Source organism: Muscardinus avellanarius (assembly GCF_963383645.1).
Source record: "Muscardinus avellanarius genome assembly, chromosome: 5".
NCBI classification, from domain to species: Eukaryota; Metazoa; Chordata; class Mammalia; order Rodentia; family Gliridae; genus Muscardinus; species Muscardinus avellanarius.
The window spans coordinates 57,422,756-57,566,934 of NC_137790.1; the positions used below are offsets into that span (position 1 = coordinate 57,422,756).

General features: G+C 41.2%; 1 protein-coding gene across 1 annotated transcript; it reads right to left on the bottom strand.

The window, feature by feature from the left end:
* Window positions 1–55,399: 55,399 nt before the first annotated feature.
* On the bottom strand, window positions 55,400–116,213 carry CD47 (CD47 molecule; the record flags this gene model as incomplete). The annotated part of the gene is made up of 9 exons (XM_080695579.1): window positions 55,400–55,520; window positions 60,190–60,221; window positions 65,448–65,540; window positions 66,738–66,830; window positions 67,853–67,945; window positions 68,951–69,058; window positions 77,374–77,463; window positions 103,000–103,347; window positions 116,168–116,213. The coding sequence occupies 9 exons, from the start codon at window positions 116,211–116,213 to the stop codon at window positions 55,512–55,514; spliced, it is 912 nt and encodes a 303-aa protein (XP_080551705.1). The 3' UTR covers window positions 55,400–55,511.
* Window positions 116,214–144,179: the final 27,966 nt, after the last annotated feature.

A 144,179-nucleotide genomic window follows, 5' to 3' on the forward strand; every position in this document is an offset into this window, starting at 1 on the left:
GCACAGGCTTGTAATCCCAGTACTTGGGAGGCTGAGACAGGAGGATTGCAGGTTCTCAGCCAGCCAAAGCTACTTAGTGATGCCTTCCACAACTTAGTGAAACCCTGTTTCAAAATAAAGAATAAAAAAATAAGGCTAGGGCCAGGCATGGTGGCGCACGCTTGTAATCTCCGCGCTTGGGAGGCTGAGACAGGAGGATTGCACAGGTTCGAAGCCAGCCTCAGCTATTGAGTGAGGCTCTCAGCAACGTAGTGAGATCCTGTTTTTAAATAAAATATTAAAAAATAGGTCTGGGAGTGTAGCCCGGAGGTAGAAAGACTCTGGGTTCCACACCCAGTACCACCAGAAAAAAAAAATAGGGATGAGGGTGTAGCTCAGAGGTAGAATGCTCCTGTGTTCAATCTCATCTCTGGAGAGAGAGAGAGAGAGAGAGAGAGAGAGAGAGAGAGAGAGAGAGAGAGAGAGAGAGAGAAGGGAAGGGAAGGGAAGGGAAGGGAAGGGAAGGGAAGGGAAGGGAAGGGAAGGGAAGGGAAGGGAAGGGAAGGGAAGGGAAGGGAAGGGGAGAGGAGAGGAGAGGAGAGGAGAGGAGAGGAGAGGAGAGGAGAGGAGAGGAGAGGAGAGGAGAGAGGAGAGGAGAGGGCGCCCAATACTGGAAAGTAGACTGAAAAATGAAATGACAGAAGACTTAGTAATGCCAGCTGCCTTCTTCCAGTTGCTCGTGACCCAACCCTTGGCATAGCCAGCAAGTCCTGGGGGCTCCACCTTCAAACACACCCAGGGTCTGTCCATGTCTTAACACTTCCACTGCTTCCATCCTGGCCCATCCTCTCATAACAGTACCTAGCATCTCCCTCCTTGCTCCATCTCTTTCTGCTCCATTTCTAATCAATGCAGCAAAATGATGCTGCCAAAGGCAAATCAGATCCCATCACTTCTGTGCTAGCCACCTTCCTACCAAGGACGTTCCGACTTTCACAGAACGACTTGGAGGTCCAAGTCTTTCCGTGGCTGCGAGGCCTCTACACGATCTGGCCCTCTGGGGCCTCTCTGACTTTCTCTCCTACTCCTCTTTGTAGCTCATTCTCCTGTAGCCACAGGGCCATTGCACTTATTTTCTCTGCCAGCAATATTCTTCCTCAAAGTGTAAGCATGACTCACTGGACTTTGCTCAAGTAACTACTCCATTGTTTTGCACTGGATTCTAAATCCAGTTATTTGACTTTAAACCTTTGCGCCTCATTAATCAGTTAAGCCTCTGTGAAAAGTAGATAGAATCTGGCTAAAATAATCACCGGCAACTCCCCCTTTCCTCCCTCCCTTCTTAAAAGTAGGTTTTGTATTTTGGCCGCACATGGGTTATATATTATGGCACGTTGAAGAAATCTGTCTACTCGTTAATAAGAATATCTCAAAGGATATCCAGATGAACCCTGGGCAAGATCTGACAACCATTTATGACCACTAAGGACCAACTGAAGTGTGAATTTACTTTGAAAAATGGCTATTAGTAATGAAAATGTCAGGCAAACCCTGCCTTTCTATAACCAGAGTAGAGGGATTCACCCTTTCACAAAGCTTCAGCATGCAAAACAGATTCTAATCTTTCACTAGGATTAAAACCTATTCAAGGCTGTGACCGGAAGCCCTGAGAGCACCACCCCAGAAAGAAATTTAAATGGTTTTTAAATTATGGTTTTGGATGTCTCTAAATTATTCTCAGAATCTGGGTAGAGCTGCCTGACCACTAGAATGTATTCATTTTCAAGTGGGAATATATCAAAGATTGGCTGTAACGTGGAAATACAAAATTCAATGACATATGTGAAGTATCCATTTCTGTGCCATCTCAGTTCATATCTGTCTGTATAATATGCGGTTTATCTATGATGAAGCAAGAAGATATTTAGAAAATGCTGGCTCTGTGCCAGCTTGAATTACAGACTCCCAGTTAAGACAGAGTTTAAAACTCAGAATATGTTGAACTCATCCTACTTTTTCTCATTAGTCAAGTATTCCTGCATATTTCCTTAATTACTTATATTCTCTCAAAATCTACATTCAGGCGAGACTTCAGAATTTGGTGCCAGAATTTAAATCTATGATGGTTTACTTTTAGGTAACAGCTGAAATAAAAAGTTCTATATTATTATAGTCCAAGGCAATGAATACACACTTGCCTTAGCTTATCTTTACATAAGGGTATCCTACAGTTACTTGTGTATTTAATCAGTCTTACAAAACTGCATATTCAAAAGGGAGAAAATGTAAAAGCTTTCCACATTTGCTGCATACCCTACCTACCACATATACGATGCTGTTCTTTGATATACAGGCATGCTGCCAGCAGAGATTTCTTTGAGAAGGAAGACATACTGTCCTCTTTGGGATAAACTATGTCAAATGAAAGGGCCGGCAGCTTGCCTCCGGCTGAGCTGCGGATAGAGGGAGTTTTGGTTGTAGCTACTTTTCTATCCTCGCCCATCTCTCGTTCTTCTTTTTGTTCTTTATTTTTTGCCTTTTTCCTGTCTCTTCCAAATGGGGATGAAAATTGAAAAGACCTGAAATAAGGTGGGAAATCAAAGATACTAAAAAATTGAGACTTGAAAGGAGAGTCTACATGTAGATACTGCCTTTTAGGCTATTTCTAAATCACCTCTATGTACATCTGCTTGCTTGCTTTCAAATCCAATTAGCATCATCGTTGCTGTCACCTCCCATGTGGTAGGCCCCATGCCAGCCACTGGAGATGCTCCAAAGTGAAGCAGGACGTCTTCCACGGAACTCATTATGATGTGGGAACATACCTGTAAGCAATCATTTCATCACGGAAAATCACCGAGGACCCACACAGTTAAAAATCAGTCATGTTCCTCTAGCTTCAAAAATATCACACAGGAAGAGCTAAGGTGACAGTTCCAACCCACTACTAAGAATTAAACATCTTCAGTGGTTCCAGACTTTTTTATGATGTACATATATAAAGATAGCCATAAATTCATGTTGGGGTCCTCAAGGCCACCCCGAGTTTCCATGATTTGATAGAAAGACCCAAGGACTCAGCATCTGCTTATACTCATGGGTATAATTTAGTATAGTGATAGAGCAAGGTTAGCAAAGGCAGCTGGGTGTGGTGGTACACGCACACCTGTAATCCCAGTACTTGGGAGGCTGAGACAGGAGGATCTCAGGTTGGAAAACAGCTTCAGCAAAATAGTGAGACTCTGCAAACTAGTAAGATCCTGTTTTAAAATTAAAGTATAGGGCTGGGGTGTAACTCAGAGGTAGAATGTCTCTGGGTTCAGTATCCAACACACACACACACACACACACACACACACACACACACACACACACACGCTTAACTCCCTGAGCAGTGAGTTGTGACACTTGTGAACTACTGCACCAGAAAAACTCTTCAAAGACTCAGTGTCCGACATATGTGGCGAGGACTGATGCCGGGAGCAGCCTCTAACTGGTACGTATCAAAATTTCAGGCTCCTTGAAGGACTGCAGACACTTAGCGTACACCACACTATACATACACACAGGCATTCTTACCAGTTGTGAGTGATCGGAACTCTCTTGCATTTCAAGTACCCTGATACCAGCCATGTTTGAGCTTTGTAAGCAGGATTTTCAAAGTTTAGCAGTAGGACCTGCCACATTAACCCTTTTCTGCACAATTCATCTCTATACTTTATTCAAAATTCATTGTCTGAATGCACCTTTCTTTTAAAGACAACACTTCTCTTGGACCTCTTTCCTGGTCAGTTCATGCAGGTCAGTCTAATTCTTTGCTGTAGTTCCCAAACATTCCATTTTATAGGCAAACAGGTTATTGAAGCATAGGGAGATATTTGTTTCGTTTCCAATTTGTCTTATAAATTAGGATGCAACGAACATCCTCGTACCTACATTCTGGAAGTATTCTTGTCTGTGTTAGTTGGCTTTCCTTCACTGCGACAACAAATCTTGAGAAAATCAATTTAAAGTAGGAAGGACTTATGTTGGCTCATGGTTTCAGAGGCTCCAGTCTACTGGTGTTTGGCTCCATTGTTTCTGGGCCGGTATAAAGCAGAACATTTTGTCAGGCATCATGGAGTAGGGGAAAGCAGCTCACCTTAGAATGGCCAGGAAGCAGAGAAAAAGAGAAGAAAGGGCTGAAGGCAAAATATACACTTTCAGGGCACACCTCTGATCAGCTCTACCTCCTTAATGTTCGTCACTGCCCAACAGGCCATTAAGGCAGGAATTCAGAAATGGATTAGTTCACCAACGAGGTCAGAAGCCTAGTGATCCAGTCGCCTCCCAAAGACCCACCTCTGAACCCTGCTGCTTTGAGGACCAAGACCAAGCCTTCAAACACAGCAGCCTTTGGAGGCAGTAGAGATCTAATCTAGAACTCGAATGCCTCTGTTATGAAGGCTTCTAGAAATAGTATTTGTCATCTGATTTGGCAAGGCAGTCAGGCCACTGTGTTGGAATTTGAGGGATGAACTAGTGTCTACAGAAATTTCCTGAAAAGGAGGCTATTTGAACCATCAAGTGTCAGCTGATCAGGACCGGAGCTAAGCTATGGCAAAGAATGTGGTAAGGATCAGGAATGGGACAGACCTAGCTGAAGAATGGGCATGGAGAGTGAGCCAGGAGGAGGAAAAGGTGACTCCTACTCACACGGTCTGGAGGATGGCACCGGGGTGAAAAGCAAGGAGAGCAACTGCCAAGGATGTGAGGATTCAGGGAAGATGTGGCGGTGGTAGGGTTCCCATCTTCAGGGTTTCAGTCATTCATCCCTTCATTCCTCCAGACCCAGTGTTTGCTGTGTGGCATCCACTCCATTAGTGGTTGTCATTTGGTGTGATTTTTGTCCTTTTTCTGTTTGTTTTGCCAAAAACACGGAGATAGAAATGTATGCAGTATAGATTACAAGTAACTTGGCCATTGGTCCACTTCATTGCTATTCTTTTGTGAATGGCACAAAGCTTAATAAATGCTGTAGAAAGGGATGGTGAGTCAGGCCCCAGATGCTCGAATAATTCCCTCACACTTTAGAGTAAGAATGTGGGAAGGGAGGGAAAAAGGATTATGAAAGCAAAGATCTCTCTTGTGTCTGGGTTTGAAGACAGACTCCCTCCCACGTTCCCATTTCAGACAAATGCCCTTAGCAGATGTGAACAGGTAATCCTCCTTCTTCCCCACAGAGCGCAGTCTCTCCTGCACAGTTTCCAGTACCACTGACCACCACCCTCAGCACATGTGATGTGGAAGCCCAAAGCCGGAAAGCAGGTTTCTCTATTCTTTGCAGTGATTTGTGGTCTCCACATGTGTCCCTCCTCCCTCCCCAGAAGCCTAAAATGTAGCTTCCCTTTTTCTGAAGCCCAGACACATATAAATTGCAATTTGAATGATAAAGAAAGTTTTATTTTTATAGGATTTTATGCATCCTTCAATAGAAGTTGAAGTGCTTTTATGCATTTTATTTCACAACTTGTTTGAATTTTTATTGGAATCTGCTTCCTGATTAAGTTTACTTGACTCCACAGAGAACTCCCATTCTGAATTTATTTGCACCCAGTATATATAAGGAATCCGATCTTGCACATTCTTTATGAAAAAAAAAAAGAGTTTTCCATAGTTTCTGAAGCCCATATGGGGGTCACACTTTTTTTTTCTTTCTACCAGTGTGTCTCTATTCTCCTTGTAATTCATGTAGTCAAGTTACATTTTCCAAAGAAAGTATGTGAATGGCTAATACAAAAAAGGATGGTCAGTGTTGCTAATTATTAGAAAAATGCAAATCAGACCCCTAATGAGATATCAGCTTCCATCCATTAGGATGACTACTATCAAGAAAAGCAGAAAATAGCAAATGTTGAGGAGGAGATGGAGAAATTGGAACCCTGTGCATGGCTGGTGAGAACAGAATATTTTGCTGCTCCAGTGAAAAGCAGTATGGCAGACAATTCCTCACAAATTAAACTTTCAATTACCTGTGATTCAGCAATTCTATGTCTATATAGAATTTGTTCTACCCCATAAAATTAAAAGCAGAGACTTGAGCAAATATGCATACACTGATGTTTATAGCAACATTATTCACAGTAGCCAAAACGTGAAAGCAACCCAAGGATCCACTAATGGGAGAATGGATAAACAAGGTGTAGTTTTATCCATTGAGTGGAATATTATTCACACTTAAAAAGGAATGAGATTCTAACATATGCTATATCGTGGGTGAATATTATGCTAAGTGAAATACTCCTGACCACAGGACAAATAGTGTATGGCTTTATTTATATGAGTTTCCCAGACTAGTCAAATTCATAGAAACAGGAAGTAGAGTGGTGGTTGCCAGGGTGTAGGTCGGCAGAACCGGTTAGTTATTGTATAACTGGAAGGAGTTTTAATATGGGGAGATGTAAAAGTGTTAGAGATGGATGGCAGTGATGGCTGCACAACAATGTAAGTATACCTAACGTCACTGAACTGTACATTTAAAAATGGTTAAAATGGCAATTCCTGTGTTTCATATACTGTACCACAGTTTCAAAAATAAAGTCAAGTTATAGTTAGGACTACCTGGGCGAACCTGCATATTTCCCCATTGATATTTTTCCTCTTTCTAAGGAATTATCTGTATGTTTTCTCTCTCCTATTCCACATTGTCTCTCCACCTTAGTGCTTTTTGTACTCTTTTCCCTCTTCCCCACTTACTAAACTTTCTCTAAGGACGGACTCTGATGCCATGAAGAAGCCTCCATAGGTGTTTGAACCACTATGACAGCTTTTCACGTTGTATTGTCATTTTAAGACTTATCTCTAATTGAAAATGTAAAGTTGTATTTTCTGGTAGAGATGGCCTTCTAGGGCCCCTAAAATTTCTATGCCCCTAAAATTCCCCGTGCCTCCAAAGAGAATTGCTGTTCATTATAGATTCATTCAGGAGAACAAGAAGTTACTGCAGGTTGAGGTTGAAGCAAATGAATTTAATGAAAGGACTGAATTCTTCAAGTTGTCCACAGAGAAGGAGGAACAAAAATAGAGGTGGAGGAGGTATTTCTGCCCAGTGACTGAGTACTGAAGGCTACCCTTCCGACCCCAGAGGAACCCACCTGGGCCTTTTCAGCAGTTTCCAAAGCCAGAGCCACTGCCCTATAGGCCTCTTTGCTGTCACTGACACCTCTGTAGGAGTTATCATTAGGCTGCTGCCCAGGCTGCAGCCAGAAAGAAATCCCTCTGCCCTGGTGATTAGAGGAGACACAGAATCTTAGGTGGTGCAGCAGCAGGAGGTTTCCCAGGCCAATCCAGTATCCTGTAGAAGCTGAAATGCATCCTTTGGAGGACAATCTGATCTTCTGGGAGAGGCAATGAGCTTAGGATCCAGAAGATGACAGCTCCCACCTAAGACAGGTATGTCAACAAGCGCAAGAGCCATTTACCAAGCCCCTCCAGGAAGCCGTATGCTCTGCGATGTGCTTTAAATCTTTTAAACACAAGAATGTGAGGGAAGTTTTGTAATTTCTACTTTACAGGTAGGGAAAAAGATAGGTCACACAGCCCTTAAATGAGATAGAGATAGGATCAAAAGCCAAGTCTAACCAACTGTGTGTGTGTGTGTGTGTGTGTGTGTGTGTGTGTGTGTGTGTGTGTCTGTGTGTGTCTGTGTGTGTCTGTGTGTGTGTATGTGTGTCACTGGGGACTGAACCCAGAGGCATTCTACTTCCAGGCTACATGCTCAGCCCTTGTATTTTTTGTTTTGAAATAAGGTGTAGCCGGGCATGGTGGCACGAGCTTATGATCCCAGCACTTGGGAGGTTTAGACAGGAGGATAGCACAGGTTCAAAGCCAGCATCAGCTACTTAATGAGGCTCTCAGCAACTTAGTGAGACCCTGTTTCCAAATAAAGTGTAAAACAGATCTAAGAGTATAGCCTGGAGGTAGAAAAGCCCCTGGGTTCCACCCCCAATAACCCCCCCACACACACACACATACAAAGAAATAAGGTGTAAGTTGTGAAGATTGGCCATGAACCTACAATCCTCTTGTCTCAGCCTCCCAAGAACTGGGATGACAGGTGTGCACCATCACACCTGACTCCTGTCATATTTATTTCTTCTGAGCTTCAACTTCCGACTCACAGTAGTTGATGACATTCTTTATGCACATCCACAGCTTTATGTTTCTATACGCTTTTTCTCAGGAGTGCTGCGTTCATCTCTCTCAATTGGCTTCTATTCTCATGGAGCCTCTGTCAAGAGTGAGCACCACAGGTCTCCTTCCCCCTCGCTACCATCCTAGGCAGGGTAGGTGTGGGTTCATGCCACTGCCCGCCTGGTTCTGATTAATAGTCCTAGTCCTGAACCTAAAAAGTCAGAAGGCTCAGAGGTGTTTCTGCTGCTTGGCAACGTCATCCCCTTACACCTGTATTAATGTCTAGATGTTAGATGGTGATAATCTCTCCTAGAAATAAGCATAGTAGGGCAGCCATCTCCTTTTCTAGGTTCTGAGAAAAATATTCCAATGGAAAGCACAAATAGGGGAACATAAGAGATTTACTTAGTGTTATGGTCAGGTGTGAAGTATCCCCTGAAGAGCTCATGTATTAATGTTTAGGGTTGATATGGTTTTGTCCTGTCCTTGTAATCTCATCATCATGATTAGATTTATCTAGGTGGTGGCCAGGCCCAGCACGGTGTGGCTGGAGAAGTCCTTGGGAGTGCAGCCATGGGGATTATGAATGGATCCTCTTCCCCTTGCTTGCTCTCCACAATGTGAGAGCGGAGTCTTAGGCTCATCCTCCTTTCACTTCCCACCACTGCTGCCAGGCCCTGAGGATCTGAGGTCCCTGCCTCACTTGGACTAAAAGGAAACCATGAGCAAATAAATCTTTTTTCCTGTGAGTTGTATGGTCAATGTGGGCACTGTGAGATCTGAATGTAGGGCCTGGCCAAAGGAGGCCAAGAATAAAGGACTTCAAGAAAGGCAGGAAAATACCTCTAGTCATCCCCTTGCTCCAAGCCCCATAAATTTACCTGCTCTGGTCCAGTGTCAAGCCCGCAAATCAGAGAAATACATGACTGCATTGCTCTCCCACATAAGAAGCCCCTAGTCTGTAAGGCCAGGGGCTCCTGACTCTCGTGGACTCTCTCTCCGGGTCACCTGCCTCCTCCCAGATTTTATTCCAGAATAAAATCTGTTCCTGTTGTTGAGCTGTGCTCTTTGACTCCATATTTCCCAACAGTTGGGCCTTTTACATTATGGCTTTGAGAATGTTGACTAAGACACTTAAGAAGATGGGGATTAGGTTAAAGACAAGGCTGGAAATATGTCCCCCCCCTCCCCAGAGAGAGGGTCTGGAAGAGGGTGCTTTCTGGAGTAGGGAATGGTAGCGAGCCCGCCACATGGCGAGCTTCATTCCATCTGGAAACCTTCTCCGTGGTGCACTTGCATCTGGGCCAGTCACTGTCTCTCGTTCCACATCTCATGCGTCTGTGGTGTTTTCTCCCCTTGTTGGAAACCTTCCCCTTGGTGTCTATGTGAAATGGAGGTGTGGGGGACAGATTACTCAAGCAGGAAGCTTAGCCTCCAGATCCTCAGTTCTCTAATGCAGCAAGGTAAGAGATTCCCCTATTTCCATTCAGGAAGCTTGCTCAACTTCCCTTCAGATCTGTCCCAATCTCGCCCTGGCCTGCTCTTTCCTATCTAGCTGCTTTATACACAATGGCCACTGTAGCAATACACCATACACTTGGTGGCTTTAAAACAACAGAGATCTCTTCTTTCCTGAAGCTAGATGTTTGGCACCTAGGTGTCAGTAGGTGAATCTCTGGGTGTGAGGATCTTTCTTTGTCTCTTCCAGTTTCCTGTGGCTCCGGGCATCTCTGGGAAGCTAGGTAGCTTTCCCTGTAGGGGCATCTCTCCTGTTCTGAGTGTCTAATCTCCTGCTTTTTTTTTTTTTTAGGATACTTGTGATGGCATTTTGTGTGTACCTGGATAATCCAGGATGATCTCCTCTTCTCAAGATCCTTAACATAATCATGTCTGAAAGACCCTTTTCCTAAATAAAGCAACTTTCAGAGATCCTGAGGATTCAGGCATAGTTGTATCTTGGGGAATACTCTTTGGTCCAATACAACATCCTTGTTGTGAATTGGAAGGAAAGAAAGCCTCTGTGTTTCCTCCTCCCGGGAACATATCTTTGGGTCTGGTCCTTTTTTATTTGATTCTATAACATCTTTTCTCCAGTATTTCCTGGTCAGTGCCACTGGAAAAAAAAATCAGAAACCTTGAGGAACATGCTCAAAAGGCGAATACTTACAAATGCAGCTTTGTAGTCCTCAGTTGGGCAAAGTTAAACTCAGTCTAGCCTGGAGACCAGGCGGTAAAGCCAGAAGCTTCCGAATCTCCAGGGTCACAATCCCACGTAGTCCTCACCTCAAAGAAGCCACCAAGTCAGTCTCTTCTTGCTGGCCCTCTGCCCTGGACAAAAATGTAAATTAAGTTTCTCCAACTAGCATTTCTTTCTGGTTTCTTCTTTCTCGACTTTATCTTACAAAAGCGCTTCCTCAGTTTTCCTTCTCGTTTCTAAATGAGTTAGTCCCTCCCTCTCATGGATCCTACTCTCACTCTTTCTGCTTTTCTTCTTTCCAACCTCCTGTGCTAGGAAGTATTTACTATATATTTAACTTCTCACTCTTCCCAGGCTGTCCTTAATAAACAGATAAGCACAGTGTTCACTAACCTCATTTTATGGATTAAAATACTGTGGTGAAGTCAGGCATGGTGGTGCCACACCCAGAAATCCCAGTACTCGGGAGGCTGAGACAGGAGAATCACAGGTTCAGGGACAGCCTCAGCAACTTAGCAAAACCCTCAGCAACTTAGAGAAGCCTTGTTTAAAAATAAAAAATAAAAAAGGCTTGAGGAGTAGCTCAGAGGTAGAATACCCCTGGGTTCGATCCCCAGCCTGTGGATACACACGCATGCACACACGTGCACACTCACATACACTCTAAAACCAACCACCACCAAGAGTGAGCAGTGAGATGACTGATATCAAGTCACCAGCCTGTACTTGGCAGAGCTGAAATCCCAGTGCAGGAATTCTTAGCTCTGAAGGAAGCTAGCTTTCTGCTTTTGGATTTTTCCTCATTTCTTTTTTATTGCTCCTTGTCTTTTTTTTTTTCTCTTTTCATCTTCTCTTTAGCAGCACCGCCGACTCAGTTCCCTGCCATGTATCTTCCTTTCTATTCTAATTCTTTCTATGAGTATCTTAGACCTGAGACCCCTACTGGCTTGACTATTTACTGTGTACTCTTGGGACCTTCTCTTAACCTTTCTGAGCTTGTCTCTTCATCTGAAAAGAGGGCTAGCACTAACTCCCACACAGGGCTATGGTGGAGGTTTGATACTCAGATATAGAGATGGGGATAGAGCCAGAGGTGTAGATATGAGAGTGTGTGGGTGCATAATTAATGGCCCCTGCCCCTGGCTGGTAGTCAGACATTTCCATGCTCTGCCTTTTAAATGGCAAGAGCTTGTGGTGAAGGCTGCACGTTCGTCCCCATTCACCTGTGTCATCCTTACCATAGAACGGTTGGGTTTGATTTATTGAGGACCCTGGCTGTGCCTCTGTGACCATGCGCTGTAGCTGAGCGGGAGAAGTCCGATAGATGCAGTGGGAATGATTAATGGCAGCCTGTCTCCAGCGCTGGGAGAGTGGTGAGTGAGACACAGCGTCCTGGCTCAGCTTCTAATTCTGTACTGTCACACGAGGCTGTTTAGCCACGCAGAAGCCCTGCAACTAGAGCACGGAGTCTGGCTGCAAGCCCTGGATTTCCTGGGTCACCCAGACAGATTCTCCAGGTGGGAAGGAAGATGATCCAGGGCAGTGGTATTCACCCAGAGCAGGCTGTGAGCATGGGTACACGTGCAGCTATACTTCTGCTCTCCACTGATTCCATCACTGGACTAACTGTGAGCCAGAGAAGTCACAGCAGAGGCAGGCCCGGGCAGGCCTCACCCCATTTCTGCAGTGCCATTATCTGGTGCTTTCTCTGTGAAAAATGCATCATGCCTGGGAGCCCAGAGAAGAGATGTGTCTGGTTTTCAGACTGTAGTTGCTGACCTTCACCCATCCTCTGAAAATGAAATAGCATTATTTTCCAAAGCCAGGTACTTACGGACTCTATTCTGCAAATGCTCTAGCCTACGGAGGATTAAACAGAAGGAAATTTTGGATGTATCCCTGTGACCTACTAATGTTAGGATTTTCTTCCCCGACCTTCACATTTGAACATTGCTGCTAAAAGTGATCACTGATTCCTTCCAAGAGAAGTGATGGTGAATATGGGTTATTCTCTCCAAGCCAGTTATCAACTTCTTCCACAGTGCTTCCGGGTCTGAAATCTGTCAGGAATGTGGAAGTCGAGGTCCTGTCCTGCTGGGCCAGCATCCCTGACCTCAGCCTACCAGTAGAGTTGGGATAAAACACCACAGTTCCTATCTGAAATTACACAGTTGGATGATGTTTATCTTGGCTTCAAGTATAAAGGCTGGTGCCCAGAGCCAATTTTTGGCAAAACTGAGAAGCGTGCAGTTTTTCTTCTTTTCTAACATTCCCAGCATCCCTCTTAATCACTTTTTCTTTTGATTTCTGTCCAAATTCCCCAAGCCTGCTTTCTTCCTTTGCCTTCTCCACTTGTGAACTCTCAGGGCTGAAACATATTTTCTACATCCTTAAGTAGTTGGTTAAATCAAGAGCAATGCTTCACAACTGTAAAGTGTGTATGAATCTCCTACGCTATTTTTATTAGTCCACTTCTGTCGCCATAACAAAATACCAGAGGCTGCGTAATTTGTAGAGAAAAGAGGTTCGTTTAACTCCCAGTTTAAGAGGTGAATAGTTCAAGCCACATGGTGCTGGTTCTGGTGAGGGCGATCTCTGGCCACATCACATCCTGGTGAAGCACATGTGGGAGGGAGCGATCACTTGGCCAGAGAACAGGGAGGAGCATCATTTTGAAGCCCTATACAAATCAGAGCATTATTGACATGCCGATTCAAGTTCAGTAGTTCTGGAGTACTATTTGAGATTCTCAATTTCTAACAAATTCCTGGTGATGCTAATGTTGGTCTGTGGACCACACTTGGAGTAGCAGACTCTAAAACCAATCCCAAGGGGAGAAAATGGGAATCAGGAAAGGTCTCTCTTCTTTTCTGTTTTAGTGAGGTGTGTTTGTGTTTATATGTTTGTGTGTGTGTGTGTGTGCTTGTATGTGTGTGTGTCTGTGTGTACACACATGTGTGCACACACACTCCTCTGCATATGTGTGCATGGGTGTATATATGTGCCCATGTCTGTGTCTCTTATTTTCTACTGACTTTTTAAAATCTTGTACTCTCATGAGATCAAGCAACAAGACTGGTTTGGTTCATAAAAATTTTAAATTAATTGCTTCGGTTTCTGTTTTCATTGTCTGATGTATAGGCAAAATGTATTTTGCACTTATAGAAATTCGTCTTCTCTCAAAATATCTTGATCTCTTATTTTGGCATTTAAGTTTCTTATAACATTTTTCGTCTACTTTATGTTCAGAGCAGAAGTGTCTGAAGAGATGTCCCTACATAGGGGCCAAAAGGGAAGTCCTGATTTCTGCTCAAGTCTTACCTACCACCACCAATCAGGGAGAGTATCTAGTGAACTGCAGGAGAAAACAATTTGCCTGAGAAATGGAAGGGCCTGAAGATGGAACTCACTGTACAAGGCGGAGTCTGGACCACAAGGAGACTGGGACCAAAGCCTTGGTTCTCAGTGATACTGATCGATTTGCATGCCAGCCTTCTACAGACTCAGGGACAAAGTCCTAGGGAGGGAGAAAGCTGAGATCAATACAAAACTGCTATTTTCATGAATGATTCTTGCTTTGGCATTGTTTTAACAGGATGGAATATATAAAAGAGAGGGGTCAAGCTCAGGGCCACCCCACCTCCACAACCCCAGCAAGGATACTCACCAAATCCAAGTACCCACAGAGGGTACAGCAGAGGCATCCAGCAAAGGCAGTCGCCATTGCTGTTAGATTAAGGAGTGACTTGCATGAGGTCAGGAGGAGGACAAGGGCAGGGAGGTGGGCATGATGATGTTAGGTAGGAGCCAACCAATTTCATTCATGATCATAGGTGAGAAACTGCAGAGTTTTCCAAGACTAAGAGAAGTGTCAGGAAAGTGGGATTTGGCAGGGGCTAAGGCTCTGCATTAACCAATAGGACTAGGGTTATGAACCTAATTTATTCAAAATTCCATGTTTATGCCTCCATTCTGTAGTCTCTAAAGGCAGCACATAAGCTGAGACAAGTGGTTGGGGTCTACGCACATGCTTTAGTCAGAGCAGCCCAGCCTGCCTTGACCCTGCCTTTTTCCTTTCCTTTATCCATCCTTCCTTCCTTCCTTCCTTCCTTCCCTTCCCTTCCCTTCCCTTCCTTCCCTTTTGAGGGGGGTTACTGGGGATTTAATCCAGAGGCATTCCACCTTATAGATACACCTCCAGCTGTAATCTGAGTACTGGGATTATGGGTGTGTGCCACTACACCAGGCTTCTCCATTTTTCCTTTGGCGCTTCAATTCACGGTTTTATTTGAGGAAAGGATTCCTAATAGGTATGATCAAAAAGGGCCCAACAGACTTGTCAGAGCCCGGGCCAGGCCAGGGGAAGTTGTGACTAAAGAGATTCCTGGAGTCTGAGCCCTTTATAGTAGAAAGGTTCAATGTACAGTGCTGATAAGTGTACGAGCTCATAGCACAAATGTTGATTAAAATCCAATTCCCAGGGAACAGTGAAGCCACCCAGAAAGATGATCTTTGAGACAGGTGCTGAAATCCCTGGAAAAATGATTCCGGACGAGGAGGCCCTAGACCTTGCGAGCTATTTTAATCTAGGAACCGAGGAGCTGTTGCTCACGCTCCTGACTTCCCAGTGTTGAATGAAACTCAGGCTTCATCACCAGCAGGACTCTGCAGTTCTGAATGTCCCCAGGGAGGAAGGACATTTCTACTTTAACCAGGACCCAACTCAGAGACCTGGTTCTACTATGATTGAAATGTTCCAAGTAATGGAATTTTGAATAAATTAGTTCTTCATTATGAAAGAGATATTATAGATAAATACCATAGTTCATTGCTATTCTAAGCTGTCCACCAGTCATCTCTTTTAAGGAGAAAAATAGAAGAATTAATGTGATTCTGAACAGTGATCTGCTTAATGATTTCAAGGTTTTTATCTGGAGAGGATTTCAATAAACTACTTTAAAAGAAGTGGAAGGCAAGAAAAAAAAAGTGTGAAGGGCTTGTATAATTGCTGAAAGGTTGGTTCTCTAGGGCGAGAAATCAACAAAAAGGGTGAATGTTATGGGAAGATTTTTAAGTACTTATTCAGGAAAACTAAATAGAAAATCAATCAGGAAAATAAAAAATTCATAAATCCAATTGCTTCTAATTGGCTTAGAACATAGTACAGAATTCAAAATGTTTGCCTGTGAGAAGCTCAGTCTCTTGAAATTATAACTCTTATCACAGGAGAGAGTATTTGGGTTAGATTATTTTTTTCTTTTTCTCTCAAAGAAAACTCATCAAGGCTGAAGCAATCCTTCACAAGGCTCAAGCTGACAAACTTCTCATCTTGGCTATTTATGGAAAAATTCTTACTCAAGATTTTTTTCAACCCAGGGGAGAACATATTTTCATTTTAAATTTCTAAGCATTTATTAAGCCCCTACTATGTACATAGTGCTAGGCAGGGCCCTGTGGGAGAGACACGGATTAGTGAGCTCTAAATCCTGAGAATGCACAATATTGAAGGGGAAACAGGTGACTACTTAATTAACTTGAGGACCTGACCAAATATCCCAGTCAATTAGTGATAGAGACACCATCCTACCGCATGGAAAGACCAAGGGTACTGGTGACTTTTGACTGAGGGATCCACAGAGTTTTCTTGGAGGAAGTGAAATCTATTTCAAAGGCTAATAAAATATTCTATACAAAAAAAAGCCATGTTGAGCAAATGTCCAGTGGCAACCCAAGCTGGGCTCTGGGGATGAGAACTGTTTTATAATAAACAGTTGGAGAACAGTGAATGCCTGAAGAACCTAACATTTTTTTGTGTGTGTGTGGTACTGGGAATGGAAGCCAGGGGCAGTCTACCTCTAAGCTACACCCCAGCCCTATTTTTAATTCTTTATTTTGAAACAGGATCTCACTGAGTTGCAAAGGGCCTCATTAAGTGGCTGAGGCTGTCCGCAAGCCAAGATCCTCTGGTTTCAGCCTCCTGAACGCTGGGATTACAAGCGTGCGCCACCACGCCCGGCCTAACATTTCTGTTTAGCACCCTTATCCCTGCCTCTCCAGCTCTAACTTTTATGGACTTTCAGACTTTGTGTGCCGCTCTCACTTCTCTCATTAAAATGAAAATATCCCAGTCAACATATAGTATCCCCGTCAAGTATTACTGACTCAATCAATAGGTTTTTCCCCCAAGAAGCATTGGCTTTTAAAGTATTTTTTAATTACTATGTGTTTGTCTAAGGAATAGAAGAAATCAAGATATGGGAATATTCATAATTAGATAGTAAGGACATCTCTAAAAAGTCACTGGTCCCTTTTTCTTTGTTGTGAGAATTTTCAGCATTCCAAAGCTTGTTCAGCACTTGTTTTTATAACGGGGACATGATAAATAATCTCACTGTTTTCTAAAGTATAAACTCTGTCTGGTGGAGGGATTTTAGGCTCCAGCATGAAGACGGAATTGGCAGACGGAAAGATTTACCTAAGGGAGTCTTGCAGGGAGAGCACACATTTTAGAGACAGAAGGGCCTGGGCTTTATTTCCAATTCTGCCTCTTGGAGCACTGATTCTGCAACAGTCTGCTCTGCTGCTTAGAGGCAAGATGTCCAGGTGTGCAAACAGGAAGTGGGTGCTGACCCCCAACCCAGAGCCTGTCACTTACAGTCACCAGGGGAGGGGGCAGCTGATAGGGAGGGATGATCTCTAGGCAAGGCGGTCCCCAGTGCAGGTGCAGCAGAGGTGACTTCCAGAAGCACCTGGGGCTGTGGGAGTTCCCCAGAGCACTGCAGGTTAAGGCCTGGGGACTTTCAGCCCTGGGACTCAGAAGAGCTCCTAAGCCCTTCTCCCACTACTATTTCTAGCCATTTCTTCATGCTGAACTGGTTATTACTCAGGGCTCAAAGGAAAATGGTTTATTCTACATCTTACCCTTTAGACCAGATAGGGTCTGATCTCTTTCCACTCCCATGGAAACTTTTTCTCTTGGGGGGGTGGGGCAGAGGGGTACTGGGGATTAAATCCAGGAGTGTTCTCTGAGTTACACCCCCAGCACTTTTTATTATTTTATTTTGAAACAGAGTCTTGCTAAGTTGCTGAGGGCCTCTCTCAGCTGTCAAGGCTAGCCTTGAACCCGTGATCCTCCTGACTGAACCTCTCAAGTACTGAGATTACAAGTGTGCACCACAGCAGCTGGCTTCCCATGGCAACTTCTAATTTACCAACATTCAGCAGATATACTCCTTGCAAGACTATGCAATTCACAAAGATAAATACCGAGTGAATATGGTTTACTGCCTGGCCTGTGGTGGATGGCCTCGAGTATCCTTGAGTGAATTAATAAAGGAAAAGGGAAAGTAAGAGAGAGAGGGAGAAGAGGAGGGAGGGAGAGCGGGAAGATGCTATTAAAATTCATCACATTACAACCAAATAGACCATCCAGAGACTGAAGGATGGCGTGTTCAGACGGATGTGGCAGCCGCTGAGGAAGAATCAGAGGTAGCTCCCATTAATATGCTATGATCTTTCTGAAAGAAAAGGCAGAGCTGGGGCTCTCTTGTTCTTACACACGTCAGCTCTGCTCTCAGTCCTATTCTTGCTAACGTTTAAAAGCCAACAACACGACTCTGGGGCCCCGTGAACCACACACAATAAATCCTTGCAAACTGACACCCTTCTACTGCTCGAGAGCCTCATATATCGTTCACCTGCTCCGCAAACTGGACATCTTTTACTAAGTAGGGCAGATGAACGGTTTAAAATAGTCTTTCAAGAGAATACAGTAGAATATTCCATCGTGAAAGATCTGTTTGCAGTTCAAGATATTTGGAAATGGAAATATCCATTTCCAAAAGGAAAGCCTGGGTTTTCTTTTTCCATTTTGATCTTGGGTACACGTAGCACGTTCTGGCCAGGGAGTGAGTGAGCTTAGATAGAGGTGAGGTCGCTTTTGGGATCTTAGCACTGGGATTTAGCCTTCAATTCAATGCCAGGAATGCCTATTAAACACTTATTGGGCTGTGAGCAGTTCAAAATAATACCAATTGTCAGATACTATGTTAACAACTAAAATGTTTTCTGCCATTTTGGTGCTAGGTAATGAGCTATCTCATTCAATCTTATCAACTCTGTGGTCTATATGATATTCTGCTATCACCATTTATAGACAGGGAATCAGGCACAGAGATTAACTTAATTAATCCAGCAAAGAGATGAACTATCACATCTGCCCAAGTATCTGTAAAAACAAACACACAAAAATATCCTATGCAGGGAGTCCTCATCCTTAAGAGGAACTGGAGCAAAGTTCATTGTGCCCTGTGCCTGCCGTTCCTGGTTCCTGGAACTCTCTCCTGTCCATCTGATCCTCCCATCGTGGCCACCACCGAATGGACCTTAAGCATAGTGGAAGGAGAGCGCTTTCTAGGCAGAGGAAATAGCCTTTGACAGGTAGTGACTCCCAGGAACTGAGAACAGAAGACATAAAAGGAAGGAGACAGAGGGACAGAGAGGGAGGCAGGGAGTGAGCCAGGCCAGACAGAAACATGCCGTCTTGCCTTGCGGCCCAATAGTGTGCTACCCTTTAAAACTTTGTTCTTTAAATATTTATTCAACATTTGTTTAAATGAGAGGCTGCGCTCTGCCTGGGAAAAGGGCAGAGCAAAGGCTGTGCTCACTTGTTCAGCTCTCCTAATTTAGCTCTGACCTCAAACATCGCATACAGCTCAGCAAAGCAGAGAGTCTCTGGCAAGAGACCTACTACACACACACACACACACACACACACACACACACACACACACACGGAGTCCATAAATGTATATATACCTGTAGGTGCTGGAGATTAAATTAGGGGCATTCTAATTCCAAGATATACCCCTCAGGCCTTTTTATTTATGTTTATTTTGAAGCAGTCTTTCTGGGTTGCTGAGGGTTTTGCTAAATTGATGAGGTTAGCCTTACACCTGTGACCCTCCGGTCTCAGCCTCCCACGTACTGGGATTACAGGTGTGCGCCACTGTGCGCCACACCCTACTCCATGCTATCCCTCCGCACTTACCTCGCATCTCATTGTAGACATTATCTATTATTATTCCAGGTAATTTCTAAAAGGAGCTAATTCTCTGGTGACGATGTGGTACCTAGTTACATCTTGGTATAATTTACAGAAGATACTCTCTTAGTGAAGTAGCGCCACACTTTTTCTTAATCTATTTCTGAGACAAGGAGAAATGCATTGGTAGAGATCAAGTTCATGGTCACATAGGGCACTGGCCTAGGGGCACTGGAAACCGTTGGAGCTTTTACATGAAAGAGAGGTTTTTAGTGTGTGTGTGTGTATGGTGTTGGGGATTAAACCCAAGAGCATTCTACCACTGAGCAATATTCCCAACTCGATTTTTTTATTCTTTATTTTTGAAACAGGGTCTCACCAAGTTGGCGAGTGCGTAATTAAGTATCTGAGGCTAGCTGCGAACCCGGATCTTCCTGTCTAAGCCTCCCAAGTACTGGGATTACAAGTGCACGACACCAAGCCCGGCTGAGATAAGGTTTTCATTGTAAAACAACTACCTACACTGGAAGCCGTGAAGAGACCCCGGCGTAGGTCACAAATGGTGAGTCTGTAGTACCGTGGAGATAGGAGATCTCCATTTTGTATCTGCCCAAGGGCTTGATTCTTTTATTTTTATTTATTTTTTGTTAATAGTAATTATAATCATTGGGGTCACATCATCATTGTAATTTATAGGGTGCGGTACAAAATAAAAATGCAGGGTCTCTTCAGAATTTCAAGATGAAACTTGCAAGCGGGGGTCCTTCCTAAGATCAGGGTACCAAGTACCCTCACAGCTCTCATGCCCACGAAGCTAGTCCTGAAGTTTGTCATACCTTGCTTGTCCCAGAATTCCTAGGCGGACCAGCCCCTGCCTGCTCCAGCCTGTCCCTGCTTTACTCTCCTTGGCTCTGCTCTGCTCTTATTCTGCTCTATCATGTCAGCTTACTGTCTTCTCTCTGCCTGTCATATGGCTTCCTTCCTTTCTACTGACTGACGACTGTCTCTCAGTAGCTCATTTTCAGAGTCCACGTAAGATGGGGGCTGAAAATGGAAGTAGAGTCTCCAGTGGAGACCGTTTTTATTAGGCAAAGTGCCAGCAATAATTAATCTCAAAGTCATAGGCTGACCTTGACGAAGCATCCACTCCTAGCCAGGCTGGCAGAGGCTCATGTACAGATGGAGAGCCTGGGCGGGACGGTCGCAGTTGTATGGCCGACTTCTCCCCAATAAAAACATAGGGCTGAGTCCTTCTCCAGGCTCTAGAACTACAGAGAATTTTAAGAACTATGTGAGTGTCTTTCTCCTTGCACTCAAAGGGCTTTATAAATTTACTGGGGGAGTGTCTTGGGTCTGTTTTCTGCTGCTATAACAGATTATTTGAGACTGAGTAATTTATAAAGAAAATTAATGCAGTTGGCTCATAGTTCTGGAGCCTGGGAAGCCCAAGCGCATGATGCCAGTATCTGGCGGGGGGCCTTTGTGTTGTATCATTCCATGGTAGACGGCGCCAGGGGGCTGGGTGTGGTGGTGCACGCTTGTAATCCCAGTATTTGGGAGGTTGAGATGAGGCCAGCCTCAGCCACTTAGCAAGGTCCCCCAGTAATTGAGCAAGACCTTGTTTCAAAATAAAAAATAAAAGAGGGCTAGGGGTATAGCTCAGAGGTAGACTACCTCTTGGTTCATCCTCCAGTACCAAAATAATAATAACAGTAACAAAATAATAATAATAATAATAATAATAATAATAATAATAATCAGAAGGCGGGAGGACAAGTGAGGATTCAATGTAGAGCTGAAGGGTAAGGACCCCGACTTCTCCTTTTCTGTAAGATCACATTTCTGTCACAATTAAAACACTTCTGCAGTAGCTTCAGCAGGACATGACAGGGCACGCAGGCACTAGAGGTCTAATCACCTCTTAAAGGTTCTACCTCTTATTACCATTCCAATGGCAATTAAAATTCATCGTGAATTGAAGAGGGTACATTTAAACTGCAGCTGGGAGAAAGGATATAAAACCCCAGATCACTCTAAGGCAGGAATGGAGCTCACCACTGCCCCACACCGTCTCCTCCCCTCTGGTAGTGGCCAGCACGCGAGCTTGCTGGTGTCTTGTTCCTGGCCCCGGCACTGGCTGTACTGCGTCTTGGCCGTGCTCTTTTACTTCTCTGAGCCTCAATGTTCTCGTTAATGAAATTAGGACAATTACTGTCCAGTCACAATTTCACAGAGTTTTGTGAGAAAAAAAATGAGATCATCTGTGCCTGATTCAGCAAATGATTTGACTATATATATATATATATATATATATATATATATATCCATTAATTATTCTCTTGTCCTTTATTTTTATATTTCCCTGCCCTTCGTGAGCAGACAAATCTGATCTCTTTCCACCCAGAAAGTCCGCAGCACATTCCCTCCTGTAATTTTGCCCAGCATATCACTACCACATAGTGCCCTCCCTTCTCTGAAATCACCCCTCCACCCCGTGCAAGCACAATCGATCTTTACTACTTAACCTAAGTCCCAAGACATTCATGAAAGCTCCTTTGATCGTTCAACCCCACAGACAGAGACCCATGGAGACGGGAAGAGTGGAGGTACACAGAGCTCAGCGCGCAGGACACTGAGGCTGCCAACGCCTCTCGATCCCTGTCTTCCACCTCCATCACTTACCTGCATCCACACGAGGACATGCAGGAAGCCCTGCACTCTGCTCCTCCCACCTCCTGCCTTCAGAGCGACTCACCTTTCAGATCACAGTTCAAATAATGCTTCTCCAACGGAGCCTTCCTCTCCCTAGAACAGACCCGTTCTCCTTTCTATTAGCTACCTGTTCTCCCCCTTGGCAGGCTGCGTCAAAAAGCAAGTGGGAATTACTGCTGCACTCAGAGATCAAAACCCATCTTCCTCACCCACTGGAATAAAAGCTGTTGTTCTTGTTTAAGAATCAAATATGTAGTGAGGCACCTTGACTCATGCCTTTAATCCCAGCTATTGGGAAGGCTGAGGCAAGAGGATTGCAAGTTCAAGGCCAACCAGGGCAACTTAGTGAGATCCCATTTCAAAATGAAATAAAACAGAGTGTAGTTATGCAAGTCCGTAATCCCAGTACTTGGGAGGCTGAGACAGGAGGATTGCAGGTTTGAGGCCAGGCTCACCAATTTAGTGAGGCCCTGTTACCAAAAAAAAAAAAAAAAAAAAAAAAAAAAAAGTGTAAAAGGCTGAGGGGTGTAGCTGAGAGGTAGAATGCCCCCGGGTTCAATCCCAAGTAACTAACTAACTAACTAACTAACTAACTAAATAAATAAATAAATAAATATTAAGGACAGCTAGGTATTCTCCCCTCCTCCATAGACCTCTTTTGAAATTAAAAGCTTCAAACTGTTTTAGCTTCTGAACTGCCTCATACTGTGAATAAAACTTCCTCATGCTGAGGACAGATGTCCAGGAAGCTGGCTGAGAGTACAAGTTGTCAGGTTAACATAGTTTAGCTAAATCTATATATGTATAGTACCTGGCTTTTGTTTCTGTAAATTGTAGCTGCTTCTCTTCGGTTTGATTCAACACATACAATTCATTTTTCCTTTTTCATGATTGCTTATTTCTTTTCTTCTTTTCTTTTTCCCCTGATACTAGGGATTGAACCCAGGGGAATGCTACTCCAAGCTCCACCCCTAACCCTTCTTATTTTTAAGCAGGGTCTCCCTAGGTTGCCGAGAGAGTCGCCCTTTGTTGCTGAGGCTGGTCTCGAATCTGATTCTCCTGGTGTGCGCCACCACGCTGGGCTCCTTTGCTTTTATCTTATGTGGCCATACAAGCGGAATCTGGCCGGCTGAAATCCAGGCAGGGTCTCTGGGCTCGGCTGCCAGTGACACCCCCACTATGCTGAAGGGAAATAATGATGTAATTCTTGCAGTCCAACATGAGCTGATAGAAATATCTTTATTCCAGGATGCATAACAAAGAAAAGTGGTTTTGAAAATGAAATACCGCTTTCTTTAGGCGAGGTTCCTCTTTCAAAGTGCGGAGTCAACATTTGCTTTAGTCTTAGTTGTCTAAACGGAGCTAATGCTTTGTTTGTCTTCTAAGGAAGAACCTAGTTCTTTGTTAGGAAAGTGGCAAGACCCCCGAGTACCTGAGCAGTTCTCTTCCCTTGTTAAATAATCTGAGTGTATACAACGCCCTTCATTGGAAGGCGAGTCCCTTATAAAAGGAATAACCCTAACTTAAAGGGTTCTAGCGAAGTGGTACTAAGTTATAAGCAACCAATCCACTTAGATTAGACTCATTCTAGGCTTCAGACTGTCCACTTACGGGCATCTCCTCCTTCTGCTGGGCTCATCTGTTTGAAAATTCTCTCTTCAAAGATCCGAAGGTTCACAGCATCCTTGGAGGTCACTAGGTTCCAGTTGCCTAGTGGGCATTTCTGCTTACCTCTCTTTGTAGGCAAGTACATTTCCATAGATCTCAAATGGGATTTTTCGTTTACTCTCTTCATATTCTTAATATCTGTTAATGACACTTGTGAATTAGAAATCTGAGATGTGCTCTTGATTTCTTACCCAAATGGAAAATCCTGCTGTTTTTACCCAAACACCTCTTGAATCAGCGTCCACGTCTCTCCCTCCACAGTTCTTTCTTCCCCTGTCATCCCTTCTTTCCCTGCCCTGGGCCAAGTCTTTGTAACCGTTATTGCCCCTGAAAGTACTTGTGCTTTGGCCTTCCTAATTTCCCTCCAGCCTCTGTGCTTGCCTTTCCAATTCCCATAAGACCCGTTGCCCCACAATGATCTGTTTGCATTTCCTGTTTTGTGGCTTCCTTCTTCTAACCCCTTCAGTGGTTTCTAATGATCTATCACCCAGTTCTTCTCAAGGGGATGGGGCTGTTTTGAAACTTTGTGAGGCACAAGAACTTTCCTTGTTCTTGACTGTTTGTTGCACTGAGGCACATGACACATCGCTGGGTGGCCCATACAAACCCCTAGCCATTGTGATATCCAAAGGTGTGCGTGCACGCTTCTAAATATGCCCTGGTACCACCTCAGTTGATAACTACCTCTAAGAGTAAAGTCCTTGCTTTTATGGCCTACAAACTCCTCCAACGCCTAGCCCCTACCTAGACTCCTAACTCTCTGTTTTCCAACCTCACACTTAATTTTTTGTTCACAGTGAACTGCCATGCTATTCTGTGTGGCTGGTGTCTCCTCCAAGCCCCTCACCCAGATAACTCCTCCTCATTCTTCAGGACTCAACTCAGAGCCTCCTTCCAGAAGCCTTTCTTGAATAATAACCTCCTTATCTTATTTCCTCTTGCCCTTGCCCCGACTCCAGCACTGACTGGTCAGTGTTTTTCTTTTGGGTACACCCAGCTCCCCAGAAATACTGCTAAAACACTGATCATAGCTGGGCATGGTGGCACAGGCTTGTAATTCCAGGACTTTGGAGGCTGAGACAGGAGGATCACAGGTTCAAGGCCAGCTTCAACAACTTAGTGAGACCCTCCATAATTTAGTGAGACTCTGTTTCCAAATAATATTAAAATAGGGCTGGAGGTGCAGCTCAGAGTAGAATGTCCCTGGTTCCATTCCCAGCACCTCCCCACAGCCTCCTAACACACACACACACACACACACACACACACACACACACACTCGGATCACATCAAGTTGCAATGACCTGTAATGACCTGTTTATGCCTCATGGGACCAGGAGTACTTTTGGGACAGGCACACTTTCCAGGTCCCCCTGCATGGGGGTGTTTGCTGTCTGTATTCATTTTCTAGGGCTGCTACAATAAACATAAATAACTGAAATGTATTATTTCATAGTTCTCTAAGCCAGAAGTTTAAAATCAGGGCTTTTGCAGGGCTCCTTTCTCTCAAATCTCTGAGGGAGAATCTTCCTTTGCCCCGCCACAGTGTCTGGTGGCTCCAGGTATTCCCTGGCTTCCAGTTGCATTGCTCTAGTCTTGGTCCCATCTTCTGTGTTTCCTCTTAGGTCTCCTATGACACTTGTTATTGGATAAAGGGTCCACCTAGGTAATCTAGGACAATCTCATTTCAAGGTCTTTCATGACATCCACAAAGACCCTTTCAAATAAAAAAAAGGTTACAACCACAGGTTCATCAAGTCAGGAGGTGGACCCACTTCAGTCTCCAACTACAGGGCCTCCTGAGGGATCAGCCCCATGGCAGAGCCATGTTAGACCAGGAGATCCATGGTAGAATATTGGGTTAAGTGAGAATTAATTCCCTTGTCACCTGGCAATGATTGGGAACACCCATGGCCAAATCCATTCTCTTTACATTTCCTATGCTTAAATGACTCATTTTCTCTGAATTTCTTTCTATGATAATTTTTTGAGAGCCTTTTAAACCTCTAGCTGAGGTTTCTATGGAAGAAGTCTAATGGATTCCCCAGTCCTCCTGGGGCCAACCTTCCTGATAAGAAAGACATGATCACTTGTCCTGACAAATGATAAGGGAAGTGGAGCTTCAGAGAGGGAGCAAGGTTAGGCTCTGTCAGGCTCAATCTCCTGGGCTGGGAAAGAAGCTTATACTCTGCAGCCAAGGGTTTTCAACACAAGCTGCTTCTCTAAGTCTCCGCATGTAGGCTGAAGTAATCAAGGGAAGTTTCACAAAGGCCTTGAGTCTTAACTGGGCTGTTAAACTGGATAGAACTTCAACGGGGGAAGAAAAGTAGAGGACAGCACATCCTGCCTGAATAAGAATATAGTGGCAGCCAGAGGATGAACATTACCAGGAAAAGGGATTTTCTTGTCCTGGAGGGAGGGGGAATTGACTTGGGCATCGAGGACCAGGGCTCCAGTGCTAAACAGTGGGAGGTCGAGGATGGATACAGCCTTGGATACATAGGACCCCTGAGGTCAGTCAGTAGCCATTTTGAAGGCAGAGAGCTGTTGAAAGTGTCTCAAAGGGAAGGAGGGGAAATGGAATTGAGGTCATACAAGCAGTATTTGGGTTTTTTGTTTGTTTTTGTGGTACCAAGGGTTGAACCCAACGGCATTCTACCTCTGAGCTACACCCCAGCCCATTTTTTTTTTTAAAAAAAACAGGGTCCCACTAAGTTGCAGAGGACTTCACTAAGTAGCTGAGCTTGGCAGCCAGCCTGTGTTTCTCCTGTCTCAGCCTCCCAAGTACTGGGATTATAAGCTTGTGGTACCACTCCCAGGAGTATTTTTTTTTAAAGAAAAGTATTCAAAGCTGGGTGTGATGGCACATGCCTGTAATCTCAATATCTGGGAGGCTGAGACAGAAAGATTGAAGGTTTCGAGCCAGCCTCAACAATTTAAGGGGACTGTGGGCAACTTAGCAAGACTCTGTTTCAAAATAAAAATAAAGGGCCGGGAGTGCAGATGCCCGATGCCCCTGGGCTCCATCCCCAGTATGGAAAGAAAGAAAGAAAGAAAGAAAGAAAGAAAGAAAGAAAGAAAGAAAGAAAGAAAGAACTTAAGACACCAAGAAAAGTAAGTCGAGGGACCAGAAACCAGAAGCTGACACGAGATGCTGCCGCAGCTGCCCAGGTGTATGGCAGGATGGGAGTTAGAATTAAGGCAGTGTTAGTGTTACAGACTCATAGGAATTGTTGATTTATTTACTAACTGGTGTGAACTTTAAAGAGAGAGCGATCTCAAAACACTGTAAAGTGAGACACCTGGGAGACCCCCAGAAATAGGGACATGTGGGAGTGGAGATTCAAAAACCCATGAACTGGCTTTGGGATGCATAGAGTTGTGGCAGTGTCGGGATACTGGAATGGAAACGTCCAGCTGTTTGTTAGCGGAACCTCATTGCTGTACTGTCTCTGCAGTGGCATTGTCCTGTCCCCTCCTGGCCTGATGGGCTGTCTCTTTATGGCTCCTGGGAAGACAGCCTTCTGTCAAAGCTACACAAAGGCATCCTCTGTCTTATCTTGAATGTGACCTTTCCCTTAATTTATAATATCTATTCATGAATCTTTTGTTGGGTTAGCATCCATTTTTCTACTCTCCAGTGGCTGTAAAAAAGGCAGGAGAGGAGGGCAGGACAACATTGTTTATTTGTCCACCAGATATTAATCAGGCACTTAGTTTGTGCTAGGCACTGGGGATCTAAGAAAGAGTCAAACAAACCTGGTCACTCTCATGGTGGGACACAGAGATGGCCAACACGGGAGATGTGTGAGATTCTAAGTGCAGAATTTTTTGATTGTACAACAGCCAATCCTGAAGAACCCAAAGGTGTGATATTCATGACACCTCAGGTCTTACAGGGGCCTTGTAGCCAATCAGAGTTGATATTAACTCATACTAACTAAACTTTGAAGGCATTAATAAATATTAACCTGCAGAGCTGTTGGTTAATTTTCATGAGAAATTAGGGTATCTGTCACGTAGGCCAGAGATTGACAGCCTTGAGGTGCTGACTCATGCTAACTAAATCTCAAGACATGAATATATGCAAGGCGGCGTGCCGGTTTGTTAATTTTCTATGAGAAACAGAGTCTATCTGTCAAGTAGATCAGAGATTGACAGCCCATCCTCTCTGTGTGTGGTGGGTGGGTTGGAGGGTGCTCCCTGGGAAGCTTAATTATCCTAGGCTTTCGTGGTGAGCCTGGAATCAGAGAAGAGAGCGGAGAGTTACATGACCTGGACATTTATGGACCTGAGCTTCTGTGTCTGGTACATTTATCTCCTTTGGGGAGAGACTCAGAGGGCTTGTTAGAGAAAGGGGCAAAGTAGGGGTCCAGCCCACAGAGACCTCTTGTGCCCCTCTGATGCAAGGTTCATTAGCCCTCCTGATTCTCATACTCTTCTACCTAGGATTAACCAGTTTACTGCTTAACTTTACAAAACCAGCTTTTTGTATTGATTTTACTGCCTTAACCTTAGGGCATCCCTGTTGTTCAGGTCCTTAGTGGCATCTTTCTGCTTTCCTCAGGCCTACACACACTTAGAAAGTAATCTGGGATCTTGGTGCTATGATCTGACTGTGTCCCCCCCGCCCCAAGAAACTTGATCTCCAATGTTGCAGTGTTGGGGAGTGGGATGTTATAGAAAGTGTTAAGGTCATGAGAGGGTTGAGCCCTCATGAATGGCTAATGCTGTTACAAGGAGTGTGCTAGCTGTCTCAGTAGTGGGTTTTTGAGAAAAGGGTGTGTTTAGGCCAGGAGTGGTGGTGCACACTTGTAATCTCAGCATTTGGGAGGCTGAGACAGGAGGATTGCGGCTCATGGACAGCCCCAGCTACTACTTAGTGAAGCTCTTTGCAATTCAGTGAGACCTTGTTTCAAAATAAAGAATAAAAAATAGGGCTGGGAAACTGGGTGTGGTCGTGCGTGTTTGCAATCCTAGCATTTGGGAAACTGAGACAGGAGGATTGCAGTTCACAGACAGCCTCAGCTACTTAGTGAGGCCCTTTGCAGCTAGTGAGACCCTGTTTCAAAATAAAGAAAAAAATAGGGCTGGGGGCGTAGCCCAGAGATAAAATGTCCCTGGGTTTCATCCCGAGCACAGCAATAAATAAATAAATAAATAAGGCTGGGGTATAGCTTGGAGGTAGAATTCCCCTGGGTTCCAACTCCTGTACTGCAAAGAGAGAGAGAGAGAGAGAGAGAGAGAGAGAGAGAGAGAGAGAGAGAGAGAGAGAGAAAGAAAAGAAGAGAAAAGGGTTAGTTTAAACTCCTCCCTCTAAGCCGGGCATAGTGTCACACACTTGTAATCCCAGTACTTGGGAGGCTGAGATAGGAGGATTGTAGGTTCACGGCCAGCCTCAGCTACTTAGTGAGGCCCTCTGCAAGTTAGTGAGAGCCTATTTCAAAATAAAGAATGAAAAATAAAGTTGTGAGTATAGCCTGGAAGTAGAATGCCTCTGAGTATCATCCCTGGTACTGCAAAAATTATATAAATAAATAAATAAGAAAAAATAAACCCCTTCCTCTCCCTTACTCAAACTGCTCTCTCTTATCATTCTGTCCCTTACTATGAGATGACACAGCAGAAAGACCTTCAATAGATGTGGACCCCTCTCTACCTTGTACCTACAGCCTCCAAAACTGTAAGGAATACGCTCTTCTGCTCCCCTCTTTCCCTTCTATGGCCCCTGGTGGTTACATGAAATCCAGACAATCCATAAGCATCTCCCCTCCCAAGATACCCAATCACATCTGCACACTCCCTTTGTTTGGGAAGGTCCATGTTTAGTTTCTTTCTTTTACCTTTTATTCCCCCCTCTTTTGTTACTGGACATTAAATCCAAAGTCATTCTACATCTGAGCTACACCCCCAAATTTATTTTTTGTTTTGAAACAGGATCTCACTAAGTTGCCAAGGCTAGTCTCAAACCTGTGGTCCTCCTGCCTCAGCTTCCCAAGTACTGAGATTTCGGGCAACACCAGCACTCCCAGTTCATGTTTATAAATTCTAGTATATGGATGTCTTTGGGGAGTCAAAACTATGGCCCAAATGTTCCATCCAATTCAGTTGCCAATGTAAGAGCATGTAAACTCCCAAACTGCAAGGAATGAATCTCTATTCTTTATAATTTACTCAGTCTCAGTTATTCTGATATTATTCTCATAGCAGTGCAAAACAGACTAAGACGCTTGGGTTGTCTGTCAGTAACAGTGCTATGGTTTAGGGGAGGCAGAATGCAAGTCAGAATATAACCACGTAAAAAGCTTTGCTCAAGTCATCCTGCCAAGATTAGAAATTATACGGACTTCCTGCTCTCCTCTGTTGGTGCTAACAGGACCTCTCCTCCTCTCAGGCTAACAGGAACCTGTCACTGGGGTGGCAGCGTGCCCAGACTCTGGCCTTTTCCACTCTGGACCCTGTTAGGTTTGTATACTTCATGTAGTGGGCAGGATAATGGCTCCTGTCCTAGTCCTTTTCATGCTGCTTATAATAGAAATCACAGTTGGGGTAACTTATAACCAGTAGATGTTTATTTGATTCATACTTCTGGAGGTTGGGGAGTCCAAGTTGGAGAAAGCATGTCTGGTGAGGCTTTCTTGCTGTGTCATAACATGGTAAAATACAGCCCATGAACACTGAACACGTGCATGAAGGATAACTTTATTAAAGTGATGATACTTCATTTAAAAGTATCAGTTCCATCCAATCCCTTCACAAAGCTTCCATTTCCCTATGCTCTTACATGGACAACTGAATTTCTACATGGGTTTTGGACAGAACATTTGGGCCATAGTTTGGACTCCCCAAAGACGTCCATATACTAGAAACTATAAACATGAACTAGGAGTGCTGGTGTTGCCTGAAATCTCAGTACTTGGGAAGCCGAGACAGGAGGACCTTAGGTTTGAGACTAGCCTTGGCAACTTAGTGAGAACCTGTTTAAAAATAAAAAATAAAATTGGGTTGGGGGTGTAGCTTGGAATGTAGAATGCCTTTGGATTCAATCTCCAGTAACAATGGGGAGGGGATAAAAAGTAAAAGAAAGAAACTAAACATGTACCTTACCCAACAAAGTGAGTGTGCAGATGTGGTTGAGGATGTCGGGAGGGGAGATGCCTATGGATTTGTCTGGATTTCAGGTAACTACCAGGGGCCATAGAAGGGAACGAGAGAGGCAGAAGAGTAAGAGGAGACATGAAGATAGAAGTAGAGGTCAGAGATTTAAAGATGCTGTCTTGTGGCTTTGAAGGTAGAGGAAGGGACCATATACCAAGGAATGGAGCAGCCTCTACAAGTTGGAAAAGGCCAGGCAACAGATCCTGTCCTGGAGCCTTCAGAAGAAACAGCCCTGCCCACAGCTTGATTTTTAGAACTTCTGACATATTGATCCGTATAATAATATATTTGTATTGTTTGTTACCCCTGCTAAGTTTGGAGATTGTCATATCAAGAGTAGTAAGTGAAGTTGGGGCTGTGTTGGGGGCTCCATGGGAGGTTAGGGTTTCTACTTGGCAATGCCCATCACATGTGGGAGTGACCAGTCACTCTGCTCACTTTGGAGAACCTGTTTGTGGAGGGCAGCTCTCCAGCATCTGTGCAGGCAGAGAGCCGTATTTCTTACAAATAGTGCAGCATTAAAGTCCACAGTTCATTGCTGCCCACACATAAGTGGTGATTCCATGGCCCTGGACAAAAATATACAGTTCCGCTGTCACCGTCTGTGTCTGACACAGCCCTCCTGAGGCACTGATGGAGATGAGGGCTTTCTTTGAAGCCAGTTGCTCAGATCAGCTCTACAGGGGCCTCAACCAAGATGAGAAATACGTCCAAGATTCTCATCATGATGCAGGTTTCGTATCAAAATGCACAATCAACCGACTGGAACAGGAAATAATTAATCAGGACATTACAGAGCAGTTAAGTATAATTAATTCATATAAAAGAATGTGAGTGCGCAGTTCTAGCTTTCAGAGTGATTTGATTCCCCTGCAAATTTAGTTCAAGATAAACAAACATCAGAATAATCTTTTCAGATTTTTCATGACTCATGGGTTATTTGCTTTTTTTATAGTTATAAAAAAAAGGTAAACTCATACACTAATACATCTTTGTTGATCATAGTCTGGAAAAAGTTCTCTGTCCTTGGTAAGTGGGAAATTAACTCTGTCATAGAAATCACTTTGCACATAGGTTAATGTGTGTGTGTGTGTGTGTGTGTGTGTGTGTGTTAGGAGGAAATGAAGTTTACGATGCTGAATAAAACCTGAAGGAAATTTTTTATTTCTGCCTGCACATCTAAGCAGAATGTATAAAATATTTATGTTGTGGTGAAATACCATCTGAGAAAGTGACTTGCTCTCTAGGGTAAGCTTACTGATACTGTGTGGTCTTTCCTTTCTTATCTTTTTTTTTTTTTCCTCCTCTGGAACTGGAAGCTCTTTGTAAGAAAATAAGTGAAAAATCTAAGGCAACATGAGTTGGCTGTGGAAGCTGTGTTATTGGTCTTCAACCCAGTTCACCTGTCATATTCAGGACACTTAAAAAGCCAAGAAGACATGCCCCCTAAGTGGGGCTTTATGTAGAGGTGGAAAAATTCATCAAGCAGGCGTGTTGGAGGGAATATTTTCTCCTCTTTGTGGCTCCAGAGAGCATAGTGTGCTCTGTCGAGCTGGAAAAATAGAATTGGGTTCGTGTGATGGATGATTATTGTTTAGAAGTATAGATCCATCAAGGCCACAATAGAAGAGGCTGGGCTCCCAGACAGCTTTCAACGGGCCACTGGGCTTATCCCTCCCTGATAGATCACTGTAGGGAACTGATTTCCTTCCTAGATTAATCCTATCACAAATTACATGCAAAGGGCTGTCTGATCACCTAGGTCCTATAATAACATCCTATCATGTGACAAATATAGACGTGTTCTGATTTCTGATCCAGTCGAGGGTATAATGATGCTCCAGTTTCTTAGGAGTTTTAATTTTTACAGCTGGACTCAGTCTGGTTCCCAAGGACTTTACTTTGATGTCTTCAGTCTCTACCTTCACTGTAGGATGTAGCTTTCAAGTGGAAAGTTTTGATCCACCTATGCATTTTGAAATAAATATATTGGGTCATGACCAGCATTAATCTTATCTAACAAAAGAATAGAATACAAAAGAAAATACCTGGATATATCAAACAGCAAACACAGCAAAGATGATAGTGTGTAAAACTTCCGTTTCAAATAAAATCTGTGTGCGCAGGTCACATCATATAAACTCACCTACATACTCACATGTTTTGGTGCATTTGATTAAAAAAAAAAAAACCCAGCGGGGCATAGTGGCAAAAAGCTTGTAATCCCAGCATTTGGGAGGCTGATACAGGAGGATTGTAATTCTTGGGCAGCCCCAGCTACTAAGTGAGGCCCTTTGAAACTCAGTGAGATCCTGTTTCAAAATAAAGAATAAAAAATAGGGCCGGGGATGTAGCTCAGAGGTAGAATGCTATACCAGTACTGAAAAAAAAATTCTCTGTGTGTGATGGCACATACCTGTAACCCCGGTACTTGGAAGACTGAGACAGGAGAATCACAGTTTTCAGGCAGCTTCAGAAACTTAGCAAAATCATCTGAAAATTAGTGCAACCCTGTTTTAAAATAAAATCTAAATAGGGCTGGGGGTGTAGCTCAGAGGTAGAATAAAAAGAAGCACACACATACACAAGTCTGTACTAAAAGTTAGAAAGCGTCTGCTGTATGTGTTGAGTCATTTTACTGCCTGCCTCACCTTCAGAGCCATGCAGAGTGAAGCATACAGAAGTTAGTTTGTACTGGGAGAAAACTGTCTAGAGCCCAAATGAAAGGGATATAGAGACACACTAGGCTGCTCTGCTCTCTACAGCTGCCTCAGACCCAGTGAGGTCTCCATGCTCATATATATGCTCATATACATGTCTTTTCTCTGCGACACACCTCTTTCCCTTTTCTCTATGTGAGTACATCCTGGGAGTGTCCATTGGCTGAATGGGACACACCATGATCGAATAGCCAAGGACATGTACAGATTCTGTTATCAAGTATGGAGGTAGATTGTGTGGGCAGAGGAAAATCAGCTGCTTAAGTGCCACCACTGCTTTGGAAAGTAATGGAACTGTGTAAAAATTGCTGCACCAGAGATAACCCAAGACATAATTTGTGAGCAGGACCTAGGTGTAATCATTGGCTGAGTTTCTGTGTGCAAATTTCAGGGTTCTAGCTACACACTTAAAACTAAAAACAATGCTTTTGTTAAAGAAATTTCCTACAATCTCTCCCGTTCCTCTCTTTTCCTTTCTTCTATTTTCTCCTCCTTTCTTTCTTTCTTTCTTTCTTTCTTTCTTTCTTTCTTTCTTTCTTTCTTTCTTTCTTTCTTTCTTTCTTTCTTTCTCTGAAGTAAAAATATGTATGATGCTGTTTTGCTCAGGTAATGTTGCCTGGGCACACAACCTCACACACTGCAGAACAGATGGTAGTGGAACCTCTTATTACTTGGGCCAACTCAAGGGAATTGTTCTTCCTTGTAAACAAAAGCATCTGAGACTAAACAGTTAGCATAGACAACATTTCAAAGCCATTATTTTTTTATTTTTTTGGTAGTACCGGGGTTCCTGGAAACCCTTCTACCTCCAGGTTACACTCCCAGACCTTTTTTTTGGTGGTACTGGGGTTCCTGGATGCCCTTCTACTTCTGGGCTACGCTCCCAGACCTATTTTATACTTTTTTATTTTTGGAAACAGGGTCTCTTAAGCCAGCGTGGCTGGCTTTGAACCTGCATGATCCTCCTGTCTCCGTATCCCAAGAGGGAAGATTACAAGTGTGCACCACCATGCCCGGCTTCAGAGACATTATTTTAATTGTATTTTGGGGTAGTAAATGGAGAAGTCATATCAAAAGTGCTGGCAATATCCTAAGCAGTCAGCATCAATAGCTAATAACATCCAGCAATAACAAAGTATTATGTATCTCTTGAGAAAAATACCTCCCTAAAAAAACCAAACTAAATCTGTATAGACCACTAGCAATAAGTACCAATATGCAGGAGATATAGGAGAAATAGACACATATTAAACAATGTCATGGGAATGCCATCAATTGAAGCCAAAATATGGGAAACTGACAGGCAAAAAGACCTAGTTCCTTTAACAATGACAACAAGAACAGAACAACTATAGGGGAAAAGCGTATGAGCATTTTTTACATAGCTAGGCAAATAATCTCTCTGAAAATAAAAGAGAGATAGAGACTATAGGCTAATCACAGAAATGTAAAAATTGGATGGACATTTGATACTATTGAGGAATTTATTAATATTGATCTTAGGAAGCTGTGATGGTTTTTAGTGAGGTGTGATGATGTTGTCGTCGTTGTTTTCAGAAAGGGTAGACCTTGTCTTTTACAGATACATCCCGAAACGTTTACTGATGAAATGCTCTGACATCTCAGATTGGCTTCAAAATTATCTTGGACAGAGAGAAAACAAAGAAAGGCTATGAGCTGAAAACACCGAAGCTCGCTGAGGTCTATAATCTATACTTTATAATATGCTTGCAATTTTCCCTAGTAAAAGATTCAGTGTCTATTCTGTTGAGGTATTTGTTCTTTTAACCAATATATGTCAAAATCACATTGCACACCAGGTCTTGGGGATATGGAGACAAAATAGTGTTCTGGTCAGACTTCTTATCACAGCTTCACAGTTCCTCTTTTTAAGATGCCATTGATTTTAAGACACAATTATTTTAATTGTGGCTTTTGAAGTTCCCTGACTTGAAGGTCAATGCTCACTTGGAAAGAGAGAGAGAGGAAGACAAAAAGCTGCCACGTTAAAATTACACACTGATTTTAAAACACATTTTGCCTTCCGATATCTTAGAATCAAGGTAGAAAGGTAATTCCTATTTTCCTTTGGATCTACTGTAAATATTTGGTTGTAAATATTTAGTTGTGTTCAGCCTGTGTTTTTTTCCCCTGTATGTATTTTTTTTTCCCCCAAGATGTCAGAATCTAGCCATCAAGTTGAAATAGGTCAATCTGGTCTTATCGCCAGCAGATGTGTCTCAGTCATCTGGAAGATTCTGATGTTAGAAGCAACACTAATATGTTCTTTAGGAATACAGTTGTAGGAGCCCTGTTTGCAGCTGGTTTAAACTGGTTCTCAGAAGGCAAAAGAAATTCAACAGTCTGAGACAAAAGAAAAAAAAAATCTTCCTCCAGAAGAACAGCCTACAGCCTTCTTGGCACAGCTGTGGAGAACAGAGCTAGGGCTTTGAGCCAGAGGAACTGGGTTGAAACCTCCCTGTATCTGTTACCAGTAGAGTGAACTTGTTGAGTGTTCCGGGATTTCAACGAGTAACAACATACCTGAAGCGCTGAGCATAGCATTAGAACAGCTTCAGTTATTATCCCTGGAACCCAAAGTGAGGCTCCATTGGCATAAACTTTGGGTGGAAATCATGGATGCACTCTTCTGACTGGTACTTGCAGTTAATTGGTCACTTTTCACAGCCATCGTTTGGTGAATTAATTGTCAAAGAATTCATGCAGATGATGTCTTAGCTGAGGCTGCTACAGCAAAATCCCATAGACTGGGTGGTTTAAACCACAAACCTGATTTCTTCCCACTCTGGAGCTGGGAAGTCCAAAGTGAAGATGTGGGACAGATCTTATGTCTGGTGAGGGCCCTTCTTGGCTCAAAGATGGTGTCTGTCTTCCTCTTATATCCTGATGTGATGGAAAGAGGGATCTCTTGTCTTTTCCTCTTTTCATTAGGGTATTAGTTTCACCATGAAGCTCTGCCCCCATGACCTAATCTAACTTTAATTACTTACCAAAGACCAAAGGCCCTATTTCCCCAGTACCATCGAGTGTTGGGACTTTAACATATGAATGGGGGGGTGAACACATTAAGCCCAAAGCGGATGACAGATATGATTTGTGTTCAGAAACAAACACCTCTTTGGATCATGTGACCTTAAGAAGGGATGCTGGGGAAACTGTGTTTGTCTCAGTGCCCAGCACCAGGTAGGTGCTCATGGAATAGAATGGAATAGTGTGAGTAAGTGAATGGAGAGCGGCACACCCTGGGCCACACTTCAGTCCCATGAGTGCCAGGGCTGTGAACTTTGTTTTTTCTAGGATATTTATACACTAGTCCTTCCTTGTCCACAGAGAACATGTTCCAATACTTCCAGTGGATGCATAAAACTACAGGTAGCACAGAACTCTTTCTATATATGCTCTGCATCTTTCTATACACACATACCTATGATAAAGCTTAATAATTGGGCACAGTAAGATTAGCAACCTATAATTAAATAGAACAATGATAACAATTCACTGTAACAAAGGTGATGGGGCTGGCCTCCCTGTTGCTCTCTCTGAGTGTCTAATACCGTACTCACTCTTCTACCTCTGATGATTTGATTCAATGCTGAGGTGATAAGGTGAGGCGAGGTGAATGAGTTGGGCACTGTGACGTGGCGTTAGGCATAAGGTTTGTTGAACACAAACATCAGAGTGCTGCAAAGTCAGTCTGGCAACTGAGAGGGCTGTTAAGCAACCAATAGGCGACCAGTATATACAATGTGGATACACTGAGCAGAGGGCCGATTTCCACCCTGGCGGGGAGGTGCAAGATTTCATCCTGCTCTTTATAATGGCATGCAAATTAAGACTTATGACTCTTTTTTATTTCTGGAATTTTTCATCTAACAGTGTTACATGGGAGTTGACCATAGGTAACTTAAACCACAGAAAGTAAAACCAAGGAGAAGAGCGGGGCTGCTGTACACCCTCCTGCATCAGGTTGCTGCCGTGGTAGAGCAGCTGGAGTTCCACTGCAAAGGAACTCCCCAGCACCCCGCCACAGTCCTCCTTGTTGAGGACCAGGCAGCACTGGGCAGCTGGAGAAGAAAACAGAGGGTCTTCTGGTCATCCTTGTTCATGAGTGCTCTCCTGAGGGCTCGGGGCCCAGCTGTCCTGATCAGCTCTGGCAGTGGCCGTTCCCTCGGGCTGCGGGCACCAGCTGGCTTTACTCTCTCTCCTGCAGCACCTGCTAGATGAGGTGAGGAAGGGAGAGGCCAGGAGGAGCTCACCAGCTTAAACCCGGAGGGCTAGTGTGCACGCATACTGTGCTCATGGTGGGAGTACAGGGAAGGGGGCTGTGGGAACGGACTCCTTGCTCTCTCCAGTGAAAGGAGTAAGGGAAGGGAACCTTCCCAGCCCCCTTTAAGACCAGCTGGTACTCTAGTTTCACTCTTTGGGCAAGTTATTTATCTGTCTGAGCCCGATTTTCTTCATCTCCATGAAAGATGGAGAAGACCATAACAGAAATTCATGTTATTAGTACTCCAAGCAAACAAGCTAAAGGTTAGTTTTCCAAATCCTTACCCTTTTGAAGACTGATGGATGATATGTGTTCAGTGTACTGCAGGTGGTGAATCAAGCAAAGGCTAGAGACTTTAGAACTCCTGCCAAGGTTGGGAGCCAAGGCAATCCCACCACACCCTGTGAGGACCAAGGGTTGGGAAGAACAGTTACAGATTATCTGTCAGTTTCCATTATCCAAGCTTTCCAGGGAAAGGTGGCGAACTTAAAATGCCTTTAAGAGCCAGGTAGGTAATGCAAATGAACGAAGCATTCTAGGGGTTTGCAAACACAGTAAACATTAGCAATATTCTTCAGTTCCCAAAAGATACTCTTTCCATTTGTTGATAAAACACACAGTCCTCTGGGTATATGTTTTGTTTTCTCACTTCATGTAGGTTTAGGAGCACAGAGAAATATTTCTGTACTACAAGCAAAACACTAAAATACAGGTTCAAGTGGTAACTGTGGAGAAGCCTTGGAGAATTGGGGAGCATGTCATCTCCCCAAAGGGATGATGCTGCGTGAGCCCAGCTAGCTACTGGGGGAGGGGCGACATAGTCTCAGCACAATCAGATCCTCTGCGTTTTTAGCCGGGCATGGTGGCACATGCTTGTAATCCCCACGCTTGGAAGGCAGAGACAGGAGGATCGTGCAGGTTCGAAGCCAGCCGCGTTGGCTTAAGAGACCCTGTTTCCAAATAAAAATATTAAAAAAAAATAGGTCTGGGAGTGTTACCTGGAGGTAGAAGGGTTTCCAGGAATCCCAGTACCACACAAACACAAAATAAAAACCAACAACAACAACAACAACAAAACAACAACAACAAAATAACCAAAAAACATCTACTTTTTTGTTTTTTATTTAATAGAAACTGGAAATTCAGATTTTTAAAATAAATATGCAGATCTTCTATTTCTGCTCTCTTTCTTTCTCTACTTTTTCTTTTAGTACATTAAATACAGCCCTCTGCCTTGCCCATTTGCAACCGGCCCTCTACACAGTACTCTGCACACTGTAGAGTCCCTGCTGATCTCCATTCTGAATAACCCTCCTCATGCTCTGGCATCCTCAGTGTTAGGGAGGCTCATGGATTTGCACTTGACTTGGGCATGGTGTCCTCAGGGGATGCCAGAGGACTGGATCAGGCTGGACAGAGGTGTCATCTTTTCTTTTTTTCTTTCTTTCTTTTCTTTTCTTTTTTTTTTTTTTGTGGTACTGGGATGGAACCCAGAGGACTTCTACCTCTGGGCTATACTCCCAGACCTATTTTATAATTTTTATTTGAAAACAAGGTCTCTTAAGCCAGCAGAGGCTGGCTTCGAACCTGTGCGATCTTCCTGTCTCAGCCTCCCAAGCGCTGGGATTACAAGCATGTGCCACCATGCCCAGCTTTTTTTTTTTCTCACTAGGATTTCCTTTGTACCACTCAGAGGTAGTCACTGGGATGCTGGCTCTTTTCATAGGTCACCCTCTGACCCCTGGCTGGGTACAAGTGGGAAAGAAATGCAAGCCAGAGTCCTGACCATTGGCCGAGGTGACAGATGAGTGGCTCTCGTGTGATCCATTAAAGCATCTTGGACAGCTCCTCATTTTATGCAGAAACAAGGTGTGATGTGGAAAGCCACAGCATCCAGTCTGTGTGCACAGCTCTTTAGTGACAGGTAAGGAATCAGATGCTCTGTGTACAGTATGGTGTGGCCCCTGCCTCCACTGCAGATACCTAGCCCCACGTGGCCTTCTCCAGAGATTAACCAGGATATGAACTACCTAAATGAACTTTTGAGCTGAGGCTGGGGCGAGTGGGTAAGGCTGGAGGGGAATGGAGGGACATGGGGAAATCTGGAACACTTGTTTTTCTCTAGATGTGAGCATAATTTACCCACAGTCCACCCAGAAAAGGGTATGTTGCTTATTTTGTTTCTGGGGTTTGGGTTGCCATGTTCATGGTGTCTTCAGGGACACAAGGGTAAACTGGAGGGGTGTGTGAACATTACCACACAACTCCACCAACTTGCCCAGGGCAGCCCTGGCTGGCAGTTGGGGAAGCCAGTGCCAGGGGTCTGGGTGCCTTCAGTTCCACCTCCCAAAGGCCTCTCCCTCCATCAGGAGCTCAAAGAGCTTCCTCAGCTAGACATAAAGGACATACTTCTCCAGTGAGGGCTCTGGTAGGAAAAGTTAGGCTTACACAATGTTTATCCTGTGATTTCTCACATGTGAACAGCTGTGATTTAGTGTCCTAAATCACTTTCCTTTTAAAAAAAACAACAGATTCCACTTCTGCCCAACAACACCCTGTAAAACAAAACAAAACAAAACAAAACAAAAACTCCCTCCAAACTTAAGAAATGGGGAAATGTATTTATGGATTTTTTTCCCCTCTTCTCATTTATGAATGGGAGAGGGAAAAAAAAGAGTAGCATGTGTTGAGCTGCTAGCTAAATTCCACTTTTATATCCTATACTATAAAAGAAAAGCATGAGACACAATAAAATTTTAGGGTTTATTTGAATAAGAAGCAGTTCATGAATTGGGAAATACCAGGCTGAAAGAGGTTTAGTGTTCTGATAACAGAGCAGCAGAGGCCAGTATTTATAGGGAAAATATGAAAGCAAAATAAAGTGTTTGATTGACTATGGTTAAAAAATTCCCTTTGGTTTCCTCTGTTGGAAATTCCCTAGTCACACAATCATATGTTAGTTTGCTGCTTATGGTTGGCTGAGGTTAAGTCTTGTTTCTGTCATTTTAAGCATTTACTAGAAATTACCCAAATTAGATTTTGCTTAATTTTGGATAAGGATAATGTTAGTTTTAAAGGCTTATTGGCTTTATTTACTAATGAATACTTTAGGCCCAGTTACCATTTTTTTTTTTTTTTTTGCTTTAATAATGCCATATCCTGGGACTTGCAAGACCAGGATAGGAGCCTGCCGAGTGGTTAGGCCTGTGCCAGGGTCAGCGAGGCCAGGATTGGAGCCTGTTGTGAGGCTAGGCTGGTGCTGGGGCCTCTGAGGCTGGGAGCAGAGTCAGTCGAGGGGTTTGGTGCGGGGACCAGCTAGGCCAGGATCGGGGCCTCCCATGAGGCAAGGCCGGTGCTAGAGCCAGCGAGGTCGGGATAAGAGTCCCCTGGGTGGCCAGGCCACTACTGGGGCCGTCAAGAGTGGGATCTGAACTTGCAATGTGGCATGCACAGAGAAATATCACAGAAAATAAGGACCAGATGCTTCCCCTAATTAGCAAAAACTTGGAGGAAAGGGGTAACAGGAGGAAGTCGAGTAGTAGAAAAGGCCCTATTGAGAAGCAATTAAGGTGACCAATCAGAGGGGAGGGGATGGGGGAGGATGGAATCTTTTTACAACTCATGAGGTGCGTAAACAAATATATCAAAGATAAACACCAATTAAGCATGGGATCGAGGGAGGAGGAGGGAATGGAATGGGTATTGGATGAGGGCTTATTGGATGATATATGCTTGTATATCCTCTCAAGTCTTGTATTCCAAAGTGATGCATGATTACAAAACTAATAATAAATTAAAAAATAAAAAAATAAAAAAATAAAAGTAACAGAGCTTAGGAAAAAAAACGCCATATGCAGTCATCAAAACATTTCCAAAAATGTAAGAACATTGTCATTTTTTTTTATTTTTACATTTTCTAAGTAATAAATGAGGGGATCAAGGTCCATAGACTGTAGGAAACTTACTAAATTTCTGCTCTTTATCTTGGAGAGACAATGTCTATTGGATCCTGTCCTTAGTCTTAGGCCCTGGCGGTGTTCAGAACAGAACAAGGGCTTAATAAACAGTTGCTGATAATGTTATTTTCAAGGTGAGCGAGCCAGTAAATGCTATCTTTACAAAAAGGGAGGGGGACCTTGTAAGATGAAGAAGAAAAGAAAGAAGCCTGAATAATTAACAGTGGAATAAGAAATGACAGTGATTTATATATCATAACATCTTTCTTTCAAGGATTTTGCAGTATTTGACATGTTATCTCACTTGTCTTTTCATGAATCCTGGTAATATTCCTGACAAGTGAAGGGAAATGTAGCAGGAAATGAATCTGCACAGGGCAAACTCAGCTCCAGAGCCAGGCAGAGACATCTCCTGCTCCTGGCCGGGTTCCTTCTTGCACCTGGGGCTCTCTGGGGATCTGGGTAGAGGGATTTGTACCTTGTGCCCCATCCATCACCTCCCCTGATTATCTGTCATTAAATTAAGAAAGGTGTATTAACTCAGATTCAACTCTGGGGTTTTAGTTAATGGAGTCGATGGAAAGAAAACAATGTAGAAAATTTGCCATGGTGAAGTATTAAGATAAAAGAGACAGGAGCAGCCCCCTAACTTGGTCTCGTCCCCATATTTGGTAATTAATGTATACTGAAATGCCTAGAATATTGCAAAAAATTCAGCGGGAAAGAAGCAGAATCTCAAGTAAGCACTTTGCTGGGAATTTATGCATTGTTCTTATCAGAAAAACAACAATATAAAAATAATTTTAGGTATAGCTATCAGTACAAGTGTTGCTTCTATTAGCCCAATGTGGCATCTTTTCACCAGAAACACAGAGTCAAAGTTATAGGAGAAGGCTTTACAGCCACAGTTTCTATACCCAAACTGAAGATCTGTAGACTGGCAGACTGAAAACCGTGAAAGTCTCCACGATCTCCTAAATACAACCTTGCCACCACCCATCTTAAAAGTTCATTTAAGACGCAGAAGTCTTGATTAAATGCAGATGACAAGATGCCCTGAGTTGATTTTTCTCATTTAACATTAGACTTTCTTGATTTAAGCAGCTGAGAAGTAAGGCATAATTGGGTCTGGCTCTTAATTAAACATATGGATATATATTTATTTACTAGTTCCACTGAGATATTGCTTAATTTTTATTAATGCCACTGACTTTTTCTTTCTGTAGAACAACATTATTGTGAATGTTGCTTGGATGCAATTAGTTGCCCTGTGTTTATCTTGCTAGTTGCATAGTTAATTTCAACGTAGAACAAATTTATTTATATTTTTCACTACTCAGAACATCCTTTCCACTGAAAATGTATTGATAATGCTATGATTCGTGGTGCATTTTTATTTCTGGGTGGAAAGGCAGTGAGGTTCATTTTGAAGAAAAAAAGGAAAGTGTTTACAAAATACTTTTTATTTGGTAGATTATAATGGCAATATTCCCCATGAAGGAAACAAGTACCCGTCAGTCCTTTCTTCCTTCCGTACCTCCTTCCTTTCTCTCTCTCTTTCTCCTTCTCTCTCTCTCTCTCTCTCTCTCTCTCTCTCTCTCTCTCCCTCTCTTTCTTTCTTTCTTTCTTTCTTTCCTTCCTTCTTTCTTTCTTTCTTGTACTAAAAATTGAACTCAGGGGCATTCTACCTCCAAGCTACACTCCAAGCCCTTTTTATTTTTTATTTGGAAACAGTGTCTCACTAAATTGCTGAGGGCCTTGCTAAGTTGCCGAAGCTGGCTTTGAACCTGTGAGCCTCTTGTCTCAACCTCCTACTGTGATTCCAGGTGACTGCCAAAGTACCCACTTTTCAATATCATTATGGTGCTGTGATTGGCCTTGTACTTCTCTTTCTGTTCCTCGGGGACAGAGGACAAACTGAGGAAGGACTCTAGGATAGTTACTGCATTTCTAAACACCAAACAGACACAGTGAAGCATCTTCTAATGCAATGTGACATAGTGATTCAGCACACATTCTGGCCAAGTCGGGAGTAGGAGCTAAAACGCTGAAATATTAGGACAGTTCAATAGTCCTCTTTGTGGGAAATACATTGTATTATAAGCATTAGAGGATTCATTACAAAACCAAGCCTTAAAATGAATTTGAGGCCTTTAACTAGGCACTATTTAAGGTAAGTTACTGTATTCTGCACACCCGACTCAGGCCAGCTAGCCCACATGGTGTCTTATTCTTGCTTGAACTGGCCACCATTCCTGGCCATATGAGTAGGCGGAGAAAAAGCAAATAGAAGCTTCTTCCAATTCACAGCCTTGTCACCAGCTGCCCTTGTTTAGTGCTCCACAGCCACCGAACAGGACTGACAGAGCAAGGCCTCTCATCCTTTTAGAGAAGAGAGCAGACTGATTACAGGATGATTTAAACCCTATCAAAAACCCCTGGCTGAAGTGTTACCATTTGTGAAATATTATTTATGAGGCCTAATATTTTCAATATTTAGCTGCACTCTTCCATATACTTAGATTTAGTTCTGTCAGATATTAGCCTAAAGATAGCTCTAATTTCTCAGCTATGTTCTGTCTACATTGATTGGAGGGCCTGTTCTTTTTGTGTATGTGTGAGTGTGGTATTAGGGATGGAACCCAGGGGCTTTCTACCCCCAGGCTACACTCCCAGACCTATTTTTTAAATATTTTTTTTATTTGAAAACAGGGTCTCAATAGACCCTCAGAGTCTCACTAAGCAGCTGAGGCTGGCTTCGAACCTGTGCAATCTTCCTGTCTCAGCCTCCCAAGTGCTGGGATTATAGTGTGCACCACCACTCCCGGCTTGAGGGAGGGCCTGTTCTTAAGGTATTATGAGAAGTCTGGAGAACCAGTCACTGGCATAAATGAATAAATGAAGGAGCTGTGTAATGTTGGGAGGAGTAAAAGGGTCCCAGACACCCTGCATATGCTAAGGGATGGGTTCCTTCACTTTTTTTTTGGTACTGGGGATTGAACCCATGGGCATTCTACATCCGAGTTATACCCCCAACCTTATTTTTTGTTCTTTATTTTGAAACAGGGTCTCATTGAGTTGCAAAGGACCTTACTAAGTAGCTGAGGCTGTCCACGAACCTTGATATTTCTGTCTCAGCCTTCCAAATGCTGGGATTAGAAGCATGGGCCACCATGCCTAGCTGGCTCCTTCACTTTTTTTTGTTTGTTTTGTTTTTTGGGTTTTTTTTTTTTTTTTTTTTTTTTTTGGTGGCACTGGGGTTCCTGGAAGCTCTTCTACCTCCAGGCTACACTCCCAGACCTATTTTATACTTTTTTATCTAGAAACAGGGTCTCTTAAGCCAGTGCAGCTGGCTTCGAACCTGTGCAATCCTCCTGTCTCTGCCTCCCAAGAGCGGGGATTACAAGCATGAGCCATCATTCCCAGCTACTCCAGGCTCTTTCCCTTTTAACTTCCTGGCATTCAAGTAAAAAGAAAATAGAATTAATCTGATGCCTGATGTCATCGTCTGTCCTCTGGTTTCACCCAGGAAAGCAGGGGGTATCTGAATAGCAATATTGTGGTTGGAATGACCATGTCCACAGCTTAGCTGCACTTGTTATTTACACTTAGTCCTTTCATGTTCGATTTGCTCTTTTGGCCATAACACAGCATCAGAAAACTTGTATTTCAGCTGGGCGTGGTGGCGCACGCTTGTAATCCCCGTGCTTGTGAGGCAGAGACAGGAGGATCGCGCAGGTTCGAAGCCAGCTGCGTGTGGTGGCTTAGGAGACCCTGTTTCCAAATTTAAAAAAATGTAAAAATAGATCTGGGAATGTAGCCTGGAGGTAGAAGGGCTTCCAGGAACCCCAGTACCACCAAAAAAAAAAAAAAAATAAATAAAAAAATAAAATAAAAATAAAAAAAGAAAACTTGTATTTCAGTCTATGATACACTCTCTCTAGACCCTCATCATGCTAGTTTTTCTATCTTGGCTGATGTATTAGAAGAAGAGGAAAAGAGCTACAACCAACCCTTACTGAGTGTTTATACTGCGCAGGCACTGTACTAACTACTTGCCTGGCTTGCCGTATCTCATTTGGTTTCCTGTTTGTGAATGAAGACACTAAAGCCCATAGAAGGTTAGTCGTGCAAGGTGGCACAGCAGGCGAGGCACAGGTGCGGGCACGCTCACTCTGTGCTCAGTGCCTCCCTCCTCCCCCGAAAACTGGCTCCAAGGTCTACAATCAGGTGCTCAGAGGAGATGAGATGTAGGTGCACAGGAAGCACTTCTACTCCAGAGAAAATGAAACTGTTACCGGGAAATGTGGATGCCTCCGTGGCCTTCCTTAAAGGACAAGAATAAACGTGCTGCTGAACTATCCTTTAAGGCTCTAATAGCTGGGCTGCTGAGCAACACCATGGCTATTATTGTTTTCCCAGCTGACACTTGGCCGGTTCTTTCTCTTCCTTATGTTCAGGCCAATAATTAGATTTAAATCCCTGACAGGGCTCTAACCATCACCCCGGGGGTTTCTAGGTTTCTTTACTATTGCTTGCAAAGATTTCATTTAAAAGAAGCCCTTTGAAACTATAAGTAAGTTACACCTGGCAATAGCTTTTAAAAAAATCTATTATCTTATTGAGTCTTTTGAAGAACACATGCTGCTCGCTCCCTCCTCACCTGGAGAGGCCATGCCTTATTCTTCATCTCCAATTGGAAGAATAACAGTCCCCAGGGGGACAGGAGCAGGTAGACTCATAAAATGTTGTTTCCATCAGCACCTGTGTCCCTGCAGGTTGATCCAGAGGCTCAGAACATGTGGATTTAGAAATTTTGTTTTCATTTTCTTCCTACAAATCCTTTTTCTATATATAGTGAAAATTCTTGTAGTGGCTTTGTTTCTCAGGGGGGACATGAAAAAGAACTGTTCTTTATATGAGCACACTGATCTCTCTACCTCTGCCATGGTGGTTTTGAGCAGGGAAGATCGAGATGAGGCTTTGCTGGAGCTGTTTACCCACCATACTCTGCTCTCTTCAGACCCTCTGCCCATCTTCCTCCCACAAGCTCCAGCATGGCTCTGGTCCTGAGAAGCAGCTTTTCTCAGTGTCAAGCTGCCTGACCCATATTGGGCCCTTTAAGTCCTTTGGGGGAATTGGGTGTGGTGGTGTTCAACTATAATCCCACTACTTGAGTGTCTGAAATGGGGGGATCCCATCTGTTCGAGGACAAACTTAGCTATGTAAAGAATCTCTCAACACTCTGGAGAGACCTTGTTTTCAAACAAAAATTTAAAAGGGCTAGGGGATATAGCTTGGAGGCAGAATGCCCCTGGATTCAATCCCCAGTACTATCAACAAAAGGGGGACTGAGGGTGTAGTTCAGAAGAAAAGCACCTCTGGATTCAGTCCACAACACACAACACAACACACACACACACACACACACACACACACATTCTTTTTTAAAATAGTAATCAGTATGAATCATTTTACTTTATTTATTTATTTATTTATTTAGGTGGTACTGGGGGTGGAACCCAGAGGCTTTCTACCTCCAGTTTATACTCCCAGACCTATTTTCTGTTTTATTTGGAAACAGGCTCTCACTAAGCTGCTGAGAACCTCACTAAGTAGCTGAGGCTGGCTTTGAAACTGTGTGATCCTTCTGTCTCAGCCTCCCAAGCACAGGGATTACAAGTATGCACTACCACGCCTGGCTTTATTTATTTTTTAAATATTTTTAATTTAATTTTATTGTTATGTGGATCATATTGAAAATGGCATACATTCATACAGTAGGTGGTATCCTACCCTCCACTTCCTTTTCCCCCTCCCAACAATGAGTTTCCAGGTTAACAATGCTACATTCACACTTATACACATATTTGAGTGTAGCTCCTCCATTAATCAACCTCAGCTTTCTTCCTCTCCTATCTTTCCTTTGTAGCTTTGCTGAGGTTTCCCCTCCATTATCTGGAGTCCCTTTTGTATCTCTAATATTCCCTAGTTTGGGCATATTAGAGAAAACATATGTCCCTTCTCTTCCTGTGCTTGGCTGATCTCACTTAACATAATGTTCTCCAGGAGAACTATGCATACCCATGTTCATAGCAGCACAATTCATATGCATACCCATGTTCATAGCAAAATATGCCAAAATATGGTACCAACCTAGGTCTCCGTCAACACATGAATGAATTGCAAAATTATGAGAAATACACACAATGGAATTCTACTCAGCAATAAAGAAGCACACACACACTCTTTTGAAGAGCATAATGGTGAAACACAAATAAGCCTCAGCTGGGCTGGGCTGGGGGTGGAGCGAGGACACTGCTCTTTAGCATGTGTTAAAGCAAAGGCGTGTAAGTCTGGTCTGAGTCACTTTCATCACTTTCGAATTCCCTTGGGGAATCCCGGTTGCCTTTGTGGAATGGATGGGGGTGGGGTGTAAAGAGTTTGTTGGTTTCTACTAAGTCTTGTCTATCTATACAATAAAGAACAAGGATTCTACCCAGAAAGTCACACGATACTCATTAACAAAATGTTTTTTTTTTTTCCAGAGAAAGTACTCAATACTTTTGTAGACATACAAAAATAATCCAAGAATATTTTTTACTAAATATTATGTTTTTGAGAAAGCCTAACTGGGAATTCTTTTTTTTTTTTTTTGGTATAATTTCAAGTGTAATTCTTTTGGGTAAATAATATATATCACCCTATCTATTACTAGCCTCAAAGCATAAAGGTGCCATAATTTTCTGACAACTTTATTTGAAGTGAAATGAGACTGACTGATACTTGTTGATGCTTTCAAATATATTCCTGCATAGGATCCAGGGTAATCTTTTCTGTTCCATTCAGTCATAATTGTTACTGGACCCATTCCCACTGATAGCTAGGCATGTAGATGGGAGGCAACATGGGCTATACTGAACCCATGATCATCAAGTATAAAAGTTCAAGATACTAATATAGCCAACTGTGAGGGAGAACACTTGATAACATTGCAATAGGGAAAGGTTTCTTCAGGTCACCAAATATATGCATCTGCTAACTTGCAGAAGTGAGTCTTATGAACATCACATTCTAAAAAATGTCTGGTTGAGCTGGGGGTAGAAATCCTTGGAGAGTGAGAAGCATTCCTGGAAAGAGCTGCCTGGGAGGTGGTTGGAGGCCAGCAACACAGGGCCAGCACCCAAGGAGGCAGGGCAAGCCATGCCTGGTAGGGAAGGAGCCTGCAGCAGTGGGAAGAGCAAGGGGCTTCAGTACTTTCCATGTGTCCACGGCATGCCAAAGTTGTGTTTTTCTAGAGTCTGTTACATACATGATGATGCTACTGACCATAAGAGTTCACTTCACCCGTTATGCTGCTCAAGCATTGCACTCCAAAACAATGTATTTAATGAAAACCAATGAAAAAGCAACTAGCTCCATGAATGATGCATTCCTTAATTAATTAATTAATTAATTTAGGCACTGGGGATTGAACCAAGAGGCATTCTACCTCCAAGCTACATCCCAAGCTCTTTTTATTTTTGTTTTGAAACTGGGTCTTGCTAGGTTGATGAGAGTCTCACTAAGTTGCTGAGACTGGTCTTGAACCTGAGATCCTCCTGTCTCAGCCTTAGAGAAGTACTTGAGAAGTAATGGGATTACAGATATGCACTATCATGCCTGGCATGTTTTGTATTTTAAACACACTTAAACTTTTCAAACAATTCATTTAAAAAGCCTAACAGCTGACAGATGATCACTTTAACCTAGAGGATCTTCTCAGGAAACCCAAAGAAATTTTGGAAGCAAAACCACTTTTGTTTCTGAAGAAAGATTAAATGAAATTATTTCAATAGAAGCTCTCAGCGAGCCTAGTACCACACTATGGTCTTGCAATGTCTACCCCTTAAGAGAACAATGACAACAGTTTTGCAAATTTGTAAAACCAGCATCCTGTCATCAAGACTGACACCAGAATGCAGTTCTCAGATTTATAAAACATTTACCTACAGAGAGAAGACATGCTTACCAGGCATTTCTCATTATCCAGATTGAGGGAAAAGTACCTGGCTTTCCAGAACTACAGGTGAGAGGCTACCGCCTTGTAGTAAGATGACTAAATACACACTTGAGAAGTAGAGCTTTGATCACTTCTATGCAAACTATAGTGCTTTCTTCAATGTTAATAATCAGTTAAATTGTCTATAACTTAGTTAAATACTTCTCTTTCCTCTGATTTGGTGGATGGTTATGTAAACATGAAGTTTAGGAGAAATATATATAGAGATGGGGGTGTGTGGGTTTTGGCACAGCTAAATACTGCCAATTCAACCTCTGAGCTCCTGGCAGTATCACAACCTACCTGTATGATGTTACCATGATTCATTGTGTTCCAAGTTGTGAAAACTGAGGTCCTAAGGTGACTAGCACCACACAAAACTGAAATCCAATTGCATCTGGAAGCCTATACCTCTGCAGGAGTTCTAATCAGGTTGAGCACAGTTCTGTGCTGCAGAGAGCAGCTTTCAGTGCAGGAGGTAGGCCATTAAATGCTTTCTGAACCCCATTAGTTACTCCTGCTGAGAATGAAAAAGTCCTCATAAATGCATAAAAAATTAATTGCCTATGATGTAAGGAATGAGATGGAACTGTGCTTCCAAATGCTATTTTCCAATCATATGGTCTACAATCACACATACGATGAAGAATTGTGGAGTATGGGCCTGAAGGGGTGCAGCACTGGAGTGAGCATGGGAATCCTATGCTCAAATCTAATGACTTCTCATCCTCTGATAACTATCCCTGGATTGTGCTTCAGGCAAACCTGCACTCTGACTTCTGCCCATAGTTTTGTTTATTTACTGTAGATAAAGCCCACAACCTCCACTCTAGGCTAGATATCGAAGTCAGGCTGGCCCAAACACAGCAGCAAAGATGTTTGGCCTCAGGAACCAAGGCAGAGGCTTGAGGTTCAATGTGTGTGTGTGTGTGTGTGGGGGGCAGACAAGACTTGTATCCCTCTGCCCTCCCTGAACCTGAGAGCTGTCAGGCAGTCCTGGGCCTGCAGTCATTTGCCATCACATAAAACCTGGGAAGAAAGGACATCCTGAGGAGAGAAAAGCTGAAAGCAGATGAGACAAAGGGTCTTTATAACTCGGGTTGGAGGTCCAGAATCTAATTGTACATTTGAATTTTCAGGTTACATTGACCAATAGATTCCATTTTGTTTTAGGTTTGGGTTTTTTTTTTCTTCACTTGCAGTCAAGGAAGTCTTAACCAATAACCAAATAAGATGGCTAGCCATCCATTTCAGTCTTGGTAGGGGCTTCCCTCATGCTACAGGTAAGGACAGCCAATCAGGTGCAGGCCAATCACTTGACAGATCCTCTCTACTGGTTAGCAGTACCACCAGGGCTAGAGCCCAGGTCTCCCGTTCACTTATATTTTAACTATATGGTGGGTAAAACTGGTTAAAAACAATTATAAAATACATTAGACCCGATTAAAGCTTATAATTAGAACTTTGCTCCAGCTTATGTATTGGGTATTATATTTTACAAGAGAACCTGTACTTAATACTTCCAGTAATCTTTTGAATTATTACATAAAATATGGACAACTTAGGGTTGCAGTGATAAACTAAATTTCTCAGAAATGTGCTGTGGTCGGTCATTGCAGCAATAGAAATAGTCCAACAAAATAGCTTAAAATGTTTTATTAAGTATATATAATATTACAGGGTAATATTTACAAAGTTATTTTTAAATAAAAAAGTACCTTGGCAGAGGTTGCAGATATTCAAAGCTTCAAACAGTGATAAATTGATTTAATACATATAAAAAAAAACCTTTTAATGATAACACAGCTGTAAAACAACTTTGGTCTTTAAATCACTGCCAAAAAAAAAAAAAAAGAAAAAAAATGACTACTGACAAATAGCACACCTTTCATTGCTATGCAAAAATGCCCCCAAGAGAGTATCTTGCACATAGCAACACTGGAGTTCTCTTTATTTAGAATGGTTAATGGATATTTATATGACGCGGGATCTACTTCTCAACAATGGCTTTTTGTAAATAATGCTCCATCTAATAAAAACAAAAATACTTTCTTCTCTCACCTGTCATGATAACTACACTTAAAATTTCACTGATGTTGTCTTATGGAGAAGCTTATTACAAATGCTTTGTTTGTTTCTTCCTCAAAAGACTAGATTTATGGAAAAGCTGGTCTTCAGTGATCATAAGTAAGAGCTATCCAGGTTAAAGGCAGGAAAAATTCCTGGTCACTGCTCATCTATTCAAAGTTAACTTGAATCATCCTGATGAGTCACTGAAAATGACTTAACAGGACCCCCAGTGGGTGACGGCAGCTAGTGAATTTAAATATATGACATGCATGTAAAACCAATGTTTGTCAATGAACCCTTAATCAAATAAAATACAATTAAAAGAGAAAGGGTTACTAGACAATTCATTCTTGTTTTCAACAAGAGGTAAATAAAAGGGCATGTATTTTCATACTTATACCACTTATCACCAGTTTTGAATACCTACTGTAAGATAGACCTAGAAGGTGATATACGTTTAAATTTTATTAATGAGATAGAGGAGTAAATTTATCACTTTTTGACCTTTAGTAACTAAAATCACAATTTGGTTGGTCGCTTAATAAATTGATAATAGTGGCCTGAAAAGAGCAATACTCCCAATTATGGGATGACCCCATTATTTTAATTCTGACATTCTCAAGAATTTCAACAGAATGAACCTGGAAATTTCCAGGTTAAAAAAAAATCATTATCTTTTAAGATTTTTAGAGCATGTGAAACTTATCAAAAAAAGAAAACTCTCTAGCTCACCCTATTAAAAATAGTGAGAAAACTAAATACAGCCAACTCATAATCATCAAACGTATGTACCAAGCATCTAATGTATGCAAAACATTGCAGGGAGACAGAAAAGAAGAAGGAAAAACTCTTGCTATGGGAGCAATTTTGAGATCGAGTGAGAAGAGCAAGACCAAAAAACTCACTAGAACTAAGCAGAGACAAATGAGGTCCCAGTGAAGGTGGGTAAGAGATGAAATGAAAGAGGCCACTAGACAGATGAGACAGACTGCAAAGGACAGCCCGGGAAGGGGGGGGGGGGGTGCTGGAGCAGAATATTGTGAAGAAAAAGAAACATGTCACTTGCCCCAGAAGGCTAGAAAGGTTGTTGCAGAAAATGACAAAATGGTGTCACTCCGAGAACAGACGATAAATAAAAATGAATGGAGGAGATGATGGCAAAAATCAGGATCAGGGAGTAAGAAGCATATTAGGAGGCAAAACAAATGTATCATGCTCAATATATTGTTAGCAGTTATTATCTGATGTGACAGATTTGGGAAGCTATTACGAGTCTGACTTAGAGAATGAGCTGGCCCCGTGATGCCCTGGCAGGCCTCCTGCTGTTGTGGTCCTTTATCCTCAGGGACCAATGAGCGAGACAGAAAGTCATCTCAACTGGCATTCCCCCTGCTGCCGCCTCTAGTGGCATCGTCTCGGGCAGTGCACTCCTCTGAAGGCAGGCAGCAAGGCAGAAATCGCAACAGAGGGTCAGACTCAAGACTGAAGCCACGCTTTAGTTCATAAAAAATTTAGACTATAAAGATTTTCACACCTAATTTTCTTAATAGAGAATAGGAATGTGGATCTTTTCCAAGTTCATTTGTTTTTTTTTTCCTCTCCTCCTTTCATCAAAACTGATTTCTAAGTAACAAACAATATTAGCAAAGTATAAATATTTCCAGAAGAAAAAAGAGCAGTGGGAGCCATCAGATTTGCATAAAGGAACACAGCTCCCTCTCCATATGCTAATATTTTGGACAGCCACACAATCAGGAGAGAGAGAGAAAATCCTATGTATATATTTTTCCCGGAGAAGAGCTGTCTCGAGTGTGTGTTCAGTGTTGTGAGAGGCCTCCGCAGGTCGTACGTTTGTTTAGGTTTGCCATGGGCAAACCACTTGGTCCAAACATGAAATATGACAATAAATCTGGCATAAAAGAGGCACATGGAAACATTCAGTAGACTAAGAAAGGACTATTAGTAATGCAGCTTCAAATAGGAATGCTTTATTACACAAACAGGAAGAATTACCAGTATTTTTTAGAGGGTATCTTGAGCAATCAAAAAGCTTGGCAAATTACCTAGTTTTTTAAAGTTTTAAGTGATCAAATATTTGCATCAAATACAATTCCACCCAATAAGGACCTTTTTTTCAATGTTTTTACTAAAAGCACAAAGGTAGCATTTGCTCTCCTGTAGGTACCCCACTTTTGCCCATACAGAAGACACATGTGCCAACCTTATATATGTGCACACACAAACACACACCCACAAACGAGGTAAAAAACGAGTGCTAGTAATCTAAAAGTACTCCAGGCGATCACACTGTCAGAACGTTATTTTTCTTCTAACTGGGGTAGGAAATGTGGTGGTTTTGTTTTACTGTTTGATTTCAGGGGCAGAGGAGCAGGAGGCAGGACTACAGGAGGGCAGTGGTGAGTGATCATCATGCAACAGAGACACGACAGGGGTAAAACCGCCCTCTGGAGGGCTGGCCCACAGCCTGATGGAGACACACATTATGTTGCCATGCAGGAGACTCAGAGTTCGGATTTCAGTCTTGCTTTTTCATGCCTCCGATCAGAAAAGAAGTGAAGAAACACTGTAGATTTTTTTTTTTTTTTGCCTTCAAACCAGAGGAAGGGAATACATATGTTACAACCATAGCTATTTTTGCTGAGACGTGTGAACACAGTGCTCTGAGAACGAGTCTGGTTCCTTTCTGCAACTGATGCCACTGTGTCACTGGACCGCGTTCAAAGAGGAGAAAAGACGCTACTTCTTGTACAGCAAAAGCAAGTAACAGGAGGACAAGACAGGGCTCACAGGGTAGTGTGCATTAAAGAAAAATACATAGGTCAATAAAAACAACCCAAAGCCAGGAAAAATCTGTCACATTGTGTGTTGAAGGGGAATGTGGGGATAGCAACCCCCAAGAATGACGGCCACTCTCTTTCTGTCAGTATCACAGCACACGCAGGTGGCATGGGAGATGTTCTCAACCACACACCTGCTCTACTTAACTTGCTTTCCCCCTGACCCAGAAGTGGCAGAAACATTATTCAGCTATTAGCCTAACTGCCAAAGTTACTGGGAACCTGAGTTTACTAAGGTTTGATGGAAGCTGCTGTTCTTCCTAGGTATCTCTGGGTAACCATCAGGTAAGTGCTAGGTAATTCTCACCCTGAACCAATTTAAGCCTAGAGTCAAGAGGCCCTAGAATGTGAAAGGTATCATTCTTGGAAGTTGCCCCGTTTACTTTTGCCCCTAATTGAATAAAAATAACAACAGAAAACTGATCTCAATTAGGTATACAATACAATTCATAATTCTTTTATTAAATGAATTACAGCTTCTTTGAGTAAAAACTTAACTATAATAATCATTTACGGGTCAATGACTTATTTTCTCCCTTCTTCTTCTTTTTTTTCTTCACAACAGTGAATCATCAAGGCCATGGTTCTTAAACACAAGTGTATTCCTTCAGTTCCCAGGACTCTGCAAACCAGGGTTCACCCCTTCCCTTCAGTTATTCTGGAAAATTGAAAAATGGACAGATTGTCACTAAGTATGACTACTTTCTATGTATTAAGATGTTGATGCATTTTTAAACACTGGCATTGTTTCACATATACAGCATCTATAAATTTAAAAAAAAACCCTGCAAACCGGGAGTGGTGGCACACGCTTTTAATCCCAGCATCCAGGAGGCTGAGACAGGAGGATCGTGGTTCACGGACAGCCTCAGCTACTTAGTGAGGCCCTCCGTAACTTAGTGAGACCCTGTTTCAAAATAAAAAATAAAAAATAGGGCAGGGGGCGTAGCTTGGAGGTCGAATGCCCCTGGGTTCCATCCCTACACCTGCAAAAAAAAAAAAAAAAAAAAAAAGACCTGCAAAGGTCAGAGATGTAAACCAGGTAAATCATTAACCTTTTTGGGTTGATAAGTAAAATGCCAATGCCAAACGAAAATAAAACTCAGCATCGTCTGATTCACTGAGTGAGCTGAGGAAAAGCCAAGAGATGTTTACTCGTTTCAAGGCAAAAACTTGATCCTAGAATAATATTTTACCACATGTACTTTAGATCTATAGCATTTGCTTAATGTAGGTGAAATACATATGACAATTGTAGGTAAATGAGGAAATCCCTCGGCAGGCACTGTGGACTTGAGTCCCTAACTAGGCAGGTGAGCTAAACGCACTGAGCAAGTGGCAGTAGAAAGTTCCAACCAGACACATGATTAAAAATAAAATTCTGAGCAGCTTAATATTGGCAAAACTAATGAAATTTCTGAGTTCATGGAGATTTCATGTGCTATGAACAACCCAATGTTTGAGGCAAAACCGCTTCATGATATCTCCAGATACAGTGGTTCCAAACACATGGGAAATGTCACAAAGGAAGAGGCATTTGAGGTTCTTACACTGGTTTTCTGAAAATGGAGAAAAGTTTAGTTTCTCCATCAACCATACCACCCTCGTACCCTGCCACTTCTGAATGGCATTGAGGCTTTAACTGTCTTCTGTATTTCTATCTTTTTAATAAACTTCTTTAAATCTTCAGCAAGAGTCCGGGCTAATGTGTATTTATCCTTAGCTCAGGACAAGAACCCGTGGTTTTTCTGTTTTTCTGTTTTCGTGGTTTGTTTGGGAGGAATTGATCTTCTCCCCAAACTGTAACACAATTTGGCGCCCATGGAGGGCTGACTTTGTTTTGGGTATAAAATGTCTGGTCCACATGTTATATCTCGGTGAATTCATTCGAACTACCCCCACCCCCTGCCACTTCTGAATGGCATGGGGCTTTAACTGTCTTCTGTATTTCTATCTTTTTAATAAACTTCTTTAACTCTTCAAAAAAAAAAAGAAAAAGAAAAATGACACCCCAGTGAGAAAAGGCAAGAACAAAGAACTTGAGAAATAGAATATAGAGATGTAAACATGGCTAAAACATGCCATGATTCCAGAAACTAGGCCTTTTAACTTATTCCAGTCACCTACTATTTTTACTTTTTTTATGTTAGTTATTATGAGGAGTGGCTTGTACAACAAAATATACATTTAAAGGCTGTGATAACAATCTACAGAAGTAGGATCATTCTGATTCCTTGTTGAACACAAGCTAACACTATAGCACTGTCTTATATTTAGTTCCTCAACACATGATCAAAGTGTTTTTAATCTTATGAAAAAATTAATTATTCTCAGGGGAACAAAGCCTTCTGTGTTAAGTGCAACACTTTATTACAGAGGTGAGCAGGCAGGTCACAGATTTTAAAACTGTAAAATATAAAGTGAGCTACTTACATGAGCAAGGAATGATTGCAAATGCCAAAGGTATAAAGAAATTTTTGGAAATAAGGTAAAAACACAAATATAGCTCCTTAATGCCAGTGGAACTGAGAGTCATAGAATATTAAAGCAAAAGCAATATGAAAGCAAGTAGCACTTAATATCTCAGACTTATTAATCTTTAAAAATTAACAAATATGAATCTTGGAAATTAATAATAAAGAGTAGTAGTTATTATTAGTCTAGATTTCCATAGTTAATAGCAAAATCTAGAATAACTAAACATCTCTCTTTATCCTTTCTCTTTCTTTAACTCTCTTTAGAATGGGTTAGATTCAAGTTCTTGCTTGGGAAAGCAGAGATATTAAGTCCACATGGGGAATATGAGACAAAATCACCAACACAAGTATCAAAGAAACTCTGTCAAAATGACCAAGGTGGTGCCAGATTATCTTTGTGCCTCATAAAAATCATTTTATTGCCACCAGGTGCTGAATATGAGCCATATGACCTGGAAGTCTGATTCATGAGGCCCTACAACTTTTATGGCTGCAGTTCTGCAGTTTTTAGCAAAGTAAATTTAAATTTTATATACCAAAAATGTGGACCTTAATAATTTGACAGTGTCTCTTTTATTTAACAGAGCCATACTTTCAAGTAGCCTTTTGATTTCTTTCCAATGTCCACATTTCAACCAATTTGTAATTATAGGTGCATTTTATACTTACCATCATTCATCATTCCTTTCGATTCTTTAAATGCTAAGGATTAGTAACAAGCCAAGGAGGCAGTTAGTAAGGATCCACAAATAGAAACAATTTCAAAACAAACAACTATGCAGTGACATCATGACAACTACTCTATAACTACATAGCCAAATTCACTTTATGACTATTGCTTTTAGTACAGAGCATTTCTGTGAACCACACCCACAACATCCATAAAGGAAACAGATGCTGATGGGAACACAGAAAGTGAAATGATTTGGTCTCATTCTATAGTGATAGCCTATATCTTTCTGAAATTTACAAATCAGAAATTGAAGTGTAGTACTGGGGGTGCTGCTCTTCATTCTGGCCATTATAAAAGGAAAAGAGTACCCTCCCCTAAATAACACTTGGCTAATAGCATGCAGAGCTACGTGAGGGACACTGAGTAGTATGCTTTTCCCAGAGGTGAGAATACTACAAAATTCTTGATGAATAATTAAAGAATTAGAGGTCAAGGTAAGGGAAAAGAATCTAGATTCTTCCCATGCAATAATGGGTGGGCATTCTAACTTCTTTGAGGAGCAGTTCAAATGATGATCTGATAATGGATCAATAAAAATATACAAGTTTATAATAACTACATACCATTAAGGGGTTCCTCTACAGCTTTCTGGAAAATATTTAAAGTAAATTTACATAAACATATATTTTTCATGTCTTTTTATGCAAAAGCTTAAATATACTAACATTAAACTATATATTAAGCAGTGAATCCTACAGTCTACAACTGAGATAACGTAGTAAAGGCTAAAGCAAAGTTTGCCAAGTCTGGTTGACAGTTTAATAATAACTGTATTCTTCTCTTAATATTTTTTTTTGCAGTACTAGGTATGGAACCCAGGGGCATCTAGTTATGAGCTACAACACCAGCCCTATATTTTAGTCCTTTTTAATTTTTGAAACAGGGTCTCACTGAATTACAAAGGGCCTCGCTAAGTAGCTGAGGCTGTCTGAAAACTGTGATCCTCCTATCTCAGCCTTCCAAATACTGGGATTACAAGCTTGGATGCGACACCACGCCTGGCTTAATATTTTATTTTTCTATGTAGAATTTTCTATTCCACCCACATTACTCAGTTCAAGAAATCCTAACTTCTCACAAAAATATTAAAGTGCAAGCGTGTAAATAGCAACAGCAGAATAAATAACAGTTAAGCAAGAGCTGGGAGCACAATAGTCATTTTCAAGTTGTGCAAACTGAACTTAGTAGCAGGGAAAGAAACTATTAGGATTAAAAGGTCCAGTGGTTGCACCATCTCTAAGAGGTACTTCAGTGTAGTTATGGCACCAATCTTTTTATAATAAATTTTTGAGATGAAACAAACACCCCCTACCCAACGTACCCTTTTAGGCCCCTCTTCTGAGGCTTGTCAGATTTAAGGGCACTTCTTGCCATAGACAGGAGACTCGCTCTGGGATTTCATACAGATCTATCATCAATCCTTTATAGGAAGCTGAGTACAATATCATTCTCTCCAGATCTTATTTCCATAAAAGAGCTCTCAGGTCTGTCACTGTGATGAGTCTATATTTATTAAAATATCTTTCTCTTCATTTATCCCTTCCTAGATTTACTCCTTTTCTTGGAATTTTCTCAGAGACCTATTGAGTTACCTACAGTTCAATGAAACCCATATTACAAGATTTCAGGGAAAAATATTTATAAAATGGGGGAGGCAGAGAATCATAACTCAAGACAATTTTTTCAACATGATTTATGTCTATTTTACAGATTATAATTTTTAATGAGGCCAATTTAATATAAATTTCTCTTCCTCATTTGTAAGACTAAAATTATTGCTTTGTGTATTCACAACAAATGGAACCAACAGGTGAGACAATATATTGGAATCAGCTTCCTTCTGTTGGAAGAGATAATAACCTACATTCCTACTCATCAGCTTTCCAGTTCTGGGTATGAGAAGTCAGTAAAAATTTAAAGAATCATTTATTCCATCCCACTGATACTTAAATGAGCAAACCCAAGCTTTAGTATAGAATTGGATCCATCATATAAGGTTTATGATAATTTGAGGTTACACTAAATAGAGAGCAAAACAGTTTGATATTCCAATTATCATCACTTAATGTAATCCATCCAGTGATCATTCCCAATTCAAGCAATAAACTTTAACTTACCCTAGGAGCTTGTATAGTCCTCTGATTAGAAGCTGATATAAATAAAAATAAAAATATGAATTTAATAAATGCAATAAATTAAGGAGATACAATGTTTAATTTTAATATAAATTGTTCAAGACTAAAACTAGAGAGAGCCAGCGACTCCAACAAAGGAGTTCCAGCTTTGACAGTTCATTCAAAAGCACAGGATATTCTTGATTATATGTATTGATAGGAGAAAATGAAGCAAACAATCCACCTACATCAGATAATAAACACGCACAACCTCTCATTTTGGCATGCCATCTCTCCCCCAAATCAGCCACTTGCCACACTTCTTGGTAGAGAACACTGTCATCCACCCATCCCTACCAGGGGCTCCATCTCTACCTATTCCACCCAGCCTCACACACACACCGTGGCAATGGCCAGTCTTCCCGCCACTGCCCCCAGCTCACTGCTCTTGTTCATTGAAGCCTGGCCTTTTTTTTTTTTTTTTTTATCCTTTCAGTTTTCAATGCTTTAAATAGCTAACAAATTAACATGCAGATCTCTCTGAGTTTAAAGAGTTATTCTAGGCAGCTAGTCCCAGCTACAATCAAGCCCTCCTCTACATAATTCCTTCTTAGCTTTCTGACTTGTCTTTTCCCTTGCTTGGATTAGTTAAATAATATGAAGGGACGTAGGGCATGCAGACAGTGACAGAAAGGAAAAGAACTCTTCTAGTTGGGTAGGAAAGAAGAGATAACTGCCTTATGAAACCCAAGAGAGAGAGAGAGCAGCTAAAGCCAGTGCCTCATACACAGAATCCTACGGACCTGAAAACACAGACCAGCAACAAACATCGCCCAAGTCACTCGGTACGAGGGTTAATGAACTCTAGTCTCCTCCTCCTATTCTTTTTCTACATAATCACCCACCCTTCTCTCAGTTTAAGAAATCTTATCTTCTTACAAGAATATTAAAGCTCAAACACACAAACAGCAGCACTGGATTAAATAACATAGTTAAACAAGAGGTGGAAGCAAACAGAAAGAGTGGATCTAATTGGCTGGGTAAAACTGTGATTCCCACCGGAGTCCATACAAAGAAAAATAGAAGAACTAGAAAGTTGGTGACCATAAGGGAAGGTGAAAAAGAAAGAAAAAAAAGCAAGAAGGAACTGAAAGCTTATAGACAGTCCAGTAAAGATATCAGAGAGAAGACACGAATAGGGTAAGAAATAAGGACATAGAAGAAAGGCTGAGCTACCCGGATAAGTGGTAAACAAAGACAGAACTCAGTAACCACAACTGACAGAAAGGCACCAACTAATTCCTGCCACTAGAGCGTCAGGACAGGCATGCAGATACTTGGTACTTAGTGCTGTAGGTGCTGGATCCTTCCAACTGCTGTTCTCCACTGGGCCCACTCTGGGAGGCCTCCTTATGTGTCTGCCCTCATGCAATCTCTCTCTCTCTCAGGGCCACTAACCTCCCTCAATGTGGAGGCCCTGGAGGAGTGTCTTGTTCTATGAAAGCAACCTCTTTCAAGTAACATAGAGTGAAACAAGTGGGACACTTAGGATATCCCATTCAGCAGCTTCCCAAATAGGCCAAACAGAATATAGAACTTTGTCAGGAACCAGCCAAACAATTACATGTATAGACAATTGGCTTCGACTAAACCATGTCCTATACCTAAGTTTTATAAAGGAAAAGAGAACTGGACAACTATCTAAATTTCTGATTGGTAATATCAAGTGGCAGAGACAATATTTTATATTTTTAATCCCCTAGATATGTTTATCAGAAATTAATATTAAGAACAGCCAAATATCCCCTCTTTTCCCCATAAATATATAAAGAATAGCTCTCAGTTCCAATTCTCAGGTGCAAGGAATGTCAATTTGGCTAGCCCATTTTGAAAATGGAGATCTATGAAGAGTACTGATCCAAAGGGACACCAGTCAGTTGTGATCCCTCTAAGAGCATACAACAAAACAGTGCAGAAGTTAACTTCCCCTGAGATAATCCTGTCCAAAAGGGATATAACCCATGTGACAAAAGAATAATTATGATGATTTGCTGCTATCATGAGCCTAGGCATGGGCAGCCACACTTTTTTTTTTTATGAAAAGGAGTAAGTATTCTATAAGAGTTTAGTTGCAATACTACTTCATTTATTGTTCTATCTCTGAAGCATATGGCCATGACATAAATATATTTCCAGGTTTTGAAATTTTCAGAAACACTTTTCTAGTGATTCCATATTTACCTTTCCTCAATAATGGGCAAGAAAATATATCTAAAACATGAATATCTAACTAGCATCTACTTATTTATCATCTACTGGTATATACTCTGCTTTAACAAAATTCTAAATTATTTTAGATGCTACAGTAAATATTGTTAGGAGACTAATTTGTATCAAAACAACATTATATATCCTTATACTTAACTGGCAATAGATTTTAAAAATAAACATTGACAGTTATGAATAATGGGTATAGGCACCATATACCTATAATAAACCCAATTTTAATGAGCTTACTTGGTTTCTTTTAATCATTTATATACTCATATATTCTTCCTCGTCCCTCATGTTACTTTATAAAATTAAAATGCTTCCAGTAAGAAGGGGCAAATCCAATACAATTAAAAACTAAGAATCTAGAAAGTGGAAATCAAAATCCCATTCTTCAAAGTAACAATTAAGGCTACAAATTCAAACTTGAAAATAATAAAAAAAAGGTAAAAGTTAAAATTCTCATTAGGACACCAACTCACTCTAAAGAGAGAGCTTGGTTTTTTAAAAAATAATTATCTGGGGATTTTATTGCATTTAAATCAGGACACACTCATTTCTAAAAGAGTGCATCTGCCATGAGTAAAACTTATTTTTGAAACATTTGCAATTTTTAGTTGCCAATACAAATGCTCAGTTTTGCAACCTTAATGTTACATATATTCAGATTAACACAGTAAGATCATCTAAGCAAGACACATGAATCCTATTCTACCACATTAGCTAAAGAGAGACTTTCCTGTACCTTTTCTCTTCTTGTCTCTCAACTGACTGAAGGTCTCTCTTTCTGTACTCTGGCACCAGAGAAGTTGATTTGAAAAGTTAATTTAGGATATTCTCAAAAATGTCAGTAAAATTGGTCTAAATTATTAAATTTATGCATATAGTATATTTATACAGTAAAATGCGATAAATAAAATATAATTTGGGGGTACTGGTAGGAACCTCACTTTCATCTTTATTTTGACTTATGACTATGGTGGTTTCCCAGGGGTGCAGGTGATGTGGAGGCAGGAGAGCAAGGTCAAGAGAGGTCAGCTACACAAGAGTTTGCTTTAGGAAAACTCCCCCTCCAGGCACCATCTCCACATCTGATGGGACTGTGCTGAAAAGTCAGTCTTTGCCAGATAGAGAAGGCCCAGAGAGGTGTGGTAACTAAGTCGAGCAATGCAGATGGTGAGGGAAAAATAAGGGCACAGCACTGGCCATCAGCCAAAGACACCTAGTACGCCTTCCTCAGAGCTCTGTGGCTGCCACAGGTTGCATCGTACTCTTGGGTATTTGCAGGGAACAAGGACACCGACCGGCGGTGCCATCCCTTAAGAATCAGACAAATGGTGAATGGAGACTCGACATGTCCACATTCAAGATTTCAAGCTGCATATCATGGGCACTACAGGAATATCCTCTGCCTTAGGGGGCTTTTTTTTTTTTTTTTTTTGGACAGGGCTCTTGCTAAATTGTGCAGGTTGGCCTCAAACTTGGAATCTTCCTACTTCAGCCTCCCAATTAGCTGGTATTACAGGTGTGCACTATTGTGCACAGCTTTTAGATCTTAATTGTGTGTGTGTGTGTGTGTGTGTGTGTGTGTGTGTGTGTTTGAGTCATTTGACATGAAACTGGAAAATTTCATCAAGAAAAAGTAAAAATTTATGAACTCGTAAAATAAAGACAGGTAGATTTTGATAAGATGTTTAATTATTTATCTAATAAGCCTTAATTAAGGAACAGATAATATAGAAAATAAACAGATTCAACTAGCAGTCATCAAGAATTAAAGTTCAAAAATGAAGGTATAATTTCTTTGAAAGTATCATACAAATGATACGGGACATTTCTTGTCTACAACATTCTAGTTTTGTATTAATTTTTAGAAACGACAATAAAGTTCATCTAATGCAAAGCAGAAACTGAAAGTTTTACCCTATTAATTTTCAGCTTTTGATTATTTAGATAGATGTGAAAAATTTGCTTTACTTTATAAATATAAGTAAACTTTTTTGAGGGTACTGGGTATTGAACCCAGGGACATTCTACCCCTGAGCTGCATGTATGCCCAGCCTTTTTTATTTTGAAACAAGGTCTTGATAAGTTGCTGAAGCTGGCCTCAAACCTGCAGTCCTCTTGTCTTAGCCTCCCTAGTACTGAAATTACAGGTGTGTGACACTGCACCTGATATAGACCATTTTTATTTGTTTGTTTAAAGGGAGACTACTACAAATTAGACTGGTAGAATACCATTAGCTTATATAAGACAGAATACTAGTTTTAGGCACTATTAAAAACACTCTGTGTGTGTGTGTTTCAAAATATTCTCTATCTATATATATGTGTGTGTGTATATATATATATATTATATATTCAAAATAAGAATTTATGCAGAAACCTCTTATTTAAAAACTGGCAAATTAAATGCCATGGTTAGAAAACATGAAGCTAATTTCATATACTAAGAATTGATTTTAAAAGTAGTAAAATTCTAAAGTTAAAACCCCAATGCTTTTATTGAATTTGTCTCAACTAAAAATGTTTTAACGGCATGTACTAGAAGTCACTGCTCTATTAATTAAAGATGACACATTTTGATTTTCAATTCCTGTCTCCTTAGGGCTGTCCATGTTTGTAAACTGTGAATAAGAAGAGCAGTGAGTGGCAAATGGGTCTTTGCAAAAAAGCTTTATAATACAATAATATAACAATCAAAACCCTTTTATATTAATTAAAATGTACTTTTTGAAGAGCTCAATTTCAATTAGTATAAAATACTATATGTTCTAATACAGCAAGCCATGTTTTTTTTAAAGCAGTTTATAATTCAAATCTTTCATGAATTCATATGCCTTCTGTCCTTGTTAATTATTCTCATTTCAACTGCATTTTCTCATTTCCTGGAGTTATCAATATATTTCTGAAAGAACCAATTAAAGACTTTTTTCAAGTTAAATATTTGAAACTCTTAGCATAGGAGAACAAAAATAAGATTCACTTACCCACAAATTTCATATAAACTAGTCCAAGTAATTCTGCTAGAGCTATGATACCCAGACCTGAAATCAGAAGAGGGCCGTGCACTGGTACACATGCTGTAAAAACAAGTGAAATTTTCTATTAGAATGCCTAGAAAGTAACTGTATCTTAAAAAAGCATCATCAATAACTAATTATGTCAAGTATTAGGAGAGTAGTTCTTGTTCTAGTAATCAATAAAAATTATCTACATATATAGAGAATAAAATTATCTGTTATTATTTTAGTCAGTAAAATAACTCCAAATTATTATTTAAAAAGCCATCCTTTGCATAACATACATCACATCAAGACTAATGGAAAATAATATGTAAAACATGAGGGTCCAGCCAATTGGAGCAAGGTTAGTTATTTAAAAGTGTTTTTTCGCAAGTATGGGCACAGTAATTTGGATGCTAGAATAGTCAGCTACAAGACGCATATGGCCAACATTTTGTAGCAATGTGAAAAACACTATTTTCACTGAAAGAAAAATGAGAGTTTGAAAAACACCAAATGCTGGCAAGTATGTGGAGAAAGAGGAAGTCTTGTTCATTGCTGGTAGGAATGGACAATGTTGAGTTTACCAGTTTATCAAGAAACTAACCATATCTCAACACATAATCCAGAAATCGCACACCTTGGTATTGACTCAAGTGAAGCTGAAAATATATGTCCACACAAAAACATGCACTTGGATGTGTATCAGCTCTTTCTCTCTCATCACTAAAAAGTAATGAGCTATCAAACTCTGAAAGACATGGGGGACACTTAGAGTCATTCCAACTCTTAAGACTGTACAAAATGCAAAGCTACAGAGGTAGTGAAACTATTCTGTGTGGTGCTACAGTGTGGGATAAATGTCCTTATACACTTGTCCTAGCCATCGAATGTGCAGCCCCAAGAGCAAATCATAATGTAATCAAATGTGCAACACCAAGAGTGGCTCATAATGTGAGTTATGAACTTTGGGTTATAAGGATGTATCATCTTTGGTTCGCTGATTGTGACACATGCACCACTCTAGTGTACAATACTAAGGGTAGCTGTGGCTGAGTAGACATACAGAAGGCATGGGAGTGTTTGGAAACTGTACTTCCCATTCAATATTGCTGTGAACTTAAAATACTATCCAGAACAATAAACAAAGAAAAAGAAAAAGGAGAGAGAGAGAGAGAGAGAGAGAGAGAGAGAGAGAGAGAGAGAATATGAATAAAAGAAGTACTGTGTCCAAGAGAAACCCAAACCAGGACTATAGAAGGATAAGACTCTTACCCATGATGCAGAGGCATAGTCCAACCACAGCGAGTACATAGCCCAGCACCTGAGTGATCAATATGGCAATGGTGAAGGAGGTCATCCCAAGAGCTAAGGGGAGGAAAGGACATAGAGAAGTGTGTTCAAAGTCTTGTGGAAGAAGTCACTCCTACTTGCACTGGTGCACTCAAGAGCAAGATCCTTGTAAGGGGATGGACTGTAGTCCTTGTCAGATAGCAGATGAGTTCCCAGGGGTTTGACCCACACACAAGTGTCAGCTCTGCCTTTGCACACTCAGCAGCCCTGTGCTGTTACAGTCACCTGAGGGAGAATGCAGATCTCACCCCAAATTTTAGAACAGTGCTGCTTTGACCACACTAGCACCTTGTAATTCATGCATAGCCACCCCCACACACACACAAAGACTTGCTCTAGTGGACAGAACCACTGTGCAAATGTGACTGCAGACCTTGCAACCTCTATCCATGCATCTAGAAGGGCTATGATTTTATGATGAATTGGTGACTTTCCAATACACAGCAAGCCAGAGGAGGCTCCAAGACCCAATGTTAAGTGTGACTCTTGAATAATTACAACAAGAATGGTTAGTGATTTACTCGTAAAATGCAGAGATAATGATACTGATCATAGTTAGACTGTCCACACTGTCTTCTAAGACTATAGTCTCAAGGTTTGCCAATAACTGAAAAAACAAAACAAACATGTTTCCACTATTTGTGATTTATAATCTCACCTTGTAGAACTAGCTCTTTTATGGAGATGATTGACAAAAGATAAAAAGTGTTTTTTTAACACTTTTTATGACTAGAAAAACCAGAAGTCCGAATATGCAGATAGTTATTAGTTATATAGCATAATTTAAAATTATAAGAATTAGTTCCAAATACATATGAAAATCATTTTTTCACAAAATAATTAACTGCCTTGAAGATCTAAGATAATCTTTAAGTCAATCTATAGTGGGAAATGTCACTAAGAATATGATGGAAAGTTGTTAAATAAATTGGCTTTTGTTGAGTAATTAAAAACATATGTAAGAATATTTTCACTGAAAGTACTATTTTTAAATGAAAAAGGTAGACGAAGATCATGCTGTAAGAACAAATACATACCTGTCATAAACACATTGTACTGAAGTAATATTAATATCCCTGTTGAAATTACAATGAAACCAAGTCCAGAAGCATTCTTTACTGAATATTCTCCTGTTAAAAAATAAAAAAAATTAAATATTTTCTTCACACTTCCTATTATTCACAAAGTTAAAATGCTTTCCTTATTGTGTTTTACTGCCAATAATAGTTTTTATAAACTGTGATAGGCCTAAAATATATTTTCCCCCAAAATTCACTCAAATGAGATTATTTTTTCAATTAAGAATCTACATCTCAACACTTCAGCTTCAGTATATGAAGTCCTTGAGCTGGCTCCAACTCCTCAGCTGCCTTACAGAATCAATGGAAGAATGTTCTGGTCCTCTTTCACCATTCCCTTCACTTGCTGGATTCAACCCATAGTCAAATCCACTGCTCCTCCCAGGTGTCTTCTGAATTCTCTCTTTTCCCTTTGCTCTTACTAACTCCTGGTGTGAACGAAAGTACTGGATTTAAGTTGCTAAACACGACACCTTCACAGCAGTCTCCCAAAACAACCACAATGGTTCTCAGTTGCCAACCACTATGTGTCCCAGCTGGTTCCCTTCCCACTTACGCTTCTTAGCTAATGATATCTGCCTCTATAGTGGTTGTATTGCTGCCCTGAGCATATGATATTCCTATCTCCCTGTCCCTAAAACCTGTGAATATCATCTTCTATGGCAAATGTTATTATTAGTTTAAGGATCTTGAAGAAGCTTGTCCAAAATTATATAGGTGGGCCCTGATCCCAATGTCAGGTATCCTTGTACAAATGAGAGAGAGAAGAGATAAGGATGTGATGTATCCATGGAGGTAGAGACTGGAGTTTTGCTCTATAAGCTAAGGAGTACTAGGAACTGTTGACATACCAGGGGCTGGAAGTGGCAGGGTGTAGATTCTTTCCCGAGCCTTGAGAAGGAACACAGCCCTAATGATGCCCTGCTTTTAGAGTGGTCTGGGGATTTCTGTTGTTTGAGGTCACTCTGTCTGCCATAATAGCTTAGCACAGCTCTGGGAAGCTTCGTGCCCATCGTCGTGGAATGCCTCTTCATCAACCCTGTATATCCATCTTACCTGGCACGAAGAGAATGGCTCCAACGATGACAATCGTGGTGAGGAGTAGTCCAGCAATAAGCAAAAGAATGATTTTCTTATTCGTACAGTTGGATTTATATTTAAGTGCTTAAAAATAAAACCAAGAATTACCAAACTTAATCATATTTGAAGCCATTTCTGTAACCTATAAGGTACAGACACACTGACAACCCACTGTAATTTAATAACCTCTGAGCCATAGCCCTTCATATCAAAGTCACCTCATGATTTTGTCAAAACCAATGGATAAAAAGGGTTATGGAAGTATAAATGTGGATGGTGAATATACAGGTGGCACTTTATTCCCATGTACTTTACAGAATAAAGTTATGTATGTCAGGCTTTCTCAGCTGAGGCATTAATAACTGCCTGGGCTGAGGATGCTCTGTGCTCTGCAGAATATAGGGCAGAGTTCTTGGATGCTACATTATGAGGTGCCAGTCATAGACCCCCCCCACCCCAGTTTTGTCAATTAAAATGTCTCTAGAGCCAGGTGTGGTGGCGCACACTTGTAATCCCAGTATTTGTGAAGATGAGACAGGAGAATTGCAGGTTTGTGGCCAGTCTCAACTACTTAGTGAGGCCCTCTGCAACTTAGACCCTGTTTCAAAATAAAGAATAAAAAATAGGTGTAGGGCTGCAGCTCAGAGGTAGAATGTCCCTGGATTTGAGCCCCAGTATTGCAAAATAAGAATGTCTGTAGACATTGTCAATGTCTTTGATGTGCAAAATCACCTCATATTGACAAAACAACACTGATACACATCGTGCTGATGGGAAATAACTGGCTAACTCACAGTATGAGAATAAGGGAGCTAAGTTTCATCTATAAAATTAATAAAACATCTGGAAATCTGGATGGTTTATTTAGAAAAAGAAAGTGAATAAAGATTGAGAAAATTACTTCTCTATGAAATCCTGGTGGGGAAAAGTGCTTAAAATTTAAAACTAAAACATTTTAATAAAAATACACTGCAAAACTCAACAGGATTCATCACATGTGTAAATGTTTCTGATGCTAGGTTTATTGTCAGGTACCCAATACCGTAATTGAAACAACAATGTGATGGGTAAACCTAAATAATATTTTATTTTTCTTTCTTGTTTTGTTTTTATTACTATTGAAATTAATTGTACACCAAGAATTTCTTAAAGGCAAACTAAAATCAGACTGAGTCACAGGAAGCAATGGGATATGTGACTGAAATCCTGCTGTGTCACCACAAGTGGACATTCTCCATACCAGGGACCAGTGTGTGACTGTTGTGAAGGAGAAAGTTACTTTAAATGTTATATGCTGTATTCTATTTTCCTTCACTAAAATGATGAATAGATTATATATGGTAAAACCAACATATAAACCCAAATGACCACAATAAAACCTATGTTTAAGGTATGCTGCAGGCACCTGAGATTTCTTGAATCTCCACCTACTCATGCTCGAGATTATACCCCCAACTCGAGTCTCTTTAGGGGGAGACAGAGGCCTAAGCAACAATCCTTCACGAAACTGAAACCCACAGGAACCACAAAAGACCAATTCACAGTCCTCTTTAGAAAGCATCAGCTGGCAAGTTCCCCAAGTTGTCATTTGATGCGTAATCTCCATTCAGCCCTGGAATTTACATCACTGTTACTCAGTCCTATCCCTGCCTCCTTCTATGGCACAGAGTTCTCATGGCTTCCCTGTTTCAAATATCAGCTAGAATGCAAATGAATGCACAGGTCACGGTAGGCACAGACACAGAAAAAGAAACTTTCTTTAGACATATGCCAAGCTTTCCATTTTAATTCCATGTTTACTGTTATCTAAATAGAACCTGAAAGTTCTGCAAAAGCTATAAAATAGAAGCTGTTCTAAATATACCCTACAATCAATCAAACATCTATGAGTCTCTTCCATACATAAAGGTTCAATACATAAAAGATCATGCAACAACAATTTCCTTTAGAGTACAGTATAAATTCATGCAAAAAGGCTGACTCATGTCATTTTTAAGAAAAATAAGACTTTGAACCTCACAGAAAATTCAATCCCTTAGACTTAAAGGAGCTGCTATAGGGGAAAAACAATGCCAACAAAGGCAACAAAAAGAAAGAAAACAACCCAGTTGGAAGTGTTCTGTCATAAAATGGCATTTTTCCTTTGAGTAGAAGTATACTATACTATAGTTCCTGTTCAACTACATATATTCGAGGCTATCTTAAACTTTTCCTTAAATTAAGCAGCCATTTCCAACAAATTTATCAGTGGAGTCTACTTAAAATTATACCAGGCAATGAAAGAATATGTACTCATCTTCTTTAGAGAAGCTTTATAAAGAGATTTTATGGGCTCCTTTTCTTTAATCAGAATGGACTCATTTTAGTAGGCCCCACAGCAAGTGTGGGGAAGGTGTTGGCCTAGTTGTTTTTCTCCTCAGGCTCTAAAACCCAATATTCTTGAAGGCCTTTCATTAGTGACCTTTTCCTGTCCTTTAATAAGTGGATTTGTCCTTATTTATCAAATTTATCAAAACATCAAGTGTGGCAACAAAATAAATTTAAGCAATTCCCCAAACACTTAGCATTAAGATAAAAATAATTTAATGTATTCTTAACAGCAGGCTTTTATAAAACTTCCTGGTATGATTTTCTGGCTGCTTAGCCAGACAATCTATGAAATTTAGAAAATCTGCATGCTTTTAAAGATTCTCCCCTCAGCTAAACTACTGAAATCAATCCATAAAATCAAATACATAAGAAATAATGGTATTTACACTCTAACAAAAATTTAGTTTCAACATCATTTCAGAGTATACGCAAAATAAAATAATTGAGCAGGCAACTTCTCAAAAAAAAAAGTTAGGTTGGTTTATTTACTTGCTCTATAGATATTTACTGTGCACATACAATGCACCAGGGCCTTTTACTGGCCTAAATCAAGGAAGAAGTATAAAACTATTTATTTATTTATTTATTTATTTATTTATTTATTTATTTATTTATGCTGAGGATTGAACCCAAGGATGTTCTACCTCTGAGCTATACCTCCTGACCCCCCTTTTAAAATAGGGTCTTGCTATATTGAGAAGGCTAGCCTTCCCAAATATTTGGGATTATGAGTATGTGCCACAATGCCTTGCTCAGAAAATTACTTTTATTAAATAATAATTGACTGAGCATGATCATCCCTTGGGACAGTCACTATTCTAAGTGCTGACAGTGCTTAGAAAAGGTGACTGTGAAGCTGCTCTCAAGGCTTTTATATTGTCATGAGTGAGGGGGTTTTGGGGGGTTTGGGTGGCAGGAGGTATTAATCCTAGGTCATCTTTCCCAGTTAAATAAGTGGCGAGGGTCTAGTCTGTGAAAGCTCTTGTATGTATTAAATATTTCACATTCATATGATAGAAGCAATAACGTGTCCCCTTTGCCACCCAAACAGACACGATTTTCTGGTCTCTCTGTGACTGATACAGAAAACCTAAAAGATGGAACACAGATTGAGGCTGATGAATTCGAGTAGAATTATCAAGTCAATTTGGGGATAGAATTAAATCTACCATGTCTTGTTTTCATGACAAAAACTGGATATGATATATCCATATAGACAGACCCACATAGACTGCAGTCTACCTAACAAAATCTGAAAATCCAAGAATTCAATGCTTGCTCAAAGATGAGACATTTAAACACTCCCTAGCCAAGTAATGGGTGAGTGAATACAGAGATAGAAAGGCTTACCAGAGTGATAAAATGCATATAAAATTAAGAATAAATCATAAAGGGAGGAATTATTACAGTGCTGCTTTCTGTTAACTCTAGGAAAATAAAATCCTTTTGGTATGTGTTGAGCTGTAAGACAATACTATCTTCAATACAGGATAAAGTACATCTGATAACATTTAAATCAAATTATAATTTTAAATTTTAAAGTTATTTAAAGTTAAATTGCTATTTTAAAAATATTTAGCACATTTATTTAGAACACACATACACAGACATGCACACACACACGCTTTGTGAAACTGCTACTGGAGAAAAATGAATTGCCAATGATACACTGGTTGCTTGCCAGAAGGCAAGCAAAATAATTTAATTATAAATTCCATACACTGTCCAACTTGCTCTGATGAAACAATTTGGTTGAGATGAATACTGATTAGACATTACATTCTTCATCTATAGGACCTAGAAATAAAAGAGCCCTTTGTGCAGCAAGTCCTTTGAGCATAAACAAAATGGATGGTCAATAGATGAATCTCCTTTTCCTGGTTCCAAACTTTCCCTGGTATTGTTTCCCAATTTTGGAGTATATGCAGGGTGTTGGGGTGTCTGATTTGGAAAGGGTCAAAGATGTAGCAGCTACACCTCTAAAAAACAATAAAATGCTGAGCTATGGTTTCATTCAGTTCCTCCTACAATAAAATTGGTGCATAACCACATGATTTAATGACCCCGTGTGATCATTACATAGACAAGCCAAAGGGAAAACACTGTGAGTTCAAGGTTATTGAGTAGAATTCACATTAAACTTTTGTTATTGCCAGGCATGGTGGTGACACCTATATTTCCAGCTACTCGGGAGACTGAGCTGGGAGGTGGCAAGTTCTAGGCTAGCCTAGAGAACTTAGGAAGACCCTGTCTTAAACTAAAATTAACAAGGGCTGGGGATGTTGTGGGTTTCAATCCCCAGTACTACACACAAATAAACCAAAACAACAATAAAATACTTTTTATTAAGATGTATTATTTGGGGCTGAGAACCAAGTCACAGAATGACTCTCTGTAATAATATATATTTGGAATGATATTTTGCTCTCCTGGATAGAAATTTCCAGTGTATCTTAGTATATGTTTTCATTTCCTTGGATAATCTTTTCTAATTAATGAAGAAATTCTATATTATATTACTTCTTTTAATTGCTTTCATGGCCTAATTACTTTCATTATTAAGCTAGTCTGGACTTGAGGACTTAGTAGGACCTCAAGCCTGCTGTGTTGAAGAAATTTTTCCTTGAATTGCCTGACAATGATTTCCATGGTAACTTCTACCTAAGAGCCTCTGAGCAGTAATCAAAACCCTTGTAGAATAATTTTGAGTAAGGACAAGAGAGAAAAGAAATGAAAGATGCCTAAAATACATGGTTTCAAATAAATTACATCAATCCTTACTTTGCATGATTTTGGGGTGTATCAATTCTAATGGCCATGACTTAATTAAATAACACGATCCCCCCATAATTCAGTTTTTAGTTACCACAACATATTAACTGAGTTCATAAAATAAAAACTTCACTGTTATATTTCAAAAGTCCACAAATCACTACATAAATAGCAGACATGTGTCATGATCAGTGGTCAGTCAGGTCACTTGTTTTAAAGACGGTTGGTGGCCAGTGACTGCATGCCTGCTGTTCAGTTAATGCAGACAGCCACATGTGCAGTTGTGCTACCTCTTTGTCTCCAAATGATAAGCCACCTGGCATTTCGTAATGGATTCTCAAAAGAGTTAACTGGGCAAGAAAGCCGAAAGAGCAAAGAAAGAAAAGGTGAAAGTGTTAGATGTGAAATTCAAATAGACCGTAAGTGGAATAATAGAAGAAATAACTGACTGTGGCAATGCTGATGCAATCGGCACATGAGAGACTCTCAAGATGCAGTCAGAGCAACTCAACGAAGGTCAACCCACTAGTATGAATGAGGACAGTGAGGAGGAAGTGACAAAAAAGAAAAAAGAATGAAGATGTCCCAGAGTAAGTGATGCCGGGGGGGGGGGGAGCAAAACCTCACATTCTCACATAAAGGGCACTCTCAAAGGTATTTCCTGACTTTGAAAATGCAAAAGATAAAATGTTGGAAGCTGATCCAAACTTAGAAAGTAGTCTGATAATTCGGCAAGGCATCGAAGAGATACTTGTTCTATATCCGAAGTTATACAACAAAAACACAAGCATTATTCAAACTATGCTTATGAGTTATTTTAATTTTCAATGTTTTCATTGACATGTACTAAGTGTTAGTTTTATATACATAAATATTTTTTCATTTTCCAATAAAGTGGTTACTAATAGAGAGTTTTCAAGGTTTTGACAAAAATTTTTAAAGTCAAAAAACAAATTTTAAAGTCCATTTTATAAAAATAGTTTTGCTCATTCATTATGAAGATTGCTTTGTAATCTTATGGTTCTGTGTGAAGCACAGAAAAAAATTTAAACTCTAACACAAAAATGAAAATTAAAACAAGATGTTTTTTATACTTCAAATTAGCAAAAATTTTAGAGTTATAGTAATATCAGGACTGTAAGGAGAAAGATATTCTCATCTGTAATAACAGTAATTGATAAAATGGTTGTGGGAAAACATTTTGGCAGTGTGTATTGGAGGCTTAAAATATCCCTGCCACCTCTAGGCTTATATATCTTTTGCAGAGTTACTTTTATAGTATCAAAATATGTGGAAACATCTCTAATCTCCATCAAGATGAGAGCTAAGTAAATGACTACATCCACAGAAGTAGAGCACGGGCAGCTCTAACAAGATTTCTGAAGACCTGGGAGAAATCAGGATGTTCAAGCCTCTTGGCCCTTTGAGTCTATCTGTGGTCTCCTTATTTTGAAAAAAAAGAAGGTAAAAATAAATACAGATGAAAAGAGAAGTCGAAAAACTAGAATATACCAATAGTTTGTAGGTTTTTGTACTCCAGATGACTTTTGTTTTTTTACTGTAGAATTTTTTATATTATATAAGATTTTTTTTTTTTTTGGTGGTAGTGGGGTTCCTGGAAGCCCTTCTACCTCTGGGCTACACTCCCAGACCTATTTTATATTTTTTTAAATTTGGAAACAGGGTCTCTTAAGCCAGCGTGGCCTCCCAAGCATGGGGATTACAAGCGTGCACCACCACGCCTGGTGGATTATATGTTTTTAAAGTTATATGTATTAGTTATTTTTTAAAGCCAAAATAAAGTTGCATTGTTATTTTTTTAAAAAATATGACAGATTCCCTCTTGGTTCATAACAGTAAAAAATAATGTCACTAATGATAATGGCACGATCAGCAAATGTCTAACAATCCAAGCTCAACAAATCACACTAATAAGCAATAATCTCATATTCTTAAACATAAATCGATTCCCTGCTCATATCCCAGGACTCAGCCCTTAAAGCCTGGGTCTGTCCCCATGGTCAAAGTCCTCCATAACATCAGCAATGATAGAACAGGCCCAGACGCTGTGCCCGACCAGTTCTTGAAATAAAAGGCTTAGAGAAATGCTCAGGCTCAGATAATTTCCAAAGGTAGTCTAGACTCCATCTAGAAGGTGAGAGAGTGGAGATGTCTTGACAGTTGCCACCGGCAACCCTTTGTTCCTCATTTTTCACCTTTTAGACAAGAGTTGAGAACATTTCTTAAATCACTAGGCGTTTTCAGGTGCTATGCATTGGGAAAAGCTCTTAAAATATCTAATCAGTCATCTCCCTTCCATTTTTATGTTATCCCTGAGGATATATAAACTTCTGAAGAATAGTAAAATTCATGAAGTACACAACAGGCCAATCTGCCCCAACATTTTACTTGCTTTCACCTTTCTAAAGTTTATAGAATACTCAATCGACATTGTCTACTCCCTGCCTGGACAGATGTTTACTGGTCTTCAATGACTACTTCAGGCACTACAGAGAGAGTAGAAATAAATCCTACATTTAAAAAGTTTGGCATTTTAGAATGTCACCCCAGAACTTAATTAATTTAGTTAATTTCCTTTACCAAACTGTTACGGAACTATGGGTGAGTGTAAACATTAACCACGGTGCATGTGAGCAATTTACTTTGTGCTGATGATTCGATACTGTGGATGCTCAGTCTACACAGCACTGAGATTTGCCCTCAGTGATTCAGTGATGGGACCATCACAGTGAAGCAAGATCAAAGAACACAGCTTTCCTCAGCGGCTTCCTGAGGGGTGGCAGTGCTGTGGGATCCTGGAGCTTCTCCAAGGGTGACCATGGTCCTCAAAGAGGCCCAAACCAGAAAGTTGAGCAAGGGGACCCTGGCGCTCCAGAGCATAACACTGTGTTCTAGAAGAGTGGAGCCTGAACCCTCTATCAAAAAAGATGACGTGTGCGGAATTGTCCTGTGGCTATGAAAATGCTACCTGAGTTTATAGTGTTGTCATTCTGCTAGCCCCTGCTCGTCCCTAAGTAATTAAGAAACAAAAAACAAAACAACACCTTCTTAGGAATTAGAGGTGAAATGCAGCAAAATGTGGGAGCTATATATTCATGGAGGGGACTATTAATAGTCATACTGCATATTCTTATCACAGTAAATCTCTAATACAACTTACTTAAAACACTTCACTTTGCCTCCTAGAAATAACTTCATCATTAAAGCATAAATGAAAAATAGAAATGAATACTTACTTAAAATGCCAAACTGTCCCCAGAACAGAAGAATCGCCAAAATTGGGAAAATAACAATGAGAATATTTTCATTTGGAGAAAACCATGAAACTGGGGGAGAAAGAAAACAAAAATCCCAATTAATATTTATTAGAATCACCTTAAATACTGCCAGTGGTCTCAAATATATATTTTCTTATGTAGATGGACAGTAAGAATAATTAAGACTGAGGACTTAATTTATAGATACACATACCTATGGAAAAATTATACATTAATTTATTTGTATATTATATTTCAGTCAGGAAATAGAAAGATACCCTTACCTAGGTGTTTCTCACATTTCTCCTGATGTTTTATGGAAGAGGCGGCACAGCCCGGTAGCTGAGAAGAGAGCTCTGTGGCCACACTGCTGGGCTCGAAACCCAACTCTGATTTACAATCTGTATAACCTTAGACCACATCTAACCACCTCTGTTCTTCAATATCCTCGATTGTTATGCAGGAATAACATAGGACCTACCTTTTGAAGGGCTGCTGTGACTATTACAAAGTTATTATATGACACAAAGGTTGGCATTCACTAAGAACTCAGTAAATGTTAACTACCATCATTTTGTACTTTTATCTTGGATACCTGTATGTGAGAAGTGTCTAGAATTTACTTTCATTTGAAAATAAAGTGGTTCTAGAAAGACCAACTCTGGCCCAGGTGAGAGAGCTTGTTCACCATGACTAAGGCCAAGACAGATGGCCCTGCCTTTTCTCAAACTGACTGTGCAATAGCATACTTTTTCATGAATAATTAGACTTCAGAGGGATCATTCACATATAAACATGAAAGGACTTAGGTTAGTAAGGAGGCTGGTATTAAGTGGGTCACATGTTATTTATAAGGTGGAAATATATCTACACAGTATATATGAGGAGTACTGAGATATTAAGACTTCGAATAAGATTTGTTGAGAACTCTTAGGAAATTCAGATTAATTGTATCTCATAAACCCTTAAGACTACAATTTTACCAGGAGATTTCTTCTTTAACAATAAAGTAACACAATGAAAACATTTCCAAGTTTGTCTGTAGAGTTTGAGACATACTGTTTGAACAGCCCTTTTGAATACAGTTCCAAGCAAGCAGTAGCATTCCTCAGAAATCAACACATTCAGATCCTCCACTGCTTTGTCCCTCAGTATCAGCTTGTAAGGAATTTCATGGGCTTTCACTCCACAAGGATAGCCATGCATTTCTTCTATTAAGCCTATAATGTTAAGCTTTGATAAAATGCTTACATTAACCTCCAGAATATAACAGCATTATAAATTCTATCTTGGCATTATTAGCTCTTCAGAATCTAGCGTATTGCCCTATCCATAGAAGAGACTCAATACATTTGCTGTTGAAGGTTACAATAGTCATAAGATGGTTTAGTGAGTGAATGGAATATAATTTGTTGATGCCCCTTGGTTGGAGAACTGTACCATGAGAAATGTTTTTACATACCCTGAATCAATACCTCAATTTCCATCTGTATATCTGAACATCATTCTATATCAAAGAAAACACATTTTCATACAGAATCAAATTCTATTAGGAAAAAATTTTGTGCATTTTGCTTAGGTTTTCATATCTAATACACAAAGGATTTTGCAAAAGCTCTGCAAACTAATACTATGCCTAACCAACTTATTTTTAATAACTTCCTCCATTATTTCGCATTGAGTTGTGTACATTAACTATTAAAATCCTCATTATTATCATAAGAAATTATTAAACACTCCTTATAGTTGATTGAGGAACCTGAGGCACAGAGAAATAAGGATAGTAAGCACCGTACTTATCTTTTCATGTCCTAAACTCATTCCTGATATCCCCCCCACCCCACAACCTCCCCTCTCTGGTTTCCCAATTTCAATAGTGGTGACATGATTTATTCAGATGTTCAGGGTTTAAAGACCTTAGCGTTCTGCTTGACTCCTTGGTTTCTCTCATATCCCACATCTAGCTGCACAGAATATCCTCACAAGTTTACCTTCAAATATAGCCAGTATCTGATCTCATGTTCAAGATGAGCTGACATGAAATGTCCATTCACTGACTTCTTTCCCTACACACAAATCCCAGGATATATTTGTAGAAATCTGTTAATAGTTTTTGATGCTGGTCCACTATACATTTTTAACTTATTCCACCAGCATCCATGGAAAGGAGCAGGTCCTCCTTCCTTAGAAGGTGCAGAATGAACAATGCAGGGTCTCTGGGCTTGAGGAGGGCAGGAGCAGCAGAAGAGCCTCTTGGGACCGTAAGGGAATGCCTAAGGGGATAGACCCTGGAGCCGTGGGCGGGAGGAGCCTGCGTATGTAGACAGGGAGCTGACAAAGGAACAGCGAGCTGAAAGAGACAAAGTTATGTCGCTGTGGCTGGAGTTTAGTGATGCCAGGTTACCTGGGTCTCAGCAGTTCTTTAGGGAGTTTGGATCTTATTCTAAGTGCATGGCAAATGACTGGAAGACTCGAATAGGGAAGGGAATGACCTGACTCATCCAATCTCTTGGCAGTCATGTGGGGAAGAAGAAACCACCTAAAAGCCACAGCAGCATGGTTCTTGGGAGGCTGGAGAACGTGACCAACCAACCACGCTGTTCTGAGCTCAGTTTCCCCATCACATCTGAAGATGTAACAGGGAATTGCTCCAAGGATGGTGAATATGGCAGGATCCTGACACCACCAGCAATAGTTGAAAGAACTGGGAATTTGTACCCCAACAAAGAATAAACTTCGGAGAAGTTCTACAGTATAAAATGCAGTGTGTGAGAAATTACAGGACAGTAAGTCCTAGCTTGACATAAGAAAGAGAAGGCACTGCCTGATAATAGACCAAGATCCTTGGGAATAAACAGTGTCTCCACATGCCAAGGAGGGACAAGTCAGAATGGCTGACTACCTGGGGTGTGATAGAAGCAACTTGTGAATTGGATGGTGAGATCAACAAGATGACTGCTTCATAATTCCAAGATTCTTAGCAGAAATAAGAAGAAACAAGAGGACATTTCAAAAATGGAGAACTCAGAGGACAGACAGAAATATTGTCTAAGTGACTCTTAGCTGGAGATTATTAGAATCACCTGGGGGTTATTCAAGCTTCATATATTCTCCTTCCCTACTACCACTCCCAACTTTTCACATGTTCCTTGATGGCAAGTGTGAGAGGTAGGGGGATGCCCAAGATACTCAGTTCAAAATTACTGCTTTTGGCTGGAGTTTGGCTCCTGTCACTGACATGAAATGTTACCTTTCTAACTTGTTATAGTGGGAAAAACGAGAACCATGGAATTGGACATTAAGAACTAATTGAGATGTTGAGAGAAAACCCCAATGATTTATATAAAACCAGTTAAGGCCAGGCATGGTGGTGGCACACACTTGTAATCCCAGCATTTGGGAGGCTGAGACAGTAGGATCACAGTTTGCAGACAGCCTCAGCTACTTAGTGAGGCCCTCTGCAACTCATTGAGACCCTGTTTTAAAATAAGGAATTAAAAAAAAAATAATAGGGCAGGGGGTGTAGCTCGGAGGTCAAATGCCCCCTGGGTTCCATCTCCAGACCCGCAAAATAGAATAAAAAATAGGGCTGCGGTTGTCGCTTGGAGGTAGAATGCCTCTGGGTTACATACCCAGTACCACAAAAATAAATAAATAAACAAACAAATAAATACACAAATAAATACATAAATAAATCCACTTAAATGTCCATTAAGCTCTTGATTTGTTATGATAGTTCTGTAGGATGACAGCAAATCTTGATCACAAGGGGAGTGTGAGACAAGAAACTTCTCTGAGATCCCTTTCAGCTCTGAATTTTTATGACACTAAGAAAATAAGCATAAAATGGACTAAAAACATTGTCAGCTATCTTTCCAATTGAAGATTAGGAAAGATAAATGAAGATACTGAAACTTAGTCCACCCAAGCTATGGCTGACATCTCTGTCCATCACCCTTCCCCAGGCTCTCCTTCCTGGTCAGGAAGAATGGCTCTCAGGAAAATGAACTTACCAGTGGAAAGGCTGAGAAATGACATGAAGAGGCTGTGGTGTGTGGATGAGTATTTAACTTTTCTCCCAAGGCTTAGTATAATTAAAACCTAGGACTTCTTTTTATCTAACTGTGTACAAAAGTGGAACAACTTGAAAGGGTAAGGGGACCAATCTGATCCACTAAGGGCATCTCTTCTTCAACATATGCACATGAACCTCTACAGAGACCATCAGTTCTCACAAAAGAAGATCTCAACAAAATTTATAGCTCTAAAATTCAACCCAAAGTTTTACTTGCTGCTTCAGGACTCTGATGGCTTTTTTGATGTGTCAATTTGACTAGGCTACAATCCAAAGCCAGTATTCTAAGGCAGCTTCCTAAACCCTGACATTCCTGCCTTGTGTAATTTCCTCCTCTGTCACCCAGGTAATGATTTCATAGAAATAAATACTATAAGGTGGTAGTCTCTCTTTCTCAACTCTCTTGCTTCCTGGGAGAATGATTTAAAACAGAAAGCTCAATAGGGAGTATAAGAGGATTCTTTAGGAAGTGAGGGCACAGTAACAAAGGAAGGCCATGATAAAGGGAGTTGCATTGTAGAATAAAGGTTTGGTTATGAGAGAGTCCATAAAGGGCCACTTCCGGGATGAAAAATGACGTGGAACAAAGTTCTACTCCAGAGAGAAGGTCTGATGCCATCTGTTTCTAGGAGTGAAAAATGGCGTGGAGTCTTCCACCTGGAGAAATTTATTTAGCCTGGAAACCCCTCCTCCTAATGTATATACTACACCTTGTGCTGTTTTCTCCCTGTTGAAGACATTTTTCAAGGAGTCAAAGTAAAACCCTAGGGTAAGGGTGGCGGGCAATTGTAGCTCCTTATCTCTTCTCAGGAGGGCTGCAAATTCTCTGTCCCATTTCTTTCTCAGGCCTGCTCATCCCTAATCTAACTATTTAAGATTCCCTTCATCAAGAACTAGAGATTCTAAAATCCTTCAGGAAAAAGAGACAGAAGGCCCATCTTCTACAGCTTCTTCAAGCTGGAAAGGGTTGTAGACATGCCAGCCCTTTGCCTTGGTCTCTGTCAGAGCAGGAACTGTTGAGACCCAGCAGGTTTTGGAAGGGCAAGTTGGCCCAGAAGTCTCCCATCATTGTGAATGTGTCCACTGTGGAGAGGTGTTGATAATTTGGCCTGAGCCTCATTTGAAGCTCAATGTCCCAGAACTGGGAGAAAACAATTTCCATTGGTAAGCTTAGAAGACCAGTTTAGAAAAGGGAAGCAGTAATGAGACAAAGGAGGTCCATGAGAGGCTCAATCAGATGTCTGGCTGGTTAGTTTTGCCAGAAGGAAAGGGAGATCGAGTTCTTAAGGAAGGCAGCCAGAACTAGGAACTCATGGGAGGTTTACCTCCTAAAAAGAGACCTTATACCTTCTATGGGCTCATAGCTCCCTGCAGGTTTGGTCTTATTCTGAGGTTCAGGATTTTCTTCTAGTAGGTATGGCTTAACTTGCATATGATAGATCCAGCTAGAGATCCCAGGCATCTTTACTGCTTTGGGAGTGGAGAAGAGAATAGTACAGGGACCTCTTCAAGAGGGGATTAACTGGGATCCGTGGAGATATGCCTTTCCAAGTCCTGATGAAGACTTGGCTTCCTGGTGATACCGCAAGAGAGGAAGTTATTACCAGGCTTGCCTTACCTCCTACTTCTTGTTTATAGACAGATATTGCTTGCTGGAATTGACACAGAGAAGTTACACATTTGGTTACGTCAGCCTTAATTTGTATCAAGCATATATAATATAGAGAAAAGTCCTTTGATAACTCCTGTGCACATTCTGTCCTGATGGGAAAGGCTTCTACCCAGCCTGTGAAGGTATCAATAAAGACCAAAAGAAATTTATAACCTCATGAAGGGGGTAATTGTGTAAAGTCTAGTTGTCAGTCTTCTCCTGGGTAAAAGCATTTATGCTGACCTAAACAAGAAGTGGAGGCCTGGTATCCTAGGGCTTATTCTGGGCACAAAGATGGAATATCTGATAAACTCTTTTTGTGATCTCACAGAGTTCTTTACCTTTGAACAATCTTTTATCCTTGGCTGGAGAGAGGAGACCATTGCGCTCCTAGCCATTGAAGTATATCCTTTCCTATGAGACAGCTAGGGCATTTAGACTTAATGAAAAATTAATGAGAGAACAGAAAAAAAAAATCCCTATGAGTAGTAGAAAGAAACTGAAAATTACCATTTTGTTGGCGTTCTATTTTCCCCCACTCCATAGCAGGATATAGAGGGAAGGACTCTAGAACAGGAAGTTAATACATACTCAGTGGTGCCTAAATTTAAAGGAAATTTAGAATCCTATCTGTCATGTCCAAGATTGTCCTGGGTTCTATCCCTTCTATGGTGATCTCTGATGTGGGAGCCAAATGGAGCAAAGGGCACACTTAGTCCAGAGATAGCAATGATCCATGGTCCCTTTGGCCTATGGGACAGACACTCCTCAAATGACTTGGCCCTTGTACAGAGGACAGGGTACTCAGGGACCTTTCTCCTCCAGAGATTTGCTTTTCCAATGTCAAGGCTTCACACAGCTGCTGGCAGCTTCTTGGAGTAGGATCTCCCGGAGGGGCCACCTGGAGTTGACTGTAGGATCTTTAAAAGAGCCAACTATTGGGCCTGCCTTTCTTACTCCTTTTTCTTTTTCTTCTTTATCCTGGCCTCAGTTCTAAAAGACCAAAAAGGCCATTTGAATGTCTTGGGCAGATGTGGTGATGAACTTATTATTTAAAACTAATGGTGCCAGGTGCGGTGGTGCATGCTTGTAATCCCAGCATTTGGGAGGCTGAGATAGGAGGATTGTTGTTTGCAGACAGCCTCAGCTACTTAGTGAAGCCTTCTGCAACTAAGTGAGACCTTGTTTCAAAATAAAGAACAAAATAATAGGGCTGAGGGTACAACTCAGAGGTCAAATGTCCCTGAGTTCCATCCCCAGTACTGCAAAACAAAAAACAAACAAATAAACAAAAATACTAATGTCTCAGGTGGATGTGGTGGCACATGCTTGTAATCCCAGCATTTGGGAGGCTGAGACAGGAGGATCTGGGTTCACGACTGGCCAAAGCTACTTAGCAAGGCCCTTTGCAACTCACTGAGACAGCTACTTAGAGAGGCCCTTTGCAACTCACTGAGACTCTGTTTCAAAATAAAGAATAAAAAAATAGGGCTGGGGGTGTAGCTTAGAGGCAAAATGCCCCTAGGTTCCATCCCCAGTACTGCCAAAATAACAAAAAACAAACAAACAAAAAAACACTCACTAATATCCCTTTAGGGGAATCAGACTTCAGAGTAGTAGATTTGATAAGGGCCTAGATCTATGGTAGGCAGTCTGGTATAATACACAGACTTCACCTGACTGCTTAGCTTATACTCTAATTGGTTGACTTATTGGGTTTGACACCTCCAATAGAGGACAGCTCTGAGTGGAGGGGAGCACAGGGCATCTAGGGGAGAGTACTTATTAGACTCAAGCTGTGGATTCCCTATTGGAAAGGCAGAGGCTTTGAGTTAGAAGTCTGGGTGCTGGTGGTTTTCCCTGGTGGCTCCACCAGGGGCTTGTCTCATCTCTTACATTAAAGCCCCAAAGCAAATGTGGGAAGTTTAATACTGCCATGACAGTCAGACTTAAGTAATAGTTTTACAAAGTTCAGAACTGTCCCTCAGGATAATAAAGCCATTTTCCCGAACTTGACACAAAGGAAAGTTGATACTTCCAAATACAGGGCAGGTTTTATAATATCTCAGCCTAGGTGGAAGCCAACTGTTTTATAAAAGAAGATCAGCCCCTTTCCCTAAGGGAGTCAAACATTCTAATTCCTTCAGAGGCAGCTGAGTGCCCATCTGGAAGAGAAGACAGAGGGCATGCAAGAGGGTGTGTTGTCCCTCTCAGCATGATTCCCTTTCCTCAGGTTAGAGCCAGAGATCAGAAGGCAGCAAGTGTGTCAGACAGGGCAGAGGCGTTCCTCTGTTCTTTCCTACATACAACCTGGTGTGTGAAGCATTCCTTGTATTGGGGTTCAGGAGACCTGGAGATTAAACTCTCTTACTTCACCCGCCCTTCTTCAGGTCTATCCTGTGAATCTGGGAAAATCCTTACTCCATTATCTTTCTGGAATGTTTAAACGTGGAGATTTTCCTCTTTACTTAAGGGACTGGGGAGGAGAAGGCAGAGGGCATATATAGTATGCAGAAAATGGGCACCCTGAATCTTTTTTAGCATACTACCTGAGGGGAGGCATCTCTCACCCCAAGAAGGAATTCTGGCCTTAAGTTTTATTACTGATACTATATCCTATTTGTCAAATTCACTATGAAACTCAAGTTTTTCTCTCTCCATTGTCTTCTGAGAGGTCCATAAAAATCCACAGGAACTCCTACTCTAGGAGCAAAGGCCTTATAGGGAGTTTTGCAGAGGCCCATGTAAGCAAAAATTAATAAAGATAGCTTAAATACCAAGAAACCAACCTCTGCTTTCTAAATTAGCCTTAGAAATTGTACCAAGACATGACTAATTTCTTAAGAAACCTGATATTTTAAATATAAAATGAAATCTCATTATTAGAAAATACTTTAAGTAATTTTCTTTCTTTTTTTTTTGGTGATACTGTGGATGAAACCCAGAGGCCTTCTACTTCTGGGCTACACTCCCAGACCTATTTTATATTTTATTTGGAAACAGGGTCTCTTAAGCCAGCTAAGCTGGCTTCCAACCTGTGCAATCCTCCTGTCTCAGCCTCCCAAGCACAGGGATTACAAGCTTGTGCCACCATGTCCGGCTAAGTAATTTTCTTTTATCCAAATTTTATCCCACATAAAAAAATTTTCTTTTGTAAGTTTCATCATCCACAAGACTTTTTCCCAACAAAACCAGCATGCTTTATGGTTTTTTGATAGTTTCCCCATCAAAGCATTGGCTGGGAATTAGGTTCAAATTTTTAGCAACTTTCATTGATTTTAGTGAAGACCCCGAAACAAAGCTATCCTTACCTATATGTCAACAATTTAGAAGCACATTTAATAGATTCAAATGTTATTGTAGATCTTAAGAAGCCAAGAGCATTAATGGCATTTGTATTTATCCCACTTAATCTTAGTAATTAATCATGGATTACCTCTGAAAACCAAGACATCAGACAAGCATTGCTAGTATCTCAAGCCATTTTTCATGTCAAAGAAAGCACTATAAAATAATGGACATTGTATTTTAAAACATCTTACAGAGAATATAATCTTGATCAGCTAGATACATAGGAAAATGTCATTAAAATGTGTTAATACATCCAAGGACATTTTACTTTAATCTCAAGAATAAAGTTAAACCTACTTATTTGTCAGATTTATTTAAGTCACATGAACTAAAAAATGTTTGGGTTTATACCTAATTTAAGAGTGGTCATTTATTACTATGCCAATTTTTGTGCCATGTAGACAACATGTAGACACAAGCACACATATAACATGACAATATACATGGGTACATAAAGGCAATGATTTCACTGCCTTCAATTTATTAGGTATTGGTCTCAACAGGTTGGAGACAAGAGAGTTACAGATACTCACTAGAGAGTGCCTGCTAGGTCTAGAGCTTCCAGAAATCAAAACATATCCTGTCACAGATTTTACTGTATGACACAGACATGGGGAAAAAAACCTTTAGAGTTGTGTAAGTTTGGGGAAGAGACGATCAGTCATGGATGACACTAAATCAATTGATTCAGGTGGCTACACTGTTATCTATGGTAGGAATATCTACACCAATTGCCACCACTGTCCATCTGCCCTTTATGCTCCACTAAAATTAAGAATTTTAGTAAGCAAAACTGAGAGTTAATCCTTGAATAGCTGCCAAGTAAAGACAGAAGGGATTTCCATCTTTTCATGTATATTGCAGTCAATTCCTTGAATTCAGAAAAAATATTTCAGTGATCACACCATGCCTCACACGTGCTTGACACATAGTAGGCATGCCAAGAAAGAGATATTTTATCTCTTATTATTTCCTTCTGTGTTAAAAAGAAATTATCTGCTGGGCGTGGTGGCGCATGCTTGTAATCCCAGTACTTGGGAGACTGAGACAGAGGACTGTGCAGGTTTGAAGGCAGCCTCAGACACTTAGTGAGGCTCTCAGTAACTTAGTGAGACCCTGTTTCCAAATAAAATATAAAAAATAGGTTGGGGCTATAGCCTGGAGGTAGAAGGCCCCTGGATTCCATCCCCAGTACCACAAAAAAAAGAAAAAAATTATCTTATTTATGACTCAAACAATCCTGTGATAGAGATGGAATCCTTATTTTACTGATAAAATGAAGGGGTAGGTAGGTTGGATTTCTTATCTGAGTTTCTTAAGCTAGAAAAATCAGGAATTACAAAAAAACCCAGTTTCTAAATTCAAGAATTACACTTCTTCTGTAGTGTTGTAATATATAATGGCACCAGAGGTATATAAAACTGTTTTACAGATGATGTTTCCATATATTCAGTTCTCATGCTCCAGAAAAGGGTACAATAAATGATCACCATTACCTGCATTCTGTTAAGTGGAATTCATTTCTCACTGAGTGATTTCTATCTCTCACTTAGGCTCATTTTATTTTTGCAAAAAAAAAAAAAAAAGACAATGTGGTAAAAATGGTTTCTAATGACTAAATCTTTAAAGTCCATGTGCTGGGTAAGTATCATTATTACAATAATGTGTCTTTCCAGGAAGAATACTGCCCTATTTTATCTTTTTGTCCAATAGAAAAATGCTTGCAAAACAGAGACACCAGATCATGTAGGACATGTGGAGAGACTAGATCACCCTCATATTGCAGATGAGAATGTAAGAGGTAATCGCTACTCTGGAAAGCAGTCTTCAGTTACTTCAGAAATTCACCATACAACCCAATTTGAAGGCATTGGTCACAGAGAAATGAGAAATATATTGAAACAAAACCCATATAGCTTCACTTGCAATTGCCCACATCTAGAAATGACAAAATGTCCTGCAATAATAGGTGAATAGTTAAACAAGCTCTGATATATGCATACTATAAAATAATACTGATTTTAAAAATTGACTAAATAAAATGAAGCCAAAGCTCAAGACACAACAATAAAACCTAAGCATTGATAATAGATAACAACTTGGATAATCTCAATGGTACTGTGCTGAGTTAAAAAAAAAACAATCTCTAAAGCTCATCTATTATATGGTTTCATTTATGTAATAATGTTGAAATGAAAAAAATTATAGATATGTAGGAAAAATTAGTACTTGTTGGGTTAGGAATAAATGAAGTCTGTGTTGATGGACTAGCTCCAAATCCTGACTGTAGTGGTGGATACACAAACATCCATGGGATGAAATGACAGAGGACCACACATACTATCACTGCAAACTTCCTGGTTTTGATATTGTGCTATAGTTACATAAGATGCAACCATAAGAGGAGACTGGATGAAGGCTTATAGCACCTCTATCTTTGAATCTTCCTATGGATCAATAATTATTTTAAAAATAAAAAAATGAGTGTAAAGCCAAATAACTGAGGCCTCTGTGTAAACATCTGAAGAAGTACAGGCCTTTGGTAAAGACATGATACTGCTCATCCTGCACAGCCAGAGCTGGGCATTTAGTTATATAAGTATGGCTGGGCAAAATGCAACATGCTTACACACATCCCTGCTGGCATGGTTGTGTACCATTTTGCTCAGATATAAGAAACAGGTCTACAGAATAAAGTTGTTCTCCTGATGGAAACTCTACATGCTTTCTTCTCTCTGGGGATCTCATTGCTGAAGCCTCCCCTGCGACCACAATTGGCTTTTGACACTTGGTGTAGTCAGCAGTATGAGGTGAGTACCCCCAATATCCCTCTGGAGGTGCAACCCTGGGAGGAACAATCCTCCTAGATGTAGGAAATGAGGTCCCTGGCCTCCCTGTGGTTCTAGGTGGATCCACTCTGGAAGACAGGGATGACATACAGCCCCATTTAGAAGTCTGGAAGGCATTAAAAGTGCTGGAGCTGCATGTTCCAGTGATATATCCTGAGGCAGCAGGACAGGTGGCCTGGATGTTCATGGCAGTGCTCATAAGGCAGAAAGTGAAGATAGAGGAGATTGATCCCCAGGAAAGGGGCTATGGGACTTACACAATCCACCTGCCACATCACTATGACTCAATATATGCCTTTGGAATTATGTGATTTGGCAAAGCAATGCAAGCAGAAGACAGAGGAAATAATCCTTACAAGGTTGTTACACCTGTGGGATGTTGGGGCCAATAATAATGAATTGAAGTGTTCTGAAATGATAAAATTGGCTAGTATGACCACCATGCCCTCTCTGCAGCAGTGGTTGCAGCAATCCAGGAATCAGACTCTGATTAACTGGCTCAAGCCCAACCCACACAGTTTAGAATAACACCAGAAAGTTGCCAGAGACTGCGAGTAAGTGGATTACTTCTTTAGACATAATGCAGATTGTATGTATGTGAGATGGGTGTGTGGAAGATGCTGATTGAAGCCCGGTGTATTAGCCTTGCCAAAGAGCCATTTATGGCCCATACGAAGGGCCTGAGCATAGCAGTTGGCCTTCATGGCATTTTCAGCATGACTGCCCTCCTGATGTCACGTGTGGATCAGCCAGTGCACACTGTGAGGCTGCCTCGTGTGCAGGCTGTCCACAGCCCAAATGGAGCCATAGTGGGGGGAAAGGGCTCTCAGTGGGATTGAGCCCCCAAGTTGCAGAACAATAAGTCAGGAGATGAAAGGCCCGTAAAGGTCAGCTTCAGGCAGATATTGTTTGACCTGATAGCAGCTAATGGGCAGAGGAGAAGCTAGACTGCCAGCCTGATGAAATGCTTCTAGTGCTTTAGAGGCAGCTTTGCATGAACCAAAGATAAACCCTTATTCCTCCAAAAATGTCCAAGGGAATAGCCTGAGCGATAAATGGCTGAATTTCTCCCAGACTATAGACACGGCAGGGCCACCCCATTAGAGGGAGAACTGGTTAACCTGAGGTCACATGGGGAGTTGACTATTTACTGGTCCCCCGTGGGATGTGTAACACATCCTGGCACTAGTTGGTTCAGGAGGAGACAGCACCCTCCTCTTTGACAATCAAGACAAATTTATTGGACCTAAGGCTGTCAAAGAGTTATGGGGCCATACATTTTATTATAGTTTGATTACTCAGGTGATTTTGGGAATCAGATGTCTGCCTTCTAAATAATATGATATCCCCCACAGCTGAATACATCTCAGGGATGGACATATTGCAGGGACTGACTATGCGGCAACTATCAGAGAATTTCAGCTATGGGTATATTTGGTAAAGACCACCAACAGAGGACGTAACCATCATGCTTCCTTACAACTCCACCTGGGCTATGAGGACTGTGAATGTACAGCACTGGCACTATAATTTATTATGGGAACATAAGGAAACTGGACAAAAATATTAAAGGTAGAAGAGGCAAGTATAACCCACCAAACTCATAACCCATTCAACTCTCCTCTATGACCAGTACAAAATCCTTATGGTTCTGGCACATGATTCTAGACTACTAGGAACTAAATAAAATGATAACCTCTTTGCCTGAAACAGTATCTAACTTTTCAGAACTGATAAGAGTGTCTGTCTCATGAACTGGGACAGTTCCATTATGCTTTAGACTTGGCAAATGCCTTTTCCTCCAGTGACATTACCCTAAAAGGCCAAGAACAACTTTCATTTATCTGGGAAGAGTGGCAGTGGACATTTTGGGTATCTCCCAAGGGATACCAATAGAGTTCCATCTTGTGTCACAGTCAGATGTAATAGGATTTAGCCCCCTGGAGGAATCCTGAGGCTGTACAGTTGTTCCCTATATTGATGATATTATGCTAACATCTGATTCTCTTGCAGAGTTAGAAGCAGCTGCAGGCAGCCTCTGAGCTGCTCTACAGGAATGGAGGTGGATGGTATCAATAAGGACATGGTCTAGGGACTGGGTATTCTGTCAAATTCTTGGGAGCTGTCTGGTCAGTAAGACAAAGGTGATACCTGAAGCAGTAATAGGCAAGATATAAGCCCTTCCTCGGCCAGAAATGGTCAAACAGTTACAGATATATCTGGGTCTTTTAGTGTTTTGGAAAATGTTTCTACGCCATTTAGCTATGCTTATGTGCCCCTTTATACCTCCCTGTCTGTAAGGAGGCAACTTTGACCTCTGAAATGGAAACTGAATTTGCTACCCTCAAGAGGGTAGTGGCACAACTCTACAGGTAGTAGACCCTACCCTTCCTCTTCTATTAATAGTCTAAATGGATGGTCTAGGCTTTGGGTGGGGGTAATGGCAGACGCAAGGCACCAGGAATACTCTAGTTGGGTTTTGCTGACTGCTAGGGAACAGGGCAGGGGTGTACTAGTCTCTCATTGAAAAGCAGTTAGCAGCCATGTATACTGCCCTCTTAGCTTGTGAACACATTACAGGTTCTGGGTCAGTGATGGTATAGATTACCTACCCTATTGAAGGCTGGTTACAGTTTTGGACTTGTGCTCCCTGGGCAGGAGTAGCACAAACACTCACTCTGACCAAATGAGGTGTGCATTTAGAGCAATGAGCATGGTTTTCTAGTAGCCCTTTGAAAAGCTACATCCTCTGTTCAGGCTAGTACATTTCCAAGCAACAGCTCCCTTGGAACTCATAGAAGTGAAAGACACTCCAATTCCAATGAGGATGGGAAAGCCCCAGTACTCATAGAAGTGTGTTATAGTGATGAATCCTGTTATGGGCGGCCCCCACAGGGGAGGCTGTGGCTTTGCAGCCTGCCATAGAAAACTTTTTGTATGGAGCTGGACATGGTGGTGTACGCTTGTAATCCCAGCATTTAGAAGAATGAGACAGGAGGATCACGGTTTGTGAACAGCTTTAGCTACTTAGTGAGGCCCTCCGCAACTTAGTGAGACCCTGTTTCGAGATAAAGAATAAAAAATAGGGCAGGGAGTGAAGCTCAAAGGTCAAATGCCCCTGGGTTCCAGTCTCAGGCCCACAGGAAAAAAAAGTAAGAAAGAAACCTTTTTGTATGAGACTAGTGACAGATGCTCTATCCAATGGGCCAATCTCCAGGCAGTTGGGTTAGTTTTCATAAAGGAGACTGGGCCCTTTTATGTCTTCAAAGACAGGTGGGCAGCCTACAAGAAAGTAACCTTGTGGTGGGCCCAGTGGGCAGCCCAAGGCTAGCTGATTGGACCCTACTCAATGGGGGACAAGGATATGTGGGAGGACCTGTGAAAATGGGGCCTCTGGTAAAGAGCTACTATATATCATGTACCAGGGAACAGGCCTTGGCAGGCCCCCAGTAATGATGCTGCCGGTGCTTTAGCACAAGTTCAGGCTTTCTGGCTAACCATGGAACCCTTGTTAGTAGTACCATGGTTATATAAGTAGCTAGGACTCATAGGCTACACACCATGAAGCTCATATCCCAGTGGTGGAAATTGCCTCTAACCTCCATTTCAAGCTCAAGATGCCATACAACAGTGTCCTTGGAATGCAGAACACCACCCCAGAGACATAGGGTTTCTATCACTACGTAAGGCAGCTTTTTGTGGTACTCAACCTTTACAGGAATGGCAAGTAGACTCTATTGGACTACTGCCAATAGACCCCTAAGGATTCTGATAAATCCTGACAACTCTATATATGGCTGTGAGCTTGGGTTTTGCTTATGCTGTTGGACAAGCCAATCAGAAACATACTGTAGCTTCCCTTAGATAACTATCATTGGCCTATGGCCAGCCCTTGGTAATGGCAAGTGACAGAGGTATCCATTCTATAGGCCAAGAGGTGCAGACCTAGACTAAGGAAAATGACATACATTGGCAGTTGTATGGTCCCTACTGGCCCCAGGCAGCCAGAATGATTGAATGCTTTAATCAACTCTGTAAAGAGAATATAAAGGCCTTGGCCCCCTATTGGAAGATATGGTGGAAACAAGTGCCCATGGCAGTGTGGCCTTTAAATAAGCAAACTTGCTCCATTGGGCAGGCTCCCTTAAATAGGATAATAGCAGAAATGTCCCATATTTTGAAGGTAATAGGAACCCTGTTTGAGCTCAGAGATGAGTGGAGCCCTCTTACTCTCTGCACATAAACCCTTGGCCTTGGGATGACAAGATGTCTGAGAATGGCCCTGATGGCAGGTGTCTTAGGTACTATGGGTTGTACTCCTGAAGTCATGGGGCCTGGGAAGAAAAGCCCTGTTACAACTATATCCTTGGAGAGCTGCCTGGCTCTGCCTGGAATGTGTCATGCTTCCCCCATGGGTGGAATGCATGATTTTGAAAGGCACACAGGTCAAAATATGGCCTATTCCCTTGTATTATTTGAAGGATGTTCCCAACCCCTTACATCCTATGCAGGGTGCTTTGGTGTGGTACCATTGCCCAGGAGTGGCCATCATTCCAGACACTGTTCTCTTGAAATACAAGCGTATCACATGCATCCTTCTGGAAAGGAAGGACTTACCTATGATAGTCTCTCTCTGTCCTATTCTACAGTCCAGGTTAATGGCAGGGCAGCCACTTTCTTATGCACACACCTTTGTGAGACTACACAACACCTTCCATTGTTGAGTTTCACCAAGTTACCAGTGGAGGCAACCAAAGGTTTCATATGACAAAGTGCTTCTACTACTGCAGACTACTGGTCTACCTCACCAACCTGAAACCACAGCAGCCCAGAATGGGATGAACTACACTGCATAATAGAGGATATGTTTTGCTAAGACCATAATAACAACCTTCCCGACCCTTTGTTGGGATAAGCTATAGAAAACAGGTGGGATAGTTAACTGGGGAACATGTAGAGTTTGCAAGCATAGTCCCTTTTTGTAGAGAACAGGTGATCCAGTCTGTAACCAATAGAATCACTGCATGGTTGCCCCAAGAACTATGTTAGAATGTCACTTGTTGACCAGATTCCAATTAGTGCTGGGATGAGAAAAAAACTAACAGGGACCAAGACCACTGATTTCCTCCCAAATGATGATCTCTGGGCTTGTGGACATTGTGGCTGTCATTGGGGAGCTTCCTTCCCATTGGGCAGGAAGGTGTATCTGGGGAAAGCTGTATATACAGGGACAAATATTCCCAACTCTTGTTCATAAACATAATAATCAAGACCCTGTATATTACCACTGATATCGTGTGCTGCATGGTGGTTCTTAACATTAGTCTTGTTCATTCCAGAAAGTGGTGCTAAATATGTAGAGCTACAGAAATGTTTAAGGAACAGGTCTATAGAATAAAATTGTTCTTCTAATGGTGACTTTGCATACATTCTTCTCGCTGAGTTCTCATTGCTGAAACCTCCCTTGCAGCCACATCTCACCTCTGACACACTGGTAGAATTTTCTACATATTTATATAATAAAATATGACTTTCTTATGTTAATAGTTACAAAAGTAAACATAGCTTTCAAGAGGGATTTTGAAAACAAAGATAAAAAATTTATATGCAAAATATAAACTTTGTTTTCATCTCTGATAATGGCCTGCCTTTCCCATTCATCTTCATTCCAACTTCTAGGCTTTTCAATGATGTATCTTATATTTACCAGCTTTCCTCTTAGTGTCTACATTACCTCCAAAGTTACTATCTCCCATGACTATCCTTTCAATCCTGAGAAATCGTTCATTCACTCCTAAAAAACTCAAACAGGAGTTAGATTATCACACCCTCCCTCTAGTAACTCACTCAGTGTTTATGGCTGATGGGACCCTGCTGAAAGTTGTACAGATAAAAAGAAACCTCCTGGGCCCAAGTCAATATTAACATAAGAGTGGCAAGGTAAATAAGATTTTCAAGCACAAAAGCCTTCCAAATTTTCCTAGACTATGCTGAGCTATCCCCTGCCCATTCCTTCCTGTACACAAATCCTTCTCCTGACACACCAGGCTTCAGCAACTTGATGCCTTATAAAATAATCATCCCAGGAAAACAAGTAATATTAACAACACACAATGATTTGCATAGAATTTCCACACATGGGATCTCATTTGATGCTCATTAGATTCTGCAGAATACAAAAAAGCAAGTATTTTTTTTTCACTCCAACTTTAGAGATGAGGCAACTTGGACTCAGAGAAGGAACTTCTCAAGATCACATAGGTAAATAATAACCTCAGGATTCTCAGCCCTAAGCAGTCTGAATATCTTATCTCACTAAACACCCATTTCCCAATATGTAAACAGACATTTTATACCAGTAAAATCTAGAAGAACAGAAAAACAAAAACTAGCTCATCCAATTAAACTGTTCTGATCCCAGCCAGAGCAGAGGTTCTCAAAGCATGGTAAATCCCAAGATAAGTAATATGCTTGGTGATTTTAAATAGAGCTGTAAAAACAGAAAGTCAGATGATCTTGTTTGTGGTTAAATAAAATAGCTATCATAGCAAGAAACAAAAAAGAAAGGAGACTGATTACTTCAGCTAACCTCACTGCTTTAGAAAACTCAACAGCCCAGTTTGTAAAAAGGGTCGAATCATGGCAGTATAACTATACCTGAATTCACTTCAGTTAAGCTGGATCCCTTGTTCCACCATATCTTGTCCGAGGAAAACAACAGCAAAGCAACACCTAGACCAGAAAACCTCAAGGAATCATCCATCATAACCTGATTTTTAATCTCCTCATTCTCCTTCTTCTTCTTTGCAGAGAGTTATTAAGACTGTATTTTGCCAAAACATCATCAAAGTGGAAGGTTTCAAATTAAAACAAACAGGAGGCCAAATAATTGAAAAGAGGAACCAAAGTCAATCACATGAAAGGAAGGATGAAAGAAAGTACTTTAATAGCAGCAAATAGAAATGCAGAGTAGATGACCCCAGGCCCAATGAGCCACATAGACTAGTGCTCATACCAAAATATTGAGAACCACACATTATACATATAAATGAACACTCACTGAATAAGTTTTGTAATACAAGTAGAAGAGCAAATAAAATAGAACTTATAATCTTAATGTTGCTCAGTATTATGTCATTTATTATTAAAAGTCAACTTTTTTGGTTCAGAGGAGTTCCTAGTTCCCTTTTGCCCATCATCTTTCTTTTTTTTTTCTTTTTTTTTTTTTTTTTTGGTGGTACTGGGGTTCCTGGAAGCCCTTCTACCTCCGGGCTACACTCCCCGACCTATTTTATATTTTTGAAACAGGGTCTCTTACGCCAGCGTGGCTGGCTTCGAACCTGCGTGATCCTCCTGTCTCTGCCTCCCAAGCGCGGGGATTACAAGCGTGCGCCACCATGCCCAGCTTGCCCATCATCTTTCTAACAGGATCACTTATAGCAGTGCAAAGAGTAAAAATTATCTTTTCTGCTGAAGTAGCAAATTACATGGAAATGGACTCCTTTTATTTTAAAACTATAGCATGAACATTAATTGTTGTAATGATACATGTATATTTATGCTCCACTCCCTGAATCTTCCAGAAGTCAGCCATCTTAGTTTTAGTCATCCATCTTAGCTCATAATTGACCTTCAGCTGACCAGGAATCTTCCAGAAGTCAACTATCTTAGTTTTGGCCATCCATTTTAGTTCATAGTTGCTTCTAGAATGTTAAACTTTCTTTCAAATTTACTGTCTGTCTTAGAAAGGAAGCCAATTGCACAGAGTTGTGAATCTAAACCCTCCCTAAATCAGGGTGAGGGGCAGGATCCCATTAGGGATAAAAGCAGAGCAGACTGCCTGTTCAGTGTGCTTGCTACCTATACTCTATGTCATTTGCTCACCCTTCTGCAAAAGTAAATTGCCTTGCCAACTTGCTTTTGGTTTTGTGTGCTTTATTTATGGCTTCCTAAGAATCCATTTCTAATAATTTGGGGGCATGTCCAAGACCCATGATATTTGGATGAGTGCCATGGGCTCCCCACTTAGTTATAGATGTGTCCTACTTCCTTGTTGCAGTGCCCTCTGGGTGCTAGGAGCAACTTTGGCAGATCCTTATACTTAAGGATCTGCTGAGACCTGGCAGAAGGTCTCCTAGAAATGCTAATGAAGGGACCTAGTGGAAAACTGTGACTACCAGGTAACTTCATGCACACACCAGGGTAAGAAACACTACAGTGGTAAGGTATTTCCTTGGAGGCTGGAGTGAAAGAAACCTTCAGGCAAAGGGGGGTTGATCCTGTGATAGAGTTGTGTGTGAGTATGAATGAGATGTGAGAGAGCACCCTTTTTTTATCTTTTACTATACTAAAAAAAATTTGCTCAAGAATTTTGATTAGAGTTTTCCTGGCTCTTTATTTCTGTATTAGTTGGGAAAAAGGACCCACTGTGACATATAAACTATTAAAGGTTTGGCACCCAATGTGGGGATCAACTGTGTGCCCCAAGGGTGATCAGAAACCACTGCAACTTGAGGAGGCCTGTAACCCTCCTCACGCAGGATCGAATCCTGGTGGATAACCATGAGTTCCAGTGCTACTAGGCTCTTCATGAGTGTGAAGCCCTCCAGCCACAGAGTAGCTACAGCCCAACTCCAGGGGAGGAGAACCATCTCTATAAATAGTGTGGGGCAGGCAAGAAGGAACCTTGGACCTATCTTGTGCTTCTTAAGGCTCAGTGGTGGCCTGTGGGTGACTCAGAACCTGATGACCTTTGAGGGAAAGATTCTCAGAACCTATTGTCATGCAAGTGGGACTAAACTAGCTTATACTGAGGCTTAAGGGAATTTCATCTTTCTCTTGTCAGGCTCCCTAATGAGTTCCTGTCAGTTCTGCCACCACCTAACATGAAACACTCTTTTAAAAAGCCCTGTGGCAAGTTAAGCTTGGGGAAAACACTAGTCTTGTATATTCTTTCTTTGCCCTCAGTAGAACACTTCCCCTTTCTGTAAGCAGACTCAGTATTGGGAGCCATAGGGACCCTTGTTTCCTGGATTTGGGGCCCCACTCCTCCATCACTTGATATAACATAGTCTTTGTATGCTGCCAAAGGTCCTCTGTACAGAATTTAGGAAGAAAGAGCATCTGTGGGTGGCCTTTTCTGATCTATTGTCAGCCTTAGACTTTTATCTCCATCTAACTTACGCAACATTCTCTCTGAGAAATGGAGGGACTAATCAGACAGGATCCATTCACACTTGAGATACTGACTCTGGTAGCCATTATCCACTCATGGCTGATGAGTGTGTTTTGGTAATTATAGTGTTTAATCAATTGGAAACATCAACAATATCTGGAATACAAGAAAGGATATATAGGACATCACCCAGACAAAGAGAAGCGGGACAATAGGCAGGGAATGATGATCCAAGGCAGAGGGAAAAGTGGCAAAGCCTCAAGCTCATAGAGGCCCTCCTTGGTGGACTGTGAGGCTGCTCTCATGAATCCCACAGGCACCCTCTGAGGGGTACAACAGGCAGAAAAGAATAAACCAAGGCAGAACAAAGGTGGCAAAGCCTCACTCTCATATAAGCCAATCCATGAGGGGTGGACTGTGAGGCCACTCTCATGAAGTTCATGGCCAATAAGAGGGACCAAAATCCCTTTCTTATATGGGATCCCATCTATTGAAATAGGATGGAAGCACTGTAAAAGCCATGGCATCTATGGACCTCCCTTGAGCACCCATAGGATCCTGCCTGAACAGGCCCCCGGGTCCTTATATGACCTCATTTGAAGGGACATACAGCTGCTCCTAAACCAAGTCCTAACATCCCTGGAAATGGAGTGAGTTTATCAGGGAGCCCAGGAGGAAGGTAACAATTATTTTTTATAATGTATACTGGAAGGATTAAGGAAGGCTAAAGTTAAACTCCTCAATTATGGACAGGTGAAAGCTATACATCAAGGCCTAAATGAACCCCTGATGGCCTTCCTGGAAAGACTTAAGGAAGACATGATTACATTCACTAATCTGACCCTGGGATCTATAAAAGGGGAATTTATCCTTAGAGATAAAATTCTGATCGAATCTACACCTGATATAAGGAGGAAACTCCAAAAGGTGGTGTTGGACCCTAATAAATGCATTCTGGATCAACTAATGTAGGAAACCAATTCAGTGTATTACAACAGACTTGGAAAGGGGAAAATACAAGGAGAAATGTCATGGAAAAATTCTGACTACTATGCATGTTACTACTTCAGGAGCTCACGCTTGGGTCTGCTGTAAGTGTAGAAAGCCAGGCATATTAAGTGTGAATGTCCTTGACAGGGGGCCCACAAACACCCTCTAGGACCCTGCCCATGGCCTCAGGGAGATAACTGGAAGTCCAAGTGCCACCTAGATCCAAAGGGATCTTGTGTCCTCAGACCTAAGCCCCAATGATAGGTCCCAGCCTCACCTCTTCAGGTTCCTACCACCTGAATCAGAACTGAGGAGCTTTGAGCAACCCTAAAGTGAGATCAAAGCCTGTCCAGTTCCTTGTGGATATGGGTGCCAGATTCTCCATTCTTCTTTTCCCCTCGTCCAAGATCCTTTCATAAAGTGACTGGGGCATATCGGGTCAGCTTTTTAAACATTTCTTTACTCAAAACTTAGCCTGTTCCTGGGATGACCTCCACTTCTCTCATTTCTCCTTACTCATATCAGAGACCCCCAGCTCTGCTTTTGGAAAGAGATATAATGTCATGAAACCAAGCCTATTTCAAATCCCCCAAAAGAAAAGAATGAAATCTTAAGCTGCTCTTTTTCTCTCTTTTACTGTTCTTCTGTTTATACTAAGATAATTTTGCTGTTCAAGGTTGCTTGGAGGTTTGTTATTTTAGTCATTCCTCGCAAAAATGGAAACATATGAAAAGAAAAGCTTTAACTCTTTAAAACCCAGGCCACTGTAAAGGAGGTACATGAGTATGAGAAGTTTTGGTAAGGAAGGATAAAAAAAAAAAGAAAATATTTTAGGGATGAAAAAGGATTTTTTAAAGATTTAAATGATTTTATTAAAAAGACAGGAATACAGAAAGCAGTTACAGCCCCATGCCATTCAGGAGTGGTATTGGGGGTGATGTTGATTTGAATGAATTCACCTGAAGAAGGATTTTATGTGCTAAAGTTTATCCTAAGATGGTCCCAAATGGGAAAGGAAAGACTAGGATAAAATCAGAAGATTAAAAGCAAGGCACAAAAGGTCTGAGAACACTGCAGAATGTTTGCAGAGAATGAAACTGATGAAAGGAATATTGCATGCATGGTAAAGATGGTTATATTTAAAAGGATTATATGAGGTTCTATTAAACCCACCTCTTTTGGAAACTCTGGTAGCCATTCTATTCATACTCCTATTTGGGCCATGTTTACTAAATCATATGGTCAAGTTGTCTTCAGCAAAACTGAAACCATCAAGCTTCAGATGGTGGCATGAATGAATATCTACTGGAACCCCATAAATGGCAGTGGCAGCTTTTCTGAATATCCTCTAATTTACCCCTGCTCCAGGAGGAGTTGCTTGCATGCATGCTCAAATCAGGGGCTGCTTGTCATCCCCTATCAGCACAGAAGTAGTCAGAGCTGACCTTGATGCCTCCATTCCCCCGGCTACAGGTGAATTTAAGATAATAAAAGAAAGGGAAATTGAAAATTAAAAACCATCTTTTCTGCTGAAGTAACAAATTACATAGAAAGTCACTCCTTTCATTTTGTAATGGTAATATAGGCATCCTTTGTTTTAATGATACATGTTATCTGTATGTTCCACTCTCTGAATCTTCCAGAAGTCAACCATCTTAGATTTGGTCACCCATCTTAGCTCATAGTTGCTTCTAGAATGTTAAGTTTTATTTCAAATTTACTGTTTGTCTTGGAAAGTAGGCAAATGCATAGAGTTGTGAACCTAAACTCTCTGTAAATCAGGGTGAGGGGCAGAATCCCAATTAGGGATAAAAGCAGAGCAGACTGCCTGCTCAGTGTGTTTGCTACCTAAACTCTATGTCAGTTGCACACTCTTCTGCAGAAGTAAATTGCCTTGCCAACTTGCTTTTGGTATTTTGTGCTTTATTTGTGGCTTCCTAAGAACCCATTTCTAACAATTTGGGGCATTTTGAGGATCCTCACCATTGGGTGAATGCCACTGGCTTCCCACTCAGGAGAGACACATCCTATTGCCTCCCTGCGATGCCCCCTAGGTGCTGGGAATGACTTGACAGAACCCTAACTGGCTGAGACCCAGCAGAAAATCTCTTGTCAACACAGAGCAAGGGGCCCTAGTTAAAAAAAAAAAAAAAAAAAAAAAAAAACCTGTAGCAACTAGGTAACTGTGTAATGACCAGGGTAAGACACCCCACAGGATGTGTTAAAGTATTTCCTTGGTGATGGGGTCATCTCCGAAATTATAATGCAAGGAACTTTCAGGCAAATGTTGGGGGGGGTGAGCCGGTGACAAGGTTGTGTGTGAGTATAAATAAGATGTGAGAGGGAGTACATTTTCTTCTACCATTTTATCCTGTATTTTAGAAAACCTGCTTAAGCATGATTGGGAGTTTTCCAGGCTATTTCTATATTAGCCAAGGAAAAAGACCCACAGCGACACCAAAATCTTAATAGCAGGACAAATAAAAAGTCGGCTTTCATAGAAATCGTATTGTCATACTCTGTTTTCTGTTGCTATAAGAGACTACCTGAGACTAGGTGCCTTATAAAGAACAAAGCTTTATTCCAGTTAATGGTTCTGAGGTTGAGAAATCCAAGAGCATGATTTCAGCATCTGCTCAGCCTCATTAGAAAGAGGGCCTGTGCAGAGCACAGATGCTGCATCTCAACTTGGAGCGTGGAATGGGAAGTGATCAAGGTGTGAGATAGAAAAAGCAGAAGGGCAGGCTTGTTTTGTAACAATTCACTCTCTGACTAACCTGCTTCCTGAAGAAAGACCTTAATGCCTCTCAATTACCTAATCACTTCTTAGAGGCTCCACTTCCCAACACTGCCACGCAGGCATCCAGTTTCAACATGAGTTTGATATTTTGGTTCATTTTTAACTTAATTTTTTGGTGCATTATATCTCATATCATAATGTAGTTTGCAGTGAAGGTAACACACATGCACACAGCACTTGGTGGCCTTTCCTCTTGGCTCTCTCCCCACATCGCCCTTCCTCATACTGAGTATTGAGATTGACACTGGCATTCTCACATATGTAATAAGGTCAACGAAATTAATTCCTGCATTGATTCCCCCTCTTCCTCACCCCCTCTCTGGCTTTACTGCAGCTTCTCCATTATCTGAAGTCCCTCTGGTCAAAACCATGCTGAGATTCCATCTAACCCTAATGAGATGGCAATTATCACATAATTTGGAATGAATCCACCATATGATCCATCTATACCACTCTTGGGTGTCTTTCTCGCAGGACCGAAATCAGAATATTATAATAATATGTTAATGTGTAAATATAGTAATGTATGAATACCCATGTTTAGAGCAGCAGAATTCACAGGAAATTCACAATTCACCTTTGCAGGAAAATGAGTGGACCTGGACTTAACTTATGTTAAGTGAGATTAGCCAGTCACAGAGAGTGAAGGGTCATATGTTTTCTCACAACATGAGTTTTAAAGGCAACACTCCGTATTCAAACTCTATTACTTACCAACACGATATTTTAGTTCTATGATTGTTTCGCCTTCTCTGCTTAATTCTGTCACTTCACATGTGTAGTTTCCTACTTTGGCATCACTCTTGTCCATCTTCAAAGAGGCATCTCCTTTTAGTAACTCCGAGACTGCGATTTTTGCACTTGGAAAGTTGCTGTCTGTAGTTGCGTTGTTTTGACCTCCATCATAGATGAAAATGTATTTTCCTTTGAATTTCCACTTTACATACATCTCATTAGTGCTGACTGCCCCCACATTAATAACGAAACAGGGGATGACAACAGTTTCATTGCAAAAGGTGAATTCTACAGATTTGGTTTTATTAAATAGTAGTTGAGTTGAACCTGGAAAAGAAAAAGAAAAATTGTTTCATAAATTATAGAATTCTATACTATAAATCTTACGCATATTTCAAATCCCTGAGATAAAAAAACAATGCTTCAACTGTTCATTTAAGCAGGCAGTGGAGCAGTACAGCGAAGTGGAAAACAGAATAAATTATTTTAATATTAACTTGCACAGCAGGTAGACAACACTGTAACTTTTCTTTATCTATTCTAGATAATACAAGTGTACATTACTATGCATCTTGGGAATAAATTCAGCAATTGTATTGGAGCATGCAGGTATAGTATCTGGCTTTGAAAGTGTTGGAGCAATCATTTCTGCCTACTGATACATGTAGAAAAATACTGTCCTTACCATGGGATATTTTTGAAGAGAAAAATCAAACCAAATATTATATTCAGTTTCAACTTCTATATACTTCTTCCAAATAGAACTTGCTAAACAGATAAGAAATTTATCTCTACCTTTATGCTGAATTTCCAAAAAAGTGCCTGGTTCTACTGTACTTTAATATACAAAGTAAATCAGATACATCAAATCACATCTTTCCACTAGGATGGAAAGTCTCAGAATACTAACAAGAGAAAACATTCTCTGTGGCTATTTTCCCATTGCAAATAGGGACAGCAATAGACATTTTGTATGCAAGCCTTACAAAGGATTATATACAGCTGAACGGCATTTTTCCACATCCACATTTTATTGAATCTACAGAGCAATAATTTCCAAATGTGTGTTATAGGTATTTCTTCCTCCAGGAAACCATAAACCACTCAAAAAGCCAAGAAACAAGTTGAAATCAAGAGCAGATATGGTGAATGAATAGGATATATTCCACCATGTCTTCTCAGCACCATAAACTATCAGTATCTGCCATAAACAAGAGGGACTGAGGAAGGAAATACAAGGACTCGCCATTCAATTAAAACATACAAGAATATGAGGAAATGGTAGTTGTCTTTCATATTCTTCAGCCATTTATCAACTATTTTTAATCTACGTAGTTAACTTTTCCTAAAAAATACAAGACACTAACAAATAAAATATCAACTTCATTAGTAGTTTCTAAGATTTCTTCCATCTATATAAACTAGAATCAAAACTCAGGGGCAGAGGATGCCATTATTCTAAGAACACAGTTATTATTCAATAAATTCCTATAAGTTGAACACAAGGGTGTACAGTGGAATATAACCTGGATAATGTTCAAATATCTGAGCACAACTCACTTTTCTATGCCTTGGTTTACTCGGTAAGAAAATAAAAATGAGTACTGAGGACTGGGGATGGAATGAGCGATGAAGCGCTTGCCGAGCATGCTCCAGGCCCTGGGTTCAACTCCCAGCATGGCAAAAAAAAAGAAAAACCAAATAAGAAACACTGAATAGCCGGGCATGGTGGCGCACGCTTGTAATCCCCGCGCTTAGGAGGCGGAGACAGGAGGATCGTGCAGGTTCGAAGCCAGCAGTGCTGGCTTAAGAGACCCTGTTTCCAAATAAAAATAGAAAATAGGTCTGGGAGTGTAGCCCAGAGAAGGCCCCTGGGTTCCAGTCCCAGTACCACCAATAAAAAATGAATAAATAAATAAAAAATACTGGGTAACTTCATAGAATTAGAATTGTGGCAGACATCAAAGGAGAAACTATATAAATGAGCAAATGCTCTTTAAACCATACCATGCTATAAAGATATAGGGTGATACTATAAAAACTAGACAATATAGCATTTTTTTTTTTTGTGGTACTGGGGATGGAACCCAAGGGCATTCTACCTCGAGGATACACCTGAGCCTTATTTTATAATTTATTTGGAAACAAGGTCTCACTAAATTGCTGAGAGCCTCACTAAGTAGCTGAGGCTGGCTTTGAACTTGTGTGATCCTCCTGTCTCAGCCTCCCAAGTGCTGGGATTATAAGAGTGAGCCACCACACCCGGCTCAATATGGCATTTAATTTAATTAATTAATTTATTTATTTACTTATGTATTTATTTATTTTGGTGGTACTGGGGTTCCTGGAAACCCTTCTACCTCTAGGCTGCACTCCCAGACACACACACACACACACACACACACACACACACACACACACATACACACACACACACACACAATATATATATATATATATATATATATATATATATATATATATATATATATATAATTTTTTTTTTTTGAAACAGGGTCTCCCAAGCCAGTGAGGCTGGCTCCAAACCTGAGCGATCCTCCTGTCTCTGCCTCCCAAGCGCTGGGATTACAAGCGTGCGCCACCATGCCCGGCTCAATATGGCATTTTAAAGTACTAATCTAGATCTTTTTTTCTGACAAGTCCAAATTCTTATGCTTCTGGGAATTTGCTATCTAAACTAGCTTTATGGGCATCTAAGGCTCACTTCTTTCCAGTTCTCTACATTTCTAGACATCCAAATATTAGGAAGCCCCAGGCATGGACTCCAAATTGCATTCTTCAAAACCTTGGCATTGTGAATTTCCCGAGAGAGAAGCACTGAGAAGGGAAAACTATAGTGTGCCAGGAGAGAATAAAGGGGTGATGACTTTGGAATTAAAAAGGAAGGTAAGTGTCAGAGGATGTAGTGGAAGATTTTGAAATTGACAAAAAGATTACTGGGTGTCCTTTCAGTGGAGTGCTGAGCACTGGCTAACAGATCCTGCGGAATTATCTGACTCTATTTAGGCTTGTGCCTTGCACTGGCTTCAAACTGTTTTACAATATTCTAGTTGTAAAAAAAAAAAGTTGTTAAAAGCTGATGGTAATGGGAATTATGGGTGTCCAAAGAGATACAAATAAAATTTGTTTTATAACTGATTTCCACCAGGTAGAAGCAAAATTTCCAAAAGAAAAGGACATTCTATCATCTTGAGGGTACTGCCTAATTTTGTATCTATTAGCAAATTCATTTCAGCATTCTTGCTTGCCTATAAATATTTCCGCTCTTTCAATTTTTCTTTAAGTGAATGTTGTCTTCTTGCTGGTTTGCTCTTTAATTAATGAGTGATTGACAGGTGTCCATTATATATTTTATGAGTCATTTAAAAATTAAAAATATATTCATACAAGCAATCTAAAAGTATTCTTTCACAAAAGAGATACAAATGAACAGCTCAGTATCCTATCAAATGTTTTGAGGAGACTAGGTAAGAAAGAGTTGGTAAATAATCCACAATTTTACAACTAATATTTAGAAAATACAATTTCTAAAGAATTACAGAACACATTAATTATACTTTATTATTATTATTATTATTATTATTACTATTATTATTATAGAACTGGGGATGGAATCCAGGAGCATTCTACCTCCAAGCTACACCCCCAGTCCTATTTTTTTTATTCTTTATTTAGAAACAGAGTCTCACTGAGTTGCAAAGGGCCTCACTAAGTAGTAGCTGAGACTGTTTGCGAACCATGATCCTCCTGTCTCAGCCTCCCAAATGCTGGGATTACAAATGTGCACCACCAGGCCTGGCACACTGTATTTTTTTAAAAAATAATAAAACCATTTTAGATCTGAAGCAATTGAAGTAGGATAAACGATGTAAGATTTAAAGTGAAACTGACCTGGATTAACTGTGATGTGAATAACTTTTTCACTAGTAATTAATAATAAGGCAGTCCAAAAATATCACTTCAGATGTTAACTTTATTATCTTTTAACCTCTATAAACAACTACTAAGTAATGAAATAATCTGATCTGAGGTTTTTCTCTTTTGTCTTCTGATGAAAATAGTAAAGTGAAGAAAATATAGGATGAAAAATATAGGGAGCAAATAAAAAAATAGACAACATGAGTAAGAAAATTCTGAATAAATAAGATGTTTATAGCAACATAAACCAGAGAATAGATAACGAAATAAATTTAACAAAGAGTGATGCTAGAGTACACATATATTAGCAAATAAAGCAAAACAATTATTGTTTATCAAGTGCCAGAGGTATTAGACCTTCTGACTTCTGTGAATACCACTAATACAATCTATCTCAAATCAAGTCTCGAAAACCTCAAAGTAGATGGCAGCAAGCACACACAAGTCTAGTTCAGAAATTTTAAAAGTGCAACACACATTTGCTAAGAATTTCCTGATATGATCATCAAGATAGGATGGAAGAGGAGAGTAATACAATGATAAAGATAATGTAGGAATTATCTGTTAGGAGCTTACAATAACCATCTAGGGAATGACAAACACTTTATCTAATGAAGTGCTATGAGAGTCACCCCTATGGACATGGGGCTATGAATAGGCAGAAGAGCAATGTGTCTTACAGATTTCTAAGAAAATCTGTGTTACTACTAGGGACCAAGAAGATTGCTAGTTTCCACCTATCTGGACCTTTAATCTTTTCCTTTTCACATGTTTTATATAAGTTTTCTCTCCTTTTTTGGTACTGGAGGTTGAAACCAAGTGGCATTCTACCTCCAAGCTACATTCAAAGCCCTTAAAATAATTTTTTAAATAATTTTTGAAACAAGGTCTAAGTTGCTGAGACTGGCCTCGTACCTATGATCCTCTTCCTGTCTCAGCCTCCAATGTACTGGTATTACAGGTGTGCACCATCATGCTGGGCAAGTTTTCTCTCTTTTTTTTAACAGTTCTTTATAACCCTCTCCTTTGGATTCTTACCCTACATTCTCTGACGGAGTCCTCTCTCTCTCCCTCTCCCTCTCCCCTTCTTAATTCAAACTGAGTCCTTCAGAGAGAAGCCAGAAGCTTCTACCACCCCTTACATATAAACTCAGCTGCAACCCCAACTGTCCACATCTCTTTTCCTGCCATTTCCTCCTTTGCAGAAAGGAGTTCCTTCACCTGAGAGCTAGTTTCTGTTCTTCCTCCAACCCATCTCTCTCTCTTTCAGGACTTCTATGAGTTGATTATTAGCCTCCCACACCCCCCTATTCCATTTATGAAGTATTTTTCAAAGTCATCTTTTAAAATGCTTGAATATTAGCCGGGCATGGTAGTGCACACTTATAATCCCAGCATTTGGGAGGCTGAGACCAGAGGATTGTGGTTCGCAGACAGCCTCAGCTACTTAGTGAGGTACTCCGTAACTTAGTGAGACCCTGTTTCAAAATAAAGAATAAAAAACAGGGCAGGGGGTGTAGCTCAGAGGTCGAATGCCCCTGGGTTCCATCCCCAGACTTGAAAAAAAAAAAAGCTTTAATATTCACTAACTTAAAAAAAAATTCCCACGTACTTGTCTCTTTCCTACCACCCTAAAAGAACAATCTGGACATACTTCTTCACATCTAGCACACTCCTTAAATCTGTTACCTGCCTCCATATCTGCAAACCCCCAGACGCTTCACTACACCAGGTCTTGCTCAAACCACCTAGAATCCCTTGCAAAACCCATTGTGCACAGTTCACTTTTTATCTTGACTTTATGGGTCTTGAGCCAACAGGCAGAGCTTTCTCTTGTCTTGCCCTTGGCCTCTATGGTCTCTCTCTCTTTGGTGGTACTGCGGATTGAATTTAGGGGCATTCTAACTCTGAGCTACACACCCAGCCCTATTTCATTTTTTATTTTGAAACAGGTATCAATAAGTTGATGAAAGCCTTGCTAAGTTGCTGAGGCTGGCCTCAAATCTGTGATCTTCCTGTCTCAGCTTTCTAAGTACTGAATTTAGAGACATATGCCCCCCAAACCTAGCTTCTATGTTACCTCTTAATGAGAAATTTCCCCCTGCTTTGTCTTCCCCATCCTAGCCTTTTCTTTTTAGCTCTATACCTTGGCTCCCACTATATGATGGCGCGCCTAAGAGCTTCAGTCAGTACTCCCTAAGAGCTCCACAGTCAGCAGCCCCTCACCAAGTATTTTCCTCTTTCTCAGGCCTTTAACTACCTGAATATTTTTACCAATTCAGGCCCTATCCATCTTCTAAACTGCCAACCTTGGACAATCAACTGCCTGTTATGTATTTCCAATTGGATGCAGTAAGGTAACTTCAATGTCAACAAGTCCAAAAACCTACTCGGCTCTTTGCTACTTTTCTCCCAAATCCCTTCCTCCCTATTTTCTGTTATCTACAGTAAAACAGATTTGGATCCAGAAATCATGCTATATTTCTCCCTCTCCCAAATTATAGAGAATTCTTAGTAGACTCAATTCAATGTTTGTCGAATGAAGGAATGAATGAAACTCTCATCTTCTGTCCCTTAAACTACCGCCACACCCTTATAACCGGCTCCCTATGCCACCACCCTCAACATGCCTCCATCCCAGCCCAGTGAATTTTCCACAGTTCCCAAAATAACTGTTCTAAATGCAAATGTACACTCCTGTTGTTGTACTTTAACAACAGCCCCCTCCCTCCTTTTTCAAGCTAAATTCTAAGTGCATCAGCATGGAATACAAATGAGATCCTTCAAGATCTTTTACAGCCTCACCTGTACTCCCTTACTTCCCAGCCAAACTCCAATCATAATAACCTTCTGCAATCCTATGAATATGCAGATGCACTCTCATCTCTGGGCCTCGGAACCTGCTGTTTCCCCACCTACAGAGACCTCTGCCTTTCCCTGGTGTGTGGTGTATGGGAGCCAGATCCTGATACAATACTCATATTTGAATCAGGATCTGGTTCAAAGCACTTCATATTTGTAGATCCTTAGGCAAGGTGCTTAAACCACTGTGTTTCAATGTCCTCATCTACAATGTATGGGCAGTCATGGCATCTACCTTGCAGAGACCTTCTTAAGATGAGACAACAAACATTTTTATTGTGGTACCTTTCACATACATGGTAATTGCTCAATGAAGTGGCAGCTGTAGCTTGCCAGCTCTTGCTCTTCCTGCCAAAGCACTGTTGAGATGTTCATTTTGGTCTCTGTACCTCTTGACTAGTTTTGTCCCCTTCTGACTGCTCCCATCATCTTCCTTTCCAAGTGTTGCCACTGTACTTATTATCAAATATTATAATTACTATGATACTTAACTAATCTCTTCATTAGTCTCAGAAGGTAGAACAATTTCCTCCTCCTCCTCCTCCTTCTCCTCCTCCTCCTCCTCCTCCTCCTCCTCCTCCTTCTTCTTCTTTCTCCCCCCCCCTCTCCTTTTTATCCCTCTCCCTCACTCTTCCTCTCTTTGAACTAGGGATTGAACCCAGAGGCATTTTACCTTCAATCTACACCTGCCCTTAGACCTTTTCATTTTTTTTTTAGCTTGAAATAGGGTCTCACTAGGTTGCTAAGAGTCTCACTATGCTGCTGAGACTGGTATTGAACTTGTGATCCTCCTGCCTCAGCTTCTCAAGTACTGGGATTACAGGTGTGTAATATCTTTATTTGATATCCTATGGAGCTTACTAAAAGGCCAGAAGGTAGGACTCAATACTACAGTTCTTATTAATGTAAAACATATAAACTATGAGTTTCAAAAAAGGAAACTCTGTAATTCATATGGGAGAGGATTCACTCTTCTCTACCCCTCCTTATTTCTATCAACCTGCCTATGGAATCATGCAGCTTCATATTTTAATGGAAAAATCTCATGTCAGCTGCAAACTTGGATAGAAAAGTTCCTTAAAAGGACCACATGCAGGTATCTAAGAATGCTCCTACAGGGTAATGGTAAAATTGGGTCTTGACTGATGAGCAGGAGAAGTATAGAAAGAGAGGGTTTTCTAGATAGAATAGGCAACATGTACACAGAGGGATGAATAAACTGAATAACTGAAAGCAGAAAATTATTCAACTGATGTCTAGGAAATGAGGTTAGAAAAATGGTTAATGAAAACCCTAAGGGTTGATCCCATGAATGCCATGCTGAGAAGTTTAGACTTGATACTATAAGCAATAGTGAACCACTCATATTTATTTTAATTTAAAAAATAACACTGATGGCAGTATGAAAAATGAAGGAGGGCAGGAAGGGAGAGGAGATAGGAAGAAGACCCATTAAGAGCCTACAGCAAAAGTTCAGATAAGTGACAACCGAAGAGAAGGCTCTAAAATGACAGTTATAAGTCAAAGAAGTAAAATAGCAGAAGTCAGATGGAAAAGGCTAGGAAGATAAAAAAGTAAAAAATTAAAATCATTAACCCAAACACCATTCATTATAGATTAATTACAGAGAAAAACAAAAGGCTTGAAGATTTGGGAAGGATATCTTTTTCAGTATTTAAGTCTGACAATGAAGTGGAGATGTCAGGTTAACTCCAGGTATGCCAACCTGGACTTAAAAAGAAAGGTTGAAGCCATAACGACTTGGGGAACCACCAAGAAGAGAGCTGGTAATTGAAATCATGAGCATAATATAAAGGAGCCTGACTGGAGAGATCTGGTAAAGCAAATCATGGGCCACACCAATGCTTAAGGAGCAGATTGTCAAAGGTGAGAAATAAGGCAAAAGGAATACCATGATGGACTCCAAGGAAGACCCTTCACCTGGATGAAAGAGATGCCAAATGGGATGAGTAAAATGGAAGCTAGATTGAAAATTACAACATCAGCTCCTTCACTGGCAGCCATGTCAACAGACTAGCAGAATCAGAGGCAGACTGACTTGGGAAAATGAATGGGAGCAGAAAAAACAATGGAAATTTTCGTTCAATAATTTGGCACAATTTTCAAGAAGAAAAAAGCAACAACTGAGAGTGTGAAGGCAGGGACATGGGCCAGGATTTTTTTGGTTCTCCTTGAAATTTTTCCTTTTAAAATATGGGGTAAAACTTCATTATGGCTGCAAGTTAAGGGTAAAAAGTGAATGGAGAGGGTAAGATCTAAGACACAAGAATGAAGAATTATGCTATCTCCAAGGTGGTGAAATGAAAGGGCAGTAGACAGGTTGTTCCTCCTCTGGAAAGGTGAATAGGGCTTCTTCTAAAACTAGGCGAGGGAGGAGAATGAGAAGGAGGTTGTCTAAGGTATTATAGATTAGTTTAGTAATGGTGGGAGGGCAATTGAGGAAGTCCAAACCACTCACCACTATTTTTTCCAGTGGAGTAGGAAGTTAATTATCTACTCAGAAAGGATTTTTCAGAAGTAGAGTGAGAAGCCCCAACAGCTGCTAAGGTAAACGAAGTAATGCTCTTCAGTAAAGACATCTACCCCAAATGAATCCTACCTGTTAGGCCCTGAGATCTAGCCTGCTGGCATGAAGAATTAAGAGTTTTAGACTGAATCATGTTAGATACAGAAAGGAGGATCTAGTCAGATCTCTTCTCGGTGGAGATTCAAATAAAGGTCTAGGGAACATGGGGTGACCACAAGTTATTTAGTTCTGACTCAAAGCAATGCCCCCGCTAAAGTGTTCTTATAAGAACAGAAGTGGTTGACCTAGAATTATAAGGCCAAGGGTAGTCAGTTACATCCAGAATTATAGCTTTACCAGGAACTTCAGGTACATTATCATTTAGGAATAACAATAACAATAACAACAACAACAACAACAACAACAACAACAGTATCTATTCTCTCTAAACTAAACCACAAGTTATTAAGAGATATACAGTCTGAAATTTATCTATATAACCAAGTGGGCTTTATAAAGTGGATGGGCTCACATATGCTTAAAATGTAAAGGACATTTTTTTTTATTTTGATATTAGAAATTGAACTCAGTGGCATTCTTCCTCCAAGCTACACTCTGAGCATTTTTTTATTTTTTGTTTTGAAATGGTCTTAATAGGTTGCTAAGTCTTGCTAGTTGCTGAGGCTGTCATCAAATCTGCAATCCTCCTGTCTCAGCCTCCCAAGTACTGGGCTTCCAGGCATGTGCCACCACCATGCCCAAAGAAAAATGCAATTTTGACAGACCCTGCACTTGTCAAACCCCTTGCCTTGTCTTTTAACCTGTAAATGTGGTATGTATTCAAATATGCACATTAATTCTCCTAACTAATTCTCAAACCTTGGGGTTGACCGGATTCTCAATCTTATGCAACTGTTCCATACATCTAGAATGAAGTAGTCGGAGGAGTGTGGGGCTTCTATTTACTGTTTCTACTCCATGTAACCACAAAGGGAAAATCCAGGCTCTGTTGTCTTGGTCTAGATACATTACAATCTGAATTCCTGGGTGCTCTTTATTTTTTTACTTTAGAACTACAATGAGTTCAGCAAAATTAATCTTATACTATTATTCTTCTATCACAGAGTAAGTATCTGCACTAGCACATAAAGTGAAAGTAACTTTATGATAACTCCAGGCTACATTATATTAGGCTGAAACATATAAAAAGAGATTTTTTTTATCCTATATAAAAAGCTATGATGGCAAACAAAACTAAAAAAAAATCACTGTATTAAAAGTAATGTCTATACTTGATACCGCTCAATTCACATTTAAGAAATGTGAAGTTAGTTTTGATAAACCATGTACTTAGAATATTTATATATGGGGGGGACATCTATTTTTCATCTTTAGAACCTGGTCTTTCAAATCTCCATTAACACCTCAGTGGAAAAGATAAGACATCTGTTAAAACACTGATGATAGCATGAACAAGTGTCCTAATGGCAGGCATTTAATGTGATGGCTTATCACACTGCCTCTAGATAGGATGGGCCCAGAATAAGAATGTTTTGGTCCTTAAAATGGCAACTCTTTTAGAGCTAACATATGCATTTCAAGAAAAGAAAACTTCTTTATCTAAACAAGCAGAATATTGGTACATTTAGATAATGAAGTGTTTTTATAATTTAATAATATGTACCCTGATTTGCAAAAGTCGCTTTGAACAATAAATCATTCAACCAGTAAAAAGATATTTCATACACATCCCTGACGTTATTTATTTAAGGCTGTATTGACTAGTTAGTGAATACCACTGAAATTGTTGATGCATTCTTGTCAACATATAATTGAACATATATGGGGGTATAGTAATTCACTGTGTACTCTGGAAACCATAATTGTGACTGTACTAGTGAGATACAGTCTGCCTTTCATTGGCTGAAAGGGGTATTTGGATTAACTTCCTTTACCTCAAGGTTACTGAAACTGTAGAGGTTACCAAGAAATACTCCCCGATTACCAGTGCTTTAAAAATGAAACTGAAAACAAAATCAATCTTCATTGCAAATGAATGTACAAAGCCATTACTTTCTTATTCTCTAGATCCTGAATTCAGGCTTCCCAATCCCCTGGATTACAACTACTTGTGTTCTGAGACTATTAACATATAATCATGCACGTTCTTTTGAAGCTACATATTAAACACACTTACAAATCCAAATTACCTGTGACAAACACTATCACTGTTTTATATTCAACACTTAAATGTATAATGCTTGCATCTTGTTTTTCTTCAGTTTAATATTAACAAATACAATAAAATTGTACAAATCCTGAATTCCTCAGGAATTTGAACGCATAAATACATAAAGTATTGGAATGGAAATGCGTCTTAACTAATATGTGATCTTAAGTATAACCAAGGAAGGTCTAATAAAATTCCTATCTTCCAAAGTGTCATTGCAGCAGTTCTTTTTAATCTACTTGAAAATGGACCACTGTTTTGAAAATAATACATGGTTAACATTTCTTACTCTTCTAACAGGCTTTGACATCAAAGGCCTGAATTACTGATATTTTATTACAGATTTACAGCTAGCTCAATGCGAAAGCTCTCTGATTATACAACAGGTATTTGAAGGCAGTATTATTTTAGCTCTAACAACAATACTGGCACCAAGCACACTCAAGATCCTGACAGGAAACACCTACCAGGGATCATTTACATGATAGATATTTATTATTAACAGCTCCGACATCCTGTATGCTTGAAGAGGAGAAAGTAGTGAGCAGGGACTTAAGGGCATCTTGGAAATAGCTCCCAGACACTGTCTTTATGAATGGCACGTTGAGGCTAATAATCAGTTAAAAATCAAATCGATTGAGCATTCTAGGATAAATGTAACAATTGTTACTTCGATTCAAACTCAATTCCAAATCTTATAAGAAGTTCACAAAGGGTTCTATAGATATGAAGTGGGATAGGTACTGAAGAGCCAGAAAAATTCCCATTCCGTCCTCGGTTTCTACAGAGAAACCACGCGTGTTTTTTTTTTTTTTAAGATAATAAAATGCCGTGTGTGTGTGTGTGTGTGTGTGTGTGTGTGTGTGTGTGTGTGTCGGGGGGAGGAGTGGAGGTTCTTGGGCGTCAAAATACACCAAATCCCACTCTGCTCTACATGCGTTTTCATATGAGATTACTGCCTTCATATTTCATGCGAAATCCTGTTTAACTTTTAAGCCCATTTCCCCCAGTAAAGCGAGAGAAAACTTCAACCCACCATTTGCAATGTATTAAAGTGCCGAAGGGGCATTGGGTGGTGGTGGGGGGTCAGGAGAATGAGTTTCAAGGAAGCTTATTTTTCAGATTAAAACCACCACCAAAAACATGGGCCAGAAGCTTCTCCTGATAGATGCTGGGGACGCAAATGAAACTTGCGTCCTTTTTAGCCCCTTCGCTCGGATGCTCCCGCGGTCCAGCAAAACCCCTCCTGGCGCCTTTACCAAAATGCGCACTTCATCGCAGGAGGCCTGGGCCCTCGCACTCTCCCCGCTGCACCCCGAATGCTCGTCGGAAGGGCTAGGGGTGCGCAGGCGGGGGCCTGGGCAGCTGCCCCCGGGCCCCATCGCGCCCTTTCTTTGCAGTTCGCCTGGGCGCGAGTTGCGCGGTTCCGAGCCTCCTCCGCGGGGCTTTTGGAGGTGCGGACGGGGCGAGGGCGCCGGGGGAAGGGGCTGCGGCCCCGCAGGCCGCCCACGCTCAGCTTGGGGCGCAGGGCCCGCGCACCCCCGCCCAGGCCACCCGGGGCCAGGACCAGCCCGGCCGGGACCACTCACCCGAGCCCAGGGAGCCGAGCAGCAGCGCCGCCGCCAGGGGCCACATCTCCGCGCCGCCGGGGGTCGCCGCCGCAGGTGTCTGGAGCAGCCGCCTCCGCCGACGGTCGAGGCAGGACTGACTGTCGGCGGCGCAGCTGTCACAGGAGGGACCCGCCGCCCAGGCTGCCGGCCGCGCGCACGCGCGCTCCCGCCGCCCCCGCCCGCTCGCCGCTCCCCGCCCCCCGCCCGCGGGGCCGCGCATGCACACTCGGGCCGCCCGCTGCCTGCGGTGCCCTCCCCGCCCGCGGCTCGGTCCAGCCCCCGCGCTCCCCGCCCAGTCCCGCTCGCTCCTGGTGGCCGCGCACGGTGGTCAGGCTTCCCCGTCACGTCCCGCCGCCCCCGCACCCCACCCCCACCCCATCCCCATATCTTCACCTCTATCCCCATCTCCACCCCCATCCCCATCCCCATCTCCCCATCCCCATCTCCCCATCCCCATCCCCATCCCCATTCCCAGTATGCGCCCTCGTCCCTGGGCGACCCGCACCTGCCCCCGCGTAGCCCCCGCGCCCCTGCTGCCCGGCCCTGGGCCCACACTCGGCCGGGCTCTCACCTGCGCCCCTTTCCCCGCCGCCCCTTCCCGCACCCCAGGGGGTCGCTGAGCCCGGGCGCCACGCCAAGGGCTGGGCAGTGGCTGGTCCCTCCTGCCCACAGCAGCTTCCTCTCACTGGCGCCTTAGGGCTCCGCATCCTGCTCCCCCACTCGCCAGGCTTGTTTCAGATGCTGCTGTCGTCCCCCTTTTCACTTTATTGCTCAGTGTTTTCCTCCTCTGAACAGGGTTAGGCAGACAAGTTTTATTCAGGGGAGGTGAATGTGGCTCGCACTAGAATGCAGGGATCACCGTCGGGCACAGTAGCAAAGGGGCCTGAATGCCCAAGACTCAGATGCGAGACACCCCAGACCTGCGGTGCAGTTGAGGCTGGTGTGTGAGCGCACAGCCTGCAGTGTGTTTGGGCTTAGGTGCTAGAAAAATGGGTTCAAAGTGTGTCTCCCAGCCACAGTGTGACCAAGGCCTTGGAATGCATCCCTTCATCACCCAGGCCACATCATTCTTCCTGAAGCTACAGCCCCTCTAAAGCTACCTTTAACATTTATCCTGAATGATGAGCTCTTGTCAAAAAGCCAGGCTCTGGCGGCCGCTCTAATAGGTGCACATTCTGTCCACTCCCTTGGTGGTTTTTCTCCTACTGCTGGAAAAGAGAGCAGTTTCCCACAATATCCTACTTCAGCTATCTACTCTGGGCATTTACTCACAAGCACCCAATGGCCACAGTAATAAAGGAAATAAAATTACCACTATCCGTGAGTGTATTGAATACTACATAACTTTTGTGTATGTTTATATATGTATGTACATAATGTATGAGAGAGAGAGAGAGAGAGAGAGAGAGAGAGAGAGAAAGAGAGAGAGACACTTGCCTCTTCACAGTATTATCAATTCTTTAAAACCAGAGAGAGGGTATTTTAAGTATTCCCTCCTCCAAGACTTTCCACTGAACTTGGCAAACAGAAGGGGCTTAATAAATGTGTTGATGTGACTTGAGGCAAGCATTGCTTTAGTGAAATTTGATTGTTTTTTTAATGATTGAAAAAGAAAGAAAAACAATTGTCTGGCAGACATCTCACTAAAACAATTGTTAATAATTACGTTGGTAATGATTTGAATGGCAGCCTTGACACCCTGAGGCTATGGAAGGAACTGATCGATTCTCCTCCAACTGCTGCTTATATGGATACAAAAGAATCATCCACCAGACTTGGAGCATTAGGGACATTGTGTATAGCAGAGCAGCTGGTTGGCTAAATAAGGCTGTCAGCTGTCCCTGGAACCGACCAACCCCCCCTAAAGCTGAAGAGTGCGTGGAAAGCTCTGTCCCCAACCTTCAGAGGTGGAAATTCAGTGATGCTCGGCTTTATACCAGGAGCCTCTGAGGCTCTATGCTTCATGTATTTTTGGACAGAAAATGGGCGAGGCTTAAAGTCAGGTGAGTGAGAGGCCACCTGGGTCACCTCTGTTCTAGGGACCCTAACTGGGACATGTTGGGGGAAAGAGGAGGCCTAGCCCAGGGAGACAATCCACCCCAACCTGCCCAGGTCTGCTGTCTTCTCTCTAGGATAGTCTTAGGCTCCTTTCTCCAGTATCTACCCTCCTTAAAATCTTCTCATGTATCCAAGCATGTTTATTTGGACTTCAAGCTCAGTTTACTAGGAGTTTCTTGGGGGGGAAGGGAGGATATTGCATTTAAAACATTTTGAGCATAGGTAGTACGCTTTAACTGTATTTCCTAAATTAATCTTCATATCAGCCCTGGAAAGAGTAAGACTTAATGATCTCTTCTTAGAGATGAAGGAACAAGAGGCGTGATGAACACTTGGTGCATGGCTGTATTTAATACTGTCTCTTTTCTTGTTATGTCTTTCTTCCTTTTTCTCTTGTTCCTACTTTTTCTTTTCACCCTATAACATCAAAGTTGTCACAGTTTTCTCTTTAAAGATGGATAAACTTACAACCCCAAACAGTTCCTATTATCATCCTTATAAGTGTGGAAAGTGAGGTTGGGTCAGGAGCTCAGGAAGGAGGGTACGTTGAACTGAACCTTCCCAACTCTAAGGCCAGCAAGAGGCCCACAGTTTCCTTTCTCAATTCATGACCTATTCTCCTTTTCCTGGCATTCTGTCTCAATCTTTATCTTCCCCTCAAACTACATCTATGTCATACCACATGGTAGGCATTGATATGATACTGTGTTTTTTATAAGTATAATTGAATCCTTGTTATAAATTTTCATTCAACTAATGTTTCTTATTCCATGTTAGTGATCCCTGCGGTAGCATGAGATAGAGTTCTGTCTCAGGATGGTTTAGAACTGTCTGTGTCTAACTAGATGTAACCTGTGCCTTGTGCAGGGCCAGATGCGTCTTTCTACATAAATGGACCTTCTGGAAGGATCCCACAGTAGACCAGAGCTCAAGGTAGTGCCTATATAAGTTGTAACGGTTTGAGATGTCACTGTGGGTTCTGGTTCTTAGTTTAAAAAAAAAAGAAAGCCAGAACTGTACTGCTGTAAGGCTAAGCAAGGCTCTATTATTACAAAGGTAGAAAGGGGGAGGGGGAACAGAGCAAATTACTATGTCAGAGGGACACAGTGAAGTGCCTTGAAAGTAAGACACTGAGGTCTCTGAACACATAACATTTTTTATAAGAATTCAGTATCTCCTTTCTCCCATGCTGCTTAGCCAATAGTCTACTTTTCCCTCCAAAAGCCAGTGTAGGCCTGCCAGTTATCTCTGCTGTGTAAACCTTTTCTATTAGCCTCTTTTTTATCCTTACAGGGACAGATAGGTCTGTCATCACTGATTAAAATGTGCTACTTGGTTAGCAAGGTCAGGAGCTGCATGGTAGAAGTCTGTTTTGTCTTTGGCTTCTTAAGTTTAAAGCATGCATTGTCCCCTTGTGTTCTTAATGAGTGTTCAGCTCTGTCCTATCTCTGTCTTCTACAAGTTACTTGCGATGTTGAAAACTTGTTTTATAATAAAGATACAGAAATAAATTCTTTTAAAGTTTGGAGGTTAATGACTATAACTATCTTGTGTTATTAGTAATTAATATAGCTTGCTTTTTCATCTTTAGCTTTAGTCTATTGTGAGCACCTATATAACTCTTTTCTAAGTGTAGTTATCTGTGTTTTAACAGTTAGTGTTTAACTGGGTTAATAGTCAACCTTTAGCTGATTAAGGTCAACCTTGGCTGCAGCTCTTGGCTGACAGCTTAGAGAGAGAAAAAAATGATTTTATTGTTCTGCCTAAGAATGAAAGCTTGTTCTTATTAGCAATTAATACAACCCTTATCAACAATCAATGAAGGTTCAATCCCCATCATAAGTTATGTTTTGGTCTTGTTTTGGGTATACCACTTACCATAATTAAATGATCTATGTATGTGGTTGTTTTCCTACTGAATACTTCTTCCTACACTGCAAGCTCAATGCAAGAAGTTACCATATAGGACTTACTCATTGCTAGCTCTATAACCTGTCACACAGTAGAAGCTTTAAGAAAAAGGCTGTTAAAAGGATGAATAAATGAGTAAATAAGTTTCTCAAAGCCAGGAACTGTATCTCCCATCAGTATCTGCAAAACACCCAGCATGAAGGGTGTTCCGTGAACATCTGTGAACTGAACTACTGAACTAACCCTGAAGCTTATGTGATATATTAGAGGTTCTTAGCATCATTAAGTTCCTGTATTTGGCTAATCACTCATTAGCTCATTGCAGAATTTTCTCTTTCTTCTTGATCTTCTCTGTGTCTCTAATTTTTCTTTTCCCATAACAAAGATTGCTGTAGTTTTAACACTTCTGACCAGTATCATCCAAGCTGGCTCTATTCCATGGTTGGGTACATTATACAGCAACCCTGGGTCATTCCATGCCTAGACTATTCTGCTCTTGGGCTCCCTGCTTTGATCATGCTGCTCCCTCGAATTCATATGTTTTATCCTTTCCTCAACCCAAATAATTCACATTCATCCTTTAAGGACAAGACCAATCATTACCTCCTCCAAAGAGCCTTTCTAAGTCCTAGTTTTGCTCTTTCCCATAACTCTGACACTCTGAGGGTCTAATTACCTCTCCCATACTTTGTTCAGTCTGCTAATAAATTATACTGATAGATATTTGTTTCTATACCTATGTTCTCTTCTGTTGCATTAACTGAAAGACAATGAAATTTGTCCTGGGTATATTTGTATCTCTGTATTAGGATCCACCGGGGAGCTAGAACCAACAGGGTGTGTGTGTGTGTGTGTGTGTGTGTGTGTGTGTGTGTGTGTAGACTCATCCCTCGTTATTTGTGGAACATTGTTTCTGGGACTCTGTGGAAACCAAAATTTGTGGAAGCTCAAGTCCTTTCTATAAAATAGTATAATATTTGCATATAACTTGCACAATCCTGTTATGTACTTTAGGTCATCTTTAGATTAGCTATAACACCTAATGCAATGTAAATAGCAATGTAACTTGTTATAGTGTATTTTTTAATGGCAGGAACAAAACCTGTATATGTTCAGTACAGACATAATTTCTTGTGAATGTTTTTCATCCAAGGTTGATTGAAACTGAATATGAAAACCATGGCTATATAAAGCAAATAATAGATAGATAGATAAATAGATAAAATACATATAGAAATATAGAAGATAGATGAGAGGGGATGTATTAGGGAAATTGGTTCATGTGACTATTCCAGCTGAAAAGGCCCATGGCAGGTCTCCTGCAAGCTGGAGGACTAGGAGAGCTGATAGCAGGGCTGTCTAACTCTAAGGCCTCAAAACCAGAGAAGCCAGTGGTGTAACTTTCAGTTTGAGGAAGAAGGCTTGAGAACACAGGGGATGCCAATCCCAGATTCCAAATGCCAGAGAATGTGAAGTTGTGATGTTCCAAGACAGAAGAGATGTTCCAGCTCCAGGAGAGAGCAATTTCACCTTTTCTCTGCCTTTTTGTTCTGAGCCCCCAGCTGATCAGATGATACCTACTTGGTCCACCAACTCACAACCAATTTCTTTTGAAAACACATACATTGACACATCCAGAAATAATGCCTTATCAGCTAGCTGGTTATCTTTTAATCTGGCCACATTGACATGTAAGATTAACCATTTTAATTTCCAAGGTCTAACACAGTGCCTGGGGTGGACCTAAGTATGTTGAATTGGTCAAGAGGAGCCACAGTGTGGAATGTAGCACACACAGAGTCTCTTCCGCTTAGGTTGAGTTATAGTGCAACACACTTACTACTTGCTAATTTTGGACAAGTTACTTAACTTTCTGAGTGCTCACTTCCTCTTTTGTAAAGCAAGGATGATAAAAATAATAGAAATTAACTCTTCACACTAACCTAAGAATTTAAGGTCACACTTTCAGTTAGAGCAGGGCTTGATCTATACAGTAGACACACAATAAATACTAGTCCTTATTATTACTACCAGCTTACATAACGAGACGGATTTCTTTGAAGAACAGTGAAAATTGTTATCAAATGAGTCACAAAAATACTTGAGAGGCTAAGCAAAAGAATCACAATTTTGAGGCAAGAATGGGCAATTTAGAGAGATACTGTCTCAAAAACGTTTTTTAAAAGGAGGCGGTAGAACAAGAGATATGACTCAGTAGTGGAGTGTTTCCCTGGTATGTGTGAGATCCTGTGACTGACCACTAGTACAGAAGAAACATTTAAAAATCAACAATTACTGGTCAAGCATCTTGAAAATGCAACTTAAGTTGGGAAGTGTCAATGATTTTAATTCAAGATAGACATGCATATCTGTGCCTGGTGAGCAGCCCTTAATTTACTTGCTTTTCTGCATGCTTTATTAATGATTCAACACAGAGGGACCCTCATCCATGACCCGAGGCTCAGAGTCCAGTGTCCTGGGGTGTCATTTCAAGTTGGTCCAGCTGTAATATCATAGAAACATAGGTCATCAAATTAAGCAGTGGATAATGAGGGTCTCAGCTGTCTGCATAGGGACTGGGTTTGGACAGCCAGGCAGCTGGAAGGTGTTGGCATGGGGTGGAAGTTGGATTTGTCTTAGGGGAAGAGAAGGAAAACCCCAGGGCAGGAAATGACCTGTCAACCCTGTGCTTCATTTGGAGGCAAATGTTAGAGCAGAAACTGTCTTAGGTAAGAGGGAGACAGGACTGAGGTTTCAGATCATGGGTGCCCTGCCATGGAGGTGGAAATCTGATCTTCTGACGGTTTCCCTCTACTGTCAGATGAGTAACAGGTGCTTCTGCCTCAGCCAGGATGATGCTCAGTGTCCCCTGGTCCTCCCCTGCTGTTGCTCATGCAGGGAGCCTATATTCATGGCAACTTGAAAGCACTGGAGAAAGACAGCTGCCAAGGGAAGTTGTAAAATCGCAGCAGGTGTGTTTCTTTGAGAGCTCCCAGGACTTGGGTCCTGTGAAGGCCCACTCCTATCTTGCCTGGCTCTCCCCTTTAAAGGCAGGTACAAGATGCACTAAGACTTTGCTGGGCAAATGTGTTTCCCTTCCATTGCTGCTGTAGCAGATTATCATAAATGCAAATGCCAAAGACAACATGCATTTATTATGTCAGAGTTCCTCGGTCAGAAATGCAGTGGCTCAGCAGCTTTCTCTGAGTGTGTCTCACCAGGCTGAGGTTGAGGCATGGACCAATGTTAGGGGAGAAACTCAGGTGGTTGGCAGAAGTCAGTGTGCGTAAGGTCGAGGTCCCCAGTTTCCTTGCTGGCCACCATCTGAGGGTCTCCTTTAGCATGGAGAGGCCTTTTTGAGTCACCGTGGTTGTCTCAGAACTTGTAATGCACATAAAATGTTTAGGATGTCCTGTATCCTCCACTTCCGCTCTTCTGCCCCATGTCTGACATCTAGGACCAGCTCTTCTGCCATCCTTTTCTTTAAATGCTCCAGTGATGGGCTGGGCCCCTCGGTCATCTGTGATGACCTCAGTGTCGTGAGGCCTGTAATCATAATAACATCTGCTCAGCCTCTTTTGGCTCTTTTTTTAACGTAATATATTTACATGTTCCTGGCACTTGGGGCTTGGAAATCTTCCTGGACATTATTATTCCCACCACGGTTAAGTGCTTTTCATATTTATCCTCCTTAATCCTCACAGCAGCCTACCAAGGGAAGCATCGTTATACCCATCTTATGGGGAAGAAACCGAGGTTTGGGAGGCTTGTATCACAGCTTGCTAAGAGGTGGAACTGGGTGAACCTTGCTCCAGGGCCCAGGCTCCTTCCTCTGCCAGAGCAGGAAGAGTGGAGTCCAAGCAGTACTGTGACTGTTGCACTCCCCGCATGTCACACTTGCTCTGCTCCTACCTCTGGGAGGCCCTCACTGTCCCCCACAGGCTCCAGCTCTCCCCTAGGTATGGCATGCAAGTGTCTGCTGGGTGCAGCGGAAGGCAGCTGGCAGCTTCAGGGGAGTTATAAGGGGCCCTTCATGGAGGACTGCAGGCAGGGCTGAGGGTAGGGCCATGGAAGCCACCCCACTGAGGAAGGCTAGGCCTTGTTGAGCACTAGTTCTGGAGTATCCTGGGGGAGGAAAGAGTTACCAAGCCTGAGAGAAAGGAGAAACTGCAGGAGGGGCTTCCTGGCAGGAGCCATGCCTCCAGAGCAGAACCCTGTCACTATGCCCCAGAGAGGACCCTGTCACTACAGCCCAGGGGGAGGGGCGGCCAGTCCCTACTCTGCCCTGACTCTCTGCACCCCCAGCTCTCATTATGAGCAAATCCCCAGCCAGAGCCAAAGGGAGGCTGTTTATGCAGCTGTTGACATTTGGCTTTGCAGGCTCAGAGCCGAGGTTAGGATCTGGGAGACCGTCTAGTCCTGGCCCTCACCCACTAGAGACTGGGTGTGATGTGGCACTCGCTTTGGATAGTGTGCTGCCAAAACCAATGGCCATAAATGAGAGGCTTAAACCAGAAGTTTATTCTCTCCAGTTCTGGGGCTGGAGGTCGTAAACCAAGGCAGCGCAGGACCACGCTCCCTCTGAAGGCTCGGGAGGAACCCTTCCTTGCTTCCTCCTCGCGTCTGCCTGCTCCTGCAGCCTTGGCTCGACTGCGGCACAGGGTCTTCTCTGCCTGCGTCCTCTCCTCCTCATATAAGAACACCAGTCAGTTGACTGACAGCCCACCCTAAATCTGCGGCAATATCATCTTGAGACCCTTAACTAAATATACCTCTAAGACCCTATTTCCAGATAAAATCACATTTTAAAATTCTGGGTGGACATGAATTTAGAGGATACTATTCGACTCTGATAGCCAGTGACCTGTGTCACTTCTGAGCTGAAGCTTTGTGACTTGGCACGCAGTTTGCCATCTCTCATCCCTCCGCCCTGGTGGTTGGTTAGGAAGGCCCAGGCTCCTCCTAGTGCAGCTCCCAGTCTGCTTTTCTCTAACTCTGGTCTAAGTGGCATGAGTCACGCATGCAAACTCTCATCAGCTGCACTTAAAAGTGAAGTGCAGCTGAGTATGGTGGTGCACACCTCTAATCCCAGCTATTTAGGAGGCTGAGACAAGTGAGACTCTGCCTCAAAATAAAAATTAAGAAGGGCTGGGAGTTTAGCTCAGTGGTAAAGTACATCTGGACTCAACCCCTGATACCAAATATCAAAAACAAAACAAACTTGTGAAGTGCAAGAGCTGGCATCCTGCTGCTTACAGAGCTACAGTTTCATCCTCTTCCCCAACCACAGGCCCGGGGGAACAAGGGTAGCAGGAAAGGAAGAAGTCAGACAGACCCAGGTCCCGAGCAGTTGTTCTCAGAGTGGTGTCTGGATCCTTTTCAGCCGTAGCGCCTGGGAACCTGTCAGAGATGCACAGTCCCGGGTGCTGCCCCCAACTTCTAATCTCAGCAGGAGGTTGGGGTCCAACCTTCTGTTTCTGTGAGCCTTATGGGTGATTACAATGTACACTGAAGTGTGAGAGCTGCTGGATTGAAGTTTGACCCCAGGAGGCAGGTGGCCTGACATGCAGTGAGCCATCCTGGTAAAATGTCATCAATCGCCCTTCCCTTCAGTAGGAGGGACCCACCTGAAGTACAGTGCAGAATCCCTCCGAATCCTGGTTATCTCCTGGTCTGCTGGGTGATTTATATTGGCTTCAGGGCACACGTGCCAACTGGGGGTAGCAGCACCCCGGATAGAGGCAGGTCAGCTGTGGGACACCTCTCGTGTGGACAGCAGCATTTCCATCATCTTGGTGTGAAGGAACACATGCTGCACTTTTGTTTGTACAGAAACCAGTGTGTACTTTCAAATGACTCAAGGACTCTTTGGCCCTCTAGTTAGAGTTTAGCAACACTTGGAGAAACTGGTTTCACTGTGGTTTACAAAATGCTGTTTTGTTGTCCATCAAGAGACATAGTAACTGAAATCTGCGTTAACCTCTTGTAAGTTTCTATTTGTAAGATGTCATTTTGATAAAACGCAGAAAGCTTCCATGTGGTTCCTAAATGGTGTCTCTTTGTCCAAGGAATGAAGTAAATAAAACCAGGGATCCCTTGGAGGAATGACAGATCAATACTCATTCCACCAGGTGGCAAACTCAGAGGGGCCTATGTGGCACTGTGGAGAGCAGAGGGAAAAGAAGTTATACTCTATCATAATTTGAAAGAAAATTTGTTCATTTTTGACAGCCATGGGGGCTCCTAGACCCCCTCGAGCTGGTTCTGATAAAGTAAGCCAAGAGCTCAGCATAACCTGCTCTGTACTGAAAAGCTGGCAGCACTCCATACACAGACGAGCATGAGCGCTGGGTCCTCCAGAGAAGGCAAGAGCTCTGGACAAATCCATGACTTGCTAATGGATACATTTCTCTTCTTCCCTGGCTTAGGCAATTCTCTTAATTTTGCCTGACAATACTAGATTGCTTTAGAAAGGCTACTAGTTTATTTCTACATCACCAAGTCTTTGAATCAATCAGGAATATATATATATATATATATATATATATATATATATATATATATGTTGTACTGGGGGTGGAACCCAGGGGCTTTCTACCTCCGGGCTATACTCCCAGACCTATTTTATATTTTATTTGGAAACAGGGTCTCACTAAGTAGCTGAGGCTGGCTTCGAACCTGCGCGATCCTCCTGTCTCAGCCTCCCAAGCACGGGGATTATAGGCATGCGCCACCACGCCCGGCAGGAATATTTGTTTTTTAATTTGCTTTGTTTAATGAAAAAAATTGAATTTCCCAATCTTTCCCGCCTCTCCCTCTTGTGAACCCTTACAGTATTCTGAACTGTGGTATGGTCCTTCTTGGAATTTAGGAATATGCTTGGGAGGGATTCATGCTCCAATAATCTTCCCCACACCCAGTCTTTCCTTTTCCAAGGCCTATCTGGCTTTCTTTTTCTCCCCTAGAAGTGTTTTGTGCCAGAGGGACTGTAAGCTAGACGAAAAGCTATCAGAGCACTAAGGGGTGGAATCAATAGTAATATATGTAAGTGCATGCGTATATCACACGTGACAGGCTTATTTCTATGCAAGTTAAGATATTCTCAGTGCCTCTAATTGGCACCCTGCCTCACTGTGTGCATGCATGTTCCGAGGGAATATTCATGGCTGGACTCACCTGCAGGGGCAGAGTGGACAGCTGCCTATAGACTGTGATTTGATTTTCTTCAAGGACCTCTCTGTGGCCACCTGAGCTGGCTCAGGCCTAGTGTCTGCTGAGGATTCCCACATCACTTACCTCTTGGCATCCAGGCACTGAAAGTTGTTTAAATGCAAATTGTTTTCCAGGAGGTAGAGACATTATTATTCATTAATATCTGGGCTTTAATGAGTTTATCAGCTTAGAAGAGAATGTGCCAGGGTCCTGGGTAATAGAAGCCAGGGAGATATATTTTAATAATGACAGGTTGAGAGGAAGGAGTAAGTTTGGAAATACTATTGAAATGATAGCTATAGATTCAAGAAATGGCATGAGACACTGATTACAAGGTAAGAACTAAGATGAAGAAAGGGTAATAGAAAAATGGACAATAAAATGCCTCTGTGCACCCGCAGCTCATTTCTGCCTGGAGTTCCCTGGGACTCTCTGAGCAGGACTGCTTGTAGACACCATTGCTGAAACACAGATGCTCTCCACCTGTGCTGAGCCTCATTGCTTCCCGAGTCTCACTAATTTATGAAACACTTAAGCCATGCCCAGGCACTGTGGATATATCAGGAAAACAAAATCAGGCAATCCCCCAGCCTCATGGGGCTTGCATTTTAGGGGGAGATGAGAAGAAAAAAGACACACAAAAAATAAGGGGTATGCCATATGTTAAATAATTATGGATGCTATGGAGAAAAAAAAGTAAGAAGAAACTGCCTTTAAAAATAAGGTACTCAGAGAAGGAACCCTAGAAAGTGGTAATAGTAAACAGTGAGGAGAGAGTGAGCAAGCCAGGCAGATGTCAATGCAGAGTACCTATCAGGCAGAGAGACAGAGAATTCAAGGCCCTGCGCCAGAAGTGGGTCTGGCTTGAGGGGACAGGGGAATGGCCAATATGGCCAGATTAGAATGAGTGAGGGTGAGATTAGTAGGCGATGAGATCAGAGAGGCTGTGGAGGCTCCAGTTCATGGAAGGGAAGCCTTCGTAGACTTTAACTTTTACCCCCAGTGAGCAGGTTTCGAGCATGGCAGTGATGTCATGCAACCTACAATATAACAAACCATTATGCAGGTTGATAAGCTTTCTCTGTGAAGAGTCAGAGTCGGCAAGTGTTTTGCAGGATAGGAGGTCTCTGTTGCAATGTCCTGACTTCTGCCGAAGCATAAAAGCAGGCAGCAACGAGGTCAACTAATAAGCTTGGCTGTGTTCCAATAAACATTCTGTCACCCAAACAGGCTGCCAGTCAGATCCGGCCCATTGCAGCAATCCGGAAGAGAGATAAAAGTGGCTTGGATCAGAGTTGTTACACTGAAGGTGCCAGAGGGGTCAGACACTGGCTGTATTTTGAAGGTGGAGCAGGTAGGATTTGTTGTCAGACCAAGTGTGGATATGAAGGAAACCAAGAAACCAAGGAGTCAAATAGAACTCCAAGGCTTTGGGCCCCAAGGAACTCGAGAATTGGAGTCACCACTAGGAAAACGAGAAAAACTGAGAAGGGAGTGTGAGGGTTGGGTAATCAGGAATCAGTTTGGAATGTGAGAATTTAAAGATGTTCTTAGGATCAAGGTATTGGATCAGATGTTTCCCAAGTCTCCTTCCAACTCTGATAGTCTATGATCCCACAACTGTGAGACAATAACATCGCCCCCCAGCAGCTTCTGCTGTGATCATGTTCTTTAGGGAGACCTTCCATGTCACATTACTCCATCTTTCCCAAATGCAGTTGGTGATTATGCTGGCTAGCGTTCAGTTGCTGGAAGGAATAAACACTGCAAGGGAGGCAACTGCCAGCTGAAACCAGCAGGAGGACTTGGAAGAGTGGCATAAATGGTATATGTGCCCGAGGAGGCTTTGAGGGCTGCAGGCAAATTCCTGCGTATCTTAGTTTCCTGGAGGTTATTCATAATGGAGCGTTGTCAGCCCACCAGGCTGAGCATGTTCAACTGCTTCTCAGAGAAAAGCAAAGCAGCTTCAGCTTTGTGTCTGCTCTGCGCTCAGGACAGGCACACGGCAGACATGCTCCCTCTTTTGAGAGGTTCCCTGAGCTGTGTGTGTGTGGATCCCAACAGCTCTCATATCCCTCCAGGACCCAGACGAGGTCTTTGCCAGTAGCTTCTCCAGTCGGTTTCCTCCCTCTTCTCTCTCATCTCTCCTCACTGGAAGCTAAGTCTTCGCTCTGCCCCAGTTCTTTCCACCCACGTGGCTCTGTGCCAATGGGGTTGTTTGCTGGATAGGGCTGGCAAACCGCATTGGGAGTATGCTGATTGTAATATATTTAAAATATGAGCATTTATCAGAAGCAGCAGATGGAGGCAGCAGCGTGGAGCTCCCAGAACCGAGGGCACGGAGTGTTTCACTCAAGTGTAAAGCACGCATTCTCTAGACTCAGCTGGCACCAGCTCATAAAACCAGTGGAGTGACGGAAGGGGAGGGGGAGGCCACCTTTGTGCAACGTTGCCAGGTCATACTCTCCCCTGACCTTGTGTCCTCGATGCCTCAAAGACAGCATTCACCCTAGGATGGGAAGAACAAGCCTTCCCAGCTCCTTTCCTTAATATTTTTTACTTCCTGAAAGCTGAGTAATTTTAATAAAAATTCTGATACTCAAAAACAAATGGAGTCGGGCGTGGTGGTGCACACTTGTAATCCCAGCACTTGGGAGGCTGAGACCAGAGGATTGCGGTTCGCGGACAGCCTCAGCTACTTAGTGAGGCCCTTTGCAACTCAGTGAGACCCTGTTTCAAAATAAAGAATAAAAATATAGGGCTGGGGGTGTATCTTGGAGGTAGAATGCCCCTGGGTTCTATCCCCAGTACTGCAACAATCAAACGAACAAAAATGGAAATATTAATCATTCCCTTTATGTATGTGTACAATAATTCCTTTAACCATTGTTCACATTTTCAGACATGCTAGAAGGTATGGAATATACTCTGAGACAAAGAGGGAGGCAGAAGATATATTCTAATTCTTAAATATTAGACAAGTCAGAAGTGTTTCAGTTTTTATTTATTTTTTATAACCATTTCCACAACCCACTGCAAAGTACAAATATATTCAAAACCTAGTCTATTTACTATTTGAACCAAGAAGTGTGTGTTTTACTGATAAATTTCTTCAGGGCATGAGTACCAAACTCAATATATTAATGGGAACAAACCAATAATATTAGTTTCAAATGGTCTATTTGAGAAGAGAACTAAGGTAGTGCCATCTCATTTGGCAAGGTCAATTTTAATAGCTGATCTTAGGTCTGCAGAAGGGCCCCAAGTCATTCTACAATGGGCTTGTAGATTATATCTATGACAGTAAGCCTTTGGGGAAATGCCTTCAGTTATTTTTGAAAGACTTAGAAATGTACAGTGACTAAATCACATATTTCTTCATTATGGCCCTTTTATGAGAACCTCAAAATTGAAACGTTTGCATCATTATATACGAAAGGTATGGGTCCCCCTCCTTTTAAAAGTTCTCCCCATATACCCTAGTCAGAATTAATCACTCCTTCCTTTGCTACCACCAGGGAGGCATAATGTCACATTTAAATATACCAAGTTTTGTGCTTAGCTATTTATCTTGATACATTGAGAACTTGTCAAAGAAAGTATAGCTTATTGCCTGGCACACAGTTGGTACCAAATACGTTGAATAAGAGACTAAAATCTGTGCAGAAATATATGAGGTTATAAAGAAGGGAGAAATAAAGTTTGCTGAATATCCATTTTATCATATTATCTTCAGGGTAAAGTAGATATGTCAAAAATTCCCATTTTAATAGAGTGGCAATATCTCCAATCTCTAGGATCTCAGCGTCAATCTATTTTATTTCTTGTTTGTTTAATTTTTTAAGTTTTTGGTTTGACAACCTTGCTGAACATTTGCTCAGTTTCTGATTGCATGATTCCTTGGGGTTACAAAGGTGATTAAGACACATTTCTACTCTGCTTGAAGTCTTAATTTCATGGGGCTGGGGGAGAATTGCCTTTGGGGCCTGGGAGAGCATTGTGTAGGAGAGGGGAAGGGTAGAGAAGGGACTGTGTAAATCGAAGTGTCAAGGGATCCCCAGAGTGTGTCGGACAAACTCATAGTTCTCTCAAGAAGAGGTATGGCCCTCTCTGGAAGTTTGAAAACATTGGGGGGCATTACTGGTGGTCACTGGCAGGAGGACAGCTCCATCATGCTAACTGTCTTGCTATGCCTGGTCTAATTCTATACCACCAAGGATTGTCTGCATCTATCATGATGTTTGAATGTCCCATCAGACACTCATGTAAATGATAGTGTGGTTCTAATAATCTGAGCCTAAAATTTAAATCATGTCATACACAAATGCAAGAAGCACATTGCACAGTTTTAATAGAAACTGCACTTTCCAAGAACATGACTCCCTTGTGAATCCAAGGAGTATTTTGCTCTCTGGAACTTGGCTAAGAGTTGTTTGCCATCTTGAAAAGTCATAATACTGCCCGATTGCACATGGTACTTTTTCAACAGCATAATACACTTGAATCACTCTTAGCTTGTACCTATCAATCCCCAATGATTCTGGGCAAATTTCTATTACTTTGTTATGACTTTGAGCATAATTGTGCCTAAGCATTTTATACAGGCATACATATTTTGTTTCATATTACTTGTCCTTTTCAAGGACATTATAGTTAAACCGCTATTTGGGACTTTAAAAATTGTGAGCATACATAGTGCATATTATTTAAATATACTTATTTAAAGATAAAGTCAGGTTATTTTTTTTAATAGCTGAAAGCAGGTCATTGGCTCTATAAGGCTGAGGACCTGTGAGATGGGCAACGAAGAAGCAAAAACCTTTCCAGGCAGTTTTTCTAAAGCTCTAGTGTGTAAAGGAATCATCAGGGGGTCTTCTTAAAATGAGGCCACTGGTTCTATGGTTCTGAGATGAGGTCTTAGAATTTGTACTTCAAGGAGCCCCCAGGTGCTGCTGGTGTGTGAGCTACATTTCACAAATAAAAATTCAGGTGCAAAGATGTGGAGGATTGGAAGAGATTCTTTTTTTTTTAAAGTAACCTGTAACTTAGTCTAATCCAATCACAGAGTGCCAAGTTTTGGGTGGTGGGAAGTGAGGTTAGAGAGGGAGGTGGGGTCCAAGCATGCAGGGTTTTGTCCAACCTGTTTTGGCCTTTGTTTTACAGACAACAGGGCACCTTGAAAGGGCTCAAAGGAAAGCTGAGTACTATTAGATTTCTGCACCACGTGGATGGCTCTGCTGGATCCAGGAAATGCAGTGAGGTTGCGTTCACAGCGATGTTGCCAAGAGATCACAAGGACCTGCACTGAGGAAGCCGCAGCAGAAGTGGAAGGAAGAGGATGGGCTTGGCCTTCAGAGTTAGATTTCCTGAGATATGGTGACCTATTCAAAGTACAGGGTGTAGGTGAGAGAGGACACAGGGATGCCTGGATGCTCCTGGCTTGTGCTCTGGGTGTGGAGTGATACCCTGACCAGATGCACTAATAGAAGGAGGTCAGGCATGGAGACCAAGTTCAGAGAAAACCACCATGATATTCAAATGGGTTAATGTAAGGACTTTTATTAAGTGTTTGTGACTCACTGCAGCAGAAGTCACTCATATGAGTGTATCCATTTGCCAAGCAGTGGAGGAACACGTACAATTTCAGATTCATGGCTATTCAGTCCATGGGTTGGGGTCAGAAGAGAAGGGCAGCATTTATTGTCTTACTTTATTATGGAAAGTGCATTAAGCATTATAATCACCTGGATGTGCAAAAGTAGAAAACACCAATGGAATGAATTTCCTGCTTACCAGGATCAGTCTCTTTCCTCTCTCCTATTCTCACTCATACAACACACACCACACCAGGCCCTTTCTTTGCTGTGCCCTAGTTTACAGGCATTTGCATAGCAGTGAGTTTGAAGAGGTCCTGTGAGATTGTGGGTCTGATGCCCCTATTCCTGTATTTAATGTGCCGAACTCCACGGACGAGTAGCTAGTTTCCATTGAGAACCAGGGGCCAGGTCCTTGTCCATAATCTGAAACTGTTTTATCTCATTCCATTTTCAGAATAACTTTAGAAAGAAACTTCATATATGAGGAGATTGAAGCTTATTGAGGTCGGGTAATTCAGCTCAGGTCACACAGAGAGAAGAAAAGATGAATCTACCTCTGATCCCATTTCTTTTCTCACCCACTCTACAATTCATTTCCTCCTACTTCTCCTAGTCATCCTGAAATAACAACTGTCCCTCAACTACCGCACCACTTTATACCTCTGAACATGCTGAGTGCTTTTGCCTGGAACCCTCCTGCCTTGAGTTTCCTCTGTCAATATCCTACATAGTATTCTTTTTAAAAAATTTTATTTTATTTTTGGTATTGGATATTGAACCTAGGGGTATTCTACCTCAAAGCTATACTCCCAGCTCTTTTTTTTTTTTTTTTTTTTGGTGGTACTGGGGTTCCTGGAAGCCCTTCTACCTCCGGGCTACACTCCCAGACCTATTTTTACATTTTTATTTGGAAACAGGGTCTCCTAAGCCAGCGCGCGGCTGGCTTCGAACCTGCGCGATCCTCCTGTCTCTGCCTCCCAAGCGTGGGGATTACAAGCGTGCGCCACCACGCCCAGCTCACATTTCTCTTCTTGCTTGCCCTATAATGTGTGTTTATAAGTCCCTGTCTCTCTCCAGGGTGCATGCTTCTGAAGGGTGGGGCCACATCTTAGTCTCTAGCATTGAGCCTGATCCTCAGGACTGTCCAGCCAAGGCTTTTGAACAAACTGATGTGCACAATTATTAGTGGGTCTTCTGCAAATGCCACTGGTTATGATAGTGCTTGAAAAAAACGTACCAGTTTCTAAAGAAAGTATATGCTAGCAATGAACAAAAAATTGTCTTGAAAGTCAAAATATTTCAACACAGTTTTTATAGAGAGAGATTTTATGAAAACTGAGTTTCACAATGGACTCCTCTCTCGAGTGAAATCCTCACCATTAATATTAGACTTAATTATTTAAGTTTAAATTTTTTAAGTCAATACTTAATTTAAATCTAATTCCTATGAGGATTTTAATAAATAATAGAATTAATAGCTACCAACGACATGCCCATATATAAAAACACTGAAACTGGGTCTTGCTAAGCCTGGTCTCAAACATGAAATCCTTCTGTCTCAACATCTGGGATTACAAGCATGCACCACCATGCTTAGCTAGATAACTCACCCTTCCTTCCTTCCTTCCCTTCCTTCCTTCCTTCCTTCCTTCCTTCCTTCCTTCTTTCTTTGTTTTTTTTTGTTTTTTGTTTGTTTTTTTTGCGGTTCTGGAGATGGAACCTAGGGGCATTGTACCTCCGAGCTACACGCCCAGCCCTATTTTTTAGTTCTTAATATTTTTGGAACAGGGTTTCACTGACTTGTGAAGGGCCTTGCTTAGTAGCTGGAGTTGTCTGTGAACCGCAATCCTGCGATCTCTGCCTCCTGATTGCTGGGATTACAGTGTGCACCACCACACCCAGCCCTAGATAACTATTTCTAACATTAAATCAAGCTGAGTGTGGTGGTGCACACTTGTAATCCCAGTACTTGGGAGGCAGAGACAGGAGGATTGCAGGTCCGCATCCAGCCTCAGCTACTTAGTGAGGCTCTCAGCAACTTAATGAGAGCATGTTTCAAAGTAAAGAATAAAAAATAGGATTAGTGGTGTAGCTCAAAGGTAGAATGTCCCTGCTTCCATCCCCAGCACTCTTCGCCTTCCAAAAAAAAAACCCGAAAACCTTTTTCAATGTTCACAGGTTCAAAAAAGTTTATTTTTCCCCGTTATAATAGCCATAAAGTTAGTTATCATTACACCTGAACACCTGAATCTGTTTTTTTATGTATAACATGTATTTTTTGCATTAATTCTTCATATGGTATGGATTTAAGATGCTTCATTACCTAGTTACCTTCCCTTAGACACACTCTAGTTTGACAATATCTTTTTTAAAAATACACTATTTTCACTGGCAATTAATTTATAAAAGAAAAAAGGCTTCTCTTGACTCATGGAGTTTATCTTGTAATTTTCAGTCCAAGATTGAGTGTGTGCATCCCTTTGGACATGCAGCAGGAGTGGCACATCATGGCAGGAACATATGGTGGGGCAAAACTCCCAGCACATGCACCAGGAAGCAGGAGACAGGCAGAGACTGGTTACTAATAGAACAGGGCATACACCCAGTAACCTGAGGATATCCCACCATGCCCCACCTCCAAGTAACATCACCATGGGGACCAAGTTTTAAACATGTGGGCCTTGGGAGACATTCAACATTTGTATTGTAGCATAGGTATTTAAATATTTTTAAGAAGCTGAGCTTTGCCAATGCAGAAAGTGATTACTACAACCTTGCCCCTCCCTTCCCTGATTTCAACTTTTATTAATGCATCCTAAGATTTTATTCGTTTTTTTTCCCTTGGAAATAATACCCCTTTTTTGACTCTCATTGAACTTTACATCTTTTTCAAGTGAACTGCTGTCAATCTAGAGCTTTCCTACCTTGTATTTAAATAGTTGGTTCTTTGAACTTAGATGAAAAACTTGACATTTAACCCTATTAAGTTGTATATTGTTAATTTAATTCCAACATTCTCCTTTTCCAAGGTCTTTTGATTCAAGTTCGTTTTATTTTAATAAGGCTTATTAGCTTTATCTCCATATATCATATATACATTCAATAAGCCAAGTTTATAATAGAATCTGCCCAATTCGCTGATTAAAATGTTTACAATTTTAGGAGAGTAGAGATTTACCTTTAACAGTGGTTCTCAAACTTGAGTGTGCCAAACAATTACTTAGGACATTTTTTAAACGTGCTGATCCCCAGGTCCCATCTCCTGAAATTTGGATTCAGTAAGTTTGGGAGGTAACTTCAGGAAGACACATTTTTTTTTTTTTTTTTTTTGGTGGTACTGGGATTTCTGGAAGCCCTTCCACCTCCAGGCTACACTCCCAGGCCTATTTTTTTATATTTTTATTTGGAAATAGGGTCTCTTAAGCCAGCGTGGCTGGCTTCAAACCTGCGCGATCCTCCTGTCTCCGCCTCCCAAGCGCGGGGATTACAAGCGTGCACCACCACGCCTGGCTAGGAAGATACATTTTAAAGAAGGGCCATATGTGATTCAGATGCTTTTGGTCCTGGACCAAACTTTAGAAATGTCTTCAGAAAATTACTGTAGGTCTAAGTTGCCACTCTCTGCTCACTAATTTTAACAAGGTTCTGTGATTTCCTAGTACAATATTGGATGCTGGATTGAAACCGACTGGATGAATGGATGAAAAAAAGAAGACATGGAGGGGAGAAGTGATCAGTGAGTGGCTCAGCTATGTTCCTCCATTTTAATCACAAAGCCAATATGATCATAGCTTTGAAATACTTTGTGTAATTAAATTATATCATGCCTTTGATGTTCCTCACTGGGGGAAAAAAGAGGTGTATTTTGCATGACCTATTCTTAATGAGCATATGTTGTTTCTTAGTGATTATTGCTTTCCTTTCCAAGAGCTCACAAATCATGTGCTTATTCTTCTGTCTAGAGTTTCATTGAAAAGTAAATGATGTCTTATTTTAAAATGGTGTCTTAAATTATGCTAAGAGGGATTAGGTGGTTTCTGAAAGTTAAGGGTGTATTCTTTCTCTCATATGTGAAAACTAGAGAGAAAATAGGGGGAAATGACTTCAGGAAAATAAGGAGAAAGAAAATAGAATAGGGGAAGAGGATTGGGAAAGAGAGGAAGGGAAGGGAAAAAGGAGGATAGAGGAAGAAAACAGTTCAAATAATATTATATCCATATTCAAAGGTATCACTGCCAATTTCACTAACATGTATGGGAAAGGCAGGAGGGGAGAATATGGTAGAGTTGGGAGGGAAATACATCAAGTAATGCATGCCTATATAAATGTATCTTTTTGTATCTTACTTTTTTTTTGCAGTACTGGGGATGAAACCCAGGGGCATTCTACCTCCAAACTATACCCCCAGCCCTATTTTTTAAATTCCTTATTTTGAAACAGGGTCTCACTGAGTTGTAAAGGACCTCACTAAGTAGCTAAGGCTGTCTGCAAACCATGATCCTCCTGTCTCAGCCTCCCAAATACTGGGATTACAAATGTATGCCACCAGGCCTGGCTATGTATCTTACTTTAATATATGATTATAACACACCGGTAAAAGTGTGAAAAACCAAAAAATAAAAAAACTATTTTAAGTCCAAACAAAACAAACAAACAAATAAACAATAACAACAAACCCCAGAGACCCTTCTCTGGTAGTTTCTGCTTTACTCTTAAGAAACTAGGGCACAGGTTTGGTGCCACTTCAGACCATTGTGGGTATCTTTATATCTTAATATGTTTTCAGATAAACAAGAATCTAAGTGCTAGACACTTCAACAGCAGCTACTTATTACTGTTCCCTATATTTTTAGTTTTGAAAACTCTCAAAATACATAGAACCATATAAAAAGTAATATAAAGATCAACCTAGGTCAACAATTATTAGCATTCTTACATTTGCTAGGTCCCCCCCCCCCCAGGCAATGGGTTTCCATGTTTCTTATGGTCTCATTTATTCTTTATTCTATCACAATTCTTCTACCCTGTTTTCTACCTTTCTAGACAGATGCCTGAATTCTCGGAGTATACTTCTTATTTATATTTGTTTGTTTCTTTTTTCAGTTGAGACTTTTGAACTACATAAAACTTTACATATTCAAATAACAAAAATTATGGGGAATTAAAAATAAACTTCAGGCCAGGCATAGTGGTGCATGCTTGTAATCCCCGCGCTTGGGAGGCGGAGACAGGAGGATCATGCCGGTTCGAAGCCAGCCGTGCTGGCTTAGGAGACCCTGTTTCCAAATTAAAAAAAAAAAAAAATATATATATATGTATATATATATATATATATATATACATATATATATATATATATATATATATATATATATATATATATATATATATATATATATATTAGGTCTGGGAGTGTAGCCCGGAGGTAGAAGGGCTTCCAGAAGCCCCAGTACCACCAAAAAAAAAAAAAAAACTTCAATATTTGGTCCACAAGGGAACTATGGTGACACACAGTGGTGGTTCACCACCAATTTTAAGGATCCCAGAGAAAGCTGATTTGGAGTGAAAGAGGAAGGGAAAGAAGGCAAGGGAGTCCTGGACCTCAGAGAAGTCTGAAGAAGCTCAGCAAGGCCATCAAGGGCTTCTCCAGACAAAATCAATTACCCATCTTGCAGGAAGGGGCTGCCTGAGCATCCCCACCGTCCCACATCAGCTGGGAGCAGCCAGGGGTAAGAGTGGCCCAGGCATAATGCCAAGGGTCACAGTGCTGGGTCTGCAGGTCAGGAAAGCTGTATAGTAGTGTTCATGGCTTTAACGCTAGAGTTGCACTCCATTCTTTTGACTGATTGCTCAGAACATATCTGGAGGGTCCCCATGGAGGCTCTGTTGAGATTTCATCACAGCCCAGCCTCTTGCTCTGCTCAATTTGGCTTCTTTCTCTGTGCTGCTTTGCGACTGAATTCAGAAACACTCCCTGATATCTACCACAATTGCTCCCAGCTCTCATTACCTGTGAACACATGCTGTTCTCAGCACACTAGGCAGTAGGTATTATTATCACCACCCATTTACACACTAGGAAACTAAAGCACAGGGAGTGGCTAGGTAGGCAACTGCCCAAGGTACTCACACGGCTGCAGAGTGGCAAAGCCATGCCCTAAAGGTGGCGTTCTGACTCTGCCCACTCCCACCTGCCACTGACTGCACTTCTTGGTGACATTGAGATTACTGTTAGTATATCCAGTATCATAGTTGTATCATATTTTCAAAATGCTTTTCTGAGATGTAGAGAAACTTCTTGGAGATTTAATTTAAGAAAAGATTTGTACTGATTGTACAAACAATTATTGTCAGTAAAGGTAGTCCTACCCAAATTCTTCTTCTTTCACGAAGCATCAGTCCTAACCTGGGCTAAGCTGCTTGGTTTTCCTCCAGCAATATGATACACCTGCCCCTCCCAGTCTGCAGAAGGAATGAATATGTACAACACAAAGAACAAAATGAGAGATAAATAGGCTCCTTTTCCCTAAAACAAGAGCAGTTCTTATTCCCTGACCTATTTGGGTGTGTGCACATTCGCAGCTTGTATAATGTAGCTAAATAAGCCTATTTAGTATTTATGCAATCTGCTCTGTTTTCAACAAACTCTTTAAGATGTAACTTATCCAGAAATCTGCAAGGTTGCAACAGCCTCTCTTATAGGGAAGCTGAAGAAATCCTTAAGAGTATGGTTGCAAAAGAGAATGAGGAAATATTTACACTTCTCTGAGGATATAAGGCCAACCATAGGATGACCAACTATCCTGGTTTTCCCCTGGGCTGAGAGTTTTTCCAGAACACGGGACTTTCTTTGCTGAAACTGGGAGAACTCTGAGAAAACTGGGACAGCTGGATGCCTTACAATGGGTGCTTTATGGCTCAGCCCTGCTAGTTACAGGAAATGCCTGTCCCTCTCTTGTAGATACTTTTTATTACTTAAAACATATTCATATGTTATTCTTAAATGATAAAATTGCTTATAGACACTATAGAAGGAAATGAAGACGAAACTAAAAGCCATATATGAACTCATAAAATGATAGTTACTATTTAAGCCTTTCAATATCTTCCATGATTTTTCTTTGTGTATGTGTGTTTATGTGCATATATTTTATAAATATAAAATTATACAGTATAAATCTGTGTCCTGATTTTCACTTCCCATGTATACAGTTTGCCATATTAGTGGTCATTTTATGGAAACATAATTGCTAATGGTTGCATATTTTCCATTGAGGATGTGTTATACTTGAATCATTTTCTGTTGTTTAGCATTTAGGCTAAATTTTGTTATTAAATAGAATGCTGATATCAATATCTTTAGGTATTTTTTAGTCCCCATCCCTGTCCCCCACCAGTAATATGGACTAAACCAGTATTATACTGGTTTAATTATTTTTTATTTTGAAACAGGATCTCCTTGAATTGCTCAGGCCTGTCTTGAACTTATGCTCTTCCTGCCTCAGCCTCCCAGGTTGCTGAGATTGCAGGTGTGCATGACTATGCCTAACTGATCTATTAATTTCTTTCTTTTTTTGGGGGGGGTCTGGGAATAGAACCCAGGGGCATTTAAACTTCAAGCCACATCCCCTGCCCTATTTTTATTCTTTATTTTGAAACACAGTCTCACTAAGTTGTGGAGGGCCTCACTAAGTAGCTGAGGCTGTCCACGAACCACCATCCTCTGGTTTCAGCCTCCTGAATGATGGGATTACAAGAGTGCACCACCACGCCCGGCTGATCTATTAATTTCTAGTGCTTTCTTTTGGAAATATCACTCGAACTTTATTGTTAAAAGTTGGAGGCTTAGTTAAAGCTATTGAGTCCCACTTCTAAAATGCTTCCAGAAAGGCCAAACCTCAGCAATGCTAATGCCCATTCTGGTCAACTCCTGTTGGCTCTGAGAATTTTTTCAATCTTTACCAATTTTATAGTTAAAAAGAAAGTTGCCCTAAAAACTAATCTTTTCTGGTTTGTTAGTGAAGTCCAAGACTCTTTCATATCTTCCTCATTCAAATTTTCCTCAAATTGTTCATATATCTTCTTTTCAGATTTTATATTGAGTTTTAATGTCTTGCCTCTTATTTATATAGACTCTTTACAAACTATAATAATTCTTTTTTTATGTCAGAATTGTTTTGACTACTTTTCTTGACTTACAGTTGGGCAGATGTTTTAAAAACGACTCCTGGAATGGAAAGATGGTAGAATAGAGGAAGGCCGCACATTTTGGTTGATCCCAGATTCAGAACTCAAACAGCAGGAAAGATTGCTTCTTGGCAAGAGAAGAAAAGCAGTCAGAACTCAACAGAAGAAAGGCAGTGGAAACATGGAGGAATTGGATGCTGCACAGAGAACAGAAGACTGAAAAGAGCTCCACGTGTCTCTTCTGGTGAGTGGAAAGTGGAGGTGGCACCATCTTGGCAAGCCTGCACTTGGGCTGGCAGCTACTGAAACCTGTGGCTCTCAGAGCCAACTCCAACAAAGAAGAAGCAGAATCCTATTGAGTCAATGATTGCAGAAAACCATCATCAAAAGCAATCACATTCTTCTCTCCATGCTCGAGTACTTCAAGTCAGTGACTCCCCAGACAGACCAGCCAACAACCCAGAGAACTTCTGCAGCTGTAGCTGAATTCAAACCAAGAAATGTTAGACCCTACCTGGAGGAACCTCAGTGGCTAAAACCTGCCTTGTAAAGACCATTGTGAATCTACCGAACAACCAGCCAAGCTGCCCAGGGAACTACCATGATTGCAGCTGAACTTGTCGCTTCCTGCAGGGAACTGAGAAGTACTCAAGAACTTGAGTTTACAGACCATTCCAGGAGTGGCATGTACAGCTACAAGGACTTTGCATGGCAATAAACAGGCCCTTAAGGTCTGTGAGTTGGCAAATAATTCCTGTGGAGGTGAGAGTGGGGGCTATAGTAGGACACAACAGAAGCATAAAATAGCAGAGTTCCTAGAGATATTTGGGTGGATGGGACCTATGGTAAGCAGTTCATAATGCCCCTTCATGGTCTCCAGAAATAACCACAGGTCCACCAGCAATGGTGACTATGGAGTGAAATAACTCAGTCAACCATGCTGGAGGCTCAGAAGGATGCTGAAATGACAGAAATAAAAACCTGAGAATTCTGAAAACATGAGAATGAAGATCAAGAAGGCAACAATAAACTCCCTCAACTCAAGAACAAAGTAGACCACATATACTGAGCTGCAGAAAATGCCAGAAAGAGAATTCAGAATTTTGATTTTCAATATGATCAATGGCTTCAGAATTAAGTTAGAGAAATTGTAGAGGAAATGAAATAACATCTGAATAGAGAAATTAAGGCCTTAGTAAGAACCAAAAAGTGGCACTGAATGAAATAAAGGAGTCAATAAATAAGTTAAAGACAATAAAAAACATATCTGGCAGAGTAGGCCATATGGAAAATGGAGTCTCACTCTTATAAAACATCTTATTAAAACCTGACCACACAGTCAACAATATAGAGATAATAATACAATAGCATAACCAGAACCTCCAAGAACTATGGAATAATATGAAACAACCCACATTATGAATAATAGGCATTGAACTAGGTCTACAAGCACAAACCAAGGACATTAGAAACCTCTTCAGAAAAATAATATCAGAATATTACGCCAAAATAAAAATAATTGGACATCTACATAGAGGAGACATTCAGAACAGCCACAAAACAAGATAAAAAAGAACTTCTGCATGCCATATAACAATCAAAATGATTAACATAGAGGTCTAGGAAAGAATCTTAAATGCTTCAAGAACAAAAAAACAGATGAAATTCAGGGGCAAAACAATAAGAATCATTCTGAACTTTTCAATCCAAGTCATGAAAGCCAGGAGGAACTGGTATGATGTACTCCAAATCCTGACAGAAAACAACTTCTAACTAAAACTGCTATACCAAGCAAAGATATCATTCAAAATGATGGAGAAATGAAAATCTTATAAGACAAACTATAAACAATAAACTTGACCACATAGTTAATAGAATCTTGCTCTTAGAAGATTATCACTTCTAGATGAATGCAGAGTATATAATTTAGAAAAAAACAATTTGACAGCATGAATTGAACATTGAAGAGAAATGGGCCCATCTTAAAAGAGCTAACCTAAGAATAATAAGCATGGGAGATGGAATACAAGTTGAAACCAAAGGAATCAAGAATCTTTTCAAAGAAGTAATATTAGAAAAGTTTCCAAACATAGAACAAGAGGTCAATACACAGGTACAGGAAACTTATAGATCAGAGAAAATGTTCACCACACCACATAATAGTCAAACTGACCAATATAAAAGCCAAGGAGAGAATCTTAAAGGCAACAAAAACAAAATACCAAGTGACATTCAGATCAAACTAATTAAAATCACTCCTGTCTTCTCACATCATGTCATGAAAGCTAGAAGGAACTGGAGTAACATATTCCAAATTCTGACAGAAAACAACTTGCAGCCCCAAATTTCCTGCCCAGCAAAAGTTTTTCTCAAATTTCATGGGGAAATAAAAATCTTCTACTATAAACAGAAGCTGAAAGAATTTATGTCTTCCAAATGAGCATTATAGAAAATACTCAGAGAAATTAACTGCAAATAAAAAATAAATAATACATGCTAGAACCAGAGGAACAATAATTTCCATCAAGCAAACAACTAAGCAAAGAAGAATAAACACTACCTCAAACAGAAGTTAAAACCCAAAATGTTAGGAATTAAAAATTATATTTCAATAATCACACTGGACATAAATGGCCTTAACTCTCTCAGTAAAAAGACATAAGGTGGCAAAATGGATTAAAAATCAAAATTCATCTATCTGCTACCTGCAAGAAATACACCTTACAAGTAAAGATAGTAACAAACTTGAGGTAAAGGGCTGGAGTAAGGTAATTCATGCCAATGGAACTCAAAGACAAGCAGGAATAACAATTATGTTATCAGACAAATTAGACTTCAAGCCCAAGCTTATCAGAAGAGACAAAGAAGGTCATTTATTTTTACTGGTAAAAGGAACAATCAGCAAGAGAAAGTGATAGTCAACATTTATACCCCAAACATGGGTACAGCTACTTTCATAAAACAAACTCTATAATGTTAAGTCACACATAAGTCCCAATACAATAATACTGGGAGACTTCAACACC